This window comes from Phalacrocorax aristotelis, chromosome 3 (assembly GCF_949628215.1).
Source record: "Phalacrocorax aristotelis chromosome 3, bGulAri2.1, whole genome shotgun sequence".
Classification (NCBI taxonomy): domain Eukaryota; kingdom Metazoa; phylum Chordata; class Aves; order Suliformes; family Phalacrocoracidae; genus Phalacrocorax; species Phalacrocorax aristotelis.
The window spans coordinates 101,604,408-101,721,704 of NC_134278.1; the positions used below are offsets into that span (position 1 = coordinate 101,604,408).

The following is a 117,297-nucleotide window of genomic DNA, read 5'->3' on the forward strand; positions in this document are numbered from 1 at the left end:
GGTCTGACATTACTCAGTTTATATTTTAGTCATACTGTTTTTCGAGGATCAGGGCACTGTAATACAGCCAGCATTACTAAAGAGTCAGTCATGAATAATCTGCTCCTTTCCTAAGCCATGGAGAAATGTGCTAGAATTGCTATTAAGATAAACCTACAGACAATTTTGGTTAAGGCTTTACAAGGGTTTAAGAAAGTTTGTTTAGGCCTCAAAGCAAAGCCATCCATCTGCTCTGAAGACTCATTGCTGGAAGAGTTTGACTTCTAACAATACCATCACTGTGGCCAGCCCGCAGAAAGAGAGCAAGTGTTATCCCCACTGCTTTTAAGACAACAAACTGGCACTAGTTTTAATTAATGGTTTGGGAACTAGACCCAACATACATTTTTAACTAACAGAATTTAAATAAAAGCAACAACCAGCTGCTCCTCCAGAACATGTCTGTCCATTTGCAGGTAAAGTGACATTTATCAAAACCTAAAAAAATGGGATCCGAACGCAACTTGGACATATTACCTTTAATACATTTCAGGAATCAACAAAAATTACGTGTCTCCAGGAAGCACCTGAGCCTATGCAACCTTCTAAAGTGGAAACCTTAGGAAAAGCACTCGGAATACAAGCTGCTAAGTAAAGGGAAACAGCAAAGTCAAGAGTCCTTGGTGTGTAAGGCTACTTAGTACTCAGAAGTTATAGCACAGGAGGACCTAAAAACTGAAGCCTCTGTAAGCTGTGCACAATCTATTTTACAGGCTCTCCAGACCTCAGAGACCTTATTCTGACAGAGTGAGTGAACTGGTGAGACATGCAGAAGCAGAATGACTGATCCCAGACCGATACTATGTACAGAATAAACAGTCAAAGGATAACAACATTAAAGTGAGGGTAATTCTGCAGTAGTGACCCTGGATCCAAATTCAGGAGTCTGAGATCTGTTATGAACTCAGAGGAGCTATCACCTTTCTTCCAGCCTCTCTTACTTATATAGACTGAGTTTTTTTTGCAAAGGCAAGTGTTTCACACTGTGGGAATACGCAACGCTTAGTAGGGTGCTGTCCCAACTCACCATCATAAATCAAATGCTAGACGTAAAGGCACTTCAGATATTATTGGCAGAAGTAAAATTTAATATAGCTTGCCAGCATGTGGAAAAAATTTAAGGTCCAATTCAATGAAGTCAGTGTGATTTTGGCCTGAATCTCCCATCTGCTACCTATATTAAGTAGTATAACATTCTCTATATAAATAAAATATATTCAATTTTGATCACGTTTGACATTTCTTACAGTGCTAAAATTTTTGTCATTTGTCAACCTGTATTTTTAGAGCTCCCTTGCACTGACTGCCAGGGCTCCATCTGGCAAAATTAGAGGTGTTTCTAATCCAAAGCATTTCAAAGCAATTCTCCCACATTAGTTAAAAAGGATCAAATTAAAGCCATTACAGGTGATTGTAAAAAGATGGATTTTTATTTTCTTAAAAGACACAAACAATGAAATAGTAACTTAAAAAAACCCTTTACGTTACTATACCAGCTACCTACCCATCTACCAATACTTTGTATGAGGTAGCTGCATTCAGAGTGATTATATATTGGCCCTGGTGTAGTATTTTAAAGGACTTAAGTTATTGGATCATTTTTTCTTAAACTAATTACTGTATTACCCGTACCATAAGCCAGATTGTGATCAGAAAAACACAGACCCTAAGGACAATACAGACAACTAAGGTATATAATATGTTAAATATATTTTTCCCCCCCTGGGTGAGGTGAATGTGGGAGAGTTGGTCTCTGATGCAAGTCCCACTCCCAGAAAGATTCTCATTTGTATTCTTTTATAACTGTAGAAAGCATACCAGCAACTTCAGAGCCACAAGCAGATCACTGTTGTCCCACACAAAGTCTTTCTTTTCTCCTTTGGATAATCAAAGAGATGTCACTTTAAAGCCTCACTGCACATACAAGTTACAGTAAAGTCTTTCCTAGACTTTGAAAAGGCAGAAAGCTCATCTGTCATGTCCCAAGCTACACACGTCATCACTGCCAGAACAAATACCACCTACCCTGCCTGATTTAGTAAATACCGAATGGATTATCCATAGAAATAAAGCTCCACATCTTCTAAAGCCAGGACCCTGTCACTTCACGGAGGAAGCGCTAGCCAGTGCCAGTGGCAGGGCCCTTACCCCAAGTGGGCAGCCTACAAGAGAAGCACCACACTTAGCCAGTTTGGCATGCACACATCCAGATTCATACGCAATCCCAATGCAAGGGAGGACCTCAGGGACAGCAAATCAGTTAATGGAAATTAGAGTATTTTAGACCCATCAGCTTCCCTTGGGACTTTGCAATCATTGGCAAGTCTTAGAGAGATATCTCAGTAGGATACAATGGTCCTTGTTAAGACTTCCTGGAGCAGGATCCAACCTCTCCTTGCTTGTTCCTAGTAGCTTGTAAAAACTTGATTATTAATATTTTTTTTTTCTCTCATGAATTTTCTGGGGATAGAGTAATCATAGCCTTATCAGCCCTCAGCTGTCACTGGAGTCAACTGCTACTCTTTTCCACTCTCCAGTTGTATTGGCTTGGATTTTAGAGTCTATGCATGAATCAACATAGACGTGGTACACACACACACAGAGCTACATACATAAACATTGAATTTATCTATTTCAATGATTGCTCCTTGTCCAGCTAAGTGATTTGGAAGTAATACAGTAGTTAGCAGGAAGGCAATGGCCAAGTCACAAAAGGCAAACACAACAGCAATACTGTTCGCTAGCCAAGTACATTAGCTCATTTTAATCTTTTCTAAGAGTACATTACATCACAACTCCTTATCTGCCCCATTTTTTTTACTGTATCAGCCTTTCAGAACATATAAATCATAATGAAAACACAACATTAATCTCTATCGCTTACCTCACCTTTATAAAAGCAGTTATTAATATAAGCAGTCGAAAGGTATTTCCTTATACAGAATGCAGTTGTGGAAAACCAGCTTAGAAAAAACCTCACTTTTGAGCTCACCAGCTCAAAACGTCCTGTGTTGTGTAGATGCATTAGCTGGGGTCCTCCCCTAAGGCCCATGTCTCAAAGGCACAGCTGTGAATGACAGCTGATGTGACAGGCACTACGTAAGCATTACACACTGCTTTGGCAAGGCCTGACTGCAGGTCAGTTAAACTAACATTGCTTTTATTTCAGGACAATTTATTGCTTAGTGTGTTGCGTACACCCCCCACTGAAACTGCACTCAGGCAGGTGCGGTGGTCAGGAAGAAAGCTGGACAACAGAAACAGCCCAGTTTATTTCTTATCCTGTTTAATTTCTCTAGACTGCTAGAACTGCAAGTCTTAGCTCTTCATAATTAATAGCCTCTATGGTGCACAGAAAATCCTTGGATCACTCTCATTACAAACATTCAGAAAGAATCTGGCTCTCAATTGAGTTATGAGTTTTGAAAGAACTAAAAGTGAGTTTTATTTTATTCTAAGAAAGCATGCTACTCTTCTTAAATCATGAAAAACTATTTTAGCTTTTTCTGTAGATTTCAACCTTTTATTCTGTTCCAGTCACTGGGATATATAAGCACTAACATCACTACTCCCAGACAAACCAAAGTGGTTTGGTGTATGATACTAATCCTTTACGTTCCTTTAACATGAACATTTGAACAGAAAAAGCCAGGCTTTTCCTCCAGCGATTCGTAACACACCGAGTACATGATACCACATCAGTCCATGAAATCTACCTTCTATCATCTGCATATAGAAAATCAACATGATCAGCATAACCAAATGATTATATGAAGAGAAATTTGTCATTAAGGTGCATAGCCATTATGATATACTACACAGTTCCAGCTCTCAAATCCACTCTCCGTGAACGATGAGACCAGCAAGTATTCCCATGACCAAACCACAGCTGTCATTTGACTAAACCCCGTAGTTACACAAATACAATGTCTGAAATCCAATGTCTTGGTTATGTGGTTTAGTTCAGTATTTGTAACTACATCTTGGAACTTCTCTGGGTAGGAAAACTCAAGAGCACAATGTTTTAATTTATGTATTTCAGCCTTTTGAATTGACTTAATCTGATCCTATTGACAGGAAGTCTAGAACATGTACATTAACTATGCCTTTCTCCACAGCAGATTTACTTCTAGTTCCCATACTTTGTGGGAAAAAGTTCAGTATTGCACAGCACTTCATGCCCAATTTATTTACTCCTGATTTTATACACATACATGTCATACACATGAATTATACTTTTCTTGTCATCACCGAGAAGTAAATAACATTCACTCAGTATTGTTTCCACCTGTATTCTCCACTATTTAATGATAAAGTCTATGCAGTAACTGCCAGAAAGGGCAGTATAAAATGTTTTACTGCATTACATACACAGATACACAACAACGGTGGTGCAAGGGCTGTTGACCTCCAAGAGCTTTTCTTTAGATTTTGTTAGGATAAATAGTTAAAAATATTCCTCAAACAATCTACCCTGCAGAGCTGGTCTTTCAGACAATCCTGAATGAACACAGTTACAGTCCTGCTGCTGTTTTGAGCTGCGCACAGGCCTGCAAAGGCAGCAGTAGGATAAAGGTAAATGGTGTACTCAGACAATGTGGCAATCTCAGCCCATCCCAAACGTTATCAATCTCACAAGCCCTGGCTTCAGAAAAGGGAGAATTCATTTGTAATGCTTTGTCTCTTGAAATGGTTGATAAGGAGAATTCAAACCTTAATGCCCTGCAGCAAAACCTAAATTAAGCATAATCCAGTTTATGAATTACAGGGGAAAAAGAAAAAAACGAACAACGTTCTGGACAACATCAAGTTTTACATGTGATGGCTTTATGAAACGTATAAATGTTACTGTTCTATAAATACATTTTTAATTCCAAAACGCAAATTATAATTAATATTTTTTCAGGACTCACTCTCCTTTTTAGCATTTTAAACTTACTTTTAAAAGAAAGACACAGGATTGCCAAATTAAAGATTTATTATAGTGTTTTTATTAACAAACTTTCATTGGAAAGTTCTGGGCGCATTAACATAGGAGGCACATTGGCTTCGATGTTTGGCATTTGACAGTCAACAGAATTGCACTTCACTGTGATAGCCTTGCTACAACAGTGTGAGTTTTCGCGGCAACCCTCATGGCAAGCGTCCCCCACTGACCTATTCAGCAGATGTTTTTTATCATTTTGGTCAGCTTTCAAAACCCGGTCATTCTGCAAAGAATGCTGATCTATCTTGCTCTCAGCTTTCTTCTTCTGCTTTGACAGAGAGGCTTTCTTGCTTTCAACCCCGTTCACTTCTGTACCACCCTTTTCATCACACTTGTCTGCCTGCTGACAGAATCCCTTTTGGTTATTTGATACACTGCTCTCACATTCAGAGCAACGCACTATTAGAGGTCCTGCGTTTCGGCAGAGAAACTGTGAGGAGCTCATCACCTTTGGAACAGTTATTAGGTTTTCCTCAGGGTTTTGATGAGCATGTGAATCTGTCCTATTTATTCTTTGATGTGCCTGAAACTGCTGCACAGACTGGAGGAAAAAATTTTTAGGCAGAGAGTTCTGTGTCATTGTTCTTTTGAGCCTTCCTTGAAGGCAGCTGCAGTGGAGGACGTGCTGGACTGGATGCACGTAACCTTCGGCAGCTTGCTGTAAAGCATTTATAGGAGCTACAGAGCTTTGGATCTGTACGGTTCCTGGTGAAGGAGAACACTGGTAACAGAAGGCGTCACTTAACTGTTGACATGAGTGTGGACTCCACTTCAGTGCCACTTGCTTATATGCATCAGGACAGCTACACTGCCTATTTTGAGAGAAAATTGGGCATATGGCATGTTGGTCAATAGAGGCCTGTAGCATAGCTGAACTAGCAACATTTTTAATGCTTTTACTGATGTCGCTGTTGTAGGCTGAATGCATAGGCATACATGTGTTTTGGGGCCTGCTGCTGAAGAGCTCTGAGCAGATATGAGTTTCTTCATAAGTCACTTTCTCTGCAGTGTTACAGATACCAGTTTGTGATGCCAGAGGCTCGAGCTCATAGTGCTCATGCTCCATTTCTGGCTTTTGACTTCTGGAGTCCATCTGATATTTGCTAACAGGATGTGATTTATTTTGACCTCTGCCTCCTTGGGCTCCTGAAAAGGTCTGAGAGAAGGCATTACACCGCAGTTTTTTTGGTAGTGGGATCTGGCCACAAGTGCCCTGGGGTCCAAGGCATCGGCACATGCACTGGAAGAAGAATGTTGCGAAAGCCCAACTAATGCACATTATAAGCATCATGAAAGTGCCAAGCTGTGTGTATGCCAACACTGTAGAGGGCATCATCATTGCTCCAGCTACAAACGTAGTCAATGCAGCCATTGCAATAGCAGAACCCATACGGCTTAAAGAAAAAATGACTTTTCCCTCTCGGTCAGGGTCAGGGGCTAAGCGATAAGCCACTCCATAATGAACAGCAAAGTCCACAGATAAGCCAACAGCCACTGAAATAGTGACAGATTCTAACACATTTAGCTCCCATCCAAGAAGAACCAGAGAACCTACAGTGACGAAAATAGTTCCAGCTATTGAGACTATTGCATAAAGGCTTATAATTATATTCCAAGTTGTAAGAAGCATTACACTAAATGCTACAGCAACTGAAAGACCCATGGCAATCAGAGTACCATCAGAAAGGCTGTCCTGAAGATCATAAAATTCGAGGTTACTCACAAACCAACCATTGCTAAGACCTTCAGGAGCAGAACTAAGCTCACTTGAAATCCATGAGTCCACCTCTTTGTAGAACTGATGCATTTTCTCATAAGCCAGCGTGAAGAGGTAGGTGCTTTGGAACTCCAGCACCACTGCCCTGATAGTATCATTTAGGTCAAAGCGAGGCCCTGGGGTTTTACTATCTAAATGGTACCCTGTGCTTCTTTCTAGCTCCATTATAGCTCTCTTGATACATAATTCAAAAACTTCTTGTTTGTATGGAAAGCTCCAGTGGCTGCAGCAGGGGTAAAGAGATGGTTCATCGCAGTCTTGATTTTCCATCCACTGCTTAAATGTTTCAATGAAGCAGCTTGTGAAGTCTTGTTCTTCAGTCTGATAATAAAATGTTTGATTTCTTAACTTCTGACAGAAACGTAAAATCCAAACCTGTGAAGCTGGGCTAGCGATACTAAAACTGCTATCTAGCTGCAGCTTTCCTTTACTTTTAGGGTTTAAAGGGTCACCGTTATCCTCAGGTGTGACACCCCAGATTACTGTAATTGGCATGTGGAGCTCTTCTCCATGATGGACACGTTCAAACATAAAAAGCTTTTTGTATTCTGCATCATATCGTTCAAATGGGTGAGAAGACCTAAATACCTGAAACTCAGAGAGCTCCAAGGACGGCAATTTCATCTTTGGATTTACACACACAATATATGCTCCACCAATCGTTAAGGCAAGGAACCAGAAAAGCCAAATATATCGAAATTTTATAACAATGCATGGCAAAACTTTTTCAAAAAATATCCTGGATGCTTCTGAGACTGCAAAAATAATCTTGTGGAACATTTGGCACAACACTGTCCAGCAGTTTTTGTTGTTGTATACCCTCTGCTGAGGTTTCTTAAAGCAACTGAAAATATTGAGAAGGTATCGTTCATGTAATACAACTACAGCAGGTAGCCATGTAACCATCAAAACATAATTCACCAAAATGGCAGTGCCGGCATAAACACCAAAACACCTGATTGCTGTGATATTGCTGACGTAATTAGCATAGAAGGCAGCAGCGGTAGTAAAACTTGTGACAAACATGGAAAGAGCAGCGTGCTGCAGCGTGATGCTCACTGTCTCAGAGGTTCCAGCATGAGGTTTATCAAATTTTGTGTAGTTCCAAACATCACATAAGACAAAAGCATCATCTGCTCCGATCCCAACAAGAATAATCAATGCCGTGAGATTCATGAATGGAAAGAACTCAAAATTAAATACTACTCGATAGAGAAAATAAGAAATAATCAAGGAACTAATTATTGCAAACATAGTCATCAGCGTGATAAACATGGACTTCGTGTATACACACATAACTAATAAGACAATCACAATGGCTATGGCAGGATACACAGTATCCATCAACAGGTAATCTTGAAACAATCTATGTTTTATTCCAAACTCAATCCCTGTGATGGTTGTTACACCATCAGAAGCGTTCCAATTCTCAAAGTTATCTAGATAAATGCTCATCATGCTTTCCCCTTTCTCAGTTGGAGAGAAGAGCATGCTGTATTTTAAAGCTGGTAAGACATAGTCGGCTGTCTTTGGGCTTAGAAAATCCTTGTCCACTAGATAGTGAAGTATCTGGTAAACAGCATTGTACTTGGTACATTTGCGAGGCACATTTGTACACTTGAGTTGGTCCTTCCTTTTGGCGTTCATATCCCAGCAGTCTGGCCCCAGGGTTCCGTTGTAGTAGTATTTGGCACATGTGCGAAGCAGCTTTAGGGTGTGAGAGACATCCCGTTCTACAATTTTTTGACACGATGATCTGTTGTTTAGAATAGCAATATAGTTGCCCAGTGTCCAGCTGGGACAGCACGAAGCAGCAGTGGCTCTCTGGCAGAGATCGCCAAACTGGGAATGGGATCTGATCTGTATAAAGACAGGCAGGGCAAAAAATCAGGTTTAAAGTAATGGTCTGAATTATTAGAAACATTCACCCACAAAAAAAAAATCCCAAAGTCATGAAAATTCAGCTTATGGTCCTTTTGTGTTAACATTTTAAATTCTTATTTCCTCACACATTGTTTTTGATCAGTATCCTCTTACATGCAGCAGACTAAACCAGCAGCAACTCAGTATACTGACTCGTCACAGCAGCATAAAATTGGCAGAACCATTAAGAATATTGTAATTCTATTCTTTGAAGATGCACTGGAGTGTTTTGGTTTTTTTTTTCCCCCCCAGACTGAGGACTGTTCACTCTCTTCTATTATCTCATGCTATACTCCTGAAGATAAACAATTAGCCATACATCAGTGAAGTTCCATTCTACTTGGAATCACATACTGAAGTTCCTAGGAGAGGCAGGGGCTTACCACGCAGAAAGAAAGGATGTGACAGCTTTACGACAACTTCCATCATTTGACCTCTCTTCTACAAACCTCACTTTGAGTCTTTTTTAGGTCTTGTGCAGCTGACAGACACGTCTCCAACCAGGTCAGCCTGCCACCCAGGCACTGGCTGTCATGCAGGATTTCCAAGGCACAAGCATGGGATAATTTCACTGTGGCATGAAGCACCCCAAAATAAGCCTTGCTGCAGAGAGACAACAGTCACATCTCTGAATGCTGCACCCACCGTGGGACGAAGTCCCAAGACTTGACTCGGGAGTGGAGTGGAGGAAGATGCAGCAGCAGCAAGGCCAGAGAAATAACGGGGACAGGCAAATGCCGACAGGGCACAAAGCTGGATCATGGGGGAGGAAGCTGCTGTCAGCTCAGATGACTGCCCAAAGCCTAGGAACTCTTGCCAGAGCTTTACAAAAAACAACAGCATTTTAATATTTTGGGTAAGGACTCTCCTTAGCTAAATGAGTGTTAATCCTTATGTGGATACTCTTCTTTCTTTCATTCAAGAATACTCCAGATTTAGTTGAAGCCATTAAGAGCACAACTTGGCTAAATCACCATAAGGCACTTCTAGGCAAAACTGAAAGTATCTATAAAATAGAACAAACACTTAAGTAACAAGGTTAGATCAGGGAAATTTTCTCAAGTTGGGAAAACTCTATCTTGATGGGGCACAGAGAACATAAGTCTTAAAAGCCAGAACTTCTGGCTTGTTATACGTGACAAATTAGAATGAATCCTTCAAATAGGGTGATGTATGTAAACTTAATCAAGTTAGATAGAATGAACACATATTAATACAGTCACATTAATAAAGCCATTTGCTTAAGAGTTTACAGGATTGGGCCCTGAAACCATTATCCATGTATGTTTTAAATTTAGGAGATCTGAAATATACCACTTTGCTGCTTTTTTTTTTTTGCCCCCTCCCCACTGCCCTTTTTTAGCAAAAATTGCACAGGTTTATTATTAGCAATCCTTTATAATGCAGACAAAAAAACTGCTCTTGGGAATTCTCATGGCAGTTATAAAAGCTTTAATATGGACTTAATTTTTTCAACCAGTTTCTGAACAATAACAAACTGGCATTCCAAAAAAACAGGATAATTCATATTTGATTGTTTCCAGATAAAAACACTCACATATGCAAACTCGGGAAAAAATGAACAACCTACTAAATAAAAGGAAGCACTGGAATAGTATATCTGTATTTTTCATGGCACATCTCCAGGTTAATCCTACAAGGATATAATAGGCAAATTGGGAGGAAAGGATTGTATTGTCTTCTCTATGTATTCAAGTTCAAGATGGGACAATGAGGTTTATATGCTGTTCTTCAACACTTGCTGCAGGCCATAAACATTCACCAGTAAAGTAACTGTTGCCAAAGATAAAGTAACATGAGCTGACAGCTGGAAATTAGAAATTAAATTACAAAATTTAGCTCCGCATAGCTCATTAAAATACTACGTAAAATGTTAATATATTGTAGCATTGGGCTTTGTTGGTGATCCAAAGGAACTGAAAAGGCCACTTTGCTGCTGCCAGACTTGGTCTGCCACTGGCAACTCTTTCATTTATTTTGGAACACGTAAGGCAACTCAGCTATGCAACCTGCACACGTGCTGTATCTGCGGGCAGATCTGCCCAAATGGATCTACGCAGTGACAGAGAATCACAAATACACAGTTTTGGGGAAGAAGTCTGAGGAGATCATTTACAGTCTTTGAAGTTTATAAAATAACTGTTTACAGTTTATAGGGAAAACATTCTGCAATTAACAGGTGAAAAAAGGGCTCTTCTTATCCAAGTCGTAAAAAAATAGAAGACCTCCTATAGCTATTTCATATATAAAATTTCCATTAAGATTATAGGACTACCATATGCTGAGCAGCTGCAGGGTGGAGCCCCTAAGTGTCAGTAAATCATATAAAGTAGTTACAAGCAGATGGAAATACAGTTAACACATAGGGGATATATTGTTAGTTCATACTAAACCAAATACTAGTTGGTGCTGCTTATCATCAGAAAAATACATAAATTCTAATGTTTGCATTTCCAGAAAATAGGGTCTGATTTTCCTGCCTTCGAATACAGGAAGTTTTGCCACTTATTTCAATAGAATCATGACCCTAAACAAGCATGAATTGGACAACAAAAATAACTAAAACCAGAAGAGAGCCTGTAAGACCAGAAGGTCACTGAAGCCATCAATTTCTTCTGATAGCTGCAGTGTAAGTCAGCATCCTCTCTAGGGACTGGCTGCTAGCAGAACTTCGCATCCAGAAGTGGGGCATATTGCAGCACTTCATGAGTTCTAAAAAGTGTTAGAAGTGCTTAGAAATTCTTAGAAAGTGTTAAAACGGTTTAAACATGTTATTTGTAAGTAACAAGCATTTTTAAAAAATTTAATGGAAAAAAGCTTCAGCCCTTTCTGAGCCCCAAATATGGTTTTTTTTAACTATAAATTCACATACATAGACCAGCAAAAATTGCAAAAGCTAGCCAGATCAATTTGTTTTGTCTACTAACTAGCTAAAAATCAATGCTGCTATCATGATGCACTGTCGTTCTGCTCAGCTGAGATGTTCAACTACTATATTCTTAAGCAAATACCAAAATTACAAGAAAGATCCAACGAAACATTATCTGCAACAATATTCTCTATAAATAGCTACATAACTGTGGGTGTAGCTGAAGTAGCCAGCATTTAACTTTCTGAAGTGTTCTTATTTCAAAGGAAGAGCTATTTTTATAGATACAAGATGCATGGTGCTTGTTTTTTGAAGGAATGCAGTTTCACCCTTCCCTCAGAAAGTAAAGCTGTATTTGAAATAATACATCATTATAGAAGTGTGCATATAGGCAGGAAAAAAAAGAAAAGTTCCTCAGGAGTAATGCAATCGTTACAAGGATTAATCTTCAGAGGTAATTAACTGTATTCTGTTATATAGATTTTTTTTTTTTTTAATTCAGACTGCATTGCTTTGCAATGATCTATGCTACCAGGGATTTACCTGCATCAGCTGCCTATGCAACTAAACTTCTACAGTTAAATGCACAGATTAGCATCTCCTCCCTAACTCTCAATTTTTACCCTAGTAAAAGGTTATTCTCCACTGCATCTCCTGATTAAACTGGCAATATGATTACTCCCTAGCTCAGTTCTTTCAAAACTCAGCTGCGTTAGTTAAAATACCGCACTTGGCTCACCTGGCTCATTCTGATTGAAAGAGATAAAGGGTAATGACATGAGCCATCTTGTTGGTGCAATCAGCTCTGATGGGGAAATAATGAACATTTCATGTGCATGTGAGGACAAAAACCACTTGCACCAACAGAGGCCAGCCAGGACAAAATGCCTGTCAGCAGACTGCCAAGGGAGATTCATTATACAGTGTTTCACTACAATTCAACATTTTAAGCAAGCAAATGCCAGCTGTTAGGGAAAACAGTTTGGGAATTTGCTTAATTAATACAGTTGTCTAAAGAGCAATGATAAACAAATCTAACAATGAAAACATTCTTCATGAAATAAATGTGGTATATAATATGAAGTTAATTGTTTATTATTATTTTTGTATTGGAGGAGAAAAAATTTAAAATAAATGGATCATTATTAATAGAAGAAAAACATATTGCTTCATTTCCATACACAGTCACTAGTACACAAAAATTTATGGTCACTCAGCAGTTCAAAGGTCTTCACTCCAGCAAGTGACAAGCTTATATTTTACAAATGTACCATCTGAATGCTTATTTCATTTTAGCCTTTGCCAGTTAACTGCCATCAAGTTAAAACTGGACATAGATTTCAATCAGTGCGCTAAATTATCTTCTAACACATGTAGAAGAAGCTATGGCAGCCTCTGAAGCTGGCTATTACACTGGTTATTTTGACTACGCAATATCCTGAGTACGAGGAAAGCCAAGAAGGATTACAAGGACAGACAGACAAGGCCAAAATGCCTTCTTTCTTTTTCTCATTTTTAAAAATAAAAATTAATATTACTCTGAAAGTATCACTATCCACATCTAATTAATTGGGCTGCATTTCTAGCTACTGTATCTAAGTTCCTTTGATGTCCATCTGCCAATTATTCTCTTCTGACCTAAACAAAAGAAAACAAAAGAAAACAAAAAAGCCGAGTGACACACAGTGTCAGAGAAAGCTGCATATGTTATGAGGATGCAACTAGCTCACCTGAAGGTGAAAAAGCAACAACAGTTAATTCTTTTCTGAGAAACAAGAACAAAAAAATCCATGGAATAATATTCTGAGATGAAACATACAGAAAAAGATAGTCCTTTCTGCAAAGAAACTTCTGAAGCAGCCCTCCTCCACCCCATTCTGGATGGCATTAGTTGCAAAACCAAATAAATTCCCCTATATAATCTGATTTACAAATTGCAAGTTGTTTTTTAACTGTCTGCATGCTGACTGACCATTCGAAAAGGATGTGAACATTGTGAAGTCCTCTCATATGCTACTGGATAGCAACAGGCAGCAAAACAAAATTTTAAATACATGCTTCATAGCTGCAAGTTAAAAAAAATTAAATGCTGTCTTTACTTACCCTCGAGTTATCTACATTGCACATTGACTTAATTGCATTCAAATTCCACAAATTCTCTCCTTCTGTTGATGTAAACACCACTCGTGAATAGCGATCACCTGAAATTACAGGAGGGGAGTTTTATAGGTTGTTTGGGTGTGTCTGGTATCAAAGACTGAGGCAAAATCCCACCATTCAAATGACAGACAAAATCTTTGTCAGGTCATGGGAATCCACCTCCTTTTCAAGATGAGCTACTTATCTGTGAGACTCAGTCCACATGAAAGTTTCAGTTTCCTTAAAGTGCTTATAGTAAATATGGTATCTTCAATACTATATACCACTTAGAAGCTCTACAGACCCCTATTCAAACAGACTGTCTTCTGAAATATGACAAACAAATAAAAATCAAAAGATCTAATCAGCAAATTATGAAATTCTTGGCACAGCATAATGGCAGTCTACAGATAATAGTAATCAAAGGCTGATTTAGTCATTTGGGGATATAAATAATAATTATAAATCTGTTTCTACAAGAATGTTTTCACTTTAGAAGCAAATGACTGCAGTCGATATTGTGATATCCTTGAGGCCATTTTTAAGAATTCTACATTTTAGACACATACAGCTTAAATTACAAATTAAATCACATTTATTAGAAGACAGCTTTTAGGAAAGGAAATCATTACTTAGTAGCAGTGAGATCTTTATGCACAGCTAACAAGGGAAACGCATATACAAACGAAAATATATGGTACCGCGTAACACAATACGGTACTTTTTGTTAAGAAGCATTATCACATTAATTACAACATTCCAAAACCCAAAAGGCTACATTTTTCCTGCTGTTGTGAACGTGTAGAATTTTTGCCTTTCACAAGACTGTAATGAAAAGGCTTGGGTAGTGCTTTATGATCGCTGACCGTGCTATAGGATCAAGGAAGCTGTAATCTGCAGATCCTGAAGCAGACAAAGTAAGATACCAGGAATGACAAAAATGGGTCAAGAGGAAATAAACTGTTTTCTTTGTATAAAGGACTGGCAAACTTTCCCATAGAAACGCAATTCCTTCATGACTGCCACAACTGAGACTACGCAGAAACAGTAGTGGAAAGAATGAGAGTGAGCCTATGCAGAAACGGCAGGCAGGCTATGAGGAGTTAATTCTGCTTCAAGTTGCAGTTAATGCTCAGTAGAGTTTCAAGTACATTTCCCCTTCCTTACACAAGTTCTGCTCAGCCTAATTTGGTTCTGCTCACAGGGGCAGAAACAACAACCTTGCTCACATCCTCGCATTTAGCTGTAAGACCATACCATAATAATAATTAAAAAAAAACACCCCAAAAAACCACACCCCAACAAACATAAACCTGTTTTTCACCCCGGTTTTTACTGGCCATTGCTCTCTCAGATCAAGTAATATAAACAAATAATTTCACAATTATGTTTTTGTGCTCTGTTATCAGTCCTCACATATTGAAGGAGCTGCAAAAGAGCCCAGGTCATTATATGAATAAAGGCAAGATCTACATGTGCTAATGCATGACTCTTTGCCAGAACAGAACTTATCAAAGTGTTGCAGTATGCCTTGTAAAAAGTCAATAAAGACTTCTTTGTCTTTTTTGTCCTCTAGTTTAACTTACACAGCTTCACTAGCCTTCAGTACTTTAAAGTGGGTGGGTTTTTTTGATTTTTGTGTCCTTGACAGGGGTGTTTTGTTTGAGTTTTTTTTGTGTGCGTATAGTGGATTTTGTTTGTTTGGTGGGTGTTTTGTTTTTTTTTTGTTTTTTTTTTTTTTTCCTAAACAAACCCCTAAGTTCTGTACAAGATATAACCAGTGGATGTATTTTAGGACATATACAGGAAAAGTATTTTGATTTAGGTTTTTTAGAGTTAAGTTAATGGCACAGATAAAATACAACTTCTTCCCTAGTGTGAATTAAGTGCTACGTCTATAATCACACTCAAAGCACTGCTTTTACAATGATCAGCATTACCAATAACTAATAAAAATCTTCACAGGAAACGAAAACACTTAAAGGAAGCACTTCAAGTAAATACAGTTGCTTCATAGGAAGAACCAATAGAACATAACACTTCAGCCCAATTTCTTCAAAGACTTCTGCACACAGCAAGAAGGTGCTTACCGTGACTATAATAAGAAAAAAATATTTTCCTAAGAAAGCATACAATATACAGAAAAGCTCAGGAATCATTCAGCTGGCCGAAGTTTTTAGCCTTCCTTCATCATTTCTCCACTTACTTGGAATATCACAGAAAAAGGTATCCTTATGGAAGTTCCAGTCTGCTTGCCTCTTCTCTCTTTCATAGTGATCATCTGACCATCTGTCATCTTGGTGACTAAAACAGAGTAAATAGTTTTAACTTACCTTAGCAAAGGTATTGTTAATAAAAGGAGCATCCAAACAAGTCACATATCTTAATAGCTCTTACATATGAGAAAACATATTTCTACCAATGTGACTTTGGTATACAAAACCTGAAACATCAATTGAATTTTTTGTTTAAAATAGACACCTCAAAGGAAATGACATTGAGTCCAGTACTGAAAATATCCATAATTCAAAGAGAAAACTAAAATGATACAATTCTTTTAACGAGCTTGTGATGGGAAGCATCTAGTTCCATGTGAAAGGCCTTGAGAAATGTAGATTATCAGATTCAATATCTGCTGAAATCAGTGGTACTATATATATTAACTTCAGAGGGTATTGGAGCAAGCACTATGTACATACCAAAAATACCCCAATAAAATAAAATGCATTTTTAATACAAATTCTTACCTTTTAGCTTGCTCATCTGCATATTTGAAAGGATAGTTTGCAAGTGTTGCTTTGTACCCTGTGTTTTTCACCATATTGTTCCATGTGACCAATCTCTGTCCTATGGCCGTCCCTCTTGGTTCAAAACCCTAAGAGAAGATATTCACAAAATTCCATTAATACTTTTCATTCTTTAGCTCAAACAGGAAAGTGGAAGCATGATCAAAGTGATGGATAGTTTTCATTATGAAGCATAGTTACTTCAGGCATCTACTTTTAAAGGTAAAATCCTTTATGACACATCAGCCAAAATAATGACCAACTGTATAGAGCGGCAAGGGATTAAGAATTATTGCACGTACTACTCCCTGAGAATCCCCAAGAAGCGAGGATGGTTTAGTCTATCAAACGTTCAGCACTTAGTTTTCAGAGGAGGGGTGTTCTACAAAGTCCTCTTCTGTACCTCAATTATCACTCTTTACTGATTAAAACCACTGAAGTATATCTTTACTGTTTCTCCAAGAATAATGCAAATCTTTAAATAATTTTGACAGTGACTTTGAAACAAGTTTAATAACTTGGCTGTTTTCAAGAAATATCCATTACATACGGATATGCAGAGATATACGCTACTGTAACATAAACAACAATAACTTATAGGAACAGTATATTTTTATTTACGGGTAATAATTAAATACAATATTTTCAGTAAAAGTCCTGAAAACTACTCATGGGTAAGACAGCTCATGACAAGTAAGAAATGAGCGCAGTATTTAATAGGATCTGATAAAATTACTTTCAGTCTTCCAGTATGGATAACATTTCATCCCCAGAAGGCACTAAGAATTTCCTTTCCTTTAACAGATCCTGGCCTTCACTCTTTGAAACCTGATTTAGACCGTATGGTCTGTGGTGTACATCTAAAATTGGGATGAATTTACATTATTCAATGTACAGCAGTTCTGTTGAAGGACAGATGAGCTTTCAATAGCAAAATGCAGAAGGAATTTAAACTAGTGGATAACACTCTCTAATGCCAACTGCATCTTCGTATCACCATTAGCACCTCCAATATCAAGATTTAATTTTTTTAATTAGAGGAATTACAAGGCTCTTTAATACCTCATTTCTCTTGTGGATTCATTAGACAGAACTTGCAAGCTTACTACCAACTGAATCTCTCTGGAAATTGATTCCTAGATTCATAGTACAAGGCATGTTTTCAGGCATATTAAGAGTAATTTTTTTACCCTAGGCAGATCCCAATTTAAGAGGAACGTATCAATTGCTGTACTTGCATCTGTTGCTTACTGGTATAAGTGGAAAAAACAGCAGACCAAAAATACTTCTTTGACAGTAGAGCTGATTACGATTTACCTACCAGCAATGGATCAGAGAAATCTGGGAGTTCTGGAACTAATATTCCAACCAGTGCGCACACCACTATTAACACAGTACACATGCCCAGGACCACCACGGGCCAGTCGGCTATCAGGGCAGCATAGCTACATGGAGAGGAGCAGAGAAAAAGGTGTTACAGAAATAAAAGTTATACACAAAATTAATCCATACATCTCTAAAGAACCATGTTGAAACACCAACCTGTTTTCATTGTTTTAATTACATGAAATTAAGCTAGCTATCACACATGGATGGAAACTATTTGGAAATAGTTTCTTTTTACACATCTTTTTTTTTAAGAAAACAAACAAAACCCCCCACTTCCTATCAACTCCTCCTACTGAAACTTTCTATTCTTATATAGAAAAGCTTTTCAGATCAGACTATTACTCCCTTCCCCCAGCCCCCAACACCACCCCCCCACCCCCCCCCCAATTCTGACAAAAATGCAGGCTTTATCTTAGATTGTCTTTGTGCTGCCATAGAGGTGAATATCTATGGGCTACTGAAACAGATATTACTGTTGTTTAGCACATGCTCAGTATTTAAAACTACCATAGCAATAATTTACATACCCAGTTTTTACATTGAAAATGCAAAAAAACCCTCATATGTGAAGTGAAAAATGTTGTTTAAGACTAAACACTTATTTATATAAAAAACTTTTTCCCATAAATTTATACTTGAACTTTCGTCATGGATATTATCCATGGTTGAGGACTACTATAAAGTAGATGTTTTGTTACAAATTTAATGATACAAAATGTCGCAGTTTCTTCTTCTTTTAAAGCTTAAACTTTTTGAAGAAAAATATCAGAGAGGAAAAATCAATTTTAAAGTAGAACCCAAAAGAAAACATTTCCTCTATATTTAAAAGCCTTTTTTTAAAAAAATTAAACCCTATATATGAACGATCCATACATTCTGTTGCAAATTCAACAGTGCAAGGGAGTTGCAACATGATACATAAACTAATCAGCATTAACTGCTTAGTCTTCTAGTATGAACATATCCTTGGATTTTTAACTCCTAGGTCATTCTAAATTTTAAGAGTGTAAGAATTTTTATATGCAAATCTGATTTCCATCATTTTCATAAAGTATTTTTGGTTTTGTTAAATTGACAGAAAAGTATCAGAAAATAAAATGAAACCCAGAAATCTTAATTTCTAATAAGTTTTCTTACAGTAAAGACTTGAATTTGTGGAGTTTATGTTTCAAGGGCAACACTGCCTAAGCTTGGGAGCAAAGAGAGTACAGAAATTCCCACAAAGTTTAAAAGGCATTAGGAAAATAATTACAGGCTATGAATCATTCTATATCAATAGTCTCTGTACACACTAAATATTGATCAAGATCTATACTCTTACTTCCTCAACTTCTGTGCAACATAACATGGAAGTTTATAGAAGAGTGCTCCTTTACTTACTTCTACTGTCTTAAAAGATTATGGCTCTTTCTCAGTTTCAGAGCACCTCATTATCTAATCACAGTTCAATTATCGGCTCTGCAGAAATTTTCTGTCCCAATGCTAAGAAAGGATGTAATGCCAAGCTCCTCACTCCAGCAACAGCTTCCCAGTTTTCCAATTGTAAAATCAACAGCAGTGAGCAAGCTTATTGCTGACTTTCCATAGGGTGCAGAAAAACGTATGGTCTAGGGGCCTGGGTGCAGCTTTATTGAGCAAGGAAGTCCAAAGCACTGGGTGTATCTCAATTTCCCATTAGGTAAATGTGGAATAATTCTTACATTCTCACACAAGAGGTTAATTAGCAAAAGCCTGAAAAGCAATCTGAAGTGTAAGTTTTTATTAAAGTGAATCACAAAGGGGCAGCTTGCCAAATGAGCAATTGTACAAAGTAGAAGTGAAGGGAAGTAAATGACCTAATAGAATTTTCCTATTTATAGGACTAAATGTTTTCATAAACACCAAGTGCTGGAGTGACTAGCTATTACAGACATTTGCTCTGAAGTAATAAAAATTATACCCAAAAGATTAATTTTCCTATTCATCACTAGTGTCAGATTTACCACTTTGACATGTTGTTTCTACACTTCCATTCTCAGCTGAGCAGCTCTTAAATTGGTTAAAATCTTCACTCACTAGCTGTAAAAGAAACTAGGTCCTAGGTGAACTGTTCAACGTGTTAATAAGCCGCATACAGAAGACAGCAAGTGTTTGTTTATCCCTGCAAGTTTGTCCTGTTTCTTGTACCACATACTGAAATTCAGTTAAGCAAAGCTGACCTGGGGTAGCACATCAAAAAGGACTAACCACACTATATTTTAGTTTTATTTGTCTGAGCATCATTCACTGCTGCTGAGGCCTCTGGCTCAAATCAAGTTCCCTACAGCCAGCCTAGATCCCAACCCACCCTAAGTGGCAAAACAGATGGCAGTAATTTTATTTTTCACCCATTAAAAAGCCATAAAGTGAGTTCAGGTACTTGTAATTTTCTCTGCGAAAAGTAAGCCGCTGCCCTGACTGAGATTCTGCATAAGTGACCACTTGCCCGACTACATCCGAGTCCAAGAGGAAAGCACTTGAATCAATTCCTCAGTCAAGGAATCACTCAGATTCAGAAAGCACACTCTTAATGCTAAGCACATACTTCAGTACTTTTCTAAATCCTGCTTTCTGATGCCTAATTAAAGCTACAGTTGTTTAATGAGCTGGGCATATGGCTACACTGATACATTATAGTTTCTTTTTTCTCCTCCAAACCATTCAAGCACTAAACAATGAATTCTCAGTAACTATGACACCGACTGAAATCTCTTCTTTTTTTTTTTTATGGCATTTCACCTCCTGGTTTTAATCTAGTTGTTAGAATGGTGACACCACTGTAAGCTGCCTTGCACCATGCTCTACATAATTTTCATTAATTTCTTTTCTTCTGCTGTTTTTCACACACCTGAAAAAGGTTTGATTTCCGCCCACCCCCACCCCTTCACATGTTCAACAATTAAAAATGCTTGGGAGATAGAGCAATTAATTCAACCTATAGTTACCTCACCCATTTAGCAACACTCAAGACTGGTTTCAAGCAATTTACCCCAAAGTGATCAAAGACCTCAGATGCTTTCTTAAAAAGTAGAAAGAAAAAAAAAAGACAGTGCTCCACTTTTCCTTCTCATTTTAAGCTATAGCATAACACATGGATAATTTTAAACTTTTCAATTCAGCACCTATATGCAGACATACTCAGGTTAAACCACTACCCAGTCTCATATAAAGAGACAGAAACATACCATATATAGTTTCTGTATCATAACTAGGTCACTACGAGCAACAGAGATGTGTGTTGCTGAATTCCTATCAACAGATTTATGTAATTCAAACCAGATATTTAGCAAACAGGCTTGTTCTGTACTGAAGGCAAATCGTAACAGTTTTAGGTAAGATGCTCTGTTGTTTTCTCTGACCCTGCCATTCTTCAGAGTATATGCAGTCCAAACCTAGTGTTCTTGATTATATGGGGTTTCTGGTTTTTGGAAGAGATCATTACGATAAAATTTCTGAACTTTTCTGTCAGGTTGTTTTATCATTATTGATGATACAACCAAGCTACTTCTCAGAATAACCCTTAATCAAAAAGGTGCTGAGCCACAGGGTTTTTATGCTTGTGCAGAAAGTGTACATACACACAAAAAGAATGGCATGGACTGTAGTGAAAAAAAACATAAAATATTTGCAAAAAAGGAATATTGAAATCCACCTAGATTTTAAAATTCTGGCCCAGTATACTGTCTCCAAAAGCAGCTATTTAAGGAAAGACTACTTCAGGGAAGAACCAGAGTTTGGCTACCATCTGTGGTCTACCCCCTTCCTGCTCCCCTGGCATTTACATATGTGTGATTAGTGATGTTAAAGAGCTTGTGTCTGGCTCCTCCTTTCAGTGTTTACTTAGGGATCCACTGGAGATCAATTCTTATAGATGTTGTTTGAACTTGCTGATGCTATCTGCCTCCACAGTCTCCTGTGGCAGTTTCAGAAATTCACTAGCCACTGCATAAATATTTTTTTTTTTAATCGGTTTTAATTTGCCTATTTTCCTTGGACATTCCTTACTCTCACATTGTGTATGGACTAACAGTTTTGCCACCACCCTGTCTACTGCCTATATGATTCCACAAACCTCAAATGTGGCAGTATTAGACCTTACCTTTTTGGTAATTTGAATGGTCTGGCTGGCCTGGAAGGAGGGAAAAAAGAGAGTAATTGAAAAAATTGAAAACATACATGCATGTGCCAATTTGTTTAATTCTTCCCATACATGGATAAGCAGCTAAATTATAAAAATAAGATATTTTAGAACATGAATTATTTTAAAAGGTATACAATCATATTCAATTGAGTCTTCGCAAACAAGTAATCAGAGAATAATTACAGCTACAGACAGCTGGGTTTTCAAAAGTGGAATTTTATGCAGCTGATTTTTGGGATTACTGTTTAAGAGGGTTTTCCAGTTTTCAACAAGAGACCAAATAAGCTAACATGATAAAAATTCAACACCGCTGAAAACCATGACAAAGTTTGCACATGAGGGGGACAGAACACCAAAACACCATGTTCTGACATTGTAATTCATGAACCTTCTTAATTGTCCTTTGTCCTTCCACTACAAAAAATGATTTTGGACATGAATTCTGCCTTGTCATACGGCAGGAAATAGAATGAAAAAGCTACCTATATAAAATAACTTCTCTACGCAAGTTTTTGTTTTTTGTTAAAAATCTAATACAAATATTACTTTGATGAGGAGATCGCAAACCCAAACACAAATATCTGCTGCTGTTCAGGGAGCGCTTCATTTTGTTAGCTACTGGATCAGTAAGTTTCACATAAATTTCACTTTAAAAAAATTCCCATGAAGAACCTGTAAGTCCTTTCAAGAATTTCCTGTCTATGACTATGACATACAATCACTCCAACAATGTAACCATGCTATGGCTTCAGTTAAGTTACTGTTTTAACATCAAGGATGTATTTAATATTGCTTCTTTAAAAAGGTATTGAAAACCAATGAATTAAGAAACAGCTGCTTGCATAAAATAGATCACTTCATGTTTCTACACTGATGTCTCCATAAGAGTAGAGATTTGCATACTTGCACACCATCGGATTAACAGTGCCAACTTTGGACTCCTCAGAGATTTTTGCAAAAGTTTAAATCTTAATTCAGTGCTCAAGAATGAGATTTGTTGTCCTTCGAGGGATAAGATTCAACATATTGGGCTGAAATTCCGGTCCTGGGGAACCAAAATGATCTGGTGTCATCATCTCAAGGCAGCTGCAGCCATGCCCATACTAGGTGAGAATACTGCTTAGACTGTATTTCTAACTTGGAGCAACAGTAAAGGTAAAGGGGAAATAATCCACATAAAACAGCTTCAGAAACACCATGGTTTGTTACATGAAACAAAAAGCATGATCCAATGCAAGACAGCTCTTAATGCAGTAACAGGCCACTTCAGACATATATTCAAAGCACTGCTAGCTAACATGATAGCAAAAGGGTGATGAAAATGTAACTGACAGCGTAGAGCAATACAAATGTGACCATTCCTATTATCCCTTTCCTCAGCAGGAAGGATGGAAGAACAAATTAAACTAGCAAAGCTAAACACTGATGCTAAGCCCTCTTTCACTCTTCATCTTCATTCATTATGTGTCTCAAGCAATATAGCACAAATATAACTATGATGGAACATTCCATCAAGAAATATAAATCCATTTTGATTTAACCGTTACAAGAAATAAGGGCCATATAAAAGCAAATTTCTATCAGCAGAAATTCACTGCTGTCTGGAGATGCTCCAATCCAACAAAGTAGTAGAGCTGCTAACTGGGACGTGCCTGAAGGTAGTACACAGTAGTAAAAATTGCTCCTTGAAGCCATGAGGAAGCTGGAGAAAGGAAGAAAAACACAGAATAACCAATATGCAGTTGCGGTAACTCAAGGATTAAGGATACGTACAGACAAGGATTTTCTGTTAAATCCAGGCACAAAAATTAAGATTACAATTTATGAAATGTCACCAATCTTCAGTTCGTAGTCCAAGATGCATAAATCTGACTGTCAGAGGTACTGACCACACTCAACTTCACAAATAATGCCAAAAACTTCTGGTACCACCACAATAACAACAGACTCAACAAAAATGTACAGAAACCCAAATAAGCTGAGTTCTGAAATGATTTTGCAACAGTAAGTTGCCTAAGGCTGAAAAGAAGTTGGGGCAGGCCCAGGGGACTTCTCGACGTCCTGTCTACAGCCTCAACCACAAAACCAACTTTTCTCAACCAAGGCTAGACTGGACAATAAGAACTAGGTCTTGAAGACAGAATTCACTAAACTTGAATCTGAAGTTAGTATTAACGGGACTCTGTATGAAAAGAAATGCTTAAACAGACAAGCCCTTTCATGGGCTAATTCAGCACCAAAGCAGAGTGCAAACTGCAGGCACGCTTCTGTGCCTGTATGAAAAGGGACAAAACTACAGAGTCAGGCAACAGATTTTTGTAATAGCAGCATAAACTCTTGGTTTTACAGATTAGAGAGAAATATATACAGACATATTTACTGTTAATATGGCAATTCAAACGTTAATTTCTAGCTTTTATTTGCAAAGATCTGAATTTCCACATATGCTCAGTCACTTGTGAAATCAAGTCCTCCCCTTTTCATCTTTATCATAACGGACCCTACCACGAGCAACAATAGCATACAACTATTTGGCACAACCAACAGCCATCCAAGGACAACTAGTCCAGATTTTGTAATTATGCTGACTTGCATACAGATTTACATGACATTCCAGTTTATACTGGCAAATAAAATTGCCTTCTGTATCCTCAGACCGTGTCAATTTTAGACACTTTTACAACAAAGTTGATCTACAAGGTTGAATAAATAAGCAGGTGCTTTAGTCGACAATTAAATCCCAACAGAGGCAATGTTTTCCTTTGCATGGGCTGCAGCACTGCTATCCACAACATCAGACACCACACTGTACAATCATTACCGCAATCTCCATGACTCTATAAAGAGCTAGCTGGTTCATCCAGAGAGCCATGTCCACATCACTATGCACTCCCCTCAAATACAAGGGTTTGCTCAGACAGTGAGAACAGAACCTCATCTGAGATCCTCAAAAAGCTGGCAAGACAAACATTTATTGGGAAGGACCAACGTGTAATTGATAAGGCTCCGAGGACAATGCAGCCACCTTCTCAAATGTATCTTCTTGTATATTCACTTTTTTCCACAGCTCTCCCAGCCCCTTTCTGCATGCAAAAATCTTAGTAGATGGCCATGTGTTAAATCCCTCTTCAAGCTTTACTCTGTCTTTCAATTTTATCTCTGCAACTATATGGCAAAACAGATTTTCTCAATGGAATGTAAAATTTGTTATAGATAGAACTTTCAAAAAATAACTTTGTCGAATTTGGTTTACACAAAAGCGGTAAGAATACCAACACCACCATTCCTCATCCTCCCCCCTTCCCATCAAAACCAAACTACATTTCCCTCTGTTTCCTCCACCTGCAAAATATATTCAGTGCTGAACAAATGATGATGATTAAGTTCTTCAAAGTTAGGGAGGGTTAAAGGTCACACCTGCTATCAAACTGTTTTGTTTCGAAAAGCATGCATTAAAAAGACCTGTGTACACCCGGGTGAATTCCAGCAGTGTAACCAATCCCTTGCAGCTGTTGTGATGACTCTATTATATCGGTCAAAAGTTATCCATGAAAACTATGCCCAAAAAATTCTTTAGTTATGCTCTGAAATACAGAAATGCATGGCAAAACCAGATCTTTCCCACTTAATTAATGTTGCTGTGTCTAATTTTTGAAGTATTATACTTTCACTGAGCCAGTTTAAATAACACCACTGACCTCCAAAAACAAAAAGTCTAGACAAAAAAAATCCTCATCAGTTTTCATGAGAAAGAAATGGTGAATTCCATAATTGTGCTGGGACAAAAGCCAAGTTGATCCATGTATTAAATTACCTCTGTACTTAGTTCTCACAAGTTTGATAGTGGAAAGTGACAATCACAGTTGTTTGTGACAGGACTAGCACAACCAAGTTATGAGTTACATTCCCTGATTAAAATCTAATACATGCTATGCCAAGGAGGGAGAAGGGAAGGGGGAAGAAAAGGACAGGCTCTGTTCTACCACCATTTACTGTCCCTCTCAGCCCCTCTTCAACAGATGCATCGCTTCATCTGGTCCTTTCCTAATGGCAAGTTGAGACTGCGCATCATACAATTAGGAAGTACATAAAGGAAAGATAACCAGCTTTGTTAAAAATCCCAGAAGTTTCTCAACATGAAATTTACTTGGTTGACTAACATCCTTCTGTGCAACATGGTGAAAAGGAAGAGTGGTGTTTGAAAAGTGTTGGTATGATAGCTGAAAGTTTACTGTAGGAAATAAGAATGTCAGGAGGATGGATTAGGGCACAGGTTTGGACTGGACTACTACAGCTCTAATACTCACTTCTCCAGCCTAAATAAGCTCTTAACCTTAGCATTTCTATCAATATTTTTAATGGGGCGGGGTGTGTGTGTGTAATAGAAAACATTTATGTCTTTGTGTACATACTAACTGGAATAGGAGCAGTCACACACACAAAAAAATACATATTTTTCAACCTGAGAAAGAGGCTCTAGCTTCCTGAAGGCGAACACACCGTGCCATTCAGCCACATCCTGCCTTCAGGGTCTCAGTGGAGCCAAAGTTCCCTTTCAGTTACAGCACCGGATGAGTTTTCTCACAAAAGATTGCCATGGATATAAGAGAGAGAAGTTTGGTCTGCATTTCAAGAACCACAATGAAGAGCAAGATTTTGGAAACCATAAAAATTATTAAATCTAATTCTACAACCTTCATTTTAGCTGGACATTACATGGCACAAAGCAATGTTTCATGAGCATGTTCCTCAGCACAGGACCATTCCAAATGGATTTAACACTTAATGAAGTTATGGATGGTTTACTACTTTTGCAGTGTATTTGTTTCATTAATCTAATGCATTTCAGGGGAATACAAGCCTGAACGTGTCAGAGGACAATAAAAGTACCTAGATATTCCATGAAATTCTTTTGCAGTCTTTCTTCACAAACCTTGACTGTGAGAAAGGTATCAATTTAAGTAACCCCCCTTTGCCTCACACCACAGAGAATCAATGCTAGCTACTTTATGAGCGAGTGCAAGAAACCCTGCAGAAGGTAGCCATGAAACAGAAAATTAGGAAAACAGGCTGTGTTTTGAAGCATATTTTGAAGAGAGTTTTCTACCTGTTGTGGAGCAACCAACATTTTAAAAAAGTGTTAGCAGCTATCAATAACCTAAAAGGTTGAAAGAGATTCTAATATGATTTTGAACAGGAACATTCCTGCCTGCATTGATAGTAACTTTTTTTAAGTCAGTTAAAAAGCATCAATACATTCCAAAACATACATTTGCACTAGCTTATCCAAGCCTTCCTAAAACATTTTTAATTTCTATTATAATTCTAGATGTTGCCCTGACTAAACATTTGATTTCTGATTTATTTCATGCCACCTAGATAAAATTAATTTCTATTTCACAGCGTGCAGATGTAGAGACTGGATTCTGATGTAGACGGACTCTTCTTTTTTTGCTTGGACGAACAACAAACCAGTCAGACTTCAAGCTAGAATTAGTGCCTGCGGAGCCACCAGCCTGGCATGGGGCAGTACAGAGGCACTGTCTGGGACTGTTGCGCCCTGTTCTAAGGTTTAAGGAAACAAGTAGCAGCATCACAGATAAATTGGAAACTGCCAGTACGGGTGCTTCTCCATTTTGTTCCTGGAAGAAGGCAGCTAAGAGAAGCAGAAAGCTGCACTCCCAGCAGCGATATCCAGCTGATTCTGGTGTTTTGATGCAGCTGAGCCAGTTTCCAGCATTGGTTGAAAGAGACGATCTCCCAGCTGGAACGAGCACCACTTGAAGCACTGTTGTTCTTCACACCATCGCCTGCCATCAAACAGTTTATCATGAATCCGCAGCTGAATGGACTACAAACATCTCAAAAAGATATGCACCAGTCTTTGCCACCACTTTTCCTACTTCATTGCAGGAACCGGACTCAGATGAAAAGGTGTTGACTGCTGATAAATGCCATCCCTTAGCAAATCCAGCCGAGATCCATGCTCGGTGACATTTGAATATGAACAGTGACAGCCAACCATAATTTCAGGGCTCAAACCCAGGCACAAGTGCAGCACAAAAACAGGCATTGACAGAACTTAACAGAATAGGAAAAGCCCAATTTGCCAAACAATTGTTCAGAGAAAACTAACTGGTCAGGTGACTGGTCTCCATTTTAGCACTGAGCTGCACAAAATTTTGAAAATAAATTTATAGCTTACAGCTATTTATCATAAAGGAGTTGTTACAAAGCTGTAAATGATCACTAACAGTAGTGCAGGTAGCAGCAGCAGCAGCAGTAATCATGACAATTGCTGCAGCAGAATGGGATCCAGATTAAGTGGAAATTGCAGACATTGCAGTAGATCTGTAACACGTACAGTTTATGGCAGTATGGACAAACACTAATCTCAATTCTACTTTCCTCATGCAGGTATTCATAAAAGGGATACATTATTTCTCTTTATACAAATAACATCAAATCCATAAAAACACAGGGCATATTTATGATGCAGTGTACTCTTTAGGACACAAACTGTATCTTCTTTATGAAGCACCTTGTATACCACAGGTGTCTAAATACAGCGATACAAAAAAAACAATCATTAAAAAGCCAATAGCAGAAAAACTGATTTTGCACTCTTGCCTTTCACTTAAAGATTCACTTGCGTGAAAAATGTGAAGGTACAATAAATAGCCGTACTTACTGGAAAAAAAAATCCATGTAAAGACACCCCTGTCCAAGGATTATGAGGTGTTTAACCTCAATGCTTTGCTTTGCCAGAGGGAAGCTATTCCCTTTGTTGGTAGATCTGGTTACAAGAAGTGATAAAACATAGCTTTTTGTCATTATTAAACTCAAGGATAAGCTAAATCCCTGCAGGATAGAATGAGATATGCATCATAGTGTATACCTTCCATTAGAACACACAATACAAACTAAACCCTGGCAGAGGAAGAAAATCCTCATGTTTTCAGAATGTCATTGACCCATTAGAACAATTTGAATTGATCTTAAATGTGAAGCTAGCTCTTGCTGCTCCATCAGGTGTAACACCTATGTGCTTTACCATTTTAACAATTGCTACAATCACTCAGATAAGAAAACCAACAGATTAAGTTGCCAAAAAAATTTCTACAAGCCTCCCAATTTAATTTTTTGCTATGATGGTAGAGTTTTCCTTGATTCTAATTATGAACTCTAGAAAGTTTTTAAACATGTAGTGTTTATTGTATTTGCCTGCACTTAGCTTTACATATTTACATCTACAAAGGAAAAGGACAACCCAGAGCAGAAGGCTGTTGTAAAGATGACAGAGACTTCAGTTTTCTGATAAGCTGTTTTTATTAAAGTTTTATTGAAAGCAATAAAAATTCAAAGAATATCCTTGCTCTCTCCCACATAAAACATCAAGGAACAATCCAAAAGGATCTTATTTTTCTGTCTCTAGGTTATCAGGGTCAGATGATCTGAAACTAACTGCTATTTCATCCCATTAAAAAGTGTGAAATCTCAATGCTGCAGCTTTGCTTAACTTATACTTATGAATTATTTCTCCTAAAACTGTTCTTATGCATCAAATTAAGTAAAATGGAAGTCTTCATAGTAGAGAGACCAAAAATCAATGCTATTTGGCAACTGTATTAGAGATACCAATTCACAATTTTGTAGTTGAGGTACCAAGCTTTATAAATGTTCATGTCTGCTCCTCTTGTATTCTTACCTACCTCTTACAGTTCCAACTGATGATCTGCTCTATGTTCACAGCAAGTATGAGCAAGTAACATTGCCTTTCTGCAATGAAAGCAATTGTCAGGAAGGTGTGAACAATAAAATCATTGTCCAAGTGATTCTTGCTCTATCCAATTTAAATTTAGTATAAAGGTGTATGCTTTACTGACCTACAGCATGCACACTAGGTAAAACCAGATTCCTTGAACATTAGTGGCAAACCCTATATACTTAACTAAGCCAAGGTTTTGCCCATTCCTTTCTGCTACGAAATCAATATTAAACTTTATTAACCTACTTTGAAAAAGTAACAGGTAGTTTTGACATTCCCCTGTCACCAACTTCTGGCTCATGTGAACGTACAACAGGAAAATAGATTTCCATCAAGTCAACAGAGATGGGAAAAGGTCAGTGCAATACTATTGACGTCTTATACATATATATTTTCATTTGGAAGTTATTTTGATAAGTTTAGTATCAGGGTTGGAAGGAATGTCCTATTAGGAATGGCTAAGGATTTGGGCTTATCTAATTTGGAGAAAAGGAGGCTGAGTGGCGATAGCCTTGCTCTCTACAGCTTCCTGAAGAGGGAAAGTGGGGAGGGAGGTGCTGATCTCTTCTCCCTGGTATCTGGTGAAAGGACGCGTCGGAACAGTTCAAAGTTGTGCCAGGGGAGGTCTAGACTGGACATTAGGAAGCATTTCCTTACCAACAGGACGGTCAAGCACTGGACAGGCTTCCTAGAGAGGCAGTCAATGCCCCAAACCTGTCAGTGTTTAAGAGGCAATTAGACAATGCCCTTAATAACACGCTTTAACTTTTGGTCAGCCCAGAAGTAGCCAGGCAGTTGGACTAGGTGATTGTTGTAGGTCCCATCCAACTGAAATAGTCTGTTCTGTTCTATCCCAGTATTCATTATATACTAAAATTAAAGCTTCTATATATTTATAACATACAGATGACTTGAAAATAAAATGCTCCTATAAACATCTCCAAGGTTTGGGATTTATTGTTTTTTTCCATACTCCTGCTCCATATGGTGGTACATGCAGGAGCCCAGGATTTACTCACAAAGTCTTCAGTTCAAGGTTCCCTAGAAACTCATTTTTGCAATACTGACTTCTAATACCTGCCTTTCTTTCGTCTTCAACAACTGACTAAATATTATCAGCTACTAGGAAATCTGGCTCTTTTCCTTAATAGCATCTACTTGGTTCACTTGTCTTGAACAGGAAGTAAGTCATCTTCTCTGTAGGAAAATCTGACAGTGTATGAAGAAGCCAAGTAACATACACCCTAAAAATATTTTTCTTATATTCTTCTTTCCCTAAACTTCTCTATTGAGTGTAGCCACTTTTAAACACAGTTCTCATACTGTCAATAAGAAAATTGCCATCAAACATACTTAAAATGGACTGCCCCAAATGTAAATGGCAAAGTTTATACATAATTTAAAGTATATTCTTCAAAAGATGTAATTGAAGCTATATATATATTCCTTTAACTTCTGAGGCACTAAGGGCAGGACCACATATAGTACTGCTTGGCAAGTTAAACAAAAGTTCTGAACTATTCAAGACAATAAAAAAGGCTTAGTAAAATACCACCATGAATCATTATTTGAAAACAAGCCAACAGCTAATTTGGAGCAGACTAATATTATTTCAAGATCCTTCACAAGTCTAAAACCATTAGTCTTTTTTCTTTTCTTGGTAATTACAGTGAAATTAATAGATATGTTCTGGGATTTAAATGATGGCTAGAGTAGTTTTCAGCATTTTTACTGGCAAAAAGTTCCTTCCTTAGAAATATTTTATTTCAAAGCTGTTTTTATTACACTTCCCAGTTGAATATATTATTTCAAAGCTGTTTTTATTACACTTCCCAGTTGAATGGAGCAACGCAAGGTCATAGTCACATCTTGTATTTCTCTGACAGGCAGGAAATTAACATGACCCAAGAAATCACAACATACACACAAGAAAAGCTCCATCCCATGATACCAAAGAAAATGACAGAGATGTACAACAGCACCTATTTTTATCAAGGTATTTCTCCGCAAAGGCTGAAATCCATGTTCTTATAGGCATTAATGATTGACATTAAGCATATGCAAGTTGGACTCTGAAGAAGGGAGACTTCAGACTGTCATATATCAGGCTTCAACTGGTACATGCGTCAGTCTTCCTTCCTGTGCAGATGTAACAATTTGGGATGTAAGTCACCGGGGGGTCATTTTTGCTCTCAGAAAGCCTCCTCTAACCAGAGCGCTTTTCTGAAGATAAGACTACAATCCCTTACAATTTCTCCAGAAACATTAGATGCAATATGGGGACAAATGCTAGTTTTTACCTTTCTACATATTTAATCTCTTGCAGCAAATGAAAATACTGTTACTTAAGCGATTTTTTTCTAAATTTAGTGAAGTATTTCTCCTTGATCATACATTTTGGTGTTGAGCTGCTTTTCCAATGTCTGAATTTAGTCACTTGTGTTATCATTTAAAAATGATGACATTCCAAGTGTATATTCAACACCATTAAAAGATTTAAAAGGATTTAGTAAGTAATTACACAAAGAAGGCTCTTTAGCTTATGCTGACATAGATGAAACTGTGCCTATATAATGCGACATCACCTCCTGTACCTCCTGAGATTAAATTTGTTTGCTCAGTAAGAAGCAAGCAAGAAAAGGGAATATTTACTGAACATTTATAGGCTTTCAGTATTGTAGCTAAGATGCCAAAAAAGCACTGCAAGATTAAACAGAGTATAAATCAGATTTAATATAATCAGAACTGTTCAGCAAAAAGTTAGCAAAAGTTCATCCACTTGACTGAATGAACTAAACACCCTACAAACTGGAAATGTAATGCAAGAATTTTGTGGAAAGGTATCCCATTAACATCACAAAAAATACTGAAAAGAGACAAGTGATGCATGTAAGCTTTTCTAGTACAGTACATTAATCTATTTATGATTTTATTTAAAAAACACTAACCAAAAAAACCCCCAAACTCAGTTTCCAAAGAGAGGGGCCAGGCTTTCCAAAATATGATCAGGATTTCTACCTGTAACTTCCCTTACCTGTACTGATCTGTTAGTGGTACCACCTCATTTCTATTTTGTTTTGGTAGTCAAGGCTTTAAGAGATTTCTTTATTCAGCAGATATCCTGGGCAGAAATCTCATAGCAATCTTAGTGTAGCAAAATTAATGTCAAATTGCTTAGGCACCATCTGTATTTCCCTCTTGCACTGTGTTTAGGGTTTTTTGGTTTTTTTACTGTTCAAGCACCACTGACCACTTAAAAGCATACACATCAATTATTACTTAGCAGGAGATGAAGAGAACATTGAAATATCAGAGAGGAAAGACAAGTGATTTTGGAGGGAGCTAGAGACAGAGACAATTATGGCAACTTACAAAGAGCTTTCCGAAGTCTATGTTCCTCATTCTGTACTCCCCCCCCCCCCCCCCATCACAAGGAAGACTGAAAACTTTTAAGAAGTGGGAATACCCAAATCTTTCGAATCCCATCTCTTTTAAGAGTGCTGAAAATCAGGTCACTGGCCACATTTAGTTTAGACTTCTGGTCTTTGTTTTCTTGTTTCACGTTTGAACCTCATCACAACCTACTATTAAATTAAAAGTGCATGAGAACAACTATATACAGTCAAAGAATTCCAAAAATCTACCACCATTTTAGCCATTCTGCCATGTGGCTTTTTTTCTAAATATGAGTATGTAAATGCTCAGTTTTAAAAAGTCATCTCAGAACAAATATGCTCATTAGTCCTTTTCAAGAACAAACACAGCTGATGCTGGTTTTCCAGTCAATGTAGTACAAAAGAAAGGACCCATGTTTTTTAGCATTTCCCTCACATTATCAGCTTTATGTCTTCTGAAGACTGCAGTTCAAAGGCCCAGCAGATTGCTAGTTAAGTACTAGTTGTTCTGTTGTTCAAGGAAAGGTGAGGAATACAGGGCATGGGAAATTCATCTTCAAGCACACACAGAACCTGGAGTTTGTAAGTGGCAGAGACTAAAGGTCAAGATACAGCCAGGCCGGTACTCAGCTGCACTCAGACCAGAGCAGGAACCTTCAAAATCCTTTTTTGCTATTGCTTTGAAGCAAGCATTTCTGCAATCTGATGTCTAGACAAACACTAATGCTTAATTAGTACAATTAAAGGCTGCCCTTGGACTGCCCAACAAATGAGATTTTTTCTTTAAGTGCACTTCTTTTTTCTATGCATGTTATTTTTAATTTGGCCAGCCATGGAATTACAAATGGCATTTTTTTCTTTGTATTCTGGTCTCTGCATGTCAGTCCTTTGCTTTCAGCTCTGTGCAAGACTAACAGAAAGTGCAGCATGTTGCTCACATAGCCAACAATGCGCAATAATTATCATGGGAAGAGTAGTGAATTAATAAAACCAGAATAAACCTTTTAAGGTATCACACTCAGGGATAATGTAAGACTAGAAGTAAAATTTAATAAAATCAGTAAAAATGAGAAAGCACAGCTCAAATTACTGACTGCCATGAAGAATTACTTCAGAGAAAGAAAAAGAACAAATTAATTTGTTTTGTCACAGGGAGAGCTCTTATTCCACACATGCACAACAGAATCCCACATTTGGGCTCAGATTCAGAAGGATGCATGAGGCTGCTACACATTCCCTTCCCTTTCCTCAACTACATCAAAATCCCCAAGTATGCCACCAGGCTGTTAATGTTGCGGCACAAAGGGAGCATCTAGTTTGTGGTTCCTATGTGCCTCCAGACTCTTCATTCCAGGAAACCACTGGATAAAGGATTACCTATTTTAGCATGGAATAAATAGCTTAAATGAGAATAGAACTAGAATTTGTATTGTCTCCATACAAATTACTAACATCCAGGAACTCCTGATCTACAGCGTGAATCAACATAGTAGCAACATCCTGAACACTGAATGGAATGCTGGTAACAGCTTTTGCCTTTTAGTTGCTAAAGGCTGATAAAAAGTTTCAGAAACAACCTTGAAAAATCTGACCTAAAGGATTTTTTTTTTTTGAGAGAGAAATCTAGTTTTCATCTTCCTAGGGGAAGAGAAGTTGACTCTTATTAATCCATAACATGGTATATGCATATGTATTTTTTACAGAAGCCATTAGTACATTTTGTATAAAAACTGAAAACAAGTGTCTTACTGCATCAAATACAACAGATTCTAACAATATTAAAAATGGAAAATATTTAGATAGGTGGAAGATACATTGTTTAAAGAACTCCATGTAGGAGTTCCTGTGAACAGTTAATGTGGCTGAAATGAGACTATTTGAAAACAGTGCATACACGTGTATACGTACAATCAGCTCTGCAAGCCACGCAGAATATACTAGATAACAATTATCCTTTTCCTGGAATCAAGCAGGGAGCTGTTTCATAACAAAGTCTTGTTATTACAATTGGTATTTGGCAAACATTCCCTTGCTTTTTGAAAAAAACAAGAGCTTTTCATTTCTTTCTGGTTCTAATCTTATGCCAAGTAACTAGAAGGAAGATATAAAATGGGTAAGAGGCAGCTATAATGTTCTGTCCTCACTTCACACCTTTTTAATTTTTATAGATCTCCTTTCTAAAAGTATTAAAGTGTAAGTATTGAAGTATATCTGCAATATTGTTTAAACAGTGTGTGGCACAGAAGTCTGAGATATAGCAAAACTCAGAATCCCAGAACAATCACATAAATCAGCAATGCCAAAACAGTTCAAAAGAAGGCTTAAATCTACCTGAAAAGAAAATGTACACTAAATCTGAAGATGCTAACTTTACCTTTACTGGTAAGCTTTACCAGTGTCCTGACTCAGAAGTACTATGGTTTTTGCCTTGCTTAAAATATAAATTGGTCTAGCAAGCAAAAACTTTGAATCCAGCAATTCAAACAAACTAAGCTCTGGAAGCTAAAACCTCCAAACTAGTCTGGTGGGGGATGAGGAACGATGTACATGTATCCCAAAGTCTTAAATCTTAGCCAAACTAATGATTCCATGATGCTTTAAACTGATTTTATTTTCGTGTTCTAGCTTGAGATGACTGCACGATCAAGGAGAGATTATCCCACATGTCCTTTTGGCCTGTCTTTTTTTGCCAGAGAGAATTCAGATGGCTTTTCAGAAGAGTTCTCTCTACTTATCTGCTTTAGCCAAAAGCATTAACAGTATAGTCTTGAAATGTAAATAATGGTAGGTGATATAGAGCAGGTCTGCACCAAGTGACAAGTACTTGTATGAATTTATTGGCTCCATATTGCAGAATTGCAAGCGCTACACGCACTGGCAGTTTGAAGCAGCTTCCTTACCAGCAGTACCATCGGTTCTTTCACAGCTCCCTGACATCTTCTCCCTGATCTTTTGTCTCCAAATCCATAGACCTAATTTTTCTAAACTATATCACTAAAGAGAGATTCCAAAAGAGTTGGCATCAAGATTGGCAAGGACAGAGGTAGCTTTTAACTGGTGTTTTCACATTAAAAAGTTCACACACAAGTCTGAGAGAAGCAATTCAGTTTGGTATCAGAGACAACATCCATGCACAGCAGTGTTATCCCATGCTTTCCACAACCCTGAGAAAACTTACTGAATGGTCTCTGGACATCATCCCTCTTCTGCTCCTAATTTACATGCACACATTCCTATATAAATAATTTATTTTGAAAAATGCCAGGAACAATTTTAAGCGTTTTCTGGTTTTACATTTCTTTACTGTAGTGTTTAGTTCCGCTAGAACATGCAACCCTTCATTATTTATTTTACCCTCTTTTCATCTCACTAAACGTGCTGCTGGGATGCAGAGTTTTACTCTTCCCTAGTGACTCCTAACTTGGTGCTTCCAGTTGTCAACCATCAGTCTTCATACTTCAACTACTACTTCAGATTAACAGCCTTACTTCGTTCCTCTTTCTCATTTCTACTGCCCACTTGCTGAAGGTTGCTGATGGTTACTGAAGCAGATGGTAGCCAAGGAGGGACAATAATGACCCACCTTCCCAGCGGCTCTAAGTCCCACGGGTTTCTTGAGATACGTAAGTGCATTCAGTCTAAAAGCATTACTTCAACATGAGCCCTCCAAAGAGGCAGAGTGAAAAAAAATCTTCCAATACTACTTGAAAAGAAGAACTAATCATACCATGCTCCAAACAGGTAAGTTTAGAAACTATTTATCAGAAAGCAAATCAAGTCCCTGGACAACTGCATTCTGATATGGAAAGATGGCTGGAATTTCCCAGGGAGTATTGATATCACGCCCACTAAAAAAGAGGTATGAACATGTCTGAATGACTTACATATTAAACAAGTGCAAAAAATAACACAAAAAAACCTTTGCTCAAGATCTTCCAACCTCAGAAAAATACCTAAATGTCATCAGAATCATCATGACCAACAGTCAACCTATTTTACCGATGTTTACAACAGAATTTTTTGCCACAATCATGTTGTAAACCACCAACCACTAAAAAATATTTTCTTTTACACTAGAAGCCTTTTTCACCAATCTAGAAAAAAAATATCAGTTGCTCAGACATTCAAGTTATGGTGTATAGATGACACTTCCATGTAATTTAGTTTAAACTTCAAAGCTGAACACCCTACAAAATTCCAGATCCAGCCAGCTTTAAGAGGAAAGGACAAGTGTGGCATTTATTTCAATCTGTCTTCTTTATACACTCCAATCTGCAATGATATACCAGAGCCACATTCCTTTAAAACTAGGTCACTGACAAATGTTAAGCCTTGGGCTTCAAAACCAGACAAAACCTGCCCTGCTGAAACAATTGGTTACCTGCCCAGAGCTGTAAGCATTAGTGATACAGTTTGAAGAAAGTGTTTGCCCCCCTCTATCTAATCACATCTTTCCCCCCCCCTTAAAATTAAAACTATAATATTTGAATGCATTTTTTAAACATACAAAGAACCAAAATGAAAGCCAGTTTGACTACACACTGAATTTAATTAATGTATTATATGAGAATCTGCATTTTAGATAACCCTGTTAAAACGTGCACATGTTATAAAGCTAGATGATTTCCAATTAGCCTTGTAAGAAAAACAGCCGGAGAAGATGGTGTTGTGCAGATTGTAGGCCCAAAATACAATAAAATTAAGAGTGCGGAACAGAGATCACGTAAAAATATCACATGCCTAAGCATCACTCTTCTGAGTACAGAAAGTTATCTGAGCATGTAAAAAATGAATGCACCTATTCTCTTTAGCACTGCAAAGTAACCACCAATGAGAGTTTGCTTCTTCCTGAGCATGTATCCATCCAGCTGCAAGGTTGCATCCAGTTGCTCCCTGTTTTTACCAACGTGTCTTCATTGACAATGACCTCTCACTATGATAAACTAGACTTACAATGCAATGGGAGAATAACATATTTAGGCATATGTTGTAGACTATTCAGAGAGAAAAATCTTTGATTCCATGCTAATAACACAAGTGATGCAGTCAGACATACGCGTTGTCCATTAATGCAGCCACAGCCAGTTTGAGGAGTTAAAATCCATACAAGAAATCCAGCTTCCCCAACACGGCGTGGGACCCGAGTCCTATTTAACACATATTTAAAGCTAAAAGAACAGATAACAGCAACCAGAAGCTAGGTGACTTTTAGGAGATGGACTCATTTGATTTGCTGACCTGAGTCACACTGCAAGCATCTTCTTGAGAAAATTCAGTCAGCTTAGCTTTATGGAAGTCCAGAAGTGAAACAGTAACTGTTTAATAGGGATACGTACAGTATGCTAACGCATGTAGTTGAATTAAGTACAGGTGCTTTAAAGGTCAGATTGTATGCTTATTTTGACTGCTAACAGTAAGATGAATATTTACTGTAAATCATTATTTATAATTTACATACAAATGTACATCATAGTGAGGAAGCACAAGATGAAAAAAAGCATCTCGGATCAAGAACCCAATCGGAGCAGTTCAAACAAAGTCTTCATATTTGTGAAGTGCTACGGAAAACATTATTCTACCGTCTCTGGAAGAACTTTTTACTGTTCTTTTTTCTAGACTAAAAGCAGAAGCACAGATTATGGATCATGTTTGTTCCCTTTCTCAAGGCTATGGAATACAAATGAAGTTTAACATCCCTGCTGCACAGGGAGAAAAACAGTGAAATTAGTGCACCCATTTTGACAGTTTGAAGAGTATGACTGACTGATTCTGTTATGCCTCAACCTCCTGCATACAAACTTACATAAAAGTTTTCATCTTTACTTAACATTCAAACAAGTATGGGGTGCAAAAAATATGTCTGACTAAGTTCAAACAGCTACGATTTTTTTCCATTTGTAAGAGGAATAACTGGCAGGGAAAAGCTGATTTGCACTTTGTATTATTAACCCTATTTTCATCTGTTTTTACCTTAAGGAAAAGAGCTTTATTCACTTTGACTTTTTCCATATTACATATTTGTCCCAGTCTGATATTCTCAGAAGTTTAAAATTAGTTCATACATTTTGTCACGACAAAATCATTGTAACTGATGGAGAAATGCTTGTAGCTCCAAGTTTTCAAGCAAGGATGCAGATGGTAGATGACAGGCAGAATGGTAGCTTTTATTAACCCAGTGAAAATTCACCCAGTTTGGCTCACTTGCAACAAAAATATCCTTACATAAAAGCTTAGAAGTGTCTTACTGCAATGGGGATTTTGATTTTCAGAAATTCCCTCTTGGACAGACTGATTTTGCCCAGGACCAGCAGGCTGTAGATTTTCCTTGTGATTGTTGCTCCTTGTAGCTGGGACTGTCACTGAAACTCCAAAGCTAACACACATAAAGAGGCAAGTTTGTATGAAGTGGAGGATAGAAAGGATTAAAACCTGGAACAATCCAAAATTTCTCAACTTGAGCACAACTTTAATGTTTAGCAGATACATATACTGAAAGACATGGTGGCAACTCACTGAACGAGGTGACCTGACAAAGAAAAACCACCCAGTATATTTACTAATAGAATCGTTGAAAATATTTTTCATACATCTTTTTGAGGAAATATGAGTTTTGATTAGACTATGCAGACAGACCAGTTCTTTCAGTGCTTTCTTAGCTATCGCTTTATTGTTTTGTTTCATACAACGTGTGTACACTACATCTTGTAAGGGTAAACAAACTCCCAAACAAACCCCCAGAAGAAGAAAAAAAACCAGCCTTTTTTCCCCCAGAAGGAAAGAACTCCCTTTAGGAATATTCATGTAGCACAGCAAAACTAGTTTCCTGACATGGTTTCTTCTGAAAAACAGTAAGTTGGTAATGTGTCAAAGATCAGTTTGTAAAAATACTAAGGAGGAAATTTGGTTCATCCTCCTTTTTGATCTGCTTTTGTAAGAAAATGAAGTAGTTATGGAAAAGGTTACCCATACTGAGAACTAAAAAATAATGCCATCTGCTTACCTCATCCTGGCTATATGTTGCTGCACAGGCTGATGCTGAAAATGGTCAGGCCACTGATGGTGAAGGCAGAAGGATGGGGAGGGCTGAAGACAGCACGCAGGCTGATATATGGGTGTGTGTTTTTGGCAAATAGATGCTGAATACTCAGTATGTGGCTGCATGCAGCACGAAGTCATAGGCGATGGTGCAGAGCTGCCAACCACTGAATTACATTCTTGCTTGTTATTATGGCTACTTAAAGAATGATGGTATGGACAAGGGTGGCAACATTGTGACAACATCTGCTGAGTTCTTTGGTTGTCTAAAGGCAGAAAAGATGGTTTGACTGCACCATTAAGTTGCAGGCAGCCATTTGGACTCATTTTTGTTCTTGGTATTTCCTTGGATGGGAGCTGTTGAACCACGGCATCTCCGTCATTGGCTGCAACGATACCTGGGCCAGTAGCATTTGACAAGATGCTGCCGTTGCTCAGAACCACAGAGTCAGTGACATTGCTCATAGCCATGCTCCAAGTTCTTGGTGGATACGTGATGTTCCTAAAGAAACATGAATAAAGCAAAGTTGACAGAGTTGTGGTATTTTCAGATGCTAAGAAATAACTTTAGATTAAAATGAATAAAGCTCCTCTTCTCTCATCTTTTACAACACAGGGAAATGGAAAGGAGTCACACACACATGCTGTCAGGAATGTTTTGAAGGACTTTCACTTGTTCAACAAAAGGTTAAAGGGAAGTTACATAAATGCTAAGCAATTGAACCAAAATATAAGTCCAATGAATAGACATTTGTTAGAATCTTGGTCACAGCCAACAAGCAGTGGTTGAGATACTGGGGAACAAGATCATTTTGCACCAGACTAAATAACAGATTTTGGTATAAACTGTGTAACCATCCACACCTTGCACTGCAGTTTGCCTGTGTGCTTTGAAAGCCAGCAGGAGACAGGACCGCACAGTAGAGTTTGTTTAATAATCATTAATGTGCTGGTTTCAGTAACCTCCTTTCCCATCTCCAATTTCTATTGAAAACCAGGTGTATTCACATCTTTGAAGAAAATATTTTAAAATATCATATTTAAATAAATCAAGCCACTTCAGCAGACATCTCTTAAAATTTCTGGATGGTAGACTAGGTCTTTAGCAGAAGCTCAAAATGAACTGTTATGAATACTAAGAAGATGGGAAGAACATATGGTTATATCCTAAGTTTTAAAAAAAATGCCAGTATTCAATCGATGCTGATTAAAATGATCATACTTCCAAATGAAATCTATTTCAAATGCTATTAAGCAGTGCACTGTGCTATAAATAAAGGATATTAAAGGTTTTCTTCTAGAATCTTGTCTTTCTCAAGTAAAATGTAAATAAGTAAAAACTACTAATCTAGAAAGGTGACTGAGGAGCTTGGCTCAAAATCAAAACTTGTCTGAGGTGCTCACAGCAGCTAATTCCCCCCAGTGTTAACTATAATTGTGTTTTAATAAGACTTGAAAAGAAGTCGGAGATTATTATTTTGATAAATAACATGAAAGGTCACAAACATCACACTCAGATAAGAATTTGTTACCCAAGTTACACGGGGCGGGAGGAGAAAGAAGAGCAAGGAAGAAAGAGCACTAATTATGTACTATTTAGAAGAATAAATAGAATTAGTTAATTACAACTGCTCTGGCTAACTTAATGTTACCTTTTTAATACTGAATTTAATCAACAACATTCCAAGTCCAAATTGCAAGGCTTGCATTATTTGCATTACAGACACTGAACTTTGCAGGAAGACATAACATACAGATTAAGACAGATAAGCAAGGAAGTGTCTAACTCATTTTCTTCCCCAATACCTTTGCTGACTGCTCAGAAAGCTAAGCCTGCCCAGCCAGCTGAGCTATTTAATTGCCTGAATGCTCATTCTGTGCTTTGCAGAGTGGAATGCTACCCCCCGGCAGCCTCCCCATGCAGCATCTCCCCTAGACATAGCTAAATCCTTCACTTCTGAAACAAAAATTAATCCTCTGCTATTTGTTCTAGATCATGTGCAGAGCCAGATGCCCTGGGAAATCGCTTTCATTTAGATAACTGCTCAGAACAGGAGAATATACTGCTCGATGAGCATATTTTTCCCAGCCTCCAATTCCACACATTCCTGCTGGGTACTCCCTCCCCTGGCCCAGGCAAGTCAAGCCCATGGAGGACTTTCTGCTAAGCAGAGAGTAAATTCAAGTGGCTGGCTAAACTTCGTTTCGGTCTGAAGAGACACATTAGTTATGTAAAATACTGCTGTGTTTGAACAGTCTGGTTTTCTCTCACACTGTAGGCAGCTTCAAAGCTTGCTGAAGTGGACAGAGCGAAAGCTGGACATCAAGGCAGAGAAAGCTCCTCTTGAGTTGTCTGGCAGCATTTTTGGAATTTCTGGATGCTTATTTTCACATTCACTCATATAAGAGACAGTCTACATGGTGATGTTGCTACATTTCTCTTTCTAAGTTAGACACATCCATATCATCGCTTGAAACTGCTGTACACTGATCAAAGTTACTGTTCCGCAGACTATTATCACAACAGAAAATAAAGTATGGAGATACTGCAAATACCCAGCCCTTCGAGAAGACAGATGCACCATCCTTTTTGCTTTACACCCAGGACATCTGCAGCATGTAGCAACTGAGATAACACAACATAATTTTTAGTAGCTGTTTCAGATCACTTTATAAAGGAAACCATGCATTTACACACAGGGCACACGTGTGCCAGCCAGAGATGCAAGCTAACATGCACCCATGGAAGCTGGGCAGTCCCAGCACAGACACACAGACTTGGGACCCTCAGTGTGTGCATGCCCCTCATGAATACCAACACAGGAATTATAACTTTTCTTCCAGACAGCCCAGCAGCCTCTGTTCAATATGATCAAAGATAAAATGCTTTCTTTTCAACAGATGTAATATTTACCTGCATGCCTTCCAGTTTAAATACAATCTTCAGACAGACTTTTTAGAAACTAGTAAATTCAAAGAAAAGCCAAAAAGCATAGTCATCAGTACCACAACATATAATTCTGCCTTTGTTCTCCTTTTGAACAGGCTATTCATGAACTATCTCAAGCAATAAAAATTTTAACAGATCAAGCTGATTCTTTCTTTCTTCCTAAGCCTTGAGAGAAACTCTTGGGTTCTGTCCATTTTCATGGAGTCTTTGAGCAAGGCTATGCAAGCACCTGCTTACCTTGAAGCTTGTTCAATGCCATTTTAAAGTAAGCAAGACTACTTTGCACGCTTAAGGTAGCCACCTGATGAAGTATTTTATTCAATTACAGATAAGAAGTGGGATTCAAACCAATTGCTGGGTTTCAAACCAAGTTGGGTTGTATTTTTTCATTTGTTTTCGTAGCTTTTCTTTTTTTAAACAAATATAAGATGGTTGATGTCACTTGACAAGTCTAATGTTATCCAAGTTTTGTTTCACTCATGTTTGAGGGTATGAAAAAGTATGTACTGTAGTACCTCATTTGTGTCCCCTTCTATAAAAGCAACTGCAACTCCACTGACAGCAAAACTTCACCTGCAGCTATTGCACCAAAATACATTTTCAGAATATGTTTTTGCCTCTCTGCATTTTGTCTTCCCTACCACAACTGCATTGACTGGGAACTTACTGTGAGATGTAATGGCCCAGGGAAACAGTTAACTGTCAATTTCTCCTTTAAATGATGCACAAACAGGCAAGTTAAACGCAACAAACGAAAGCACATTAAGATTTTAATAACATATGGACCTGAGAAAACAAAGAACCTGTTCATCATGAAAAAATCTAAACCCAAGAATTATTCAAAAAGCAGTCTGAGATTTCTGAATTATTTCAATGCAGGAAGTTTATTTTTGCTGCATTCCTCAGAATGCTTTCAGATTTAGTATTCTCCAGCGGATTGGTTGTTTTCAGACTTATTCCAATTTACATCTGAAGGTTCTGAAGCAATGAACAGGTATTCTGAATAACATCATCGTAAATAATACAGGTTTTCATATAGACAGCCCTAATTAACAGAAGATTAAATACGATTAGAAAGTGTTAACCTACATGTTTAATACATCACACATAGTATCCACTTCTCCAGCTGGACACATGGTATTTTAAACATTAACATCTATTTAGAAATTAAGTCAGCTGGACTGCTAAGGAAAGAAAACTAGAATTATCTTTAATTACTGCACATTTAGTAACAGTAACTGCTTAGAAACCACATTAGCCATGCAGTTCAAAACAACAGCTTGGAAGAGTGTCATATCTGGAAAGTACCACAGTCTGCAGAGGCAACGTTACTTAGTGACAGTTTTATGGAGTAATCCCTCTATTATTTGTGGAGCTAACAATGAACACAGCTTACCCAGCAGACATCTGCCATCTGCGTTGCAAGCCCTTCAGGAAATAAAGTAATGCTGTACCACACTGAAACTATGTAGGATTTGGTGTTCCCTAAGTAGCATGTTCTTTTTAGACTTGGATTAAGTTCACCTGTTCCTTTGGCTGCAGCTGAAAGAATTTTTCTTTGCTTTAAAGTTTCTTAAAGACTTAAAAAAACATTGGTTCAACAAATCCCATCTGGACTCATAATGCCTGCGATTGAGAATGACAGAAGGGCAAATTCAAGACAGAATTATGTAGTGGAAATTTAGTATAGCCTAGTATATTAGTATAGACAATTTATAGAACTTGAGAAGATGATAGAACACAGCGAAGTATTGAGGGTTGTTCTAACCATATAAGAAAAAATAACCCCAAAAATCTTTAGCTTGCACTAAAGCTAGCTGGGTATAAGACTTGACATTTTTCATTTAAGGTAGGACAAAACTCAAATTTCATTTAAAAGTTATCTAAAGCCTTTCAGCTATAGTCAGCATTGTGCCACTCAGCCAGCTGAACCAGTGTGGATTTTCTGGCCCTTGCAAACTGGTCAGCTACAAACCATCATGGTTCTGAGATGAACACGATGTCTGAAGTAACAAAAACGTCTTTTCATGTCAAAAGTTCATCTAATCCAGCTGGATTCTAAAAGTAGTGCATTCTTGAAATAAGTGATATTTAACAATCCCAGTGCTACCTATTCAGTCTCCTTCCAGATGAAATATTATAACGGACTTACAGTCCCTTAAGACGTTGAAGTTTTTTAATGTGGCAAATGAGTTACATGGTCTCAATCTGTAAACTCAGTTAAATCCTCTCCAGACTTCATCTGCTGCGACAGCCCGTGCACAGCCACCCTTAAGGAGGGTTTTCTCCTCCTTCACATCAAAATTCTTTGCATCTTTGCTTTTTCTCAGTGCTCACAGGAGTAACAGGTGGTGCCTGGTGTTTGATACTGGGGTTTATGGGAGACGTCTAGTTATCTATCACTGCAATGGTCTTTAGCAAGTCAAGCAGCTTTTTAATGTTTTATGGTTGTTGTTCTCCATTTTGGCTCTCAGCTAGACATTTTTCAAATTCTCTAGCTCTTACTCCTATGCGTTCATATGTGGTGCTTGGTTTTTCTCAATACCCTGATTCTTGCTTTTCCATTTCAGCTGTTAACCACTAGGTCTTCCCTGAAAAGCTTTCACTATACAGAATACGGACGCTTACTCAAACAAGCCTTCCCTGTCCTTTCCACTTTCAAGTATTTCAGGTATATTTTAAAGTGTATCTTTCATCTTCAAGAAGATTCTCTAATTCTTATTTTATCAGCACACCAGCCTAGGTGATATACTTTTTAACACAACTGCTTCGCTTTGAGGATTGATACAATATAGCTCCTATTTTTGCAAAATGCCATTATGGTCAGTTTGTTTTTGGCACAGTCTATAAACACCCATTTTGTCAACTAACATCTCTTAACGAGCAGATTTTCAGCCATCTGAGTACTTTCACCATACAGTAATAGATAAAAGGCAATTATGAAGCAGAGCAGATTTTCAGAAGGGCAATCTCCCCTCCTCCATTTCGTAGTAAGTGTTTCAAAAGCTACCTAGGCCTTCCACCCCTCTCCACAGCCTGCGAGGTCGAGAAGCTGTCCCGTCCCGAATCAGAGACACCCTGAGTTCATTTCCTGCGTCGCAGGCTGGCTCGGGAATTGCAATTCCTGTGACAGGGAGTTTCCAGATGTCGCCATGCCAGGACCACACAGCTCATGCCACAGACAGGCACTAGCGACCCAGGGTTGCCAAGCTGGCACACAAACTGACCCACTAGTGACAGGCTGTGGGGTGAGGGAGCTGGGAAAGACTGCAAAGGGTTGGAAAGAGAGTATTCTCCAGAACTTCAGAAATTAATTTTGTTGTGCTTTCAAGCTAAAGTTACTTCTGGCACAAACAGTAAAACAGCAGACCATTTACAGAAATCGTTTGCAGGGCTTCAGCTAAAGAAATCAATTGCAGTGCTTTAACTATAAAGTCTGTTTTAATGTCAGAATTCATAATAAATATAACCAAACTATAGATAGAAACAACAACAGGAAGCCCTGAAAATTCTCTTGCAGAAGTTTTATATAATACTAACATTTTATTTAAAAATTACTTAAGCATATCTACACAGGGGAAATAGGAAAAAAGCGTATTAAGAAAATCCAACCAAGATTCAAATACTGAGTTTTGGAAAGAGATACAACTATAAGTAGAAATGATTGGAACAAAACATACTACTTCAAGGAAAAAATGTGCATAGTTCTGAAAAGCAGGTATACCTCAGCACAGTTTAAGAGCATGGAAAGCTGTTAAAAAAAAACCCACTCAAACATTGCTTACAACTGCGACACTGTCATCACACTAAATCTTATTTACACAACTTACTGACTTTCCATTACCATATGAAAGACATTTAAGTTTCTGTAACTGCAAATATTCTGATCCAAAACAGCTCTAATCCTGCTTACACAGAAGGGGGAAAACCAAAATATGTCTTCTTCTGGACGTAAAAGGAGTTACCCGCATTGAAAGTTTCACAGGTTTTTACTTCTTCATGCTGTGGGATTAACATTTAAATTATTACAGCTGTAATGGGACACAAAAGCAATACTCTTTAGGATACAGCTCCAGCTATACCTACTATCATCCTGACTATATTAGTGTTACATAGGAGGTTAAGGAACCCCTCAACCATCTGTTTAGAAGCAGGTTTTTTGTTTTCTGTTCAAATTTATAAACTACATTTGAAGATCTTTAAAGAATCTGTTACTAATAATAGCATTTTTTCTTGATGTTTTAATAGACGCACTAACATAATTTTACAACTACTGTATATTAAACAAGCAAAACACTGGGCAAGAATGCCAGGGCACATCAAGCAGGAATACACTGGCAGTCGCACCTATTTGATAAGCACAGCACATTCTTTGCATTTAGCTACAGAAAACAGAGCAAAACAGTTTCACAGCAGTCCAACAATCATTTTCTTCAAAAGCTAAACATGCGAGAACTGATTTTCTCCCCACTTTATTTCCCAAGTGTATGATGGTTTTAAGTCTCCCATTTGCTGAGCCGCACTCTGAAGGCCAACCGATAAACCCCCCACACCACTTCTACAATAGCGCATCTGATTAAATAGCTGGATCTCAAGTCGGGGGGTGTTCTTCTGTCTCACCAGCCCCTCAGCTCTGGCAGGGTCCTGTTCTAAGCTCTCTGGCATTTCTACTCGGCTATGACTTTTACAAGCCCAGGAGCCTACTTGCATTACAAAGTAGCGTTTTAATGTAAATAAAATGAAGGTACACAATAGTCTTAGTTAAGCCTACGTCCTAACGCTTTCTGAAACCCCGAGTTGTTTCAGCTATAGCCTAAGATACACTACGGGAACGCACAGCCAGATTTGAAGCAATCCGACGTAAGGCGCTTCTTAAACACTTACCAGGCGCAAACCAGAGAAGATTAGCAGTAGGGAGCAAGAAGCCCCCCTCTTGATCCAGGTATCCCCCCGCCTACGCGCCCCCCGCTTCCCGCAGCCGCCCGGGAGCCTGGCCCGCTTCGCCCCAACAACGGGCCTGGGCTGGGAGCGCCGAGCCGAGCTGGGCCGGGCCGGGCCGAGCCGAGCCGACTGCTGCTGCTGCTCCTCCGCCGCGGGGAGCCGGTGGCGGGGCCGCCCCTCCTTCCCTCCCTCCCCGCGGCAGGTCAGGGAGCTGGCAGCCACCCGCCGGCTCCTCCCTGCTTTCTGCGGGAGCCCCGGGGCCGCTCCCCGCCCTCGGTTCCAGCCCTCTTTGATCTGGGTTTGGTTAAGGCTGAACTGGAGATTAGAGCCGCGCTCTGCAGCTTCATCTGCCCGCGCCCGCGGGAGCTGCGGGACCGGCGGCGGCGCCCCGCTCCTGTTCCAGCCCCTGCAGGCGTGCCTAACGCGGCAAGCCCGAGGGGCATCACCTTGCCCACTTCTCAAATTCACCTTCCCATTTCTGAAGTGGGAAGAGCTGAGGAAGGCGGGACACTGAAAATAGCACCGAGTGGCATTTGGAGTGTTTCTCAAAGTCACTTCAGTCCTCATTAGCTCCTGGCAAACATGCCTCGTCCCCCAGCCCCCAGCTCTTGACACCATCGTTCGGTTGTCAGGTGCTTCTTGCAAATCATCTCTGCGTGGCTACAAATCGCTCACACTTCAACAACAAAAAACCTTGCTTGGAAAAACTGGGCTTTTGCCACACCAGATACTAAGATATTTGTAGCCAAAATGCCTTTTCTCAAGCTTCTTTCACACCCAAGCACTCGAGGACCTGGTAGTCCAAAAGCGAACACCTCCACATACTCCTCAGATATGTTTGTTTAAAAACGTAATAAATACAAACTGAATTATTACAGGCTATTAATGCAAACAGCTGAGAACTTCACGAGCAGAGAAAAATAGCCTGGTCACCAGGCAAAATGAGAAAACAGATTGCCAAATTTTGGGGATATTTAAACCCTCAATTCTAAGACCTCAAGAATAAAACAGCAGGATGTATTTAGGAAGAGCTCAGTATTAAGGTGGGGAACACTGCACTCACTCAATTACAGAGCTGTATTACGCTGAACTTTTTAAAATACTACTGTGGGAAATGCCACAAGCTGGTCTCCACCTGCTCTACCAGGGTGCGCTCAGCATAACTACTGAGCCTCACGTGCTCACAAGCCTCATGTTTTGGGAGGTGACTCCTGTTTTTTCCTCAGCTCTGGGCATCTCAGGTGCAAACCTCAGAACTGGCATCCTCCTGGTTCAGATCTTACAAACCAGTCCCCTGCCACTCCAAAGCAGGTCACAGTCCACCTGGGACTGGCTTTTTAGAATAGCTCTCTTCCCCCTCCACTGAAATACGGGAGCTCTGATTTCTGAGTCAAGTTTGAGCTGGTTGTAGCAAAAGGAATTTCTCATCCACAAGCACCTTCACTCTTTGTAAAGCAAAAAATCTTAACAAAGGAAACACTGGGGCTCAGTTTCCCTCAGTGTGATCTTAAAATTATGCATCCTAACTCTGGTCCAAGCTTCTACGCAAGGCAGTTCTTCCTGCTCGTTGGATCTGGTCTTTAACAGGTGGTAAGAGGCTGTGCTGCTTCCCCACTTCTAAGGGGACACTTTTCTAAAAAAAAACAGTGTTCCCTACCTTTCTCGCTTCACTTGAACTGGAAAATTTCACTGGCATCAGGTGCCCTGTCTCTACCTCCCACACATCATCAGCATTCTATCTAGAGCATCATTTTTCTAGCATTAATAGATTCTCCAGTGGAAAACTTGCTTTCCATCCAATGTAGAACCATTGAGTGCTAATGATCCAGGACAGTTCTAATACAAGAAACTCAGATGTATTTATTGAACAAAACAGCAATACTATACAGCAGATAACTTTAAACCATCATTCAAAATAGAAGTAGAACTAAAACATGATACTCACTTTCCCAATATCTGAAACACGTAACGTATGTCCAGAGGTGTCACAAGAACAATCTCAAAGCTGCTTCCAAAGTCACAAAACTCTAGGTATTTTTGAAAAACCTATCTACTAATAAAAGTATTTTTAAAATATGTAAGTATTACTGTGTATCAGTTCACTGCAGACACTGTATCACTTGCATTTGCTACCTACCTTGAAGAGGCAGCAAAAGGCCCAGATCTTTTGCTCACTGCTTTGATATCTAAGAGGAAAAGTAGTATAAAAATCTAAAGGATTGCCATCTATCAAAGCTCTTAAGATTATATGTACTGCACAAAATATCATTACTACATCTTGGCACATCAACTTACTGCAGCTACTTAGTTCCCAAGGACGATAGTAAAATGAACATATAATGTATCTTCATAGGTTATGCTTAATAAAATGATTCCCGCGCAAATTGGATTTAAATACTGTATCATATATTTGAATTACAGACTTGGAGTCAATTATTGCCTTCACAGTACCTGAAAAGGCAAACTCAGCACTGTGAGCGCTAAGAAACCTTTCCCCCATGCTATGCTCTATCCCTGCAGAGCCCTGATTGTCCAATGTTCCCCCCAGCACACTCCTCGTTTTAACATCGCCATCACACACCCTTTAACATCCCCTTCTGCACTACATTCAACTTCTAACATTGCTACTTATCCCACTGTTCATCTCCAGCAATATCAGACAAACTCCAAACTCATCATTTGTAAGTGGTTAGGAAAGACAACTTCAGTTCTGCAGCACATGGAGCACAGGTACAGGAAAACTGGGGGAAAGTGGAAAAGGATGGAAAAATTTAGACCGATTCAAGGCAGATCAGGGATGTCAAATTTGGTCCCTGGAGACCTCAAGAAGATAAATGAGTAACACTCTGCTCTATCCACCACCTGGAAATGCATGTATGCAGAGAATCTGCAGGACATCTGCACTACTAATTCAGCCTTGGTTTAAGTCAATAAGATCCTCAAACCACCAGGAAGTTCCAGCTGCCTATGGATATATCAGTACATTTTTACAAGCGACAAAATTTCTATCATAAATAAAATGAACTCTCAATGATTCACTATGCTTTAAAGAAAAAGGGAACAGAATAAAATTTGACTATTATACCACCTTGAAGATTATTATTATATTATAAATAATTCATTTTATATTTCATGGGTTACTTAAAGATTTGTGATTTGAACTTCAAGCCCTTGAAGACAAACATACTGCTCTGGGCAAACAAAAGTACTTTGCATGTTCTGATCAAAGAATAATCCTTTAAACTTCGAAAAATGGGCAAATCATCTCTTATCGTAACATCATAAGCAGCTTTTTTTACTGAGATTTTAAGACAATATTTTTCATAGTATTCTTAACTAATAAAATCAAACAGTATTAAAAATATTCCTACGAGTTCCCTGAATTCTATATACAATCCTTAGGAAAAAAACCAAACTATTATAATGTTATTAGATTTAAACAAATTATCATTTGTATAATATACAAGAAAATAAGCCTAAAAAACCCAAAGCTTATATTTGCATTTACAAAGTACAGCTGACATACTGTGTTGTAACATATGAAGTCTGGCCACCCTCTCTATTCAGACACAACATAGAGTTGCAATTCTTGCCTGTGATCTTTTCATAGCCTCTCCTGAGGCCAAACTGAAGACACCAGGCAATGCCATCAGGCGCCAGCCACTTCTGTTAGCTTTGGCTGCCCATGATCACGAGCTGATACTGAGCTACCACCCCTCCACCACCAGAGCTGCAGCTACTCACTGCACCTTTTTCTTGGCCGGATGCCTTCACACGCCTCTCTGAGCTTAACACGATGTTAATCACACATTCTTCTTGTCAGATCAGTGTCTTTTAACAAGAGAGAGATTCAGAAGAAACTGAAGGACTTCAACAGTGTTGGGCGTTACTAGGACAGCTGTGCGCCTTTTAGGGTGCTCTGGGGACAAATGGATGCTGGAGGACTCTGCAAGTGCTCACGGAAAAAGCCCAGAGGCTCTTGAAATCCTTGAAGGCCAGATGGAGGGTACCAGAGGTGATGTAGAAATTCTGCTGAATTTGTAATGAACTGGGGAGAATAAGGGAATATGGAATAGAAGTACAGAGCTAATTAAAGGTTAAAATGACAGAATGAGTTCTGTACATGGCACAGGTACTCTGCAAGTATTTTATTATAGCTACATTGAAGTTTTATTACAATTCCTATCCACCTACAGAATTTCCTGACTGGTGTTTTTTTTCTTGGACACAATATTCTCTATTGCATCTTAGATGCTATAGAACAGTTCATGCAGTGGGCAATTAACCAAATGCCATTTAAAACAAACAATGCAGTGGGAAAAACACAGCAGGGAACCAACCAGTCATTTACTACTTTTCATACTAAAGTGTATTTTCATGCAACACTTGAGGTAATACGGTGATAGTGGCAGCTACTTTAATGACTCAGAGGCACACAGGACACATATTGGGATCTTCCAGATTAGAGCAGTACGTGGGACATGCCAGGAGCACAGTACTGAGAAAGTTAATTGGACCGAGTCAGATTGATCCACTGGAAATTACTACATCTAGATCACCTCTGACTGTGCCACACCTGATAATTTTACAGAGATATGAGTGCCTGCATGGTGCTCCCAAGTGCTCTTGGGTTCAGAAATACAAGGTGAAGACAAACTGACTTACCTGAGACTGCAGCCACACAAACATGAATCATCTGCTCCTAGACCTAAACTGAGCCTGAAAACAGGAGAGTTGTGTTCAATCAGGCATCACCCCTGAGACAGAAACTCAATACTGACATTCTAGAGCCTCCGAACAGAGTGGACTTAATTCACAGCTTGTGTTACCCTTTCAGAGATGAAAGAGAAAATTGTAAGAGGTAAAAACAAAAGCACCCAACAATGAAAAAACCTGTACTTAGATGCATGCATTTGTTTGAGATACATGATGAAGAAAAGGAAGTGAATGATATACAAGGTATTAAACATAAAAACTCCCATCCTCTTACACTGGCATTCTTCTATACACTTCCCCACCCCACCCTGCACCTCAGGGTGTTAAGGAGACAAACCTTCATATAAATATAGGCCATAATATAAGCAAAACTGATGCAGTATCCTCATATACCTGTGACTGAAGCCTTAAGTATTGAGCCTTCCATTTTCAGACTGCTAGGTCCGTGAGGATGAAACATTGATCAACAGATGTCGTGAAGTAAATTGGCTGTCCTTCTCCAGTTTCCACTCACCCCGACTTCACCACAAAATCTTTCATAACTGATATCCTCAAGAAAGGCTGAGAATTGAGTATAGAGGCTGAAAAAAATCTTTAAGCCTTGCAAAGCAGTCTCTTCCAGCACTAGTGACAGGGGAAGTGTTAGACATGATTACTGAACATGCTCTATTTGTTTTTTAGATAAACAAAGGACTTCTGGCTTGTTATTGGGAAATTTAAAATCTACACACTACATTTAATAAAACAGATACCAACAAATTCTTTTAATATTCCGGAAAATGGACATTTAAGGTCACATCATCTTAAATAACACTGAAAGTCAAAGCACAGAAATACATTTCTGGGGGCAAAGAGGGTCTTTCATTGTCCATTAAGTGCCTAGAACAATGTGCTCTCAGTCCCTAGTGTAATTAAAGAGTCAGTTCAGTATGATATTGCAAACAAATACAGCAGGATTCCAAACTATTTCCTTTATTGATTTTTTTAAAAAGCTCTCAAAGTATGATAGTGAGATTTTCCAGACTTGTCCCCCCACCCAAAACAAGACACTCTAGCAGTATTTTTCTAACTTTTTTCATTGAGATCCTGAGGTTTTAAACCAGGTCATGCGAAGGTTGAGTTTTATGAAACCTAAGACTGTCTTGTTTTATCTACTTACAGAACATCAACTTAATGATTTTTCAGTGAAGATCTAATAGAGATAAATCTTATTTTGCATATTTCCAAACCACGTGTACTCTGAATTGAAATGCATATCTGAGGCTCCACAATAACTCAAGTCCCACATCACACAAATCTTGAAAAGCTATTAAGTTTAAAAAAGTCCCCATATTGGAAGCAATTATTTACACTACTAAAGAAAAAAGTTGTGTATTAATCATGAAAAACCAGGAAAAAAATCAGATTTAATACTCTGCAGAAATGCTTAATATGAAGTTTGTAAGAGTTTTATTAGCACCTCAATCAGTTGTCAGACACTAATATGAAGAGAACTTGTTAAAAGTACAAATAAATCCACGTGCAGAATTGAAGATCTATACTTTTGATTTATCTACAGCTCACAAGGTTTTGAAGGCATTTTTCATAGCTTGTTTTCAGTTGTAAGTTTTATTCTCTAAACAGAGTGCTCCAATAAGTTACATTAAATTGCAGCTGCATAAACATGTTTACACAGACTTACGTTTTCTCATTCACATTCCCTTCTCACAGGTGTACCTTTTCCACTATGAACTAACCACACTTAAGTGTATCTTATGTAAGTGCACACATGTATAATGTCACTTGTAAAATAGTCCAGACTGACCAGAGGGAAAAAGTAACAGAATGCTGTATCTGGACATAAAATAAACAAGTGACATAAAAAGCAGTAACTCCATCACTTACACGATGACAGTATTTGAATCAAAACCCCTATCCTGATGTTACAGTGAAAGTGACTATTGCAGTATAACTTTTTTCCACGTGACACGAGAAATGCACTTTACCAATATTGTTACCGTGATTACCATATTAACTTGTCTATAACCAAAGAAATAACAAAGAACTGCATTTCTCCCATCATTTGGAGGCATTCATACAGCAACAGTCCAGAAAACACAGCTACCACTATTTCTATTTCAGCAAAGGACAAGTCACTTTTTCAGATTCAGATGCTTAGTTCAGGAAACAGCGAAGTCTTGAAATGCAAGGGATACTTTTAAAACACTAAAACTTCAATTACTTTTAAGATAGGGACCATTGTTTTGCACTTAATTTCAGGGAAACTAAAAATATAACATCAATATTTATTGCAACTGCATCAGTGTGCAATATAAACACTTACGTGCAAAATAAACATTTATATTGCGGGTATCAGAAAATTATTCATTTTGTTGCTCATTTCATTCACTTCCACAGCTAAAGGAAGTATAAGGTTCTTGCTATTCACTTAAGAGCAAATTAGGTGACAGCTGTAGTTGTGAAACATTTCTTCTACCTATTAGAAGTTAAACCTTCAACCTAGCTTGCTGCTCCTTTGGCTTAGTAGAAGTACCAGGAGAGAAAACACCTAACAGCTTCTTAATTATTAATTTTTCTAAAGGATTTTCAAAATTAACCACTTAAACCTTCAAATAATACATGAACCCACATCACACCTTCACCTTTCCTCATTAGGAAAGTGAAATAAGCACCAAAGTTGATCTTTTTTCCTTCAGAGAAAAAAAGAAGAGATCTAAGTGTTTGGAGTAAGCAACCATTGCTAGAGTTCACTGGGGAGCTTTCAATTGATGTGAGCTTTACTGACACACTAATGAAGGCCTGACAGACAAGGCAAGAGAAAATGCTATTTGAGCACAAACTCAGTGTTTGCTCACTAGGCTGCTTGCCTGCCAGAGGGTTACCCAAACACAGCTCCTGCAATGGGAAGTCAATCTTTTCTAGCTGTCTCTTAGCAAACAGATGTGAGCCTGGGAATTTCTCATGCGTGCAGATAAATCAAGAGGCAGACTTTTCAAGAGCGTCAACCTTCATAGCTTTAGAAGGAGATGCCATATTTCTCTGGGACCCTCTGATCGCATACTATTCAGACTAAACTCCAGTTACTGCCTATCATATACAGGTCACAATTTCCAAAGCTGTTCGCTAAAGTTAGTTCGATAAGTGTGTGTTTTACCTGCTGTTTGAAGTCAAAAACCTTGACACAATTCTAAACCATGGCACATTTACGTAGCATTTAAAAAAATGTAGGGGAATGTTATCTCTATTCCTTTTATATTATGCCTAGGGATACTGAGGTGTTATCTTAGAAACCTGATTTGGCATTTTCTGCAGGTTCCCTGGAGCCACACAATTCTGAGCTGTACTCTTGTCAGTATACAAAACTGCAACTGTATACCTTCCTAATCAATTTTCAAACCAAAAAAATCCTTTAGAAAAGCATGGGGTATACAGAAATTGCATTATAGTTGTATTACAAACCCAGATATATTATTTCTCTGCATGAGGCCCATTTAACAAACCAAATTTTTATATTGAACATGTCCAGTATTGACCAAATGTCTAAGATGATGCACTTGAAGGCTTTTTAAACCTGATGGTACCTCTTGAGATTTACATTCAATAAGTACAGTTGGATAGCTATTTAAAGATCAAATTCAAGATCAGACTTCAATTAGATTACTTCTGCTACAGTCTGTGATGTATGTAGCCAATTCAGTTAGACAATATTGCTTTTTCCAATTACTACAGGCTACCCGTTTTATATGTACTATACATGTTTCTAGGAGATCCATCGGAATAGCATTTGGTTCTCTACTGGTTACATAAATTGTAGTATCAGATGAACTCTCTTCACATACAAATTAAGGAATCTGAAGAGCATCAGGTGCTGAAATTTATTTAGGAGTACAGTTTCTTTCCATACCCAGGAACTGAGGATCACAAAGCACTCCAGGGCTCTGAAGTTGCAGGGCTGATACTAGTCTTCTGCACAGGAAACCAGGGTATGGAAATTGAGAGAACACTAGTCACTTTTGGTCATTAGAGAGTACAACGTGGAGATACTTTTTTATATCCTGGAGAAGAAGAGTGACTGGGTGCATGCCAGCAGTGCCACAGCTGTACAAAGTCAGCACCAGTAAGCCACCTCCGTATCAGACATGGAGGCAGGCATACAGCAGCTGCTGAAGACTTCTGGCAGCCCTGTGGCAGCAGCAGCTGTACAGTCATTCTGTGGCTAGGAGAAAAGTTTGGTACCTTTGCAACTCCTTCCCTTCCAGCTCACTTAACTGGGCTGCGTACCTATTCCAAGGCACAGGCACTGCTAATTTTAGTAGAGCTAAGAAATATGTTTACTACCAAGCCATTGAACCTTTATAGCAGTGTTCAGATATTAAAACCTGAATGTTCTTTTTACAGTTTTCAATCTTATTTAACAGAACAGCCTTGCTTAGTCTACAGTATTTAACAGTCACCAGCCAGATACTATTTTAATGAGCAATGCATGCATAAAATATTGACCTTCCTAGCAAGAACTCAAACCCCAATCAGCTACTGAAAGCAAAAGAGCAGCTGCAGAAAGATTGCTCCATTTGTCAGAAGATATTCATCTTCACATATACCCTTTCCAAAACAACTTGCGTATAAATCTACCAGCAAAAATATCTTTCCCAAAGAGTGTGCTTTAGAGACAAAGATAAGAAAAAAAAATAATCTAACCTTGAGGAAAGCATCCCAATCAGTTTTGGATGACTATGTTCTTCATGCTCACATGACATGTACGCTATATTTTTTTTCCTCACAGTGAACAAAAAGGTATCACATGGATCTGGTCGTAGTACTCAAAGCCAAATGCATACAAAGTTATTGCTAGGCATTAGAAAGACTGTAATATCCGCCAGCATTCTTCCCACCTTTCCAGTACAACCAAGTGCAAGATACCAGGCAGGACCAGTAGTATTTCTGCATGGTGAGTGGAAACAGGTGACCCTGATTTCCTTGGTTACTGTCATATTATAAGCCAGTGGTGAGAGCAAGCTGCGCCTTTCAAGGGGAAGGGGGCGGGGAAGGGGGCAAGGAAGGGGGGGGTTGGCAGGAAGAAGCTGGAATGCTCGGCCTGAGGTCAGAGGACAAGGAATTTCAAAGCTAGGTGATAATTTTAAGAGGCGAGTGCCTATCACGCAAACATGTGCTAAGGCGCTAACCCACACACTTCCTCTTCATGGAATAGTTTTAATCCTGATAAATTTTCTAAATTCAACTCACCACATACATGCACAAGCTCATTTGCTGGTGTAAGGATGGCAACCGTAACAGGCAAGAATAACCAGCAGGCGTGGGGAGATGCGCTTCTTTCAGTGGCACTGATGATTTAGGTCCACTTAGGAGAATATATGCAATATAATGTGTGTATTATAGTACATACTGTGAAAACAATAGGCTTTAGAGTTAATACTTAGCACTAAATAGAAACTTTAAAACATTTTTGCTTAAGGAAAAGCATGTGGTACACAGAATATAACTAAAAACTAGAACTGCAAATTGAAGGGATAAGCATGATGCATAATTTCTGGTTGTAAGCTCCCTATAAAACAAGTTATTGCTGAACTAGTTTCAAATTCTCACAAAATAACAAAGCAGAAACAAAGGGCTGTGTTTACAACATTTACAAACTGAAATTCCAGTCCCCTACATAGAGGGATTTCTTTCATTAGGACAAGACAGAGAAGAACTCGGTGATTAGCATTCTAATTCGATACTAAAACATAGTCGGGTACAATTGGTAAAGCCACTGAAGGCACTTTCCCAGGTTTCTTGCTTTCTTGTTGAATAACTGCACTTTTTCTTTCAGAGCCAAACGAGCCAATAGTTCAACAACATAATTATCTTCTATGACTTTCTCCACAAGTGCTGCATTACTAATCTACTTGCGCCACTACTGTAAACACCGAGCAGAACCATCAGTACTCTTCAGAGCATGACTGAAATGGTTAGGCTTCTTGTGCACAGAAAACATCTAAAAGTATCAGCCATCACAACCTAGTTTGCAAGGCCACAGGTAAACACGTAAGTGACAGCAAACAAAGCTGTATTCCATTAAAATGGCATGGGTGAACACATGTGTCTGCCTTCAGATGGAGGTAATTGAAGAAAAATTGTGCTGTGTATTACTTATATTTTACGTATATTCTGAATAGTACTTAGCAAAAGCCTCACAGACTTCAAATATAAAAGAAAAGCCAGGCCCTGTTAAATTTACTATGCTCACCCCCTTTAGCCTTAAAGATGGAAAGAAATACTTCCCTCAGGGAAGAGGGGCCCAGCTCATAATTTCTGGATTAAACCCATTACTATTAGCTGCAGAATGAAATTATTAGTGACATATTCACCGAAATACCTCTTAACAGAGGTCACCAGAGCTTCCTAGAAACCTAAAACTGCCACTGTAAATTTAGCTAATAACAAGTCAGTTTTTTAAACCATCAAAATTAGAGGTAAACATAACCACCAACCTGTTTTAATACCCTAATTTAGTCATGCACTGAAGTACAATATATTTGCATTTTCTTCACTTTGAAGTTATAAACTGAGAAATACATGAGTGCTGGCATGCACCACTACTACATCAACACTTATATTCGCGGATGTGGACGCAGAATTTCTATTGATTTTCAATACGCTCATTTCTCTTAAAACACAAATCAAGAATAACCTCTCTGGCAAGTACACAAACCATAGTTTGATCAGCACATTTAAAATAAGATTAAACAGAGGCTTAAAATAGGATTAAACAGAATCTTTTGCCATGGAAAATTCTGTTATGAAATGGATCAATTTGGCAAATATCAAGAATCTGGAAAAAACAAACAACACGCACAAAAATCTTACTTTCATTCTGTGTTTATCACCGCCATTTTAAAGCTTCACTCAATTACTTCCAGAAGACCTTAGATAGAAATTGTTCCATCTACCACTTTATAGGCTATGCTTAGTTCTGCTTAAGCTTCCAAGACTGCTCATAAACTCTGTACTGTTTCATATGACATACATATGCAGTCCTCGATGTACAGCCTGTTTCCCCCCATCCCAGGTAAGTGACCTCATCATTGGATTACAAAATCCTGTTTCTCTTGCTTGTGCTCTCCTTCAGTCCAGTCCTGCAAACTTTGTGTTCCTAGTTGTACAAAGGATGCCCTTGATTCCAATCTAGTAAACAGCTGAGTAGTTATGTCTACGCTGCTTGGTGAGGAATCTGAGCTTGACATCCTTCAGATGCAAGTTCGGCATAAAATCCACATCTTGTTCTTGGATTTGTCATACAGTTGCACAGCAATTATATCAAAGCATTGCAAGCCATTCAGAGACACTTCTTCATTGCAGTGGAACTTAGGCACTGGAGCATCAGTAGAAAGAGCACCAGGCACAGTCTCTGCTCTACAACACATCAGTATACCTTGATGCTTGGACTGCAAGACGTCTGGAGCATTGCATTTTTTTAATACCAAGCTCTCCACTCCTCCCCCATGCAATGAGGGCCTTCAGCCCTGTTGTCCCTCTTAAGTTCAGATACACTGTCAGAGGAACTCCTATAAGTAATGACACTATCCTAGCTAAAAGCATTTTAAAATCTCCATTTTTAAACAGGGTAAAACAGACATCTATAATTCTGCTGGTTCATAAGGAACTGGTGGGTAAGATGTTATAGCTGAATTACTAGGGAAGAAATACAACACCCTACAAAATGGTCATGGTCAATCTCACACTAAAATGAGTGTCATCTCACTGTCTCAACTAAACCACACTCATTTGTATTACTGAGCAGGAACTTAAAGTTCTCATAGTTCCACAAGCCTTAAAGAGATTAAAAGCATACTCTTATGATTTATTTTACCAGTAGAAAGCTATTATGCAAAGATACTTGAATCCCACTGACCCTCGTCACAAGTTTCACGGAACTATGACCAAAATTCAACAGCTGTCATATAGACTCTGAATCTGAAGTAGACTGATATTAACTTGCCATTAGGAGACAACACTACCAGACTGCAGATTTCACAGTCTAAGTTCAATTTACTATACAGTTCCTTCAGTAACTTCTTTCTTCTGCTTAATATTTTGAGGTGTTAGTTGTTAAAACAAAAGCCAACTCATGTGATAACTAGAGATACCCAGTAACAGAAAATTATGCAAAAGGCTGGAAGAGCACTTGATTAATCATCAACTGTGAGATTCAATATCACTTTTTGTGCAAAGCACATCTGCTTCTAAACAAAGCAGGCAAACAATTGTTTCTCTGCTGGGCCAGTTTCTCCACCATTATGCTACAGAGGAAGATCACATTGTGCAATTACCTCCCAGGCACTGGATTTAGCTCTTCAGGTGTCTAGGTTGAACAACTGACCTTACTGAAATTAGGATTTCTTTGAATTGCTCCCCTTTGCAGAATTTGCAGAGCGCTCTGAGTAAGATTCAGCCAAGAGGGAAAAAGCAGGGAACAATTCTGTCACCCTGCAAATGAAACTTCAAGATAATAAATATCTGCGTAAGTAGGTAACCAAAAAACTGAGAAATGTGTAAGAAAACTCAGGCATTGAAGTCCTGGAGTGGTCTAAATTACTCTATCTCGAAATACTGTTCCAGTCTATTTCGCTATACTTCCAAAGTTCTGTGGGTCTAGTTCCCCTTACAGCAACTGGCACCTAAATCCGAAGATTTCACCTTCAAGACACTAGGCCATCTGAAATTCAACAAACTGTCAGGGGCTGCACTGAATTATCTACCATCTGGAAACTGTAAAAATAAAAATTATACAAATAGTAATGAAAAAATACTGTAAAAACGTGATGGTGAAGTTTGACAACCTTCTAACATAATTAAATGGAAACCTGCCTCTTCTGATGACCCATACATCTTTGAGCAAGCTGAGTGAGAGCTAAGAGCCCTGAGGCATCAGATGAGGCTATCCATCAGGGTCTCCTACCTGTGAAGATAGACACCCTAGAGATAAACTCTATTTCCTTCTACAAAGAAATCCAGAATTGTTTGTTTTAAAGTTTAAATTCGTTCAGAAAAAAAAAAATATTTCAAAACACTGAAATTCTTTGCAAAAGTACAGTTCCTTTTCTTCAGCCAACTCTATACGCTCTCTTCCTGAAAAATATAGCACAGTTCAAAACGGAGTTAAATGATTATTTGGAGTTGCCTTGCATAAACACAAGCCAAATATCAGCTTAAGTTACTACAATTGTCTTTATATAGGCTCATAAGTCACACAGCAAATTTTGGCAGAAACAGGCTTCAGTCTTTAGAACATACACATTTAGGTATTTGAACACAGTGCCAAAAATCTCCCAAAGATAAGTCAAATACACTGGGAAAACCGGTTTTAATATCTGAAGAGTTATTCAACCTGAACTGAATTTATCAAGATTAAGAATACTCTTTTTTTTTTTTTGCTATTCTAAGGACAAACAAATCTTTCTGCTCAGTATCTAACAGCTGTTGTAAACAACTCATGCTGGAAATTCTCGAAGAGATTCTACAGAAAGTCTTTTATAGAGCAAAATACTTTGCAACCTCAACACCAGGGTTTCTATAATGGAATCAATTTCTATGCCATTGTCTTAACTTCAGCCTACTTCATTCAACCTACAACCTCTAAGCTTTACATTCAAGAAGTTCTCATACCAGCAGCAGCCTTCCATAGAAAGACCCGTGAAACATTAGTTCCTGTGACCTGTCAGAAAGTAACTGAACAACATACTCCAGTCTGACAGAAAAAGCAAAAAGCTACCTTTTCAAAACTGGGACTAATTGTCTGTGAAACTGGGTAGTTTCTTCTACCGAGAACAAACAGTTACACTTATTCAAAAAAATTAAAATCATAATATTTCATCAATTTACTAAAAATGTCTTTTTTTCCCCCACCCACAGCTTAAACCAGAAGTGTCTCAGCACTAGATCCCAAACTTTAATTTCCTTCTACTTCTGCTATTGTTATGCCAGCACTTCTAAATATTTACCCTTCCCAGATTCCTAAAATGGAAGGAGCCGGGGTTCTTTTGTAGTGCAGATGATTTGCACAGACCCCAAGTAGTGGAGAAATTCTCACGCTTTCATGGGAGGGAAGCGGATTTAGGGGACATTTTGTTCATGGCAGGGTAAAATAATCTTTAATAAATTTAAATTGAAGGGTCTTTCTAGCAAAGAGGAATTATGTATACTTTCCTCATGTACAAGCATAAACATTAAAGGTATTAATAAACATTCTTCAGAGAACTGCAGATTTACATTTTTCATAAAGTGTAGATGTGATTAAATTGCATCTATATCTGGAAACATTTAGCACTAAGCTGTTGAAAAGTTATTTTACTGTATACGCCACTTCAATTTATCTTCCAAAAAATTTAACTGTCATCACAGATAAGGATTCAGTAAAAGCTTCAAAAAACCTAAGGAAAGACAAACAAAATGCAAGCATGAAACATCATGAAAAAGGAAAACAAGTGCCAGTTTTATGGCTCGTGAATGTTTTGGAGTCTCTGCAGTGACAGCTTAGCCACTGCTGAAAAGGGGGAAGCCAGCTTGGTCTTTGCTGGCATGACATGCATTCAGCAAAGCAATCTACAAGACAAATGCTCCATATCCTATTTATTTATTAAATCCAACACATAGTCTAACAACTTAAGCTACAGTAAATCTAAAGGAAATTTAAACATAGAAGATACTATGGACTAATCTGAGACAAAAGCAGGTTTCCTTTTCTTTTTATAAGCACACACTGAGTTACATTCTCTTACTTAATAGAAATCTGTTGCTAAGGCACCTCCTGTTGCAATAGAACAGACAGAACACTAATTAAGACCTGCTAAAGTCACTGAACATGCTATCTTAGCTGAAGCTGTGAATAAACGTATCAAATATTATTCTTTATTTTAAAATTGTCAAATTATGTACTCTAACTAGAAGGAAATCCTTCCAGAAAATCTTTTTGAGCACTGAGCCTCTTTTGTTATCAAAGCAAATGTTTCTTTTTGTGTATATTCCACCTGATAAAGTTGGATTTTCACCCCCTTATGGCTGCTGAAAATTTAGGGATTAAGAATCTAAATGAGATCATTGTCCCCATGTATTCCAGAATTCCTTAAGAATCTGTACAAGTGTATGTAGTAATTGACAGAGGAATATAATGAAACTTAAAACAGTTTTCCACATAGTGGGCAGCTACAGTTCCTTGACATCCAACTCAGAACACTACATGGTCAAATCAGAAAAGAGAAAAGAAAGCAGAGGCTGCCAAAATCTGCTTTTCAGTCCAAGGCAAAAAAAGAATTATGAACAAGTCAATCTCTATAAAACCAGCAAAAAAAAATTACTTTAAAGGTATGGTTATTACTACCAAACCTATTTTGCACAGGTCTGCCAGTCTATCAATAACCATCTCTCCCTATGCTCCAGCTACAGCAGCATTTCTCTTTCTTTTATACGGACCTTTGCTTCTTCCTCATCTCCTGCTTCCATTTTTATATTTATCTCCTCTGTTCCTGAATTTTCCTAATTACAAAATCTTCTCAGTCAGCAGGACCAGAAACTCAGAAGATTAATTTCTAGAAGCAGCAGTCTCGATAGGAAAGGAGAAATCTCTGCATCTGTCCTGGAGGCAATCTTACTGTGTAGAATACCTATCTGCATAAACACTATTCCTCACTGCAAGAAGTTTAGATGTGCAGGACAGTTTTAACATATAACCAAGAAGTTTCTGTGGGCACACAAGTTCTACAGACTCCGTTAACTGGTTTTACCTTTTAATCATTGCAGTGATCTGCACTGCATTTGCACCTTCCACAACACTGAAGTGTCAGGCTCCATAAAGCTCATTGATGAAGCACGTATTGAGTTTTCCAATTCAGGCTAAGATTATTTCAAAGCTATTTATCCTCCTGAGGGAAACAGTCAGAAGACAAAATCAGAAATTTTGTTCATAAGATTAGTGAGAAACTGTAATATTTAAAGTTTCCATTAAAATGATTTTCTTTTTACAGACTGACTTCACCAAGAAAACATTTCAGAAAAACCCATTAAGGGATTCTTACTCAACTCTAAGTTACAATACAGCTACACTTCAGCAATTCCAGATCAAGCCAGTCAACTACTTCAAACTGTCTACGGACCACTGAAGAAACACTAGCTATTTATAAAAGCCCCATCTTTCTAAAAGGATATACTGAAAACTAGTGCTAGAACTTTAAACCTTTGAAAACAGAACTTTAAAATAACAGTGGCTACTGGAAAACTGTAAGTATTTATTTTTCTTAATTTTTTTATACTTACAAAAGCTGTTTTAGAAGTCGTAAGAGAGAAAAAAGCCCCAACAATTCTTTACCTCTATCATTTAAAGCACATAGTTGAACAGTTAGAAGCCTACCCTATACACTTACAGAGGGATAAAGGCACAGTACCCAATGTCATCTGCAGTGGGATCTGTGATCACTTGAGAGCACCAGAATTCAAAATGACTGATAATCGTCACTTTAACTGCTGTATCTCCTCTCATTATCTAAACCCGGCATGCATCACAAGTCTGGTTTACAAAGCAGGTAAGCCAAGGTGTGCTGTATGTCACTAACTATAATTTGGAAATACTTCTCACATACTTTAACACGTTTCTAACAGTATTTAAGAAACAAGATTGACATTATGGTATTTTAACTGGAAAAAGAGAGAAGCAGAAAGGAGGATAAACCTCAACACTGTAAACAGTCGTTTGGTCAACCTGTATATGCCTTTGCCTTCAGAAATTAAGACATTATGGTTATCTTTCATCTCTGAAGAACAATGACAGATAAGTAAAAGAAAACTAGTAGGAAAAACCAACCAAATATGAACTCTCAATTTATCTAGTTCATGAGCAAGCTATAGAAGGTAGCTTTTCTTATCAAAACTATCTGGAAAAAAAACCCCATGCTTTCTAATAGCATTACTGGATTTTGTGATTTTTTTTTTCTAAGCTGATAAAAATAATACCAACCAGCTATAATGAATATTATGACTTTTCAGGTTTATAATGTGGCTTTGATATTATTAGGCTTAACAAACACCAAACAATGGAAGAGATTTCCAAAGATAAGTTTAATAACAGTAGTATTATCTACTTCTTTGATGCATCAAGTAACACAGCTGCTGGCTTCAGAACTAATAATAATCAGAAAATTTTGAAAAGCTGAAAAAAATCTGAACATTTCATAATCTTCTAACTGCAGTAACTAAAGGTTAAATACTACTGAAGACTGGATCAAACTTTTTAAAAACACTGTTGTATTAATCTGTGTTCCCATTTATCTGGTTTAAAAGGGTTACTTTAACCAAATCTGGCTTAAAAGCAGAGAGACAAGGCAGCTAGCTAAACTGGAAAACTATAACAGCAAAGTTATGTGTCAAAGAAATATGTTGCTAACACTGAAGAGCAAGGTAAGCATGCCTGCCTACCTTAAGCTGAAAAATAGTTTTAAAGTGTGGCAGTTTTAAAGAACAGCCAAGGTTAATTTGTATAGTAAGGAACGGTCTTAAAAAAATAAGGAATGTTTGTAAATATATACAGTTAACAGTTCTGTATATATTTTAAGTAACATCCAGACACCAAGCCACAGATACAGGCCTTTCAAAACAGTTAGTGCCTGATATTCTCAGGAATCTTGCCCTCTCCAGTGAAGACTGTATGATGTCAACTCTGGAGAGAGGAGGCAAAATGGAACAGGAAGAAAAATGGCACCTGGAAGGAGGTAGCCCAGTTCTAGGCAGGTTGATGCCACTCAAAGGCATTGTGTAAGAAAAGCAATTTGAAACAGCTCTTTGTGTTACTCTTCAAGATAAGATTTTAATGATACTGAAAATAATTCTCAAAGGGAAACTGAAGAAAAAATAAACTTCAAGCTAGATAAGAGAATGTGTTCACAAGAAAAAGGGCAAATACTTATTGCACTTCTCTTCCATCCATCGCCACAAAACATGATACTTTATGTCCAGATTTCCTACAGTCTCAATCTTAATCAATTCTTTATTGTCACCAACAGCTAGAAAAGATATTACTTTCTGGTCCTGGATTAGTTACCTTGAACACAAATGAGCTGACAACAGTAACAGAAGCCTTCCCAATACAGAAGAATTAAAATAATGAACTTCCCAGAGCCTGCACAAAGCAACCCTTCCCTACCTAGTCAGCAGTGTGACTCATGAGAAACAGCTGACTGTACACAGAATGAAATGTCTGCTGGAAACCAGGCTCATGTGTTATATTTGATGTACTTCAGGCAAGTGAAAAACTTCATTATAACATTCCAAACAGGTTTCCAGGAACGGCGGCACAGTGAATTAGGGGCTAAAGGAAGAGGAGCTGTCAGTTGCAACTGCATCAGAAAGAAAACCAGGAACACATTTCCTGGGGTTTTTTAAATTACACTTCAAGAACTATTGTTAGTAATAGCTGTTCCAAGCTGTAAAAACTGCAACCTCAGAGGGCAAAAGTCAAAGAAACCCTACTGATTTTCCCCAGATTACTCACAGAATTAATAAGATCGTTTGGGAGCCAGCCTTGAGGTTATCAGAAATCTCTCGTCACATGTCCACAGCACACTTTTGCAGCATTTCTGTTTGTAACTGTTTAATGAACCACAGCACTGAAGCGGAAATCCTCTTGCCTGCTAGTAGGTCATGCTGGAATGCAACTTGGGTATCTACATATTTTGTGTTTCCAATAGCAGAATTAAGAAGAAAGTTAAGCAGATATGTCTTTAGCAGTTTTTCAGTACAGAGTTCTAAAATATCTTTATGAAAGTGTATTCACCACTGAAGAAATAGATATCAAAACTTACAAAAAATTAGGCAAGTTATCTTAATTATTCATTATATAATCAAACAGAACATTGCCTTACAGCACCACAGAAAGTGTTCCTTTTTAGAATATTTAAAGCAATAATCTCAGTCAGGTAGAAACAATCCAAACAAGAGTTCCATAGCTGAATTGAACACTGCTGTTTTGACACACAGAAAATCCGAAGTATCAATGGAACTTAATGAAGGCTATGCTGCAAACTGATTCTTGTCAAGGAAGGAATCACAGAGTTTTAGCTACAGGCATGTCTCCACGACGCTATGTTTAGGCACGTAGAGGCTTCTAGCCCAACCACTGCCGCTATCTGTGCACAAGTATCTCATATTCTGAGCACTTGGTTCAATGAAGTTCCCCACATCACTACCTATGCAGAACAAAACAGACACCAAAATGGGTATCATCTTTCAGCATCCAAAACGTGGCTTGCCAGCCAGAAGCTCAGACATCCTCCATGGATTTGTGATGGGAGGTCAGCAGAAGACAAACCAGAACTGGTATGCTCACTACAGAATGGCTTCTCAATAAGGCCACAAGAATAAGTCAGAACCAGGTAGAGATGAGACAAATAAAAACCTGCCCTTAATGTGATGGACTCTGTCAAACACCTAGCACTGCTAGAAACCTTGTACATTTGAAAGTGCTACGCTTTTGAAAGTAAATACTTTCTTTTGGCCTTTTGGACAAATGTTCTGAGAAGAAAATTAAAAGACTTGAAGAGGGTGAATTGGCCTAGGAACCAGAGTAACATTACAGGAGAGCAGAGAGACTAACATCATCATCACATTGAAACCCAAGGATCTGGCCAAGTTATGGGCTGGGAATAATAGTGATAAAACAAACCCAAAACTTACTTCCCTCCTTAAACGGAAAAGCCAAAAAGAGGCAAAATCCCCCAAACAGCCTGTCATAGATAAGAAGCTGACTTAACTTTGCTATGAATTTGAGAGAAATCACATTATTTGTGGAAGGATCTTGCTGGTTTGATTAGTACAATCACTGAAGACTTAAGATTAGCAGGCATTCATTGTCACAGTTTGGAAGAATGTTTTGCAATATCTGATTTCCCTTCTTACATGCCAGGCAATCCAAAATGGATTCCAAGCAAACAGAAACATTAAGGGTCTTTAGACAGTTATGTCTGTTTTATCTGACAACTTATAAGCAGAACAAATCCAGCACATCAAATGGCAGAGGTAGCGCAGTGACACATGCTAATACACATACACTTAAAGAACTGCCTAAGACATTCTAAGTCATAAATCTATTGTACAACGTGCAGTTTTTAAAAAAATCTCATGACACTGCTGTCATCTGCTATCTAGACACTGTGGATTCACTTTTGCATGCATGTGTTGAAGAGACTGCTGCCACATGCAACATTGTGCATTCAAGTTCAGCATCTTGTTTGTGTTAGCGTGAACTTTTGCCCACTCTTGACTGATTATGCTTTTTGCACAGGAAAAGCTTAAGATAAGTTTTAGAAATTTGTTCTGTCAGGGCAGATTCTCCCTCCCCTTCCCCTCATGCAACCCATTGTACTTCGGGGCAAAAAAAGAAGAGAAACAAAGCTTTTAATAAACTCTCAGAACAGAGAAATGTGTGCACACAATTTTGATGTCAAATTACCAGTTATCTACATATTTTGTCCCCAAAAAATAGAAGAACAAAGGGTATCTGTTGCTTCCCATGTACTGCTACACCACCCAGCTAGGAGAGCTGCACGTCCTACCTTGGAATTGACTCACTGATTTCAGTCCACTCCTAACAGCAGCTCTTGGCTCCATTCTTGTATTTGTAACCTGTTCTCTCTATCATCAGTAACACACTGAATTTCCCATCAGAACAGGCTGGCAACAGCAGTTTGCCTGCTTGCAGAACACTGCTGCCTTCAGCTACCTTCAACTTTTGACAACTGTTCAGTACAGACGTTCTTATACCTGGATATTGCCTTATGAGTTTGAGCAGCGAAGTGTCAGCTGGATCACCTAACTAATGAGACAGATGTACACTGGCTGGTGATATCGACTGCAGTAGGGATGAAGCAGGCATCCCTGCTGCCATAGCAGTTGGTTATAGGTCCTGTACATGATGAAAGTAAACCACTGTCTTGGAAAAGTCACTGAAAGTGATAAGATGCAAGCATAATTTCAATTACCTGGAAGTGACAAGTCACATCAATTTCCTCATCTGTCAATCCTGACGAGCAGACAAAGAGTTCTTTGACTATGAAAAGCAGATGCCTGTCCTGCAGCTACTGGGACTGGCATCACAGAAATGTAAGGCAGAAATGGTCATTTTCCTTTCCTGAAAGCCTTATGGCTGGTAGCATCTGGAGGCATCCATTAGCTTTCTTACAAGAGTTTTTGTAGACTTGAATTGGTTTTGAACAGTGACTACCTGGGGCCCTAGAAGCGGCACAGCTTTTCTCTGAACAGAGAAGAGCTTAGCCTTGTAGTCATTCCCTTCACATACTTCATTAATCATTCACCCAAACTGGTCATATCAATGGCATTTCAACAAAAAAGTCCCATATTCTTTTGCTATTTTTAAGCCAACCATAGAGCTACAAGTAACTTTACTGTCATCCACTGAGTCTGCTACTATTAGTCCCACATCTTTACTGTGAATTCTTAAAATTTTCCTACAAACCCCTGGTAAAGAGGTAACACTGCAGTTTTTTTGTTCCCTTTTATGGTGCTTCACCAGTATTTTCATTCTATTTTAGTTTATCTAATACAATTTAATACAATTTTTTAAAAATCTAAATGTAATCTAAATGTACTCAAAATGTAATCAAATCTGTATAATTTAAATAATCAAAAGGTAAATATTTGTGTGCAAACTGATGGTAGATTTTTAATACTCTTAAACACTGATTTATGGCAGAAATGTGATCTCATGTTTATAGGTGGTTTACTTGAGGTGGAAAATTAGCAAGTACAAACTATTCGCACTCATTTGCCAAAATCATCTGTGCAAAGGATACTTAAGAGAGATCAGAACAAAGAGTGTCATTATCAGTATCAGATTATCATGCCACTTAACACTTTCTACATTTTTTTTTTCTATGAAATCCAAGTTTTCTTAAAGTTTGGAAGAAAGTTAAAAAGCAGTACTTCTACCTGAGTTGAAAATAAACAGTGTCTGAACCGATAAGCCTCATGAGGGCAGGAAGGAATCTCAGTGTGAATTTCTAAGTGGAGCTCTGCTTGGAATTTCAAGAAGGTAATTAAGCACAGACCACTTCAAAGTGTGACATGTCTATACTGATCACTGGAACACACAGTATTGCAGAGGGGGAAAGTCAGTACATCAAACAGCATTTGAATAAAATATGGATTTTATTTTTTTTTTAATCTGTACTCTCCAAGAAACTTACGACTGACAGAATATTTGAGCAGGTCTGCTTTTCGTTTTTTTCAGTTAACATTATTTATGCCCATATACAAGTATTTCTTTGTAAGCAGCTGAACTTAGCTGTTGGCTCCAAATACCTTAACATAATTAGAATAGTTTTAAATTTTAATTATGCCATGATTCCTAATCTTTTGTGCAGACTGCAAATCCAGTCTGTCTTCCCTCTAGCTGACCTGAGGCAGCAATGCATCTGAACCAGTCCTCGTCAAATTCAGAAGTGTATGTCTAATGTCCCTCCTCCAGCTCACATCATACATGATACTACTTTTGCTGATGTATCATGTGTGCCAACATCTTGGCTTGCTTCTTCTGTCTGCTAATTTTCTACATTCAAACTCCAAGCTTTTGCAGACAATCAAGAGAAAACACTGCTCTGTGCCATACATATATTACATTGCTTGAATTGCCCTAAAAATTGATTATTCCTAACAAACTTTTCCTTCATGCTCACTGACTCTCTCAAAAGATTTCCAAGTAAAAACTCGTCTCCACAAAGAACTGTCAATATATTAATTTTATCCAGTTTGTCTGGTACAGAAGTGGGACTTACCCTATTCCTTCCTTTCAGTCTGCAAGCACAAGTGAAACAAGTGGTTAAATCACAGTATCAGAGAAAAGAATTGGCTGCCGGGCTACAAGCTACCTAATGTTGCAGAACAGTAGCTAACACAAGCAGTACAGCAACTGACCACTATTTTGGCAAAAAGGAGTTGCAGCTAGTATACAAGATCCAGATTTTTTAGGAGGCAAAGGGGAAATTCCCTTGTCTTTATCCTAAAATAGAACCCCTACTTTTCAGTTTGTTGTTTTCGGGTTTTTTTTTTATAAGCAAATCTGCAATTCTGAATTTATGACAACTATATCCCAATGCCCAAACAGATAGACTTGCAGTGAAAATACATTTTGTGGACTGAGGTGCAGAGGCTCAGTGAACTGAAACTTTGCCTGAGATGACATCAGCCAGTTGTGAATAGATTCTAGGTGCACTGTGAGAACTGGGAGTACAAGCCAAAAAGCCCTGTCTCCTTCTCTGGAGACCTAGACAGAAGGCAATATTTCACTTGTAGGAGGGAATATACAGAAAGGAAAATAATATACCTGTCTTTTACAACAGAAAATAATTTTGATAGATGACCAAATAGGCCGTGTCTTCAGATTACTACAAAAAGATTCAGGGTGGTGGTTTTGGTTTGTTTGTTTTTAAACTACAAATACATACATTCTTTCAGTCATATTTTGTTCAATGAGCTTCAGAAAAAATATATGCCGTATTCTGCAGATTTGCAAACTGAGAACATATGCTAGCATTATGCACACCACAATAAAAAGAGAATGCTGCCTGTTCAGCTGAACATCTCTTCCTGCACATGTACACAGATGGAAGCAGCTGTTGCCACTAAATATCAAGCAAAGCTGAAATGCATTTGAGAAACTCTGCTCCCTTCCCCAGGCAGAACATACTCTCACGGACTGCAGCAAAGCTGGATGGGGTAGAAACTAAATGCAAGTAGTGAGGTGGTTTGTCATTCCCCCCGCCCCATAACAAGCTATGGCAAGATACTCATCATACGGCTTTGAGAAACTAAAAGCCTAATACAAATGCCACTTTCTCCTGTATCGTTAAGCTAAGCAGCAACAGTAAGTGCAGACTTTCATTTTACAGCACAGCACAAGCGAAAACTAGGCTTCTTGCACTAAACCATCAGAACATGCGATTTGTCTATCTGGTCACTGCAAGAGTAGGCAAAAAAAGTAGCACCTGCATGCAACACCAGCTTATCCTGAAAAAACATGGAAGTGGAAGGATGAGGTAATGGAAAGAGGGAAAGCGGTTTATCACTCCACTCACTCTCCCCTTGTAGAGGACTTTGAGCACTCAGGAACAGCAGAGGACTATGTTCCTACTCATGACCTTTCTTTGAAAAAGTACAGTACAAAGTCTTAAAAAGTAACAGAAAAGTTGGGGTGGAAGCAGAAATCTGGCATTCCAGCACTCCCACTCCCAGCTTAAAACTTCAAGGCAGACCAATGGCTGCTACACAGCCTGCTGATTTGCTCTATTTTCCTTGAAGCAAGAATGCTTAAGACATTTTAACTTAGAGTCTGCTTAATGTCCCAGGATGATAATGTTAAAATTTTCTTTCTGGAATCTTTTAACGTCATCAAGTGCAGTAGCAAACCATTGAAAGTGAACATTCAATAAGAACCAGAAAACTAAGAATCTCCTTGCTCCAGAATATGAGCCAGAAGTCTCTTTTTCTGGAGGATTTTAGAGACAGGTTAGTTTGGTTTGCATGTTTTTAGATAGGTGTACAGCTATAGTAAGAGAAATTACATGTAAATTGGTGAACATCTCAGCACGAACATCAATCAAAGAACACTTCTCTCCAACATTTATCACGTTATGAGAACACATTACCAATTGTACTGAAGCATACTCATGGATCCGAAAAGGCGTTACTGCTTTCTGTAGCTCATGAAGTAATTTCTCCTGTAGAAACCAGCTACAATATTATATTTTTTCATATATACAACTGTAGATATTTACATTTCTGTGACTGAAATACAGGAATGATTGTGCTGAATCATTCCACAAGATAATGGATTTCTCAATCTCCAAAAATCAAAAAAAATCTGATTTTTCAGAGAAAAGTACAGGATTGCCACAAGATGGACAACTATACGGGAACACTTTCCCTAGAATGCATTTCAGCCATAAGTTCATAACTAGTTTGATCATCCTCACAGTAAAAGAATGGGCTTTTTTTTTTTCTTATGTTTACCTGGAGTTTCTTGTATTTTAATTGGTGCCATTGCCTCTTGTCCTTTCACTGGACTGGGATACAAACAGCAAGAGCGCCACAAATGAAAACTACTACTCAGAAAGAGCTGTCAAGCACAAAAAGTTGTCAGACCAGCAGGAGAAAAGATTTCTAATCTGTAGATACTATTACATTGTTTTGCTCAGAAATACAGAAGGCAAATATTTCTAGTCTGCTTTTCAGTCAATGTCCCTTTAAAGATAACTGGGTAATGTGAACATGGAAAGCAGGAAAGCACACGCATGCAAGTTTTATTTGCAAGTTTTACTCCATGTTCTGTCACCTAAAACACCCACACGTTTTCCATTTCTATAGAAAAACCGTGCCAGTATCTTCACCCAGACAGCTGTATTTTTCCTTTCATTAAATGGAAAGAGGTTTAGTTATAAATTTCAACTAAATGTTCCTACATTCAACTCCAGACTTCACTCCATTACTTAACCAAGCAACGAAGCAAACAGAAGGGGAAAAAATAATCCAACTCAGCAAATCCATGAATCACACAAATTATTTTGCTTCCAAGGACACGATCAATGTGTAAGTTAGGCATGTCACAACCTTAAAGGTGCACCTTCCTCTACTGCAGGACCTCATCCTCCACAGCTTCTGCCCAACTTCCATCCCACCCACCAAGGTCCAAGGATGTTCATTAAGTTTTCACCTCTGCAGTAGGATGCAATTATGTTTGCACTATATTTTAACTCATTTAATTGTTCTATTTGCTTTGTAACGGAGTCATTACCTGATCAGATATGACCATCATTAAAAGAAAAACAATGAAAAGATTCAGTAAAAATAATCCCCATTTACTTAATTGCCTTTTAAATCAAATTCATTCAACTTTTCTGCTTCCAGTTAAAGAACTAATGGCTTATTTGATCAGATCTTATTTAAGGAGTCATTTACTATACTAGCAAAATGCATCTTTAATGCAACTGCCACCTGAGACCTCTTCATCATTGCTCTCAATTGATTCCTCAGGTCCTTTTCTCAAAACAAAGTTCTTGTCAGTGTTGCAGCATCTTCCTCTAAGCCCCTGCTTTTATTCTTCTCCACCAGCATCAAGAAACTAATTCCCCATCACAGAATTTCCTTCTAACCTCCATCCTAACTCTCCCTAGCAAAACACCACTCTTGCCATTCTGAAAATAATACTTTCCCAGGAGACGAAGAGAAAAAAAACGCCATCTGTATCAAAAGACACTGAAGTTACAGAAAATACTTACCTTACAAAGAACAGGAGCACACCATACTAAAAACAATATGGAAAATAACTGCACAGAGAAGTTAACCAGAACTGGGACTTTGCCCTCATTGTCTTAAAGAGTTAAGTAGTCTCACACATACACAAGACTTGCATGTTATATTTCCACCTTATATCATTTTCCCCTCAGCTGCCAGCATCCCATGTGTTTGCATACAGCACCTTCATTTTCCTCCCCACGCCTCATGTCCTGTGAGCGAGATGCAGCTCGATGAAGCCACCAAGCATTTGGCACATGCAAATCACAAAACAGAAGGAGGCAAAGCCTTATTACAGCCAGATGTTGTTGCTCTTACTGGAGCTCCACACTCAGGAGTCTCATTAGAAAGAATATTGTTCCCAGTTGCAGCCTAATAATGGAGAGAAATTCAACAGAAGTGAAGCAAGTTGTCCACTCATGACAAGAAAGCATTCAATAAAAATCTAAATTTGGCCCCTTTATATCTTTTATATCAATCAGCCTTGAGAATTCACGACCATGTGATGCTAAACACAGAATACAGCAAGATTTAGTGCACTGCAAATTTTTATGGTTGACAAGAACGTTTAGCTGTCCTTACTATTAATGCCAATAGAAAGACTATTGGACGAAAGATAAAACCTGCTATTTAAAATGTTAAGCTTTTCAGGTCTCTGGCTCAAACTGTAAGAAATAACTTCACCCTCTCTAAGGCAAAAATATTCCTTATGGTAAGATTCCAGCCCCATTGCTGCCCCACCAGCCCCAGTTTGCTTCAGCCCCTGAACTGACTTGCTTCTATTGGCAAAGATTACAGAAAACCATTAACCCCCAGACTCCCCCAAATACATGTTATATTTCTCCCTGGCTGGCAAGCAGAGATAACTCAAAGGTGGACCTGACACGTGCCAGAGCTGGTGCAGAGACAAGACTATAGCACTGGCTTAACTACAGCATTGCAGCTTCACCCCCGAACACGAAGCGTTTAACTACTTGCTGAAGCATCTGTCTTAATGCCATCTTTGAAAACGACATTTTAATGGTGCAAGTATCACTTCATTTATTCTAAAGGCAGCCTGGATGACTAGCACTGACGAGGTCCTTAACCATTTCAACAGCTAAACTTATCCACGATGAGCTCTCTCCTAAACTATTAAGCCAAGGCTGCCCTAGGAAACAGATTCTACCAACTACCTACCACAGTACTTTCTGCAGACCCTGAAGCTTCTGGCAGTAGCTGACACCAGAGATGACACAATAAGCAGCCAGATGACAAGTCAGGTTCAACACAAGCCATTTCTATATTCTTTAAATGTCTTTCTCCATCAAGAACAGATCTTATTTTCTTTTCCTACTTCTCCCCAGACATCTCATATACTTTCTTCCTTCTTCCTAAACTTGCTTTTTCTCCAACTTTTAATGGTGCACACTCTTTCTTCCTGCTTATTCTGTTCCTCTGTGCTTGCATGAGCACCATTCCTCCTATACACATGCAGCATTCTGACAGGCCTTGTTCAAATCAGGACTTAACTTCTTTCAGCCTGCTCACTACTATTAATACTCACTCCTCTGCCATCTCTCATCTCTACTCAAAATACCAGAATATTAAAACACAGTAGTGAATAAATTGGTACAGCAAAGGGGTACTGGACAGCTCTCTCTTTTTATTAATAAGCCTTTTCATGCCCTGGGGTAGATCTGATGTTTCTTCTCACATTAGTACCAGCACCAAGTTAATATTTACTTTCAGTATCAAGATTATGGTGCTATCAAACAGTAATATTCTCAAGAAATTAAGTTATAAAAGTAATCTTTAAAAATAACTTTTAAAAAAACCTCTAATGACTATTACAAAGGGGGAAGACATTAAAAAAAAAGACATCTGGCTGAAGCAGTTTCAAAGCACAGTGCAACTATGTACAGGTTTCTAGCATTTTGTGATCTCAAAATGAAGTTATCTTCCTTAAAATGAATTGTGACAAACTATGTAGTCCTTCAGTATTCAAATTCTTCCATGTTTTGAATAACACACAACCAGTACTACCGAAAATCTTCAGCTCTGGTAAGGTATCTTCAGTTTAACTACTGGAGGTAGTAAAAGATCTTTATCACTATTATAATCTTGTGGCCAGATAAGGCCTACCAAAAAGAACTCAAACGTAAATACGGTATTGGATTTCTAGCCTGTAGCTAAAGGTACCAAAGTAAATATTCATTTGCATCTGGTCCATTATTTCCATTCACAGAACACAAAGGTGTAAGTACACAATGTTTTCAGCACTTTACACGTGAAAAATGGGCCATTCCTTTAACTCAGTCTCATAACTGCAGCTACCACCCATAAGCTTTAATAGGCTGGACAATTCAGCTAGAACATCCCGATAGTGAAACCACAAAAGAAATCCCCCGGAAGCAGAATATAGGAGAAAAGGAAAGGCATACTTCCTTTCAGACTCTTCCCAGAAGAGCAGCAACTTTGTATTATTTCACATTTGTAAAAACCTTTGATTCAGGCATTCAAATAAAACTTCCACGGCATGCATAGAACAGAGTCTCCTAAGAAGACAGATGACTGCTTTACTACTTTGGGTAAAATTCATGCTGTAAAATGCTATATTTCTGTTTAAAACTTAAAGTTACAGAATCCTTAGGAAGTCAGTGAAAAAAGTATATATTGTTTATGAGACACTGTAAATGGAAATAACAGACACGAACCAACATAACAGTTGCAAAAGATGCACCCATAATTTACTTAAGCTCAGCTTGGCTATACACATCCTACCTAAGAACATCATTCCTAAAAGGTCAATATATAAAATCAAGTATAAACATATCAGTTGCAAACTCAGGGTGAAACTAAGAAGCTACCCAGACTTTCAGCTACTCTCAGATCACTGCCTCTTGCTTATATCAGGTGGATTTCTGTAGGAACACTGTCTTCATCAATTACAGCTAAATCAGTGAATAACTAAGGTGATACTGTGCAGATGAACCCATCAAAATCCACACTTGTTCGGACAGGCGATTCAGTAATTCCATCTGAGCAGTATTTCTTCTGCTAGAAGAGCTAGTTTGTCCCATCTCAAAACATTATCAATTTCTAGTAGCCTAAATGAAGTAATCTGGTCTTTTTCTAATTGCCACTTAACCCCAAATCACCAACAAGAAAAAAAAAATACAAACACCAAAACCTAAAATTACTCTGGTCAACACCACTATTGGCACTCTGTGTACCCTGGCCAAGCATCCAGTCTGGACACAATGATGCCCTGCAACCCCTCCTGACCCCTGATCACCCAGAACATTTCAACAACTTCAGTAGGTTTTCCATGAGACATTATTGTGAATACAGCACAACACAGAATAAGCAATCATCTTCTTACAGCACTTGAACAGTCTCCAGCTTCTCCCACGAATGTAAAGCTACAGAGATTTTATTTGTCAAAGAAAGTCCACACACTAATTTTTATCAGATTTTATTGCCATCTTCTTCCAAGACCTACTCAAATTTCCCCAAAAGTGTTTTTAAAATTAGATCTTGTAAGCAATATGTAAGTTCTTTCCCTTTGAAGCAGGATCTCATTTAGTGCAAGTTCAAGATAATAAAACCATATCTAAAAAGCACACGATTCCTTAGGTACTTGATTTTTTAATTAACATTAGTATTAAAGCTCAAAACTATCTCTTCTCAAATAACTGAAACAGCTCTGTTACAAAGCAGCAAACTGAAGTATGGCATGAATAAGTCACTGTCTCCTTTTAGCAGACAATTTCATTTCACTAGTGCAAATTTTACCATAAATACCTTCCACTGCTTCTCCCCTCTCAAAGTCCTTCTGTTTTGTAACACTCTGGAAACCCAACATCTTGCTTTGAAACAGCTTCGAAAAACTGGCCTATGGCCAACTTGCAACTGATACTACAGCTTAAATACCTTCCCAGCAAAGTTGCACAAACTTCAAAATACTCTGGGATCAGTCATTAAAATGTTTTTGTTTCAGTTACAACACTAATGAAAACCAAATGTCTAAATTTATTTTAGCTAGCTTAATGGTCTAGGGACTTTGCTTAAGAAAGGTCTGAATCAACACTCATTTACCCAACTGAATAGATTAGTTAGTACAACATTGTAGAGAGATATGGATAATACTTTAAAAAGATTTAATTATAAGAGTGTTTCAGCCACAGATTTAATTAAGGAGGCCCAATTAATTGCCTCAATTTGATTCTTCTTCTCTAGTCTTCAATTACAGTGCACCCAAAACTATGCACTTTTAGCTGCAAATCTACAAGGTTCAATTTGCAAACAGATTGAAGATGCAAAACTAATGCTTCGCTACGGGATAAGCTATTGCAAACTGCACGGTTTTACTACCCAAATAAGGTACACGGTAACAGACCCTGCCTGCAGTTGAAGCTCTCCCAAAGCATCTGCTTGTAGGTTTCACTATGTTACACAAGCGTATCTTCAAGTTAACACACATGCCACATTCAGCAAGCATAGGAATATTCTGGGTGGGAATCACAGAATATTAAATGAAATGCCTCATACAAAGCTGTCTTTCAGCTAAGAGTCACGACATTCTGCTGCTGGTTTAACCCATACCCTCCACAATTAAGGCAGCACATTCTACGCTGGTTTTGTATAGGCTTAGCAACCTATAATGAACATTTACCCCATATTCATTTTTAGATCACTTTGTATGTACTTTTCCACAACAAAGAACAAAGTTCTGCTAAAACAAAACCAACATAGGCTGACACAAATACCTCCCAATTCAGTGACAACTCTGTTGACCATCATCTGTATCTCACAATATTGAGAGCATGCATCACCTGTTGCCAACTAGCATTCAAACTGTTCAACCACACAATTAATGACAGCTGCTAAAAAGTCTAAAATATCAGGGAAAAGAAATAAAAGTTTAACAGCTACAAAGCATCGAGGCAAGCCAGAGTCTTCTGCTAAGTATGAGTCGTTATAATACATGCAATACTCTAGTAACGTATATTTGCATTTCACAGTATTCTCTTCAAGGCCGTTACAACTCAAAAGTTAATTTCCTTTGTCTGCAAGAACGCCAGAGTCTGTAACAACTGTTTCTAGGACAGGAGAGCAAGCAAGCCATCTGTGAACTTCCAGAGGTGTACATAAGAAATCCCTAGCAAAGACTTCCCAGTACTCATCCCTAACATGTACATCCACACTATTTAGCCAGAGAAGTATAAAACAGAGTAAATAAACTGCTCAAGAGGTGATACTAAGCACACAAATTCCAACCCAAAAAGAAAAGTTGAGATTCAGTCATTTTAAAAAAATCATTTACTCCCTAAAATATGTAAAAAATTATATAGAGCAAGAAACTAGAGGTTCTAGATCATTGATTGCCCAGGAAGTCGGCTTTGTAACATCAATTCTAAACACATTGCTACTTTATTGGAAAGTGCAAAGTTTACTTATAAGCACTGACATTCTTGCCATGCTTTCAGAAATATGTAAAACTCTCCATGTGTAGGCATTCCTTCTTTCTAGTGTGTCAAGACATTGAAAAGAGTAACTTTTTATATGCTTATTTCAGAGTTTCCCAAAGGCATCACATGCTTACAGTAATCCAATTAATTTCATGTATTTAAGAGGTTCCTTTTACAGAATTTTTAAGACAGAATTCTAGTACTAAATAGCTGATGTTTTTCCTGTTAATCCCAAAAGAAGGAGAAAGGAATAATACAGGAAAAAAGAGATACTTTAGACTACTACACTTAATGTTTCACCAAAAAAAAACAAACCAACAACAAAACAAAAACCAACAACCAAAAAACATAAAAGGCATCCAAAGCCTTAGGCCTCTGCCTTGGTCATGACTTTGAGGTTTATAGATGATGGACATCACATCAAGAGCACCAGAAGCAAAGAATTCTCTCTCTCAATGTTTCAGCTGCACTACCTCTAAAAGCACAGTGTGATTAAATAGTTCAGCTATTTAAATGTCAATGAAAAAGTATGTTAAGAATAATTTCTTTTTCCTCTTTTTTCATAAACCCACACACCTGCTCTTCATCACTTCGAGAGAATCAAGGTAACTTTTATCCACATTAGAGAAATAACTATATAAGAAAGAAAAGACAGAGCAGTATTAATTCAGCCACACCCTTCAAGAAACTAACTATAAAAATACCATTACTCAGTATGAATTTTCTCAAAACCTGGCAGCCTTACAGAACAGTCACATACCCTGCTCTAGCCAGCAAAGAGGTCCTCTCTAATTTTCAAATGGATACAAGAATGCCTTCATTTAAACACAGCATACCTACCTATCTTAATTTATCTCAGGCATTCAGCACAGAAGATTAATAAAGAGCACCTGGATCAAACAAGCAATAGCCTCAGAGCTCAAGAAAAACAAATCTCTGCAACAACATGGTTGGAGAGGAGTTCCTGCTATCAAGTACTGTTTGCACAAACCAGCATAGAAGTGCAAATCACAAGTTCTTAGAAGACTCCCACATTCCATCTGTGCACAAGGGGAACTAAGTTTTAAACCTAACCTGTGGTTTGGGACAAACTTCTCAAAAGTGATTCTACTAAACAGTAATACATCCTCTCACAGGAAAACAATCACATAAAAACAGATTATGGAGAAACAACAATACTGAAGAATTAAGTCTAATAAATTCAGAATATTAAGACTGATTTTTATGGCTCATAAAACAAGTTTCAATTTCTCACATGAGACAGGGAATCTTATGTGAACACACTGGAAATATTAAGTACTCCCCAGTGAAGCAGAACCTAACACTTTCCACAGATTGAGGATTCTCACTTTAATGCCTCATCTACTTGGTTGTTTAGTTTAAAGTATACTTCAGAATCACATGAGCTGTTCCAGAACAGTAATATGGAGGCAAATGCAGCTTAAGAACAAGGTGGCTGCTCAGCTTCTTCGTATCAACACACTCACAGGAGAAGCCACCCCTTTGTGAATAAGGGAACAACATTCTGAGTTAGTACCTCTTTTTTTTCCCCTGACACACTGCATCTGAGGCTTTTTCTCACTGTGCATTAAGGGTTAACCTGAAAATATTTAATCAAAATTGCTCCATGAATGTTTAGATCCTCGATGGCTGGTAGCATCAGCTTTGGAAGCCAGCTGTTAGGTTGGGCCAAGAAGATTGATGGAAAATGAGGTAATCCAGCAGATGTACATAGCGCTTTGAGTTTTTTTTCCCCCCTGTCACAAGCCCAAGTGTCTTTTTGGTCTACAGTACAATTTCTAAGTACAAAAAAATAGATGTATGCGATAATTAGAAAAAAATACAAGGTGGTTTTTACCTAGAAATGTACTTGGAAAGTAGGCTTGAACTGCCATAAAAGCAGACTAACTCAAGAGCATTGGGTCACTGGCAACTACCAGCAGAAATAGTTCGGTATTGTTAAGACAATACCTAATATAATGAAATAAGCATAGACTGCAAGAGGCATTCAACCCCAAGCACTGTCATTTTTTAACATCCTGCTGGATTTGCACGTTTGTGGTGTATGGACTATCACAGAGCCAGCAAGGGGAGCCATACCGTATTAGACCTCAAAACGCAAAGCTAGAAATCCATTTCTGAGCTATTCCAGTGACTATTCACACAACTTCATTTAATCCTAGACATGTGACACTAGCCTCTTCAAATCCATGCCCACTTTCTTCTCAAAGAAGTTGAACTTGTGTCAAAGGAAACTAGACCACAGCTCGCCTCAGAGTTCTGCAAAATAAGGTTCCCTCCCTGACGTACGCTCACACCGGACGCTTGGCTATGAGGAAGGACCCAACTAAACTGTATCTCCCAAAGACACGCAGGAAGTACAGAGTGTGTGTTTCACATTCCAAATGGAAAATGAAGATGTTTAATGGTGGTGGCTGCTAAGTTATATTTATCTTGCATGAATCACTTGAGGTATTTTGCACTGTATCTATAAAAACAATGAGAACGCTCTTCTATTAACAGGCATAGTTTATAACACAACTATCTCTGTACCTATCACTTCACAGAGACAGCTCTCTGGCTATTGCTATGGATACCAAGCCCATAGAACATCTTGTTACCTGCATTCAGAAACTCAGCTCAGATGTACTGCACTAAAATTAGCACACCGAGGATATTTTATCTACATATTTTAAAATATGGAAGACACTCCTTTGCAGAGACATTTCAGGTTTGTGGAACACACAAGGTATAAGAATATCACACTTCTGTCAAAATACCTTTAATAATCTTTACGTGTGAGAGAACTTCAAAACGAGGTTGACAGTAAAGGTAGTAGGAGAAGTGATCGGTACACAGCATTGCGCTACACAGATTAAAAAAATCTTCAGACAGATGATCTTGAGCAGGGGAGGAACCTGGTCATGAAACCTTCCTTTGATTATGAAATGGAAGGGGACAGAACCATTGCAGCTGTGGAGTTCCAGAATTAAGTTTATCTCAGCCTGCACACAAGGCTTAATGTTACCAAGAAAACTGCTGCTAATTGTTTCTTTTACTCCATTAAAAGAGGTCATCTATCTTTTACAGAGCTGTTTCTTTAATAGCTATTTTTCTTCCTTACTCACCTTTCACTTTCCATACGAGGACATTCACCTTTTCACTCTTTTCCACTACATCTGTTGCCTCGACTTTTGACTTTTCTTTTGGCTTATTTGACCAAAAAACCCGAATTGTGACCTGCAGCAGTTGTTCGCCTTGTCCTTAAGGACTGCACAGCTTAGAACGGGACATGAGCAGTATTCACTCAACTTGTATCTTCAGTGTAACATACAGATCTCTTCAGCTTTCAAACATTCCTGCCCATGCCTCTTCCACTGTGACCTAGAAAAGCAGCAAGTTAATGTTTGACTCCTGTTATAATTGTATACTTTTTCTAGTGGTTACTTAACAGCAGAGACTGGTGTGCTGTGCAGGTAGTTTGCATGGGCATAAAAGTCAGCAGTCTGTGTTTCTGAATCAAGATTTGAGGGGTCACAGAAACACATTCATCTTTATGATCCTTATTTTGGAAGCGGAGAAAAGTAAATGAGTAGTGAGGAAGGAGCAAAGCAGATGGCTTAGAAGGCAGATAACTGACCAGAAACAGTTGAAGTATTATGCAAGTAGTCTCTCCTGGACATTTGATCTATGCACGCAGGAGTTATGACTTAAATTTCCTTGATATAGCAGCTCTTAGCCAGACAAAATTCACCATCCCCTTTTCCCAGATCTCAGCAAGTCAAGGATCTTTCCTTGTTTCATACAGATGCGCAAAACATGACAGGTTTTGCAGTTGCAATGCTGCATTCCACAGTTCCTGGGCACTGCAATAATGCACATACATTTAAAGGCTGATTGACAGACTCCGAAGTACTGCAGGGCACACAAAATCAGCAGGTTCGTTTTACTGCAGAAGGAAAAGGGCAACCTGGACAACCAAGAAGCTAGTGCAAAGAAAGATATACACATGAACATCTCTGCATTAACTCATTCCAAAATGAACTTAATCTATTTTCAAAGCAGACAGTAGAATTTACATTCACTGGCCAGTTAACTCCCAACAAGAACAGCATCATTTGGATGCAGAACATTCATTTGAAAATAGCTAGCATGAACCTTCTCTACCTCATTCCTCTATAAACAAACATTAAGAACCTGACATATCCATGGCAACTTGTGCTGTGGAAACCAGAATTCAACATAACCTTTTAAAAAAATGATACCAGTTCTTTCACAAAGAATTCACTGAAGGAACTATAAACCCTGTAGGGTGACACTATAATAATAAATTTAAATGTAAACGTCAGTGGAGGCCTAGCTTAAAACCCACACCTGCAGAAAGAAGCCCGCAGGGATTTCAGTATGATGCTACCAGTTTAAAAAGGAAAAAAAAAAAAAAAGGTATTTCATTACCCTAAAGACTCCACACGCCCTCTAACTCCTCAACACTGCTGGTTTGTTGAACCAGAATGAAGTCATACTAGCATGGTCTGCAGCCCCTTAAGGAACTTAAATTAAAAGAAATCTACAGGATAGTTTCATTGCTATAACAATGCTAAAAGTCAAATCAGTTTATACTGATGCAGCCTCCTCACTTTGAAAAGCTAGGTAGTAAACAGAACTAGGATTCCAATAGAATTTACATTCTTCAAGCTTTCTGTACCCTTATAAATCATGAATGGAGCCAAAACAACTATACCATATATCTGAAGTCTTTGAGAAAGGAGTCATCTTCAACAGTAGAGAGGAAGAAAAAAAAGCAAAGGAAGAAAACAAGAGGCTGCATTTTCCATTTACAAAGGCATGGGAAAATAGCACAGTAAGTTCTACTGTGATAGGTATTTTTAACTACCAAAATTTTAAATGGTTGTTCTTTAACTTGAATATACTGTAGCAAAAGTCAAACATGACCTAATAATCCATGAATTAAAACCTTGGGCTCACATACTGACTTTTAATGCAGAAAGAGATACATCTCGGAATTTTCATCTCTGTAGCTACAGACAGAAACTAATCCTTACAGCATTACATTCTGTGTATGGAAAACAGAGCCAGGAATTAAACACACCCTTCAGCAAATCATAATTCAACATCATATCTAAGATTATGATGCTGACAGTTCTGTCTTCCAGGCCCAAGTTCCTGCTACCAGACTCCACTGCCTCTTACTCATGCATGTGAATTGCTAGTTTTAGGGAAAAGGGCATGAGAGATAAAGGCTGGTATCTGCTGATGAGGGAATGTTTTATTTTATATCTTAACTCTAACACTGAGTAATGAGCAAAGCAGTCTGAAATCTCAGACTCTGGTATCAAACTTACCATGGGGGTTGAAGAGTCTTGTTTCTCCCTTGTCCCCAAAGCAATTTTATACAAAGCTGGGGAAGAATGATGATTCTGGAAGTTTGTAGCCACCAGTATACACTTAGTGCATCAACTGCAAGATATTTACAGTCATGAAATGGAAGTAAGCCAGAAGACTTATAAAAGTATTTCCCTCCCTCCCCCAATGCAATATTACTTTTCTTTGAAGAGGAGGGAGTGGAAATGAGAGAGTACAGATGTGCAATTTTGATAGCAAGACCCATTAGCACAAAATGAGAAAGTGATTAACATGGGCCCAATGCTATTAACCACTTTGATACCTTTTTAATTTGCATGCTCATCTTTCTAGAAACCGTTCTAGGCTTTTCTAATACCATAAAATAATGGTTGGTAAGGAGCTCAATAAATCAGCTAATACACCCCCTCAGGACTGGAGGAGAAAAGCACAGTCTAGACATAGTTAGCCTGTGCCTTACAAGGGACTCTAGAAATGGAAATACCACAGTCTTCCCAAGCAATATGTTCCAGTGGTTCACAATCTTTTTTTCTAGGGCCGATTTACACCATCTTTGTTGCAGTTTAAGCACAAGGATGCCAGAACCAATGTTTCAGTGGCTAGAGTAAAAAATGCTCTCTTCTCATTTATATCTCACCTGAAGACAACTCTTCCTTCTCCCCCTAGTCTTCTGTTCTTTCTGTCAATAAAATAATTACCTTTTCAAGGCCTGGCTCACTTTACTTTCCTCTCTAGTATCTCAAAGTACTCTTGCTTCTCCTGATGTGAAATACCTAAGCCTAGAATGAAGGACTGTCATGTGATTTATGGAAAGTTACCCTGCTTATATATGACAGTACATCCAACTTGTTTGCCAGACCTGTGTTAACATAATCACACCCAGTTTGTTAACTGCAACATCCCCAGATCCTTTGGACAAAACTCATTCTACTCCCCATTGTCTATTTGTACAGAGAAGATCAATAAATGGAGGATCTTGAGTCTTGTCCTTATCCAAAAAGCATATTATTTCCCAGACTGCTTCTCCGCTTTCCTCAAATCATTCTGAACCCTAACCACGTTTTCCAACGCACTTGCAGCAATTCCTAGCTTGGTACCATCTGCTGCTAATATTGCATAGCTTTAATGTTTCAGTTAAGTCAAAATTAGTGACAGAACCCTGCAGAGACCATTCGGTCTAGACATCTTCTGGTCTGACAGTGATCCACAAAAATATTTAAGGTTTTTCACCAACTTTACATTATTTAGAGAAACATTTCCTTGCTTTTCATATGGACATCATTAGAATAGCTCATTAAACTGAGAACATATTTGTTCTTCTCAAACAAGATTGGATACTATGTCATGAAAAGAGATTTGGCTGCTTGTGAATTTTGTTTTGAGAAAACCCACATTTATGTTGATTTAATACCTTTATACTTTCTCCTTGAAGAGCTTACCAAATAGTTGATATTTGTTGCAATGTCTTTGCAAGTGGTCTCTAGTTATCTGGTGGTTCTTTTCCACCTGCCCCTCTTAGATACAGGTACTGGCTTGGCTTCTCCCCTTCTTTACAGAACTTTATCTGTCAACATGGAAACTGATAATGTTTCTGAGACCAGGAACCAGGTGAAGCAAAATAATCCTTTTTTAATTTCACCTGCTTTTCAGATTAGCACTTTTATAAGTGTTCTTCATTATTTTCCTTATCTAAGGAAAGTTCCTACACTTCTGTTTCTGGGAGCAGGTATAGTTGCTGCTTATCCTACAATAAAGATAAATCTGAAGCAACAAGTGCACTAAATATACAGTTTTCTCTGCATCATGTTACATTTCTTTACTGAGTAGCAAGCCAATTCCTTATTTTTCTTATCACCATATAAACTATTCGAGAGATACACTGTCTTAATGGCAGCAGGCATAAGAGGATGCCCTTAGTATCAAACATGCCTGAACAGATACAGAGGAAGAGCTGGCCCTGTAGGAAAACCTCTCTAAAGACAGGAACACACTAATGTAAACAGCTTACTTATACATGCTGTACAGTGTAATGCCTTTGTATCATATATTTCTAATACTTACCTTTTACCTTTTAATCTTTTTTCTAAAATTGTTTAACATAACTTTGTGTCAGTGTCAGAACTCTCAACCAATATGTGCTCTTAACCAAATTTACAGAAAGAAATCCATACTTTTTCATTAAAGCATGAAACCAGAAATTTTAAATATTTTTCTGAAAAAAGATTCATCCAAATCTTTTCCAAAAAGGTTGCAACCAACTGATTTATCAAAATATTTTCAGCACTCATTGTCTGCCCCCTAATTTAGTAAACACCCAGCAGTATCTCACATTCAAGTTATCAATAGTCCAGTTTGGTAAACTGGAAAAACAAAGCCTTATGTTGGATGGAAACAATCTAACCAATCACCAAATAGCTCATTAGTGCTAAATGAGGTCTCTTGCCTCTTGCTCTGGTTGAGCTGTACCAATCATGCTGCTGCACATATGACTACACGTTGAACTCATTCAACTTGCTAACCAGAAAGCTAACCTAAGCCAGTAGTCGTCTGCTGGCTTAGCAAATAGGATAGTCTTATGCCATGATCACCTAAGGAGAAAGCAAGGCCACATTACTGGGCTTGCATGCTGTAGTAGGAAGTTCTGACTCTTATTTCCCAGCAAGTGCTGTCATCCCAACCTAGAACATTACCCACAGTGACAGCACAGCTGCTGCACATGGCAGCCACATCTATAACTACTTGATATTGTTAAATATAGATAGTGTCTCAGGGAGCTAGTCTACACAAGTCTACATTCACTGAAAGAAGGTAACTGTGAGAAAGCAAAATTTAAGCAGTGGAATAAAATTGCTGCATCAGTTCCTACCACCCCCACCTGCCCTTCTCCATGCAATAACCATGAGTGCTTGTTTTTGGCTGTGTTTTATTACACTAAATAGTAAATCATGGAAGACTACCCAGAAGCAGCTCACACATAAGATACAACTATATCTTATTAAGAACTACCAAAATATTTACTTTGTTCAATCTTTCACTTACTGTGTTTTCATTTTCTACTTTGCCCCAGTCATTCTGCTTAGAGCTGTACTACAATGGAGAAAATTCAGAACAAAGATATGAATACAAGTTTCCAGCAAAGGCAAACAAGATAGCACAGAACATCCTTTCAGCAGGGTTGACAGAAGAGCTGGCATTAAGCCTTGAAGAGCAAAGCAGTATAATCATTTTGGGATATCATTCAGACCCACTATTACCAGTTTACTAAATTTTACTTAGAACCTCTGACACTAAGGCAGTGACCACCAGACCCTTCCCTGAATCAGCGAGGGCAATACTGAAAGGTAGGGTTGGCAAGAGGGAGCTCTGTTAATTACTGTTGGACCTCAAAAGGAAGAAAGAAGCCTCAGCATCACAGTATTACAACTTCAGTTTGGGGGTTTTACAGATTTAGCAGCCTAATTTCTAAATGCAGCAAGGAACCTGGAACAATATATTCTAATCACCTTTGGGGGTTAGAAGAAAAGATGCCAGTTTAATACAAAAAAAATATGCTTGGCACAAGCAAACAGATGTTAGTGTGTCCTGCCCAGACAGTAAAAAAGATTAGAAATTAAAGAGGTTGACTTTCAGAAATACATTATTATATACGTTACTGGTAAAGCCATGACAAAGAGAAGTTAGAGCTTTGCAAAGTAACAGATTTTGAAAAGCTGAGGGGGACAAGACCCCGCCAGTCCATCCACCATCACACATCAGTGATCAAAATCTATTTGCAAAAAAAAAAAACCAAAACATTTAAAAACCTCAATGTTCCCAGAAAGCAATTTGATTTGTAGAACTCGGCCCTATCCAAGGCAATAACAAACAACCATGTGACCCTCTCATGGAAAGGCCATTAAAAATAAAAAAATACACCTGGAGTTTGTGTTGGCCAGGCAAATCAATACACTTAGTCATAACTCAACAGCACTACTTACGAAGCCAGTAATTGTTTTCCCACTAATGCCATCTCTACTATTTTTTAACAGAGAACAAGATGCCAAAGTTTGCAGCATATCTTAAACAGGCTTTGCTTGACAGCAGATTAAGCAGAGAAAAACAGTTTACTGATACAACAGTTAAGCAGTTCCACATAAAAAAAAGCCAGGTACAGTTCACAGTCAACCATAACACTACTTTCTCCAGCTGTCTTAATGTCTAAATATTACCCTTTAATGATACATTTACAAATACTATACTCCAAAAACCTTGATACAAATCTTGCTTTTCCATTTTGTGAAGTTTCAAGTCAAAGAAAATACACAATGACTAATTCAGGACCACAAAATTTCTAGGACTATTCAAGACCTTAGACTTTACTGTCATAGAAGGGAGTTCTAAACTATACTAATGATCTTTTTTAGTTTTAATAATGATTTTGGTTTTAATTCTATTATGTTTTTATAAAGGTATCAGCATGACATACGTTTCACATGATTTAACTTCAAAGGGTTAAGATTAAGTTACTGAATTCTTGCAATACCTGCTGTAGTTTTTTATGGTATTAAAGAAGCTATCAACAATAAGTAAGAACATATGTTTACGACTAGGGTAAAGTTTATTCCAGAAGGCAAAAAAATCCCTTCAGCTTTATATAATTATTTTGAACAGCATATGTATTAAAGAAAATATTTTAACTTACATATTCAAACTATGTGGCATAGTACTCTATAATTTTCTAAGCCCAAAACATCATTACATGCAGCAATCTTAATTAATTACTTAGTTCTCAAATCCCACTCTTCCTTCCACCCACCCAAAGATATCTCTATATCACCCAGTTTTTATGCAGCTTCAAGAACTACTGCCCAACAAGGGTGTTTCAATATTAAATATCTTTAGAAATTAATCCTATCAGCTGCAACGCTGAGCAGAGCAACTACTTTCAGCGAACAGAAGGGGAAGAAAATTCCTAAGTCTTTTAAGTGCACATCAAGTCTAGAAGCATCTCCAGTCCAAGGCTATAGGTATCAAGCACCCACCATGTCTTACATTTAATAGGAAAGTGTAAAACTCAGAAGACCACAGATGAGGCCTTGCAAAAAAGAAAAAATAAAAAGGGCAAAAAACCCAAAACAAAACCCAAACAACAACCAACCACCAAACCCAAACCCTGAAAATCCCAGCTTTAATTCCAGCACTACCCTGAAGCACAACCGTAATCTGAGCTGTATCATTCCACTCACATTCCAGGTAGAATGGATTTTGTGTTTACAAAATATGTCTTCTCAAATCTCACTACTGATGCTCCATCCTGTGTATAAGCATTTAATTATAGACAAGCATTTCACACAAGGCAGCTTGAACAGATATTGGTGGTAAACGCATCTTCCCTAAGCTAAAACACAGAAAAACTCTTATGTTACACATACAATTAAACATGATGTTGGTAAAGAAGCCTTAAAGTGAGGCACATTAAAAGAACCAATTTCTTCAGCTAGTCATTTTATGTCACAGGAAAATGATGCTGCTGTACACAAACATTCAAACCTGAAATAATTCTTATTGATACTCTCTTCACTCTGGAAAGCAGCAAATGCGATACTGTTGAAAGGCAAGCCACAAGCACAGTATTAGCTGTGGCAATAAAACTTTGAGATTTGTGCCTTTGAGATTTACTTCTTGGTACAGCTCCAACAGGCATGTCTTATTACATACAAGGATGGCAAAGGCACAGAGAAATACCAGGAAGTCTAAAATAAGGCTGTACCTTGACCAACCTTGATTAAAGACAGAAGATAAAGAATTAAAACTCGGGGTGGGGGTGGGGTGTCCCAGCTAGACCTTCCTTCTGGGACTTCAATGCAGAAACCTAACATTATTCCCAGTCATAGGTTGACTACGCCAACCCACCAGAAAGCAAGTTTTTCACCTCTACCATAGAGGATAAAGATGGAGGACACAAAAAGAACAGGGACAGCAGAAAGAGTTTTTCATTCACAGCTGCTGTAAGCTGAGCAGACTGTGACCACCACTCTGCGCTCTGCACCACTAAGGCCACCCAGCACAGCACCCTACAGTGTCCCTCCTGAGGGTACCTGTACAGCTCCTCTCATTTTGGGCTGCATGCCTTAAGCTGTCTCCGTCCCCAAGTTCCCCACCTTAGCATTCAGGTTTCCCCTTGCAGGGACAGGATCCACATGCCCCTTATCTCCATCCACACACTCCGAGACGATGCACCTTACAGTCACTGGTTGCTCTTCTGGTGCCTGTTACTCCTTTCAGATGGATCTCTACTTAATTTCATGTGGCACTTTCCTGCCTACATACCAACCCGTCCCTCCCTCTGTCTCTCCTCAATGCCACCTTCCCTCCCCAGAAAACACTATTCTTGCAAGGTCTGTGTTACCCTACATCACCAGCTTCAGTCTCCCATGACCCTGGCTTCACCCCACTCCATTCCCCAATACCTCTTCCCTTGCTTTTCTTTGCCCCACTCACCTGGCCTGATTGCTTCCACTTCCAGGTCTTCTCCTTCCCAGTTCACCATCTGACATCAGTTCTCCCTCCCCACAACTCTCCCAGGCAGATTTATCCCTGTTAATACTGCATGCTGGAGAATCTCCCACAAAGCAATTTAAACTGCTATTAATAAGCAGAGAGTAAAGATCAGCTTAAAAAAACACACACACAAAAAACCCCACCTTTCGTCTTTATAAAATTGCTTCACGCACAGCTCAGGGCTTCCCGACCAAGAAATCCTCTCTGTTGCTCTAGCTTTCACCAACTCAGCTGGACTGTGCTCCTTGATACCCAGAACATTGGATTTGGTGTTCAAAGAGTTATGTGACAGATAAAAATCACACTTTGACTACTGCAAGCCTCAAAAATCAGAATTCAGATGGAAATCTCATGTGGCTGTTCATGCAACAACAGCATTAATGTATCACACCTCAAGAAGAGATCTCCTTAAAAGGGGAAGTTACTGTAACAGGGGTCTCATTTTTACAGTACAGCTAGAAAGTATTTTGTTTACAGTAAAACATTGATCTGTTAATAGTTATTTGTATTAAAAACTTCAGTGTCAAAGCTACAAGTTTTGAGTATTTTAGCACTACAGCCTCACTGCATGTTTGATTTAGAGGCTACAATCCACTCTAACACCAATATGAAAGCAGCCTGCTTTCCGAGGGCAGAAAAGCAACTTTTTTTTTTTTTTAATATAAGAACATTTTCACACCTTCCTATAGTGTTTAATTTTTGCTGCATTTCACACCAAAGCCCAGCTGACTTTGTAAAAACTGCTCACAGGAAGTCACACTAGACTCAGAAATACCATATGGTCACCAAACAAGAAAATAGCCATAGTTACCAAACCAAATTAATGCCATTGATCACTTTAAAGAGAGATAGCTGTAAGCTTCCTAATTATCAGAGGTGCTTATTATGTATTTCAAAGTTTGAAGGTAATTCTATACTTCTATCAAAGCTAATAAATCAATCATCTCTTAAAGGCTTAGAGGGAAAGCAAAGCTTACTGCTCAAATCTATGGTCAACATATGAGAAACATTACTATGAAAGCCATTCAAAAAGCCTCCTCATGGGAAAGGGTAACATTATGAGAACTAAGTGTTTTCACATGTTCTTTTTACCTTTGTTCTTTTATAGTCTTATTTTTCACCTCTTCTATGGCAAGATTTTTTTGGAGGCTACTAATCTGAATTCCATCTCTTTCTTCTCAAGGCCCCTCGGGACCACTCTCCCCCATCATATGTCTTTTGTTCCTGCTACAGTAATTCTCTGATCAGTCAGAAACAGCTTCACATGGCATTCTTCAGAGTCAGGAATCTGCAATGGTAGCAGTTTTGGAAAGAAGGAGCGAGGAAAAAAAAAAATCATTTGAGGGAAACCCCCTACTTTCTCAGCAATGTTGTAAGCCTGTCTGCTAAAAAATAGAGAACAAGCTTCGTCCTCAAGTCATGCCTCTCATGCATTACTGAGCCAGAGAAAGCAATCAAATTGAAGCAAAGATACTGCGCCATACATGGGAAAGCCCAGCCACCAACACTGCTCTCTCCCAGGTTCCATGAAGGCAGGCAGTCACCACTGCAGCCTTATTTATCGCATTATACAACCCGCAAACAACCTTAGCTTTGCTACAGTGGATTCAAAAGTAGGTTAAAAAAAAAAAGAAAACCCAATCCTTGAGTTTTATTCCCTACATCCCCAAAAGGTGAAAAAAACCCAACCCTCCTGAGTTATGCTACAGTCTCAAACCCTAATGCAGTCTCCAATCCTAATGCAGTCTCCATATTTTGCACTAGTACAGTATCAGGTACCAATTTCAACATCCTTCTGCTTTTAACTGACGTACATATTTAAGCTTTGAATCTCAAAATAACTGTGTCTTCAAACCAGGTTACTATATTACTACAGGATGTTACACACTGTGCTGTAAACGAAGAACTAAATCCTTCTGCAGAATTAAATTTTCCTTTCTATCTGATGACTTCCAAAATATTTTGTAATACAATCATGGTGTAGTTCAACCATTCTATTCCTAAATAGAATACTAGTGTCAAAGGTTGTTGTGGTTTGTTACTTTAAGCTTAATGTTTAAAGATAATTACTCAAGAAAAAAAAGCCCCTGGATGTTTGTTTGCCTCTTTAATTTGTATCTCAGTTCACTTGTACATTCATCAACCAGCACAGCAGCATCCCAATACTAGCTGCAGTTTCTGGTAGCTACCAAAAGTCTAAAGAAGCACAAGCCATACTTATTTTACATTTAAAATGGGTTTATATGTAAAATAAATACAACCTGTATATCTTATAAACGTTATAACATACTGTGAATGTTTATAAGCATTATTATTTGTTAAGAGTCAAATACTTAGTAATTACAAACTTCATGATTTGCCACAAAAAGTCTATAAATGCTGATATTTTAAGTATTTATATTTTCCTAATACACATTTCCCTGCTCCAAAGACTGGCTTCCCTCCCTTGACTGTTTCACACGAGATCTCTTCTACCTCCATCACTGCAGGCTGTTTGCTTCAGGATGTCATCCCTTTGCCCAGTTAAGAAATCCCATCTTCCTCCCAGTCCCTATCTGCCCCAACTGCTTTCCTGCACCATTATTCCCCTGCAATTCCACCAGTCAACGCTTTTAAAGCTGAGCACATTGACAAGCCCATTGACAATCTTGATGCCTTATCCTAAGTACTTGTTACTATTTTACAGGTTTGCCTAGGCCAGATATTCTACAACAAGCTATTTGCAGTTCTGATCAGACAGCTTTTGTTCATTTAAAATACACACACGCTACAGATGCGCCTTGAGTGACTACAGCTCTCCATCCTTCTCCTGAAAAGAGATGGCTCTCATTTGCTGACGTACAATGTGAACCATCAGCTATTCTCCAAAATCAGAGGCTTGTGCTCTACTCACAATGCGCACATCTCTGGACAGACCTCTGCCTATATAGTCTCTCCAATACATCTCCAGCGTTTGCCACGACCACAGGAAGCAATGCTTAAAGCAGCTGATCAGAACAGAGTCATGCAGACAGAAGTCAGGAGTTACTGTATCTTAATTTCCCAAGACAAAGCGTGCTGTATGAGTACCCTTTAGAAACCACCGCCTGTAGAGCTCACGTTCTCACAGTCTTTGCTTTTAACAAATAATACAAGCAGCATATGTCTGAACAAAGACCGAAACCACACGAAAGGCCAATCGCATTTCAGTCCATAATGAATGAAAAAAAGTTAGGCGCCTGAACACCTTTTTTTTAAAAAAAAAAAAAGGCCCCAGCTACCACTAAAATAAACACAAAAAATCAGAAGTTAATATATATATTTTTTAAAAATATCATTTTTAGGTAATGCCTTAAAAATCAGGCTGAGAAGACGCAAGGGCACGCCTGGCTGCCCAGCGGCTGAGAGGGCAACCTCGACCGACCGCCTGCCGCCCCCGCCCCGAGGAGAGCTCTTCTTCCCGGCTGAGGGGAGGCCGGTGTCCCGCGGGTGTCCCTAGGCGAGGGAATCACTCTGCCCACCACAGCCGCCGGCGGAGCACCGGGCCACCGCCGCCTCCCCGCAGGACCGACTAGAAAGGCAGGCCGGGGGAGCCGCCTCCCGCAGGAAGATGGGGCGGGGGGCCCGGGCGCGCCCGCCAGCCCCATAGGGCTGAAGGCAGGGGGAGCCGTCCCGGCGAAGGAGTGGCGGGATGTCTGCCCGCCGCCCCGCTGACAGGGAACCCGCCGCCGCCCGTGCCGAGCTACCGGGTGCCCGCCGGAGCCGGCTGCGGCGGCCGGTACCGCCCTCCCGCCGCGGGGGCCGCACACCTCAGCAGCGGCGCCGAGAGACCGCCCCGTTCGGCCCGCCCCGGCGGGTTCCTCTCACCGCATGACCGAGGACGGGCGGAGAAAGCCGCTGGCCCGCCCGGCGGCTCATACCTGACGGCTGCCGGCGGCGGGGCCCCAGAGGCGGCTGCCCGTTGTTGCGGCCCAGGTGGCGGCAGGAAACAAGCAGCCCCCTCGGCAGCGGCGGCGTCTCCACCGTGGCGCAGTTACCATGGGACGGACGCCCTCTCCCTCCGGAAGTCACCGCCGGGAGGGCGGGGAAGGAGGCGGGAAGAGGCGCCATCTTGAGCGCGGCCCCCGGCCCCCAGCGCCTGCCTTCCGCCATCTTGAGCGTGGCGCGGCTGTAGGGCGATGGGGGTGAGGAGCTAGTTCCAGGGCCTATGACTGTCTCGTCCCCTCCCTGGGGTGGCTACCCGGGCCCAAGCCTCCTGAGCTGGCAGGGGTTGTGCCGGAGAGGAGGTTTTTTAAAACTCCAAAGAATGACAGCCTAATACATGCAGTTTTAAAAAGAGATTTAAGTAGAAGGAAAGTGGTGTTAAGGATTGAAATTATTCTCTTCACCATATGGAAATCGTACTAAGGAAAATGCTACCAGCAGATTATTTTTTTTTTTTTAACCAGAGGAATTAAGCAAAGAAACTAAACCTGTCCCTCTCAGCAGCTGCCTTCTAACTAGAGGTGGTCGCAGAGGGGCTCTGGCACCACAGCAGGATAGGGAACACGGCAGGAAGGTCAGGAGCAGCAGGGAGGAGAGGGGCGCAATGAGGGGCCAAGGCTGGCTCCTCAGCCTCACCCACGGCTCCCGCAGCCAGGCCCACCTGGGGCACAGTGGCCATGGGACCTTTTCATCCCAGGCTGTAAGACAGGTCCATTCCCTGGCCCCTGCAGCATCCCCATGCATGCAACAGACCACCTTTGATCTTTAAAAAAAGAAAAGTTAATATTGAATATAAAATTACATATGGAAAATAATGTAATCTAGATGGGTAAATCCAGTGCTGAAATGCTAGGAAAAGCTTGCTATAGCCATAATTGTGCTGTCTTGTGCACATGCTTTAGTTTTTAATTACATGATTGCATACCATTTTGTCCCAAAGGACCTCTGCCTCATTTAGTGCACAGAATGGGCTGAAATACAGTTGCATTGTTGCTCAGACACGTGGAGTTTCCTATCCTTTGAGTGCTCCCTTTTGCATTTGGAATGAAAGTACATCTTCATAATTTTTAAGACCAGAACAAAACACTGGATAATCTGCAGTGATCTCTTGCACATGATGGGCTGTTACACTTTCATCCCATTGCAAGGGTAATTGGTTCTCTAAAAGTCACTCTGCAACATGTGAAACACCCTGGGTCAGGCAGTCAATGGCTTGAGAGTCAGAGTTTGCAGCCTGAGTCAGAGACATCAACTCCCTCCCTCTTCATTCTTCCTCTGGAGTTCACTCAACATGGTTCTTATTATAGGCTCATTATAATATTGAGTTCTGACTCAGACCTCATCCTAAATGCCAGAGGCATGTCTCCTGTTTCAGCCCAAGGGTTTGTGTTTGGTCAGACATGGGTAGGATCAGAGCATGAAATGCTGTGGAAGTTGATGTTTCTAATGATGTCAAGTCTGGCACTAGAGCTGCACTCGAGCACAACTGTGAATGGGAGAGAGCATATGGATTTTAGAGGTCATTTCTGCCAAGCAGCATGAACAAGTAAAAAAGAAAAGCCCCAGTGCCTCTGGCTGCAGAAGGACTTTGCCAACAGACCTGGTCACTTAATATCACATTCTGCTACTTAATCTCCGATTGTGCTGGTTTCTTCTATCAGCTCAAGTGACTATTAAATCATGTGATATAGTTTCTGTAGTTTCTGTGACACCTTCCCTGTTTTGTGGTTTGTTGTTGTGTTTTTTTGTGGGGTGTTTTGGTTTTTTAGTTTGTTTTGGTTCCCCCCCCCGCCCCCCCCAAAAATACACGTACAGGATATAATTTACGCTTCAGTGATCCTCCACTGAAGTATACTAACCTCGAGAATTTTAAATACATTTTTCCATACCACAGCTCCTGTCTTTCAGTGCCATCTAGTGTTCCCGCATGGAAGAGATGCTGTAACTAATGGAATTGCTCATCAGATCGATTTGCCATAATTAACACATTTCAGAAATTGATAGGTGGCACCAATAGAAGGTATGTTTGTAAATTAATTAAATATTTTGCTGTATATAAATCTAGAGAGGTATCTATTAATATTTTTATGGCATTAGATTCCAACACAGATCTCCCTTACATTATTTAAAATCAATAGTACTCACAAATCAAACATATATATATATCAGTCATTTATTCCTGGCTACACTGTTCTCTGTAACTAGATTGTTTCAGAAAATGGTGGACATTAAAAAAAAAAAAGTCATGAAATAATCTATCACCTGGAAAGGAATAGCCATCCAGATCAGAACCCAATCAAAATTTTACTTGCAAAGTAAAATGGCAAATCTCAGAGTGATGGATCTTTCAATCCAACTGCAAAAAGGAGCAAGGTGGTTTTTGAAACGAGACAAAACCTGACAGGTTATCCAGAAATCATCTGTCTTCAGCTTCTTATCTTTTCTCCCTTGATATCTTTCTTTACAGTGACTTCTTATTCTCATCCCCCAGTCCACAATCAGTAGTTAAATAATTAATAACCATTGAAACACCCTTGTATGTATTTTACTATGCATAAACTTACTTAAGTGACAAACATGACAAATTTATAAAATCTCCTATATAATCTGTCTATGAAGAAAGTGTTTAGCAGCCAGCACAGATAATTGCCCCTTGGAGATCTCAGATTATAAATTAAGATACAAATCCTGAGTAGCAAATATAATAAAAGGAATACAAATACAGAATTTAATACAATAGCTTTATGCATACTCAGATCCTTACATACACATATATATATTTAACAAACCTTACCCTCCTTACCTAGTCATGAAGGAACTGGGAAGTCATTGCTCTCCGAATTAGTACAGCTAAAAAGGAAACAAAGCAAGGTGCTCAGCTGCTTTCATTCCAGTGAAAATTCAATTTAATTAGAGTAATTTCAGATCACACTTCTGGCAGCTGTGTTTATCACACTTTCTTCAAAGGATAGGAATTAGCATTGACTGACATTAGCATCAAAGCTCATTTATTCACCCGCCCACATCCTACCAGCCCTTCTGAGTTTGTCTGTTTATCTAGCACTTTAATAACACCACAGTAAATAAGATTTCATTTTGGAGCATGCATGGGTTTTGTCAAAGCATTTAGCGCAGATGTCTTGTAATGTCACAGTGGAACCCCTCTTTGCAGGTTTGATGAAAGAGCAGCAAGCTGTTCTCCAAAAGAGATATGCTTAACAGGGACATAGATGGGATCCAGAATTTTCTTCTTCTTCCCTTAAGCTGCAGAAGACTGCCCAAGTCCAAAGCCAGTTAGGTCATGAGGGGTTTGACCTTTGGGCTTTGGGGAGGTGGTGCTGTACCAAAGGCTCAGCTCTCTGTTTCACAGATGCTTTGCCCTTGCCAGCTCATATGGGGGCATAAGCGTTGCCCTTTCACTCACAGCACACAACCTGCTATCATCTCTTTTGAACTAAGAGCAGTTTCTTGCTGGTAAGATCATCTTTTAATTCATGTTTGTGCAGCACCTGGCAAAACAGGACCTGATCGCCAATTGGAGCTGCTGGATCATAGCTCAGCTGCCTCTTTTGGAGGCACATACAGAACTGCTGCCACATCAGACCAGGCACCAGAGACGGCAAGAGGAATCTGCTGCCTACACTGCAACCTCAAGCCGTGGAGTGACAGAGAGAAGCAATTAGGGTGGGGCCGCATGGGTTTATTCTTCAGTTATCAGCAGTAGTTTGCATGTAGTCATGATTGCTCTTGGATGACAAAGTATGAGAAAATGATGCCACAGAATGAAAAAGTTCCTTTCAGTTGCTTTCCTAAAAGAGGTAAAGCAAACAAATCCATTTGATTTTTCAACAAGTGGAACCCAAATGAGCTGACAGAGCAGGTTCACAGCAGGCACCCTTCACCTAAAGGTTCCCTCCAGATCTCACCTTTACCCCCAACTTGCCAACATAGATATCAGCAGGTGCAAACTAGAAGCAGCAAAGAGAGGCAACCTGCCAAAACCTGAGTAAAGTGGAAATGGAGCTTCCTGTTTATATTACCAGACAGAAATGGCCGACTGCAAGCCTCCTCTGTTGTGCTTTTCTTACTTATGAAATCAGGAGAAAGACAGTAAGAGCAGCTCTGCAAGGGAAGAGATGGTGTGGGCATTTCCTTCCTTGCAGTGAAACACCAAAACTGATGATGGAAATGGTTGTTCCTTCCCAAAGGCTGATCGTGCTACATGCAGAACAGTAGTCTCTCCTAGACAGTGCTATTGGCATTGGCACTAGCTGAAAGAAAAAAATCAGAGCCCTCACTTAAAGACATAATTCAGAATGTGAACAAAGAATGGTATAGCTGTAAGTTGTCTCTCCAGTGGCCATACAATTCTAAAGAGAATCGAGGTAAAAAAACAAGCAAACAAACAACAAAAAGCCCAGACGAGACAGTGACTAATAGGAATAAATTCTGCTGCTTTGACCACAGCATTACTTTATCAAACCCTGGAGTTTAATATGCAGCAGAATTATTGTAAGACAACAATTCTGTGTAATGGAAATAATTTAAGTTACAATATTTCATCCAGCAGCGCAGACAGGCTTTTGGCCAACTTAGCCAGAACATTTATTGATGCTGACCACGGGTCAGGACACTGTTCTCCTGACACAGCAGGAGTAGATAGGTGAAGAATTCAACTTTCTGATTCTAAAATTCTGAAGTGCCAAGGAAATGAGACACTTGACAGCCTGTGAGAAAGTGATGGAAAATTCATGGCTTTCAATCACTTACAGCACTTGTTATGCAGAAATAGGCTGAGCTCCCAGTTTTGCTTGGAGGTTGTGTCACTTCCAGTCTTCCCTGTGAGACTCAAGCACAGTTTATAGTGGCGATTTGCATGTAGACAGATGAAACTGCTTTCAGTGACTGTATTTCTGAAACTTGGATCTCACTAGTTCAGAAAGAAAACAGCTTTTTTGGGGGAATATTACTCTTGTAAAAATCCTCGTGCTCTAAACCATTGCAATCAGTCTAACCTTTTTTTTCTTTTTTTTTTTTTTCCAAAAGGAAAAAAGGTTAGCACATGCAACAGAGCAGCACTGATTTGCATTTTCATCTGACAAGCCAGTGACTGAAGAATTTTGTTTATTCCGTTTAGCCAGCCAGAAACCACACAGGCGCATGCAAAACCAACTTTTGGACATGTTTTTTGTCAACTACCATGAAACTGTCAGGGTAAAGCATAATTTAGACATCTCTTCAAAAGTATTGTCCAGAAAACTCATCTTGCGTAGTACTTTCCATAATCCAGTCTTCCAGATGTTCTTCTCACTCTCTTCGTGCATACAAGTAATTGAAAAAGTGCAACGAAGACTAGCTTAGGACAATACTCAGTATCTCATAAGGAGATTACTGAAACAGCACATCAACTAGGATGAGTATATTCTTCTTTTATTAGCTTGGTTAATGTATAAAGCCAATTTACTTTCTTATGAATCTGGACTGACATTTTAGTTTGAAAAAAAAAAAAAGGGAATCTGGAGAGCAAGGATTAGTAAAATAATGATTATTAGTGTTCAGCTACTTGCTTTGCTGAATATTTTTAAAGGTAAATTTTTTTATGTTTTCAGTAAGCTAAAGTTTTGGGTTTGGGTTTTTTTGGTTTTTTGTTTTGGGGTTTTTTTTTCATTCTGCTACACTGATCTACAAAAAAGATCTGCAGCTGCCCAGAACACAAGAGGACTTTGCAGGCTTATTTAGGTGTACCAGGATATTGAATTGCACTGTACTGCCCCAGCAATAAGTTTCCATATTCAGAAGTGATCAGCTAACAGATCCAAGATCCACGCATCAGAAAATAAGAGTTTCCGTTAAATGGGAACCAGATTACAGAAGCTCCAGCTATCTTCTCAGCTTAAATAAAGCAGTAGGTGCCACAGGGGCCATGTTCTTCCCCACAAAACTCCTTTTTCTCTCCAATGATTGTGTTGGTTTTTTCCTCTACTGAACATTAAAATCATGCTGCACTGGGTAAAGGGAGGAGGTGTTTAATGCTGTGGCCTGCTAATAATCTATTCAAAACCTATAAATTACTTTAATCAGATTGGAACGGCAACATTCAGTATTTAGTAGTTGAGACACTTTTTGGGTCACTTTGTGAAACTTCATTAATATTTGCAAAAGCAGTTTGGGAGAAACCCACTGTATCCTTAACTGATCCATCCTCAGCACCCTGTACCCCAAGGTGGCTTTTTTCACTCAAAGAGTCCATTTCATTTCTCTCAGAGCTCTCTCCACCATCTCCATGTTCCTGAAGACAAAACTGTAAAACATTCATTAGATAAAAGGTAACTAATTTTGGTATCTTCTGTTAGGAGCACTTAAAAATTATAGTTGTCCTAATGCTTCTTGTTACCTCGAGCATAGAGGCTCCATCACATACGGCTGATGTATGGCTGTAGTTTATGTGGTGAAGTAATAATAAGACATTTGTAATGCCAGAAGCCACAAAACATATTTAAAATAAACCTTGAAGAGCAACAATGTGGAAACACCAGCCACAAATTTGCTGTTGTGTTTTAGAAATGGACCAGTTTTGCTTTAGCAGCAAAAAGCTGCAATAAGTCAGTGTTAGAGCAGGGTGAGTGAGCTGCATTTGCCTCTGGCTCATGTTTCAAGCAGAGTCCCAACTACAAAGCCTCCTCTCCTACCCTTTTACTCTCAACTTACTTCCTCCCCTACTCAAGCCTGGTAAAATGCAATTAAATAAGTTTCTGTATCAGAGGATGAGATTCAAGACAGCTACAGAGAATTAAGAATAGCATTTGATGAATGAGAATCAAACCCGAGTGAAAGACCTCAGAATATGCTACTGGGGCTGAGATCCCCCTTTAAAATTCAGTATAACGCATCTGTAATTTGGAAACCCACACTACACTTTTACAGATTCCCCTTTTCAAAGTAGATATTCACTTTAAAGAACAAACCGGTGCAAACTGGTACTTCAGGCCTTCAGGGAAGTTGTGTCGCACCTAAATTGCAAAAGCTCATCCCCGATTCATCTCTAAAATTAAAATTCTGTGTAAACCTATCAAACTAGAACTTAAAACACAGACTGAGATGGTTTCAACAACTTTTGGGGCCCCTTCATTTATAGGCAGTCCTCAGCAATACAAAGTGAGCTGAAAATGATAAAGTTCATAAGCTTCTATTCCCATGTTTAAAAAAAGTCCTGTCTTTTCTGCAGAATTTTATTGCTAGAAAAACTTGACTTCACCACTGTTTTCCTCCATCCCTAGTTACAAAATTTCACCTGAATGATCATCTCTGCAGCGTTTCCTCACAAAGCAGTGGGATATGCCTTTGATCAGCTAAACATCTAGTACAATAACCATTGACACAGCCACCAACAACCAGTCTTTCAGCATAACAAAGCAGGGCAGGTTATTTTCTTTCTGGTGGGAACTAGTAAAGGATAATAGGAGCTACGTTACATTATTCAGCTGGATTACCCAACAACTAACAACACCAACAATAACAGGAGTGTTGCAATAGAGCTATGCACTTTCAGTGAGCTGGTGACAGAAAAACATTTTAGAATTTGGTTTCTAGGAGTGGTTTGTGTCACCCACATTCCCAAGAGTCCTGTGTGGTAAGCGAAGTTGTCTAAGGTGCTTCTCTAGTTCTTGAGATTTTTCCTCAGGAGGTACTGCTAACACAGTACCCTGACTTTGGCCCAAAAACTGGGGCTAATGTTTGTCCCCAAAGCCTCGACCAACATTCATTTCTGATTCTGCCACCAGAAGTGACCCTGCAGTGAATAATCTGGCCATGCTTTTACATCACCTTTGCCATGCACCTCCACCTCATCAGTTTGGGGAATAAAACTTCTAAGGTCATCTTGACTTCTTGTTTGTTCACGTTCAGATATCATTTATAATCAAAACTCAGCTTAAATGCAGTAACTTCAGAACGTACAGTACAGGAGAACTGGCACATGTAATAGGCCACATAAACTAATAATCACACTCAAAGCTTTACTAAATGCTTCAAATAGCTTTAAGTAAAACAGTCAAAAAAAGCATTACAGAGCCAAATTTGGTCCAACAGTAGATTGTTCAGGGCTGAAATCGGATTTTAGCATCTTTTGTGGCATAAAGCATAATAGCAGAGTTAAATAAAGCCTAATGAAGCACATCCTCTCCATTCTCCTAAGCAAGATACAGACCTTATTTACTTGCTTCTGTGTCCTGTAGTATTCCTCTACTGCATATTTGTATCTGGGTTCATTGAATCCAAACAGTGTGGCAAGTTTCCTTCCAAGGGATTCACAAGCTGAAAACACACAAAAGATAAATAATAACTGGAACATCTTCCTTCTGCTAAAGGGCTTTTTGCAATAGGCATTTTACATGATGGCATAAAATTATATGGAGCATATGAACATAAAGGATCAGTAGATGAGATGACACAGGGCACAATTCATTTACTTAGTGAAAATCATCTACTTTCTTGAGAAACCTCCTTCATCATCCAGCTTTTGAAACTTTTTCCGAAGGTCTGGCCAGCATTTCTGGGATAGCCATACCTCACTTACACCATTCCCTGTCTAGAAAATTTCTTCCACACTATGTTTCCATTAAACAAATCCACCTTAGCTTAATTCATTACATGACCCCATCACTGCCTCAGCACAATTATGCTGCTACCTCCTTACATACATCTGCCTTGCTCTGTATAGGGAATAAGAAATGGAACTGATGTCTTTCATATTTTAGGCAGTTGCTGAAGAAAATGAACTCATTGCAACTACTTTCAGGCCCCACCTTTTCAGACACAACACTGCCTTGCCTTCAGCAAACTGACAGAGAGTAGTAAGCCTGGAGTAAACCTTGGCCAACCCAGTCCTACTGTCAGCTTTCTGAGACAATGTTCTTGGCAGCAGTTATTCCTATGACCCTTTTTCTTTTTCTTTATGGCCTCAGTTCCTGCCTCTGGGCCAGTTTCTCCTCCTTCACCGGTCCTTACACCCTCTCTGCATTTGCAGCATGCTCTCCCTTTAGTTATGCCAGTCTAATCTCAGATGCTCAACTGCTTTTCATAAAACTGCAATACATTTAGCTCAAAACCAATTTACCTGCTGCCTATTAATTAATGTACCGTATGGTACATCACAGGGAGTGCAATACAGTAATAAAGGTCACTGGCACTTACCAGAAACTTTATTTTCAGTTGCTGATAACCTGTTGTTAGCACAGATGTATATCGTCCCATGTGGGGAAGAAAATTACTTCCAAAGGTTTGAAAACATGGGTAGAAATAAAATAATGTTTTTTCTCTAGTCCATGTTAAGACAATTCTTTGTTTGCTTCACTGTTGTAAACCACAGAGGAACTAGGGCATTTCAGAGTCTTGAGATTTGATAGAGATGGTCACTGGTTCAGCTTTTGCTTTCCCTCTGAACATTTGCCCAGGATCCAAATGTACAAGCTGGAGAGAGGATTCATGTGTGGAAAGGACATAGGGCAAGCCACAGAATTACTTTTTCTTTTTTCCCCCAGCATGTTTAGACTTTTTCAAAAGAGTACTTTAAAGTGAACTTTGTTAAAGGAAAGCTGAGTGGCAGAGCCAGTAGTTCAAAGTTAGGACACATGCTTTGGAGTTTTTTTTCATTAAATCCCCTACTTACGTTTAATAATGGAAAAAGGATGGTATATACTGTGAACATATATAATTTTCGCCCCATGACTCATGCCTCCTTATCAGTTGGAGAGACCGGACTTCAGAGCACTGCCTTTGGAGCGGGTCAGGAGTGCAGGGTGAGGAAAGCTGTTGTCTGTAGGATCCCACCCTCAGTCATGAAAGTCTGGAAGATGTGAGTGAAACAGAAGACTGAGGCACAAGAAGGAAGAAAACATGGTTTTGTAACAAAGGCAGCTGAAAGGTGAAACAGAGAGCTAGACATTATGGCAGCCTCTGCCCTACAGCTTCCATATGATCCCTGTATGAATTTTGGCGGCTCATAGCTGCATGATGTGTGCTTGCTGGGCTTCGGTTTGAACACTTGCCACTCTTTGGCAGGAGTGTTAGCCATTCATAGTCGCTACAGATGCACACAATAGGAACACTATCTGCAGTGTAAAATGCTAAACATCCCATGACATTTCTAGCTGGATACTCTAAGTTAGCTGGCTGCTGACAGTCTTGACTCTTGTCTCTATATTGTAAAAAGTTATATTTGCAGACCATTCAGATACTTATCTGACACCACTGCTCAAGAACCCAGGATGAACAAGTCCCCATTCTGTAATACATTTTCATGTTGCATGGCAAAAAATAAAGGACAGACTGCACAGATATATAAAGTACACTGAAAACAGACCATACTCTCTTGAATAACTATCCCATGCATAAAGTCCTCTATAAAAAGTGGTGCATGACCTTGTAATGAAAGCTTATCATACTGCATAAGGACAGAGGACTGAATTGAAATTTCATACAGCTATTCATCCTTTTTTGCCTAACTAATTTTGCCATCTTAAGTTGCTTTTTGATGTTTAACTGCAGTGTAATAATTTTTATTTATAATTAATACATCACACAGTAATAAACAAAAATTAATCTACGCATTTGCCATAATGCTATAAATGGAGATGTGATGCTTATTTTTAAAAGCACTGGTAGCAAAAAGCACATTTAACATGAGAGGATGGAATGGCAGCAAGTAGCTTCACATTGCTTCAAATAAAAAAGGTCAGCCATGGGTCTGATTTTTCTTAGAAAAGTTAGCAATATTTCACTGTCAACACAGAGAGGTACACAGAGCAGGGCTCTGCCTTGGACATTTATACTTGGTATTTTCATTAATGAATGGGTTGATGCTATATCTATATTGAGATATATATAGCTGACGCTGTATCTAGATATAGATATATATTTTTCCAAACAACTGAGAGTAACATGGAAAATAGAAATACAATTCAAAAGAATCTCTATAAAAGAAATGTTCTGAAAAGAACCCCAGGATGTAAGGAAATAATTTCAGGGTTCTGCACTTAGACAAGACAGGAAACAGCTGCTTAGGTAGCAGATATGCACTACTCTGTCTTGGTGAGCCCCAGCTGGAGGCTTCTGTCTGTTTTGGACATGAGAACATTTTAAAATGTGTGGACAAGTTAGATAAAGACCAGAGGACAGCAATAAGAATGAGCAAATAAATACCTTGGGAACTAAGACTAAGGCAGAAAGATGCAAAGGGATGGTGGTGTTTAGTCTACAGATGGAAAAGCTAAAGGGAGGCATGGTAACAGTCATATACAGGAAAAGATCATGAAAGACAAAAGGATAGTTTGTCACTAGGACAAGAGAGGAACTTGAAATGCAAACAGCATGATCTACATGAAACAAAGAAAACTATTAGTGAAAGGATCCAAAACCACTACAACCGATTACCTGGCGAGCTGATGCAGTAATTGTTACTAGAAGTCTTTAAGAATAAATTTGACAAGACTATCAAGAATTCCTTGACCTCTCTTGTGGCAAGAAGCCAGACAAAATGGCCCATCCTTAATCAGAATCATCCTATTCTGATTCTTCTGTAAGTGCTTTCTGCCACACTGGTCTAACTGTGAAGGTAGCACAAAATTCATAGCATACCTAGCATACTGCACCCTGGTTGTTACCTACCTGCGTGATAATCAGGTTTTTCTATTATTTTCAAATTGCTCTCTTGCTCACACTGTCTGCCTCTAGGTATCCAAAACCAAAGAGAGCTCCCTTCTGAGTATTGTAAAATGCATCTTTTGGAAAAGACTGACAGGTTGATACCAAGCAGTGTAGCCTGAATTCTGTCATTATTGATAGTGTTTATATCATCTGACCAAAAGAAAATACCTAATTTTAAAAATCATCAAGTGTTTTAAATCCTGGTGATAATCCCTTGAGACAATATCAGTAAGTATTAAAAGGAGGAGGAAAAAATAGTGAAGTACTTGCTTGAACAGTGATTGCGTTCCAGGTAATCCATCCTTAAAGCATGCTAATCAATCATATATTAAAAAAAAAAAAAAAAAAGAAGAAAACTGCCAGATTCAGCTAATGTATTATTTGCTTTAAATAATCTCACCTTTACTGGCAGATTTTGCTAGGATAGTTAGCACATGCAGCAGCTATACAGGGATCTGAATTTGGAAAGGTACAAGTCTTGGAGATACATCACCTGTACACTGTTTTGTTAGTTTGTCAAACCAAACAAAACAGGAAGAGCAAACGTGCACATTTTCTCCCAAGAATTCATAACTCTGTGCCTGAGGTCTCCAGATGCAGGGCTCACGTTGGCCTCAGTTGTGTTGTATTTAACATGGCTATTGGAAGACTCACTTAGCTGTCTTTGTAAATCCCACACCTTTTATATTTCTGACTTTCTTAATTTTTAATACTGATGTTTTGCTTGTGATTTCTTCTAAACATCCATGGCTAATCCTCCTGTATGCTGCTGCATTCCTAATTTGCAGATGTTCAGTGAATGCTGATTGTGTCCCATCATTCAGATGCTGCATGCATGGGGCATTACTGTTATGATTTACAGAGGACTGTCGGGGTTTAACCCCAGCCAGCAGCTCAGCACCACACAGCTGCTCACTCTCAAACCCTGTGGGATGGAAGAAAGAATTGGAAGGGTAAAAGTGCAAAAACTTGTGGTTTGATATAAAGACAGTTTAATAAAAAAAAAAAAGAGAGTGAGAGAAAGAAAACAATGAAGAGGAAAAAAATCCCAAACCCAAGAAAAACAAGTGATTAAAAAACCCCAGTTGCTCACCACCAACTGCCCAGCCAGCCCCCGAGCAAGGGCAGCTCCTGCCAACCTCCATCCCCCCAGTTTTATCACTGAGCACGGCATCATATGGTGTGGGATATGCCTTTGGTCAGTTGGGATCAGACATCCCCACTGTGTCCCCTCCCAGCGTCTTGTGCACCCCCAGCCTGCTTGCTGGCAAGGCAGTCTGAGGAGCAGGAAAGGCCTTGGTTTACTTTTCCAGCTGCAGAATACCTCATTTGCCCACCTCACAGCCTTTTACCCCCCACCCTGTCCCTTTGCTGGGGCCATGAGGAGGCCAGCTGATGGGCTCAGCTTTGGCCAGCAGTGGGTCCGTTCTGAGGCCGGCTAGAACAGTCTCTGTCCAATACGGGGCAGCTTTTGGAGTCTTCTCACAGAAACCACCCCTACAGTCTCCCCACTACCAAATCCTTGCCATGTAAACCCAGTACATGACCTCAGAGAAACCCTACACAGGTGTACACAGCATCACACCACTTTCGTCCTAAGGGGCAGTTACCTCAAAAAGGCTGCCCCCGGCACAGGGCAGCTGCTGGGACACAGGGCAAGAGATTGTCAGAGTTTGTCAGCACTCCTGATCCATGGCCTTGGCAGTGACCTTTATGGAGGGGTAGCTGTTCACCTGGTCACAGAGCATGCATAGGCTCCTGGATGTCACCATGTGAGTAATTACAAAGATGTCCTTTCCAGCATAGCTTGATGTAAAAGATGTAACTTGTTACACCTCTTCCCATTCTACAGCTGCAATACCACTCCTGGGTGCATACCGTTTGTGTTATGCAGTCATCTAGAGGGTCTGCCGCCTGTATCGACTCCACGCTGTTGACCAGAAACCACAAACCTGTGGGAAAATATAAGCCCCGCTGACTCTTAGGAGCCATAACTCCATCACAATACAATGGGAAATTTTTTGTAAATTCAGGAGTGCTCTTGTTCTGGTGATGTTATGCACAGTGTTAGATTTGTTTTTGGGGGAAGGTATTGACTCGCTTGCTGAGGGCAAATATTGGCAAAGTGTTGTCAGCAAAGAAGATCTGGGTTTCACAGAGAAGGTACCTGACCGTAAGATTTTACGGCAGTTCAACAGAGAAAATGCAATGTTACATCTAGGGGCTATCAGAGTTGACACTCTAAACTGAAGGCGAGTCATTCTTTGGGAAACACAGACAGAAAAGATTGGAGACATGAAGCAAAATTATTAGAGACCACCATGTGGCTCTGACATTCATCTACAATATTAGACTTGAGTCTGGCTTTCAAGGATCAGGAACTGGAATTTCAATATGCAAATAAGGACTCAGGGTGATGATCAGGGCAACTGAAACCCTATTTTATGAGAGGCACTTAAAGATGGATGGGAGGCACCACAAAGGCATCATAGTAAATACACTGAGAAAGAAGGATACCTCCTTAGCCAGAGTCCTGAGACTTCCCTGACAAGCTCAGTGGAAACCTCCATGATGGGGAGTAGTTGGTTGGACAGAAGAAACCCTGATGGGCTCAGGACAAAGAAGCTGTGATCAGGAATGGACCTTCCAGGGCAACAGGAGTCAGCAATAACTGTTGGGAACTGATGTCCTACACCTACTTATGCATTGACACCAAAAAGGTGTTATAAGTAACTCACTACCCACCCAAAGTGAGCTTCTGTGCAAGAGCTTCTCTGCATGAGATCTCCCAGACGGACTGTACCACAGTCAGATTGTGATAAATGCTACAGAAACACAGACCAGAATGATAGCTTCTTACCCAAAAGGTTCATGCTTTTGATATAAGCAACTGACAGTAAACAGACGTTCCCAACAGCAGAAGACAACAAGCAGAGCCAACCCTTCCAGGCTGACTCCACTACAAGGACACAATTTCTATAGCTCTCAAAAGTACAGGCACATCGCATAACCTCCTGACGCTCCTCAGGTCACCCCAGCAGCAGCAGCAGCGGATCTCTGCCACTCAATCCCACTGAATTGCTTTGGCCTCTGACAGGACACCAGTAGCTCTGCCCTAACTGCAATTCAGTTGCCTTAAGATCCTGTGTGTTGCAGCAGTAACAAAAAGCCATCTCACCGCTTGTCTTCATCTAAACTTCAGAGCTACTGTGCGCTTCACAGCTGGGCCTCAACATTACCTACTTATTAAGCAACCAAGAGGAGACCACATTTGATATCCTTGTGCTTCTTCAAGCTGCTTCTTCACTGACAGGAAACAGCAACCTCTATAAACTGTGCTTAATGACTCTGCTACAACACTAGCCACTAGGGATGCCTGATGTAGTGGGAAGTGGAGCTGCACAAGAGAGAATCTCTTTTTTGCTTTAGAATTATACACCAGCTGCCCATGAGAACTAGGTGTAAACTGTAAGATTTGCTACGCTTTAAAGAGGCAAATAATTTAAGAAAGCATGGCCGCGCTGTCAGAGGATTTCCCACAACACGCACGCAACAAAAAAATGCAAGAATGCCAACTTGCATCAATCTCGGGAGAACGTACCGTGTTGTAAGATTTGTGATTGAGCTAAAAATCTGACCAAAATCATCAGCCTAGATGACATGAATTCGATAGTCACAAAAGCATGAGATGAATGATTTACTTAGGCTTCCCACCAGCTTTGGTCTGAAGTCACAGTTTAGAGGAAAATCCTGCAGACTTTTCCTACAAAATCCAGCCCAGGATAACAACATTGAGCCTTGCATTTTCCGAAGCTATCAAAAACAAACGAGAATAGGACTTGCCACTCAGCCACCTGAATCTCAGTTTTTGTTTTCATAAATCCAAGTCTTTGTTACGGCTTCAACAGATGATTTCCAAATATAAACAGAAACAAGAAATATGTAGACATCTATACATAGTCTGAAAAGGCAGTTTTATGGTTTGAACTGTCCACGCATCCACTTCATCCCAGCGATGACTGGTGGTTATTTCATTTCTTACTCAAGTGTGTAATAAGGAAAGCCATAAAGCATAGAAATCTAGTTTGGTTTTTTTTCCCCGTCACTTAGAAGCAGGTATGAAAAGCAGCCTGCAAGGCACTAGGAAAACCACACAGTAAGACAGGTCTTTCACATGCATGGAAGTCTGAAGAAAATTGTTCCAAGTAACTCATCAGCTATTTTCAAACCAACATGAGGGAAACTGTGGGTCTTCAGGAGTTTCCAACACAAAGCAACAGCTTTCTGTGTTCATAGTTAATCCATTTCAGCAGAGACTGCTGCTGAAAATGTTACCTTCTGTATGGAGTAAAGGAAAATCCAAAAATCCAGCCCAGCAACTACATGCTAAAATTACAAACACTCTCCAAAATGCAATGACCTGTTTGGTTGGCTCCCTGGTTGAATGGATAAATCTGATGTCAGACCAAAAAAAACCCTGTAAAGGAGAAAAATTATAGTTTCTAAACTGGGGAGGAAGGTTTGTCTTAAAGTTGACGTCCAGGACATTGTCAAATTCCCAGTGCTATGCTCAAAACAGTCCAGGCTTCACATTCCTATAACATTACTTGATTATTATCAAAATTAAGTAGAAGATAGTTTTAGACAGCAAAACAATTCTTATTCTCCAAGGACTATGTAGAAATTGAAATCCTTTAAATCACTTTTACTGAAGTCACAACACTCATGAATGAAAACACCTTTTCTGTAGGTTTTTTCTAAGTACCTTGTTGAGGGAAAAAGATTTATTTCAGAAGTAAATACACCAGGGTCTGACAGAGACTATTTTTATCTTCTAGAAACTGTGCTAAAGCCTGAGATGCTAAAAGGCATTAGTATTTACACTAAAAACTGAAAGAGCCAACCATGCCTCTGAAAATAAGTCATGTTTCCTATAAATCTACTTGCCACCTGCTGGCAACGTAGAGAAGCGGCCAGCGATCTGCACTTCCCAAATAACCCCTTCATGTGGCGTATAGAATATCCTACAGCATCACAGACCCTTGCAAACACTATGATTTTGTATAGGCATATGAGAAAATACCTCATTACTTTTTTTTTTTTTTAACATAAGTTTGGAAATTCCACCTCCTCTCTTCCTGCCCCATGACTTGAAGCGTTTCATAGTAGCTACAACTTCCACATGGACCCAATTTGCATAACTATCTTGCTTATTTAAGTCCTTCTTCGGGCATACTGCAAGGGTAAAGTATTCTCTGTAATTATTACATTTGCTTTAAATTGGAGAAAGTAACATTCAAGATGGACTCTTTTTCTTGCTACTATGGTTAAATTTTTAAATGATGAAACAAAACCTGATACATTTAGAATGTTTATTTTAAATGGTATTCTGAAACTCATGGTTATATACAAATTTTCAGACTATGAAGCTTAAGCTTGCATGATGACTGTCTTCACAAAATAAGGCTGCTTGGTCAATCTCATCAGAGCTGATCCCATTGAAGTTTGATTACTCAGAGTGCAGGATGGCTTCAAGAAGGTTGTAATCTATGAAGGCACCAGGTAGGCCTTCCTCCATAAAAAGCTGATCAAAGGCCCCCTCAGTTACCATGTGACATTTGGTGAATTTGAGAGCATCAGCAGCAGTGAAAGATCTGAGTGAATCCAGTGGTTGTTGTGGAAAGGCCATTATGCTACACTCAAAATCTGGAGACAGGTGCCCACTACAGGGGGCTTTTCCATGCTGGTCATACTCGCTGTGATTTATTCCTCGCTCAACTGGGGCAGTTTGCAGAAAAAAAAAAAAAAAAAAAAAAAGGGGGAAAAAAAAATCAACAGGATTTCTGTTAATGCTGAAACTTCAGTTTAGATGCTAGGCACAGGGATGGGATAAAACACATCATCCCACAGCCAGTAGGCAGAAACTTTTAATTTCTCTGAGTTGATGTGGAAAGCAGAGGAATTACTGCCTCTTCTCGTGTTCCCCCAAATACTAAAGGTAGAGATATGCTCCATGAGTTTATTTTACACACAGACAATTAAAACTACATTTTAGTAATGTTTCCCATAAAAATCCTACCAATAGCACAGTACTGAAGTCAGTGCAACAGAACTAAAATGACAGGAAGGAATATTTACAACCATATTGTAGTATTGTACTGAAATAGCAAGATCAGAAATTTCTAAAGTGCAAAGTTGGCTATATTCTACCCAGAAGCTTTCTTGCTTATCCTATGAACCAACACCATCATTACAGATGCACTACATATTCATGCTGAACATTTAAGCGACCAAACGTCATCCTTAGGCTGACGGGCAAAACTCCTCTACCAAATCCAGTGGGAGGCAGACATCAGCATCCAAGGGCCGAATTCAGTCCCTTGGTTCTAGGAGTGTCACGTGATGGATGGAGATTAACTGCTGTAAACCCAGGAACACAAAACATGGAGGAAGTGTATTTAAATATATAGAGGAAGGTATTTAAATAGAAGTCTTACAAAGACCTTGATGTTTTTTTTTTTTATATAGATTAAAGACAATCACTGCATTTTTAAAAGCACAAAATAGAGGGCCCGGCACTCTATATTTTATTTAGCTGCAGTTTTGTCCTAGTTCAGACTGGGCACAAATTTTTAAAGACTATTTACACCAACAAGACTTGCAGGTTTAGCCGTAAGAGCCTCTAAAACCAGAGAGAGGCCACAAAAACAGGCTCTTGCAGCATTAGAGTATTAAAAAGTCACCATTCAAAATACCTAATTCTTAAAAATTACTAAAGGAAATCATAATAGAAGGAAGGTGGCCGCTAGGTTTCCAGATTAACTGAAACTCCCAGTCAATTCACCCACATTCTTAAGCATATTGGACAGTTAATCTACATATTATTTACAATAATTCTGGCTTCCACCCAACAAAACCAGAGACAAAACTGCTGGTTGACTCACAGATCTCTATACTTTGCAAACTAAACAGTTTCTAGTTTCTTATTTTTGGGCAAAACTATCCAATGTTTGCCACAGGATTTTAACCAAGAGTAAACAAAGTATGTCTTGAAAAGCAACACATGTTAAGTGAATTAGTGTGTTCCATTAGTCTATTTTTAAACTACTACATCATATTTACTGAAACAGCTATGGCATAAGAGGTTACACAGCTAGGCTTAAGTAATGCCATAATCTGACACAATCCACTTGGTTATGCCCCAAACTATTTACAGTGAACTTGATTCAAACAAACCACTTGGTTTGAGAAAGCGTCCAAAGAATTAAAAATTGCAAGTCCCTAAAATAATCTTTCCTAAGACGTTGTTTGGGAATGACTTAGTCATGATCAGTTCATTTTAAGATATTCATATACTGAAATACAGCCATGGGCAAAAGCCTCACTGGAAATCAGTCCCAGCACCTATATGTGCCTTAGCAAACAAGGTTAGGTCTGTGCCACAGCATGTGGCATATGGAAAGGAAAATGAAGGGAGGAGGGAAAACGGAATCTAGTCTGCACAGAAGGAAAATGAATTCGTTTGAGACATGTATGTATTAATACACACAGGCATCTGAAAAACAATGAGTAATTAAGAAATCATGATTATGAAACTGAGCGTCCTGCATCTCGATCCTTAAAGGAGGCAGGCTAAGCAAATGTAGGTGACTACAGCTATAATAAGTTTTTAGGATAATTAAAATCTGCATAGGCAAAGTAGCTCCACACTCCATTCTGGCAAAACCTAAGCTGGTCTTTTAATAATGCAAGAAGCCTAACAAGTCAGCTGACCAAGTTACGAACAGATCTGAGTAACTCTTCATAAAACATACCCCAGGCCCCTCTGCAGCACCAGAAGAAAGAGACCGATTTTAGATAGAAATTCTTCTTGATAATTATTATCCCCTATCCACCTATGCCCTTGCAGAACAGAAACTTCTTCCAAAGCAATGCAGCTGATTTTACACTTATTTTTGTGTTCAGAGCTGGCTGAAAGCAAAATCCATCACCAGAAGCAATGAGTTCTGCATTTGATTCACCCATGACAGCCAACAGAAGGATCCTCTTTGCCTTTTGCAGCGATGAATTCTGTACTTTGGTCCAGTATCTTAGGAAAAGCCTCGAGTTTCCTATTAGCCTCCTCAACAGCTTTTGTTCCACAGGCCTTCAAGGAGCTACACACCTGCCCTCTAAGTTACTCTTAAGTGCCATGCAAGATTTCAAACAGAAGCACTGAATTACACCACAGCAGAAGATGAACAGATCCAAACAGTACAAAGTAAGGAATGTGTTTACAGTATATAAGTGCGTATGCCATCATGTTTTGTTGAAAGGGGAACATTTTCAGGCTACCCAGTTTCTTTCACAGGTTAAGTGAAGTGCACCAACTGGTACCCAGAGATTGCAAGGCCCTCGCTTCAACACATGCATCATATTCTTTTGCATTTGCAGCAAATCAGAAAGCTATGTTTTTGTTGACATGGGTGTTTTGGACTCCTCAGCACTAAAGAATGTTACCACATTTTCCACAGTATGCAGAAATGGAAGAAGCGAGTTCTCCAAAATACTTTCTTTCTCAGTCTTGACTGGGCTTGGCTTTTGGCAAGTTCTCTTCTTAAGGAGCTGATTTCAGTGCAGTACTGCAAAAGCTGAGAATTAGCACCGTTTACGTATGGCATAAAGGAAATCTAGGTTTCCCAGTTGTGCCATCAGCTCTCCAGCTCATCTTCCCTCCCTGTTCTCCCAACGGCTTCTTATAGACACTACCCTGAAACACAGCATTTTAGTTACAATTCCATTACCTTCTGCATGACAACCTCACGAATTCAAATGGAGCTCTTCTAGTGCCAGGAGATTTTAACCATCTGCAGCTTTCAAACTTATCAGATCTTTCAAGATTCAAAAACTTTGAATGAATGACACCGTGGTGCATTACGTCTAAGCACTTTCACATTACTTGCTGCATCACTTTCACACACGCTTTGATATTAAAGGATTTTGACTGAAGGACAGAAAAGCTAGAGTACCTTACTA

The 117,297-nt window shown here is 38.9% G+C and overlaps 1 protein-coding gene across 6 annotated transcripts; it reads right to left on the reverse strand.

The window, feature by feature from the left end:
* Positions 1-1,450: 1,450 nt before the first annotated feature.
* DISP1 (dispatched RND transporter family member 1) lies at positions 1,451-96,666 on the reverse strand. Of its 6 annotated transcripts, none has more exons than XM_075088795.1 (8): positions 96,516-96,666; positions 40,253-40,789; positions 22,048-22,077; positions 17,863-17,986; positions 16,503-16,630; positions 15,962-16,059; positions 13,720-13,817; positions 1,451-8,663 (listed from the first exon to the last, which is right to left on the reverse strand). In XM_075088795.1, the coding sequence occupies exons 2-8, from the start codon at positions 40,756-40,758 to the stop codon at positions 5,019-5,021; spliced, it is 4,629 nt and encodes a 1,542-aa protein (XP_074944896.1). In that variant the 5' UTR covers positions 40,759-40,789; positions 96,516-96,666; the 3' UTR covers positions 1,451-5,018. The 6 variants fall into 6 exon arrangements, with proteins under 6 accessions (XP_074944896.1, XP_074944895.1, XP_074944894.1 ...); XM_075088794.1 differs by lacking the exon at positions 96,516-96,666 and adding an exon at positions 96,463-96,483; XM_075088793.1 differs by lacking the exon at positions 96,516-96,666 and adding an exon at positions 83,823-85,274.
* Between the last annotated feature and the right edge of the window lie 20,631 nt (positions 96,667-117,297).

Bases quoted from the DNA above. Each gene is read 5' to 3' on its own strand.
- DISP1 (XM_075088793.1), bottom strand. The intron at 17,987-22,047 runs GTAAGGTCTAAT...CTCTCCATGTAG, and splicing joins CCATTCAAATTACCAAAAAG to CTATGCTGCCCTGATAGCCG. The intron at 16,631-17,862 runs GTAGGTAAATCG...ATCTTCTCTTAG, and splicing joins ATTTCTCTGATCCATTGCTG to GGTTTTGAACCAAGAGGGAC.